Source organism: Ranitomeya imitator, chromosome 2 (assembly GCF_032444005.1).
Source record: "Ranitomeya imitator isolate aRanImi1 chromosome 2, aRanImi1.pri, whole genome shotgun sequence".
Lineage (NCBI taxonomy): Eukaryota > Metazoa > Chordata > Amphibia > Anura > Dendrobatidae > Ranitomeya > Ranitomeya imitator.
In genome coordinates, this window is record NC_091283.1 from 391,778,863 (window position 1) to 391,923,041 (window position 144,179).

General features: G+C 45.1%; 1 protein-coding gene across 1 annotated transcript; it reads left to right on the forward strand.

The window, feature by feature from the left end:
* The first annotated feature begins 972 nt into the window (after positions 1 to 972).
* Positions 973 to 104,516, forward strand: LOC138666991 (zinc finger protein 665-like). The gene is made up of 11 exons (XM_069755200.1): positions 973 to 1,056; positions 10,632 to 10,781; positions 10,911 to 11,090; positions 11,173 to 11,296; positions 11,380 to 11,477; positions 34,756 to 34,905; positions 35,035 to 35,214; positions 35,297 to 35,420; positions 35,504 to 35,601; positions 42,210 to 42,300; positions 100,928 to 104,516. Exons 2-11 carry the CDS (start codon positions 10,704 to 10,706, stop codon positions 102,517 to 102,519), a joined length of 2,715 nt encoding a protein of 904 aa, XP_069611301.1. The 5' UTR covers positions 973 to 1,056; positions 10,632 to 10,703; the 3' UTR covers positions 102,520 to 104,516.
* Positions 104,517 to 144,179: the final 39,663 nt, after the last annotated feature.

A 144,179-nucleotide genomic window follows, 5' to 3' on the forward strand; every position in this document is an offset into this window, starting at 1 on the left:
TGGGTTGGCTGTACTAGAAGAGATGTCAGTCCCCGCTATACTAATTCTACATTGTTGCAAATGATGCCACTTTGTTGGTGTCTGCACTAATTTTTGTAAATGTGTAGACTCCTGGTTGGCTTTCCTTCATGCATGTTGCCTATAGCAGTAGGCCTCCGAGACTGTCAGGCCTCCACTTCCTTGCACTCAACTACCCGTGTTACTATCCTTAAATTTTTATGACAGTGGTAGTCTAGAAAACTGATATTTGTTCTGCCTGAGTGTGGCTCAGCATGAAAACAGGTAGAGGTGTTACATGTGGTGTCAGGGCTCCCAGCAACGGGGCCCTACACCGATCCCTCACCCACCTCATCTTACTGTGACTTTCAATTGAAAGCTGTAAATGCTGTCCCAGACCCCGATGCCTCATGCCTTGTCTGATTGCTGCAGTGCCATGATACAATTTGTACTGTGGGTGAATTGAGGCCACTTTCCTGGTGTCTGTCCCTCATTTGATGTGTTTTGGGAGCATTTGGGGCCATTATAAGGTGTTGTGAATGCGTTTGATTTTGCCTCCTATTGACCTGAATGGCATTCGGTTATGTTCGGTAAATATTAATAGGCAAATATTGCAAATTTGGCCAACGTAATCCGTTCGCCTAATATTAAACGTAATATTTCAATGATCGGTTTGATCATTGAAATATTCACTCATCTCTACTCTCCATAATGACTAAATTCTAGTCGCTTCAGTGCTGAGCTGACTACATCGGAGAGGATTTTTTGAACCGTCTACAGCGGAGATGGTAAAATGATATCCTCAAAAAATCACCTCCAATCTAGTCACTACCATTATGTAACCCTTTGGAGCTCTGCTTCCAGGACCTGTGATGATGTCACAGTCATGTGATCAGTCACATGGGGGGAGGAGCAGGATGGGGGGAGGAGCAGGATGGGGGGGGAGCAGGATGGGGGGAGGAGCAGGATGGGCGGGGAGGAGCAGGATGGGCGGGAAGTGGAGGGTTTTCTGTGTAGGAAGCAGCGACATGTAAGAGCTGAAGGGAGAAGTCTGCACTGGTGAGCGGTAATGGGGGAGCAGGGACTGTGTGATAGAGGGGACAGGACTCAGTCCTGGGGGGCACCGGGACTCTGCACATTAGGGTACAGCCGTCTCCACATGTAAGAGCTGAAGGGAGAAGTCTGCACTGGTGAGCGGTAATGGGGGACAGGGACTGTGTGATAGAGGGGACAGGACTCAGTCCTGGGGGGGCACCGGGACTCTGCACATTAGAGTACAGCCGGCTCCACATGTAAGAGCTGAAGGGAGAAGTCTGCACTGGTGAGCGGTAATGGGGGGAGCAGGGACTGTGTGATAGAGGGGACAGGACTCAGTCCTGGGGGGCACCGGGACTCTGCACATTAGGGTACAGCCGTCTCCACATGTAAGAGCTGAAGGGAGAAGTCTGCACTGGTGAGCGGTAATGGAGGAGCAGGGACTGTGTGATAGAGGGGACAGGACTCAGTCCTGGGGGGGCACCGGGACTCTGCACATTAGGGTACAGCCGGTTCCACATGTAAGAGCTGAAGGGAGAAGTCTGCACTGGTGAGCGGTAATGGGGGGAGCAGGGACTGTGTGATAGAGGGGACAGGACTCAGTCCTGGGGGGCACCGGGACTCTGCACATTAGGGTACAGCCGTCTCCACATGTAAGAGCTGAAGGGAGAAGTCTGCACTGGTGAGCGGTAATGGAGGAGCAGGGACTGTGTGATAGAGGGGACAGGACTCAGTCCTGGGGGGGCACCGGGACTCTGCACATTAGGGTACAGCCGGTTCCACATGTAAGAGCTGAAGGGAGAAGTCTGCACTGGTGAGCGGTAATGGGGGGAGCAGGGACTGTGTGATAGAGGGGACAGGACTCAGTCCTGGGGGGCACCGGGACTCTGCACATTAGGGTACAGCCGGCTCCACATGTAAGAGCTGGAGGAGAAGTCTGCACTGGTGAGCGGTAATGGGGGAACAGGTACTGTGTGATAGAGGGGACAGGACTCAGTCCTGGGGGGCACCGGGACTCTGCACATTAGGGTACAGCCGGCTCCACATGTAAAAGCTGAAGGGAGAAGTCTGCACTGGTGAGCGGTAATGGGGGAGCAGGGACTGTGTGATAGAGGGGACAGGACTCAGTCCTGGGGGGCACCGGGACTCTGCACATTAGGGTACAGCCGGCTCCACATGTAAGAGCTGAAGGGAGAATTCTGCACTGGTGAGTGGTAATGGGGGAGCAAGGACTGTGTGATAGAGGGGACAGGACTCAGTCCTGGGGGGCACCGGGACCCTGCACATTAGGGTACAGCCGGCGCCACATGTAAGATATGAAGGGAGAAGTCTGCACTGGTGAGCAGTAATGGGGGAGCAGGGACTGTGTGATAAAGGGGACAGGACTCAGTCCTGGGGGGCATCGGGACTCTGCACATTAGGGTACAGCCGGCTCCATATGTAAGAGCTGAAGGGAGAAGTCTGCACTGCTGAGCAGTAATGGGGGTACAGGGACTGTGTGATAGAGGGGACAGGACTCGGTCGTGGGGGTAATCATCGGGACTCTGCACATTTGCTCTGATGAACACTTGTGTGTATTACTGTGAAGAGCTGTAAAACCTGCACTCATGTAATGACCACAGACACCACCTGTGAACTTGACACAATAACATCCCACCTCACTCCAACTTTACCACAGTCTTCATCACTATCCTATTCTACCTCTTCAGCCTGTCACTAACAATTGGTGTCTTCCATCCTGATTGAAACATACCTCGATCATACCATCCTCAAAAAGCCCACCCTTGACCTACCCTCTGTGTTTACATATCGCCCCATATAATTTCTCCCCTATGCCACCAAACTATTGGAACAACACGTTGATTTTGAACTGTCCTCCCACCTCTCCTCTTGTTCACTGTTTTACTGCTTACAATCTGACTTCATACCGCACCATTCCACTGAAACTGCCCTGACTAAAGTCACCAACGACCTCCTAACCACCAAATGAAAGCGACGCGAGTTTGTCCTCCTCCTTCTCCTGGAACTGACATCTGTCTTTGACACAGTGGAGCATTCCTTCTTACTTCAGACTTTCTGATCTGTTGACATCACAGACTTGGCCCTTTGTTGGATCTCCTCGTACCTAACAGACAGGACATTCAGTGTCTCCAACTCACACACCACCTCCTCATCTCGCCCCATATGTGTCAATGTCCACCAAATTTCAGTTGTAGGACCGGAAACTATGGTTAGAGGTCGCAGGCGTGCGCTCTGTCCCTCTTAAATAGACCGCCCACGTCAACCTAAGGTATTCCCAACCTATAGCTGGGCGACACCTTCTATTTAAGACTTCTCCGATATAGAGGTGCCTGAGCTATGTTGTTAGTTTGCCTTGCATGCTTGCTGGTTGTCTGGTTCGCCAGATCCGCCTGTCTCGTCTACCGTGTACCCGTCTGCTCATACTTGTCTGCGTGCTTCTGTCCATCAGATGGTCCAGATCGCACCTGCCAGTGTCCATCTGTCTAACACCCAGTCGAGCAAGCACCTTCTAGTGTTTTTCTGTTTCTCAGCCAGTCCCATCTGCCCCCTTGGTTCCAGAGTCCCGACAGTGACTGCCTGCTTTTATCATCTCTCCTTTGGGCCGTTGCGGCTTACTTGCTGTAGCGGGTCAGCTGCCACATTTTGTAGGTCAACCAGAGAGTAGCACCTGGTGCCACCTCTTTGTACCTTTTTGGGTCGCAGTTTTCGCCTACTGTCACTTGTCCGAGTAGGGATTGGGAAGGCTACCTAGTTATGCCCTTTCCAGGCTTTCAGAGGGATACGGAACAGTGATTCCACTACCTTGCCCGTTACAGTCTCCATCTGCTGGGTTGGCTGTAGTCGAAGAGGTGTCAGTACCCACTATACCAATTCTACTTTATTGCAATTGATGCTACTTTGTTGGTGTCTGCAACTAAATTTTGTAAATGTGTAGGCTCCTGGTTGGGTCTTCTTCATGCATGTTGCCTGTAGCAGTAGGCCTCCACTTTCTTGGAGTCAACTACCCGTGTTACTATCCTTACATTTTTCGGACAATGGTAGTTTAGGAAACTGATATTTGTGCCACCTGAGTGTGGCTCATCATGAAAACAGGTAGAGGTGTTGCATGTGGTGTCAGGGCTCCCAGCAAAGGGGTCCTACACCGATCCCTCACCCACCTCATCTTACTGCGACGTTCAATTGAAAGCTGTAAATGCTGTCCCAGACCCCGATGCCTCATGCCTGGCTGATTGCTGCAGTTCCGTGCTACAATTAGTAGTGTGGGTGAATTGAGGCCACTTTCCTGGTGTCTGTCCCTCATTTGATGTGTTTTGGGAGGATTTGGGGCCATTTTAAGGTGTTGTGCATGCGTTTGTTTGCTTCCCATTGATCTGAATGGCATAAGGTTATGTTCGGCGAATATTCAACAAATTAATTGGCAAATATTGCAAATTTGGCGAATGTAATACATTCGCCTAATATTAAACGTAATATTTCAATAGTCTGTTAGATCATTGAAATATTCGCTCATCTCTACTCACTATAATCACTAAATTCTAGTTGCTTTAGTGCTGAGCTGACTACATTGGAGAGGATTTTTTAATCCGATATAGTGTTCTCAGCACTGAACTGTATACAGCGGAGATGGTAAAATGAGGTCCTCAAAACATCACCTTCAATCTAGTCACTACCATTCTGTAACACTTTGGAGGTCTCCTTCCAGGACCTGTGATTATGTCAGTCATGTGATCAGTCACATGGGGAGGAGCAAAATGGGCTTGTAGGAAGTGAAGGGTTTTCTCTGCAGGAAGCAGCAACATGTAAGAGCTGAAGGGAGAAGTCTGCACTGGTGAGTGGTAATGGGGGAGCAGGGACTGTGTGATAGAGGGGACAGGACTCAGTCCTGGGGGGCACCGGGACTCTGCACATTAGGGTACAGCCGGTCCCACACGTAAGAGCTGAAGGGAGAAGTCTGCACTGGTGAGTGGTAATGGGGGGCAGGGACTGTGTGATAGAGGGGACAGGACTCAGTCCTGGGGGGGGCACCGGGACTCTGCACATTAGGGTACAGCCGGCTCCACATGTAAGAGCTGAAGGGAGAAGTCTGCACTGGTGAGCGGTAATGGGGGGGCAGGGACTGTGTGATAGAGGGGACAGGACTCAGTCCTGGGGGGCACCGGGACTCTGCACATTAGTGTACAGCCGGCTCCACATGTAAGAGCTGAAGAGAGAAGTCTGCACTGGTGAGCGGTAATGGGGGAGCAGGGACTGTGTGATAGAGGGGACAGGACTCAGTCCTGGGGGGCACCGGGACTCTGCACATTAGGGTACAGCCGGCTCCACATGTAAGAGCTGAAGGGAGAAGTCTACACTGGTGAGCGGTAATGGGGGAGCAGGGACTGTGTGATAGAGGGGACAGGACTCAGTCCTGGGGGGCACCGGGACTCTGCACATTAGGGTACAGCCGGCTCCACATGTAAGAGCTGAAGGGAGAAGTCTACACTGGTGAGCGGTAATGGGGGAGCAGGGACTGTGTGATAGAGGGGACAGGACTCAGTCCTGGGGGGCACCGGGACTCTGCACATTAGGGTACAGCCGACTTCACATGTAAGAGCTGAAAGGAGAAGTCTGTACTGGTCAGCGGTAATGGGGAGCAGGGACTGTGTGATAGAGGGGACAGGACTCAGTCCTGGTGGGGGGGGGCATCGGGACTCTGCACATTAGGGTACAGCCATCTCCACATGTAAGAGCTGAAGGGAGAAGTCTGCACTGGTGAGCGGTAATGGGGGAGCAGGGACTGTGTGATAGAGGGGACAGGACTCAGTCTTGGGGGATGGGGGGGGAATCATTAGGACTCTCTGCACATTTGCTCTGATGAACACTTGTGTGTATTACTGTGAAGAGCTGTAAGGCTATGTGCACACGTTCAGGATTTCTTGCAGAAAATTCCTGAGAAAAACCTGAAATTTTCTGCAAGAAATCTGCATGCTTTTTTTGTGCGTTTTTGCCGCATTTTTGATGCGTTTTTTTTCCAGACATTTCCCAATGCATTTTATAGTGGGAAATCCGCAAAAAAAATCGCATCATGTGCACAAAACATGCGAAATTCATTCTAAATGATGGGATGCTTATTGTATGCTGTTTTTTTTTTTTTGCGTTTTTTTAGCGTTATTATCGCGAAAAAAACGTGAAAAATCAGCAACGTGTGCACACAGCTTTAAACCTGCACTCATGTAATGACCACAGACAGGATACAGATCCCCAACACACAGCAGGAGTATAGCATTCCCGGGACATTCACATGTTCTTCCAATGGGGTGTACTTAATTCTGTGCACTATATGTCCTATTGGGGGTCTCTGTGTTAGGGAAACAGGACATAAACTGAGAGAGATGGTGTGGTCTCATCACCACACGATTACAGATGGAAAACCCTTTACCTGTTGCAAAATATTGCTGTGCTCCAGGACACAACATAAACAATATTAAAGTTGTTATATCAACCCCTTTACAACTGCCAATACGCTTCTCTGAGGTCATGTAATGACCCCAAGGTACGGTGGCCTGTGAGATTCAGCTTTAGGCCGGAGTCACACATGCGAGAAACACGTCCGTGTCTCGTATGTGAAATCCAAGCTCTGGTGCCGGCACTTGGGAGCGGAGCGTGCGGCTCCATGTGTTGCTATGCGGCCGCACGCTCCACTCTAGAGTGCCGGCGCCAGAGCTTGCTTTTCACATACGAGACACGGACGTGTTTCTCGCATGTGTGACTCCGGCCTTAAGCAGACTCTCACAAGTACTGCAGTGTATGAGACCAGTAATCAAAATAAAAATTATACATGTTTTACTTTTTTTTTTCTCTACTTTTTTCTGTAATACCCTTTACACAAGCCCCACACAAAACACGTGTAAAAGCACCACTTACACACACATTCCCAGAGTTTTAAAGAATAAAATAATTATGACCCATTCTTTAAGAAGACGCTATTCAGCAGAGGAGGTATACACTTTTCTTGTTTTCAAGCAGTGAGAACCACATTCCTGTAGTGCTCTTCCTCCTAACTTTTGTTTCTGGAGCTATTGTTAACTTGCTGTCCATCGGAATAGATCCAGTTACAAGCAAGGCAGAAGATCTTGGGTCCAGGTTAACAGGTCCGACTTTACTGTGCAATGTATTTACACATGGCTGCGTCATACAGATTAAGACAGTCTCTTTTTAGTGGTGATCCCTTTGTTTTGTGCTCCATCAATCCTTGTCCAAGTCCTGTCCTGAGACCTAACATCTTTACCCCACTCCGCGACCCGGCTGACAAATTCTTCATCAGGGAGACAGAGGCAAGACTCTGTTTTTTCTTGACCTTGAGCCCCAAACTATCCCAGCATCTTGACGTAGCTGGAGATGTGCCCTCATTCTAGTAGGAAACTTGCACTGACCGAACTCGTTCTTCTCTACCGCACATTCATTGCACTGGAACCTGCTTACTCTGCTATGTTTAGTCTTGCTCTTTACTCCACCCAGAACTTGCACTTACTGAGTCTTAGACTCTGACTAACTGACTGTAATCCAGAATCATTTTCTATAAAACCAGATCTAACCCTCCTAAACTTTGGGCTAATCCAAACTCACTATCTAATCCCTAGCGTAGTGCAAACTGTATATCTACTGTATGGTTCCCCTAGTGGACAGACTTCCTGCATTCCCAGGGACGGCCTTAGGCATAGCCTGTAGGAGAACCGAACACACAACACTGGCCGTAGGGATAAAACATAACATTACTTTTATCACACTAATAACATTAATAGTTAAAACATCACACTACATCCTAGCAACCCTTTGTTACCACGAAGTGGTCATCGTCAACGCCTCCCGTCTCCAGAAGCATGCCCATCAAGGTGCCCTATGACCGAGGCAACCCCTAGAGCAATCAATCCAATATGGACTTCAGCCCCCAAAAATGACCAGCCTGTTATTCCAGATTTCATGGTCAACCCAGGAATCCAATTAGAAGCTACAGGCCTCACTGAATTGGACTGTTTCACATTTTTCTTTCATTGAGGAAATAATACCTTTTATGGTGGCCCAGACAAATTTGAATGCCCATCAATATTTCACCCAAAACCATATCATCATAGAGGGGAATACGAAAGGATCCAATTTAACATTGTAAAACCTGCCCAGAGAAACTTGGCCTTTGCATTAAGAATTGCTTCAAAGTATACCACACTTCCATAAATCTAAAAAGTTTGGTTTTACGCTGTTGACATAACACACTTTTATAATCTGATGTTCTCCGCATAACTTACACATACCACCACGTCGCAAATTCATACACTAGTAAAACTAAAAGCATTCTAATAATTATTATAACTATGCGTCTAGATAAATTTCCACTGTTTAGGTACATCAGGGACTCTCCAAACACGACATGATGCCTGCATCAAAGTCTGCGTTCTAAAATGCCACTCCTTTCCTTCAAAGCCATGACATGCTAAAACAGTAGCTTTTCCCCACATATGGGGTATCCGGGTACTTGGCAGAAATTGCACAACAATTTTTGGGCTGTTGGAGCTTGCTGCATCAGGCTCAGCGTAAAATAGCAGCGCAAGACATGATCCGCCATTGATACAGGATGGATCAAGTGTTGCGCCGGCCAATTACAGCCATGCCAATACTTGGCATGTCTGTGATGGCTCTGGAAGTGCCCACTGCCTAAAAGCTTGTTGATTGGCTGTGCTGCAGCCTTTCAACAAACTTTCTTCGGCACGTTTTTAGATTTTGGCATCTTCCGGTATGAACCCCGAACTTTACAGTTTGGTTTCGCTCATTGCTGTTTAGATAGTTTGTTATACCATGCCTGATGAAAAGACCTAAGAAGTCTTGAAAGCTTGCTTTGTAACGTGATTAATTTTTTTTACTTATCCAATAGAAGGTTTCGTATCTAGAAGCTTATTATTTTCTTTTTTCCACTGAGAACGATTTTTTTTTGCATTACTTTTTACATACAGACCACACTGATGTTAGTTTGTCTGTATGTTATTGCTGATCTCTCTATATATCTGTTATTATTGCTATCTTTCATTGTATGCCATGAGATGGGATAGTCAAGGAGTCAGAGGTCAGATGCCAGGAAGGTACATCATAAATAGAAGGAAGAGACAAAGCCATAGTCAGGTAAAGCTCTGAGGTCAGAATACAAGAATGATAGCCGATCAGAGCAGAAGGTGTTAAACAGACGGATGACCAGAATGAGGTCCAAGGTCAGGCAACAAAATATCTACAAACAGAACACAAGGCACAGAGAGACAAACCACACAGAAGCTGAACGTACGTCTGACAGAGGTCTGGGAGAAACAGCTCCGTTAAATAGCCTGGCAATCACCTGGGATAATGAATCCCTGGAGACAGCCAGTGTCTCCCAGTCTCAGATTGGACGGCCAAGCTGTCAATCAACACACTGACCGCTCAGCAAGCCTCTGCACCACACTCGATGACTGAGCTGTCAGTAACTGTGTCACAGAAACACTGAGGGGAGGAACTATGACAATCATCCTTCCTATTCCGTTTTCTTGTCCTTCTTTGTTTCCGGTCACACTATACTACCTGTACTGGGAACAAAAGGGGCAGTACTGCAAAATGGTGCATAAATAGTAAGAAAGTAGTAATAAATGGGTTATATTAATTAATAGCACCAACGTTGAGCATGTAACAAAAAACAATAGGTGGCTGTGGAGCACCTGATATACAAAAAGCCTACAATAATTGTGTACAGCCAAGAAAAGGTGCAATAGTACAGCTGGCCGTAAAGCACAGCGGTGACGTCACTGCTGTAATCTGCTTTACGGCTGGCCGGCGCTGACAGTCGGTGCAGGAAAGCACAGCACCGGGGGACAGACACCGGAATGTAAGTATGTAGTGTTTATTTTTTTTTACATTTACACTGGTAACCAGGGTAAACATCGGGTTACTAAGCGCGGCCCTGCGCTTAGTAACCCGATGTTTACCCTGGTTAGCAGTGAAGACATCGCTGAATTGGCGTCACACAGGCCCATTCAGCGATGTCTGCGGGAGATCCAGCGACGAAATAAAGTTCTGGACTTTCTGCTCTGACCAACGATGTCACAGCAGGATCCAGATCGCTGCTGCGTGTCAAACACAACGATATCGCTATTCATGACACTGCAACGTCACGGATCGCTAGCGATATCGTTGTGAAGTTGGTCGGTGTGAAGGTACCTTTAGACTGACCATTTGGAACAATTGACATGTGGCTGGACAAGTTTTCAATTAGCTTTCTGTGGACTTCATTGAAAATACATATAAATATTTCTTTCATTCGTATTAATTAATTGAAGTGTTGAAATCATATTAAAAAATATATAATACAATTTAGGTTTTCTTTTTAGATTTTTTCTGACTTTTTGGTGCTGGGCTTGAGATATTATGCTGGGCTGTATGTGACTATCATGGGACTGTGTGTTATACAGGGGGCAGGACGGGTCCATGACTGGATGTAGTGATCATGTGACGCTGGTGACAGCTCTGCAGATTTCTTACATGAGATGTTTATGATGTTCCATCGTCATCTTCTCCCCATTCAGGTCCCTACAATATTGGATCCTCTCAGTGGAGATCTTCCATATAAGAGAATTCTCCTGAGTGACCCTACAAGAATGGATAGGGTCAGGGACAAGATGGCGGAGAGGATATTACAACTCACCCTAGAGATCCTCCTCCGGCTTACTGGAGAGGTGAGAGATTCTGATGACGTCACATTACATCATTCTTATCTATGGGAATAACAGATGGACAGAACTGGAGAGGTGAGGACTCTGGAAATGTCTGTAGTGAGATTTATTAATGTGTCTCTCCATAACCAGGATTGCACAGTAGTGAAGAAGACCTCTACTGAGTGCTGTCAGGACCCTGTGTCTGAGGGATGGGGAACTCCCCTGATCCCAATCACGGGTACTCCTCCTCACCCCCTGATACATGAGGACATCAATGACGAGAAGATCCTAGAACTCACCTACAAGATAATTGAGCTGCTGACTGAACAGGTGACACTTCTGTGAAAGCTGGGACATTATACAGTAACCCTATTGAGGGATTGGGGGATGACAGTATCATTGTATGTGTCAGGTTCCTATAAGGTGTCAGGATGTCGCCATCTATTTTTCCATGGAGGAGTGGGAGTATTTAGAAGGACACAAAGATCTGTTCAATGACATCATGATGAAGGTTCCCCAGCCCCTCATATCGCCAGGTAATAGACAGGACTAAATACACATTGCCTATAAATGTCTCTATGTAAAGAATGAATTCAGTACCTGTTTATGATTCTTTCAGTTCTATCCCGTAAGAGGACAGCACCAGAGAGATTTCCCGGTCCTCTTCTTCCACAGAACTGTAAACAAGAAGATCCCAATGTTCCTCAGGATCATCAGGTAGATGGATAGGAGGTTTCCATGAGATCTTCTCTGTGAGCTGTGGACGGCTGTTAAGGTCTTATTTTCAGTCTTGTTTTGTCCACCAGTATAAGGGAAGTCAGATGTATACCTCGGATTGGCATTGCATCACAATACTCGAACTGGCCGGCGGCTCTCCCGTCCGACTCCCAAGCATGACAACATGTATTTCTAAGAAACTGTTACGCTTGGACTGCACACATATCATGCTTCAAGTGCTAACAATGAGCAATAGTACAACCTCAGTCTGCAGAGCTCCATGTAGGAAGCATGCACTACAACTACAGTCTATTGTGTATACAGTGAACCACCTAGAAACATCTCCCAATCTGACTTCAGACCCCACCATACCACTGAAACTGCCCTGATTAAAGTCACCAATGACCTACTAACCGCGAAATGAAAGCGAATGAGTTTGTCCTCCTACTTCTCCTGGAACTGGTATCCGTCTTTGACACAGTGGACCATTCCCTCTTACTACTACAGTCTTCATTTGATCATGTCCTAAAATGAACACTGTATATTACAGACGTTCTGATCTGTTGACATTACAGACTTGGCCCTTTGTTGGATCTCCTTGTACCTCTAATGATCTGTATGATCTAATAACAGCTAAATCCAAAGGTCATTGCTCTCTGCTGATTCTCCTGGATCTCTCTGCCGCATTTGACACTGTGGATCACCAGCTCCTTCTCACCATGCTCCGCTCCATAGGCCTCAAGGACACAGCCCTCTCCTGGTTCTCCTCCTACCTCTCTGACCGCTCCTTCACTGTATCTTTTGCCGGCTCCTCTTCCTCTCCTCGTCCCCTTACTATCGGGGTTCCGCAGGGCTCAGTCCTGGGCCCCCTCCTCTTCTCTCTATACACTGCCCCTATTGGACAAACAATCAGCAGATTTGGGTTCCAGTACCATCTCTATGCTGACGACACCCAATTATACACTTCTTCCCCCGACATCACCCCTACCCTAATTCAAAATACCAAGGATTGTCTGTCTGCTGTCTCTAACATCATGTCCTCCCTCTATCTGAAACTAAATCTCTCCAAAACTGAACTACTTGTGTTTCTCCCTTCTACTAACCTCACTCTACCCAACATCGAAATTACCCTGGAGGGTTCAACTATAACTCCCAAGCAGCATGCCCGCTGTCTTGGGGTGATATTCGACACCGAACTTTCCTTTACTCCCTATATCCGATCACTCACTCGCTCCTGTCACCTGCATCTTAAAAACATCTCCAGAATCCGACCTTTTCTCACCTTTGAAACTGCTAAGACTCTTACTGTCGCTCTTATTCATTCTCGTCTGGACTACTGCAACTCTCTTCTGATCGGTCTTCCTCTTTCCAAACTTTCTCCTCTCCAATCCATCTTAAATGCGGCAGCCAGGGTTATATTTCTGTCCAGCCGCTTCACCGATGCCTCCATCTTGTGCCAGTCATTACACTGGCTACCCATTCGCTACAGGGTCCAGTATAAACTCATCTATCTCACCCACAAAGCTCTCCACAGTTCTGCACCTCCTTATATCTCCTCTCTCATCTCCGTCTATCGCCCTACACGTGCCCTCCGTTCTACAAATGACCTAAGACTAACATCCCCCGTAATCCGAACCTTGCACCTCCGTCTCCAAGACTTCTCTCGTGCTGCGCCAGCTCTCTGGAATGCACTTCCCCAGACGATCAGACTGATACCTAGCCCCGACCTATTCAAGCGCGCTTTAAAAACCCATCTCTTCAAACAAGCCTACCAAATCAACTACTCAGTAAACTAACTTTGTCCTGTTCCCTCCTTCCAAATATTAACTGCATGTGACTCTGCACCATACTATTCATCTGCCTCCACACCATCCATGCACATGATAACTGCACTTGATACTTGACTATTGCACTTAAACACATGGGCTGATGACCGGATCATGCAGCTTTATATGAAAATCCCTATTTATTATAATTGCCAGACCTGAAATAACAAGCACTTTTCACCTATTGTGTCCCCCCATTTCCTTGTAGATTGTAAGCTTGCGAGCAGGGACCTCACCCCTAATGTCACTGTTTAAATTGTCTTAACTTGTACTGAATTTATTGTCTGTACATGTCCCCACTTATTGTAAAGTGCTGCGGAATTTGTTGGCGCTATATAAATAAAAATTATTATTATTATTATACCTAACAGGACATTTAGTGTCTCCCACTCACACACCACCTCCTCATCTGGCCCCCTATGTGTCAGTGTCCACCAAGGTTCAGTTGTAGGACCGAAAACTATGCTTAGAGGGCGCACACCCTCCCTCTTAAAGAGACCGCCCACATCAACCTAAGGTATTCCCAACCTATAGCTGGTTGACACCTTCTATTTAAGGCTTCTCCTTCAATACAGAGGTACCTATGTTGTTAGTTTGCTAGGTTCCCCAGGTCTGCCTGCCTGCTTGTTTACCCTGTACCCATCTGCTTTTACCTGTCTGCTCGTACCTGTCTGCAAGTTTCTGTCCATAAACCGGTCCAGATCACACCTGCCACTGTCCATATGTCTATTACCAGTTTGAGCAAGCACCTTCCAGTGTTTTTCTGTTCCTCAGCCTATCCCATCTGCACCCATAATTTCAGAGTCCGTACAGTGCCTGCCTGCATTTTTCATCCCTCCTTTGGGCCTTAGCAGCTTACCTGCTGTAGGGGGTCAACTGCCACCTTTTGTAGATCAGCCGTGGAGTAGCACCTGGTGCCACCTCTTTGGGTCGCAGTTTTCACCTGCTGTCCAAGTAGAGATTTGGTAGGCCACCTAGTTACGCCCCTTCCAGGCTTTCAGAAGGATACGGAACAGTGATTCCACCACCTTGCCCGTTACAGTCTCCATCTACTAGTTTGGCTGTACTGGGAAAGGTGTCGGTCTCCGCTATACTAATTCTACATTATTGCAATTGATGCCACTTTGATGGTGTCTGCCACTAATTTTTGTAAATGTGAACACTCCTGGTTGAGTCTCCTTCATGCATGTTGCCTGTAGCAGTAGGCCTCCGAGACAGTCAGGCCTCCACTTCCTTGGAGTCAACTACCCGTGTTACTACACCGATCCCTCACCTACCTCTTCTTACTGGGATGTTTAATTGAAAGCTGTAAATGCTGTCCCAGACCCCGATACCTCATGCCTGTCTGATTGGTGCAGTGCATGCTACATTTTGTGGGTGAATTGAGGCCACTTTCCTGGTGTCTGTCCCTCATTTGATGTGTTTTGACAGCATTTGGGGCCATTCTAAGCTGTTGTGCATGTGTTTGTTTTTGCCTCCCATTAAGGTGAATGGCGTTTGGTTATGTTGGGCGAATATTCAACAAATTAATTGGCGAATATTGCAAATATTGAAATATTCGTTCATCTCTACTCTCCATAACCACTAAATTCTAGTCGCTTCAGTGCTGAGCTGACTACATTGGAGAGGAATTTTTAATCCCATCTATCACCTCATCTATCAACCCATAATGAGGTCCTGGTTATGGGGGACTTTAACTACCCGGATATTAACTGGGAAACAGAAACCTGTGAAACCCATAAAGGCAACAGGTTTCTGCTAATAACCAAGAAAAATTATCTTTCACAATTGGTGCAGAATCCAACCAGAGGAGCAGCACTTTTAGACCTAATACTATCTAATAGACCTGACAGAATAACAAATCTGCAGGTGGTTGGGCATTTAGGAAATAGCGACCACAATATTGTGCAGTTTCACCTGTCTTTCACTAGGGGGACTTGTCAGGGAGTCACAAAAACATTGAACTTTAGGAAGGCAAAGTTTGAACAGCTTAGAGATGCCCTTAATCTGGTAGACTGGGACAATATCCTCAGAAATGAGAATACAGATAATAAATGGGAAATGTTTAAGAACATCCTAAATAGGCAGTGTAAGCGGTTTATACCTTGTGGGAATAAAAGGACTAGAAATAGGAAAAACCCAATGTGGCTAAACAAAGAAGTAAGACAGGCAATTAACAGTAAAAAGAAAGCATTTGCACTACTAAAGCAGGATGGCACCATTGAAGCTCTAAAAAACTATAGGGAGAAAAATACTTTATCTAAAAAACTAATTAAAGCTGCCAAAAAGGAAACAGAGAAGCACATTGCTAAGGAGAGTAAAACTAATCCCAAACTGTTCTTCAACTATATCAATAGTAAAAGAATAAAAACTGAAAATGTAGGCCCCTTAAAAAATAGTGAGGAAAGAATGGTTGTAGATGACGAGGAAAAAGCTAACATATTAAACACCTTCTTCTCCACGGTATTCACGGTGGAAAATGAAATGCTAGGTGAAATCCCAAGAAACAATGAAAACCCTATATTAAGGGTCACCAATCTAACCCAAGAAGAGGTGCGAAACCGGCTAAATAAGATTAAAATAGATAAATCTCCGGGTCCGGATGGCATACACCCACGAGTACTAAGAGAACTAAGTAATGTAATAGATAAACCATTATTTCTTATTTTTAGGGACTCTATAGCGACAGGGTCTGTTCCGCAGGACTGGCGCATAGCAAATGTGGTGCCAATATTCAAAAAGGGCTCTAAAAGTGAACCTGGAAATTATAGGCCAGTAAGTCTAACCTCTATTGTTGGTAAAATATTTGAAGGGTTTCTGAGGGATGTTATTCTGGATTATCTCAATGAGAATAACTGTTTAACTCCATATCAGCATGGGTTTATGAGAAATCGCTCCTGTCAAACCAATCTAATCAGTTTTTATGAAGAGGTAAGCTATAGGCTAGACCACGGTGAGTCATTGGACGTGGTATATCTCGATTTTTCCAAAGCGTTTGATACCGTGCCGCACAAGAGGTTGGTACACAAAATGAGAATGCTTGGTCTGGGGGAAAATGTGTGTAAATGGGTTAGTAACTGGCTTAGTGATAGAAAGCAGAGGGTGGTTATAAATGGTATAGTCTCTAACTGGGTCGCTGTGACCAGTGGGGTACCGCAGGGGTCAGTATTGGGACCTGTTCTCTTCAACATATTCATTAATGATCTGGTAGAAGGTTTACACAGTAAAATATCGATATTTGCAGATGATACAAAACTATGTAAAGCAGTTAATACAAGAGAAGATAGTATTCTGCTACAGATGGATCTGGATAAGTTGGAAACTTGGGCTGAAAGGTGGCAGATGAGGTTTAACAATGATAAATGTAAGGTTATACACATGGGAAGAGGGAATCAATATCACCATTACACACTGAACGGGAAACCACTGGGTAAATCTGACAGGGAGAAGGACTTGGGGATCCTAGTTAATGATAAACTTACCTGGAGCAGCCAGTGCCAGGCAGCAGCTGCCAAGGCAAACAGGATCATGGGGTGCATTAAAAGAGGTCTGGATACACATGATGAGAGCATTATACTGCCTCTGTACAAATCCCTAGTTAGACCGCACATGGAGTACTGTGTCCAGTTTTGGGCACCGGTGCTCAGGAAGGATATAATGGAACTAGAGAGAGTACAAAGGAGGGCAACAAAATTAATAAAGGGGATGGGAGAACTACAATACCCAGATAGATTAGCGAAATTAGGATTATTTAGTCTAGAAAAAAGACGACTGAGGGGCGATCTAATAACCATGTATAAGTATATAAGGGGACAATACAAATATCTCGCTGAGGATCTGTTTATACCAAGGAAGGTGACGGGCACAAGGGGGCATTCTTTGCGTCTGGAGGAGAGAAGGTTTTTCCACCAACATAGAAGAGGATTCTTTACTGTTAGGGCAGTGAGAATCTGGAATTGCTTGCCTGAGGAGGTGGTGATGGCGAACTCAGTCGAGGGGTTCAAGAGAGGCCTGGATGTCTTCCTGGAGCAGAACAATATTGTATCATACAATTATTAGGTTCTGTAGAAGGACGTAGATCTGGGTATTTATTATGATGGAATATAGGCTGAACTGGATGGACAAATGTCTTTTTTCGGCCTTACTAACTATGTTACTATGTTACTATGTTACTATGTTACTATGTTACCTCAGCACTGAACCGTCTACAACGGAGATGGTAAAATGAGGTCTTCAAAAAATCACCTCAGATCTAGTCACTACCATTTTGCTATGGGATCTCCACTGGTCTTAAGGAGGCCCCGCCCCTTCCAGTGACATCATTCCCCCAAAAATCAACTCCATTCTAAATGTTACCATTCTGTGACCCTTTGAAGTTCTGCTTCCAGGACCGGTGATGATGTCACAGTCATGTGATCAGTCACGTGGGGGAGGAGCAGGATGGAGGCTTGTGGGAAATGAAGGGTTTTCTATGTAGGAAGCAGCCACATGTAAGAGCTGAAGAGAGAAGTCTGCACTGGTGAGTGGTAATGGGGGAGCAGGGACTGTATGATAGGGGGGACAGGACTCAGTCCTGGGGGGCACCGGGACTCTGCACATTAGGATACAGCCGGCTCCACATGTAAGAGCTGAAGGGAGAAGTCTGCACTGGTGAGCGGTAATGGGGGGCAGGACTGTGTGATAGAGGGGACAGGACTCAGTCCTGGGGGGCACCGGGACTCTGCACATTAGGGTACAGCCGGCTCCACATGTAAGAGCTGAAGGGAGAAGTCTGCACTGGTGATTGGTAATGGGGGAGCGGGGACTGTGTGATAGAGGGGACAGGACTCAGTCCTGGGGGGCACCGGGACTTTGCACATTAGGGTACAGCCGGCTCCACATGTAAGAGCTGAAGGGAGAAGTCTGCACTGGTGAGCGGTAATGGGGGAGCAGGGACTGTGTGATAGAGGGGACAGGACTCAGTCCTGGGGGGCACCGGGACTCTGCACATTAGGGTACAGCCGGCTCCACATGTAAGAGCTGAAGGGAGAAGTCTGCACTGGTGAGCGGTAATGGGGGAGCAGGGACTGTGTGATAGAGGGGACAGGACTCAGTCCTGGGGGGCACCGGGACTCTGCACATTAGGGTACAGCCGGCTCCACATGTAAGAGCTGAGGGGAGAAGTCTGCACTGGTGAGCGGTAATGGGGGAGCAGGACTGTGTGATAGAGGGGACAGGATTCAGTCCTGGGGGTAATCATCGGGACTCTGCACATTTGCTCTGATGAACGCTTGTGGGTATTACTGTGAAGAGCTGTAAAACCTGCACTCATGTAATGACCACAGACAGGATATAGATCCCCAACATGCAGCAGGAGTATAATATTCCCGGGACATTCACAATGTTGTTCTAATGGGGTGTACTAAATTCTATGCACTATATGTCCTATTGTGGGTCTCTGTGTTAGAGAAACAGGACTGAAACTGAGAGTGAGGACGACATCTCATTGCCACATTAAAGACAGAAAACCCTTTACCCGTGGCCAAACATTTCTGTTCTCCCGGACACAACATATACAATATGAAAGTTGTTTGATTAACCCATTAAGAACCACAACACGCTTTTCTGAGGTCATGTGATGACTCCAAGGTACGGTGGCCTGTGAGGCATAAGCTGAAACTCCCAAGTACTGCAGTGTATGAGACGATCAAAATAAAAATTTTACATGTTTTACTTTTTATTTCTGTACTTTTTACTCTAATACCCTTTACACAAGCCCCACACAAAACATGTGTAAAAGCACCACTTACACATACATTCCCAGAGTTTTGAAGAATAAAATAAATATGACCCTTTCATCAAGAAGATGCTATTCAGCAGAGGAGGCATACACTTTCCTTGCTTTCAAGCAGTGAAAACCACATTCCTGTAGTGCTTTTCCTCTTCCTCATCTAGTGAAGAGTGGTACAAAGCTAGTGTTCTGTGGGCCAGAACTGACTTCTGGTTGCACAAAAACCCCTTTTCTAAACAGAAGTCTGGGTGGAGTATGTTGCTTACTCATTTTTGTTTCTGGAGCTCTCATTACCTTCCTGTCCATGGGAATAGATAAAACAAGACAAACAAGGCAGAAGACCTTGGGTCTGAGTTAACAGGTCCAACTTTACTGTGTAATTCATTTACACATGGCTGCAGCATAAAGATCAAGACAGTCTCTTTTTAGTGATGTTCTCTTGGTTTTGTGCTCGATCAGTCCTTGTCCCCGTCCTGTCCTGAGACCCACCATCTTTACCCCACTCCGCGATTAGGCTGATAAATTCTTCTTCAGGGAGACAGAGGCATGACTCTCTTTCCCTTTTCTTGACCTTAAGCCCAAAACTGTCCCCGCATCTTGTCGTGGCTGGAAATGTTCCCTCATTCTTCTAGGAATCTTGTACTGACCGAACTCGTTCTTCTCTGTTGAACCTTCGTTGCACTGGAACCTGCTTAGGCTAGTTTCACATTTGCGTACGGGAGGGTTGCGGTTGGCCGCTTACTTCCTCCTTACTTCCTGAAACCCCGCCTAAACTCTGCCTACTCTGCATGCATCCTGCGTACCTATCTTTAACATTGGGTATGCAGGGACATATGTTGTACGTGGATGTGTCCGCATACGGCGATTTGAGGTGTGCAGCAACCAAAATTTTGCGTTTCCGTTGTGTCACCGCCCACCTCAAATCGACGCATCAGCATAGAACATATTTCCCTGCGTACCCAATGTTAAAGATAGGTCCGCAGGACGCATGCAGAGTAGGCGGAGCGTAGGCGGGGTTTCAGGGAGGAAGTACGCTGCCATGTGCAGCCCTCCCATACGCAAATGTGAAACTAGCCTTACTATATGTTTAGTCTTGCTCTTTACTCCACCCAGAACTTGCACTTACTGAGTCTTAGACTCTGACTGACTGTAGTCCAGAATCATTTTCTATATAACCAGATCTAACCCTCCTAAACTGTGGGCTAATCCAATCTCACTATCTAATCCCTAGTGTAGTGCAAGCTGTATCTCTATCTACTCTATGGTTCCCCTAGTGGACAGACCTCCTGCATTCCCAGGGATGGCATTAGGCATAGCCTGTAGGAGAACCGAACACACAACACTGGCCATAGGGATAAAACATAACATTACTTTTATCACAATAATAATATTAACCCCTTATCGACCGCCGATACGCCTTTAAACGGCTGTAGTTAAGGGTACTTAAACCACAGCGCCGTTAATTAACGGCGCTGTGGAAAAAGTGTATAGCGCCCCCCAGAGTTGGATTGTCTCTGGGGTCTCGGCTGCCGAGGGTAGCCAAGACCCCAGAGAACATGATTCCGACCCCCGGGTTGCGATCACCGGTAATCGCACATCAGAGGAGAGAGAAATAAGGTCCCCGATCCCTCCACGGTACCTCCCGGTGTTCGTAGGTCCTCCCGCTTCCTCCCCCCATGGGCGCCGCCGTCTTTACCCGGAAAAAATGGCGGGCGCATGCCGAGACCACAAAGAACATAATTTGGGTCGGTTCTTACCGACCCCGTTTTGCGATGGCCGCTACTAACAGTGTAACGGTGGCCGCAAAAAAAAAAAGAATGTCCGATGTGCCATATAATTTCTCTCTCCTCTGATGTGGTCGCACACACAGCACCGCACCACATACTCTCACGCAGGCAGACAGAGACACAGCAACACTCATTTATCCGCATGCTGCCAGCAGCCGCAGCACATTCAGGAAGCAGCATCTTCGGCTCCGGCAGTTTTCTCTCTGAAACAGCCGCGCTGAATGATGACGTCATCCAGCCGCGCTGTGTCAAACAGGAAGCGCCGGGCAGCGGACAGGAAGCAGGATGGCATTTGATTCCTTCAGCTCCGCATTGCTGCCAAGCTGCAGGGATTAGCCGCCCTGCAGGGGCTCACCTCCGGGGCCCCAATGCAGCCGCTCCGGATTTATATGCGGGCACTATTAGCCTCAGCTGCGGCTAACACTGCCCACTGTGTAAAATGAATACTCACTCCTCTCCACCCCCATGGGGGTGTGGGGAAGCGTAAATATTCATTTCTCTTTAACAACGGGGACAGGCTCCTGTCTCCAGTTGCTGCTCATCTGACACCTGGCGGGCCCCCCTGATTCAGGGACCCCATAGCTGCTGGGAGTGCCGCTATTAGAGACACAACACTGGCTGGGGGCCCCTGGAACAGTGGGGACCCTAAGCAGCTGCTGGCCGGTATGCCAGCAGGTGTCAGTGCCTGAGCCCCCTGGAGAATCCTCCTGTTCTCCGGTGGGCCAGTCCAAACTTGCCTGGAGACAGCCAGTGTCTCCCAGTCTCAGATTGGATGGCCGAACTGTCAATCAACACACTGACAACTCAATATGCCCCTGCTCCAGACTGGATGACTGAGCTGTCAGTAACTGTATCCCAGAAACACTGAGAGGTGGAATCTAGCGGCAAGGGCAGGGTCCTCGCCCCTCTGTATCAGTCTGTAAATGTTAGTTTGCTTACTGTAAGTGATATCTGTAATTTGTATGTAACCCCTTCTCATGCACAGCACCATGGAATCAATGGTGCTATATAAATAAATAATAATAATGAAGTGAAGTGAGACTGGAAACCAAGAAGGACAAAAAAAGGGCGGAAGGGATAGGATGATTGTTATGATTCCACTAGTGGTGAGCGAGTATACTCGTTGCTCGGGTTTTCCTGAGCACGCTCGGGTGGCCTCCGAGTATTTGTTAGCATTCGGAGATTTAGTTTTCATCGCCGCAGCTGAATGATTTACAGCTACTAGCCATCCTGAGTACATGTTGGGGTTGCCTGGTTGCTAGGGAATCCCTACATGTAATCAAGCTGTCTAGTAGCTGTAAATCATTCAGCTGCTGAGATGAAAACTAAATCTCCGAGCACTAACAAATACTCGGAGACCACCCAAACGTGCTCTGGAAAACCCGAGCAACGAGTATACTCGCTCATCACTAGTGGAATCCTAACAATCATCCTATCCCTTCTGCCCTTTTTTGTCCTCCTTGGTTTCCAGTCTCACTTCACTTCATTATTATCATTATTTATTTATATAGCACCATTGATTCCATGGTGCTGTGCATGAGAAGGGGTTACATACAAATTACAGATATCACTTACAGTAAGCAAACTAACATTTACAGACTGATACAGAGGGGTGAGGACCCTGCCCTTGCCGCTAGATTCCACCTCTCAGTGTTTCTGGGATACAGTTACTGACAGCTCAGTCATCCAGTCTGGAGCAGGGGCATATTGAGTTGTCAGTGTGTTGATTGACAGTTCGGCCATCCAATCTGAGACTGGGAGACACTGGCTTACATTCTACAGGATGGTGGAGAAGGAGACAATAGGTTGAGGGTTGAAGGAGCTCAGGTGTTGGTGAGGCGGTAGCTTCGGTAGTGGTGAGGCAGCGGGGTCAGTGCAGGTTGTAGGCTTTCCTGAAAAAGTGGGTTTTCAGGTTCCGTCTGAAGGATCCGAATGTGGTTGATAGTCAGACGTGTTGGGGCAAAGAATTCCAGAGGATGGGGGATATAAGGGCAGCACAGTGGCTCAGTGGATAGCAGTGCAGCCTTGCAGCGCTGGGTTCAAATCCCACCAAGGACAACATCTGCAAGGAGTTTGTATGTTCTCCTCGTGTTTGCTTGGGTTTCCTCCGGGTTCTCCGGTTTCCTCCCACATTCCAAAGCCATACTGATGGGGAATGTAGATTGTGAGCCCCATTGGGGACAGTGATGATATTGTGTGCAAACTCTAAAGCGCTGCGGAATATGTTAGCGCTATATACAAATAAAGATTATTATTATTATATTCGGGAGAAGTCTTGGAGACGGTTGGGTGAGGAGCGAATGGAGAGATGGAGGTCTTGGGAGGACCGGAGATTACATGAGGGAAGATATCGGGAGATTAGTTAAGACATATATGGAGGAGACAGGTTATGGATGACTCTGTAGGTTAGTATTAGTAATTTGAACTGGATACGCTGAGGAAATGGGAGCCAGTGAAGAGATTTGCAGAGGGGGGAAGCGGAGGAGTAGCGAGGAGAGAGATGAATTAGTCAGGCAGCAGAGTTAAGGACAGATTGGAGAGGTGCAAGGGTGTTAGCAGGAAGGCCACAGAAAAAGATGCTGCAGTAGTCAAGGCGGGAGATGATGAGGGCATGCACAAGCATTTTAGTAGTTGAGGAAAGGATGGATTCTGGAGATGTTTTTGAGCTGGAGGAGGCAGGAGGTGGAAAGAGCTTGGATGTATGGTTTGAAGGACAGGGCAGAGTCAAGGGTTACTCTGAGGCAGCGGACTTCCGGTACGGGGGAAAGCGTGATGTTGTTAATTGCGATAGATAGGTCAGGTAAGGAAGATCTTTAAGATGGAGGAAAGATGATGAGTTCAGATTTGTCCACATTCAGTTGAGGAAGCGAGAGAAGAAGAAGGATGATATGGCAGATAGACACTTTGGGATTCTGGACAGCAGGAAGGTGACGTCTAAGCCAGAAAGGTAGATCTGAGAGTCATCAGCATAAAGGAATCCATGAGACTTTGAGTTGACCCAGGCCAAGTGTATAGATTGAGAAGAGTAGCGGGTCCTAGAACAGAGCCTTTGGGGACTCCAACAGATATGGGTGGGATAAGGAGGTAGCGTGGGAGACGCTGAATGTGCGGTTGGAAAGGTATGAGGAGATCCAGGATAGGGCGAGGTCTTTGATTCCAAAGGAGGAGAGGATGTGTAGTAGGAGGCAGTGGTCAACTGTGTCGAAAGCAGAGGACAGGTCTAGAAGGAGGAGTACAGAGTATTGTCCATTAGCTTTGACTGTAAGTAGGTCGTTAGTAATTTTTGTCAGGGCTGTCTCAGTTGAGTGATGGGGCGGAAACCAGATTGTAGATTGTTAAAGAGCAATTTAGATGAGAGGTGGGAGGAAAGTTCAGAGTGGACGTGCTGCTCCAGGAGTTTGGAAGCGAATGGGAGCAGCGATATTGGGTGATAGCTGGACATAGCAGTTAGATCGAGGGTTGGCTTTTTAAGGAGAGGCGTAATTGTGGCATGTTTGAAAGCAGAAGGGAAGGTGCCAGAAGTTAGTGATATGTTGAAGAGGTGGGTTAGGGATGGGATAAGAGTGGTTTACAACCTGTACTGGGAGCAAAAGGGGCAGTACTGCAAAATGGTGCATAATTAGTAAGAAAGTAGTAATAAATGGGTTAAATTAATTAAAAAGCACCAAAGTTGAGCATGTAACAAAAAAATAATAGGTGGCTGAGGAGCACCTGTTATACAAATAACCTACAATAATTGTGTACAGCAAAGAAAAGGTACAAAAGTACTATATATGATTGAATAGAAATAGTACATAAAAGACAAGTCTTTGAAAAATAAGGGAAACGCTAGAGAGCCAAAAACACAGCAGGAGGGAAAGTTAGTACATTATACTGATGGTGGAAGAACAATAAACACAAAAAAAGTACATAATGGGAGAATGATGTCATTCAACCTATAACATACAAGCCCAGTAATGTTGGTATATAGTGAGGTAAAGCTAGAGTTTGTGAATAAGGGCTGCAAATATGAAGAGGAAAAAGTAAAGGACTAATATTTATCCATATGTTCCTCATGCCTGGATGGCGTCGGCCCCAAAGCGCGTTTCGGCACTATATAACCTACCTTGAGCCAATCAGAACTGCTCTGTCACAATATATCATTGCCGAAAATGGAGTGGCCACTGAACAGCTTCGGAAGGCTAACACACCCTGCTCCACGTCATTGGAGGTGGGATGGGTCACGTGACCGCAAACCCGACCTTGTCAAAGATGAGGGCAGGGAGGGTGAGACGAGAGCCACACCATGCCCGGATATAGACGCGGTAGTGAATGTGCTGGGCCGATGGAGATTAGCGCATGTGCACAGGCAAGAAAGGTAGAGACTTATTGAAAGATGCCCAGGCAGGAGGAATGAGGCAAGAAAGCAGATTGGAACCAGAGATGAAGAATCAGGGCTGGGAAAGGGGAACTAGAACCATCTTGTATACATGTGACAGACTGTGTGCACTGAGGATCACTTTTGGATCAGTTTTTACATACAGACCACAATGATGTCAGTTTGTCTGTATGTTATTGCTGATCGCTTTATATTTAATCCTTTACTAATTCTCTCTCTTTGTATGGTCTTTTCGTTATTGTTCCCCCCCCCCTCCCTTTTCCCCTTCCAGTTCCTCTCCATTACCTGTACTGGGTAACTCCTGTATATGGGGTAAATATCCTCCATATCCACGCTCTTTTCTGCAGATCCTGATATCCCTGACCCTGTGCACATGTGACTGCTGGGTCAGTTACATCCGCCGCTTTACGTGCACACTTCTATACTGTTGCTTTTATTATTTTTAAGTCATTAGTATCATTATTTCTTAGCAAAAAGAGAAAAATATGCGGCACTCACCCTTCTTTGTGCTGAGCATTCGTGTTCTTTATTGGAATAAAATGGTAGAATGCATTATACATCCACTATAACATCAGGTGTATAGGAGGGTGCGGTATTGGAGACAGGACCTGTCTCCAATACCGCATATTTTTCTCTTTTTGCTTGGAATACTATTCAGCTATATGCTATTGTGACGCCCGAGAGACCGGGGTACCCAGCACCGGACCAATGGGGTCTGTCTCTTGAGGGGGATGTCACGGGTGGCTTGACCCGATGCTGTGGCCTCAGGCAATGCACAGTGTAAAGGGTATTATGAGGGAACAGGCACTTACTTGATCAGCAGCAGGTTCTCCCAGCGGTGATGATCCCAATCCCGGATAGATGGCTATTGTCCAAATGAAAGACTGAGGCACTGAAACGTTTAACCAGTTTTCTTTAACAAAAAAAGGATTTACAACCAGTCCTGTCACCGGAGTCTGTATGGGAACTCTGAGTTACTTTGACCCTGCCGGGGTCTTCGCCTCTTATTGTACGCAATATCTGTGTGGCCCTGCTGCTGTATGTGAACTGGCTGCCGGCCCAATCTGTCCCCTCCGGGTCCTGGTTCGACGGGCAACCCGAGTCCTTTTATCGGCTTACCCCCTCCGGGAGTACCGCTGAACTCTGTGTCTGTTGCTGCGTCCGACCCTAGTGAAGCTGATATCACCTCACGTTTTTCCGGTTGCTGTATTATATGTAATGAATACAGCCACGGATCCGGTATCCGTCTTTGCGCCTGTTCTGGGTAGTGATTAATGCTACCCGGTTCTCACAATGTCCTTTTTCTCTATCCCTCTTCTCCTCAGGCCGGTGATTTGGGCCTGGAAACCGTCATAGGGCTGTTAGAAATTCAGCTGTATGACCTCTCACTTTCAGCTCCTTAGCCCAACTGCCCAACTGCCAGTTCTTCTCTCAGACCAGAATGGATCAAGGGGAGTCTCTGGAGCTCCCCCTTCTGGCCGGAGGAGGTAGTGCAGTCTTGCTATTTTAGTATTTGTATTCAGTGTCAGTAACTATATTTGTGGCAAATACCTCTAGGGGTGCCACATTCCCCCTTAGTTAAGAACAGTACTCCGGGACTGTGGGACGATAACATTTTGAAATAACAATTAATATGTACAGAGTCTTAAAAATGAAAAGTTACAAAAACCACTCAAGGAAACAAAAATAGAGTTCTGTAAAAAGTCACTTCAAATAGCGTCCATTAATACAGTCCTATCCTTGAAGGTACTAGGAAAGGCACTGCACTTTGTGTCCAGGAATTTAGTTCCATTTTTCCAACGGAGTTACCAATATAAAGTCTAAAGAAAGTTCAAAAAGAGCAAAAAGCAAAGTTCAAAAAGCAGTCTTTCCGGAGCTTTGATTTAGTGCCTCCGGGCTGATAAAAAGTTCAAGAATATGCAAGAAGTTCATACAGACAAGTCTCTGTAGGTACTGGGCTTAAACGTTGCAGAATGATAACAATGACTGACTATAGTTTTATAGTTGGTAATCTGCATACCTGGCCGGTAATTGACCCTGGGTACTATGCTGTGATCTACGTAACAGCGGTATCTCTCCATGTGGTGTACTACTGTCTACTGCGGATGTAGTATCTGCCCGCTCTGCTAAAGATAATTCCACGACTATGGAGTTGGCAAGTCCACCGTGAATGGGATCACTCTGATCAGGAATCTGTTCTTCCTGGCCTGGAATCTCCTGTAGTACGGGGTCAGCCTCTTCCTGTCTTGGGACTTCTGGTATTGGGTTCGGTGTTGGGTAAAAGGCCACCATGGGAACCACTACTGCACCATGGTATGTTAGTAGGGTTTTGGGAAAGTCTCCTATACAGGTGTGATACATTTCCTCTTCTTTTTCCTTTACTGGTTGGACCTGCATGGGTTGAATAACTTCTGGTTCTGGCTGGACAACTTCTGTCTCTTTCAATGCTTCCGGACATAATTTAAGATTGTCTCTTGACACTAGTACAGATGATAAGCCCCCGTTTTTGCTAATGAGACACATTTTAGGATTATCCATTCTTGTTGGTAAAACTGTGTAGGGTACGGCTTCCCACTGATTGTCTAGTTTATTGGTTCGACGATTTCTCTTGAGCACTTGGTCACCCGGTCTTAATGGGGTCGCTAGAGCATTCTGGTTGAAAGTTCGCTCTTGTCTTTCTCTAGTTTGCTGAAGACTTCTTTCCACACTCTCTTGCACTTGGCGATACTGCTTTTGCCGTATGATATCCCAATTGAAGTCTTGGACTTCTGCATCTGGTTTCAGAATTCCCATTTCTAGATCGATTGGTAATTGGCCGGGTCTTGCACGCATAAGGTAAGCTGGGGTGCAATTGGTGGAACTCACCGGGACATGATTATACAGATCCACCAAGTCAGGCAATTTCTCTGGCCATTGATTCCTTTCTGCCTCAGGTAAAGTCTTTAGTAGTTCTATTACAATATGGTTCATCTTCTCGCATAAGCCGTTTGTTTGTGGATGATAGGCCGCCGTCCGGATCTTTTTGCAACCATACATATAACAGAATTCTCTGAAGATCTCTGATTCAAAGGCTGTACCTTGGTCGGTGAGAACCTGTTCCGGATATCCATGGGGTCTACAAAAGTACGTTTGGAACGCTTTGGCTGCTGTTTTTGCTGTCAGATCTTTTACGGGTACTACTACCAAGAAGCGTGAATAATGGTCCACGATGGTCAAGGCATAGACATAGCCTGACCGGCTTGGTATTAACTTCACGTGGTCTATGGCTACAAGTTCAAGTGGTTGTTTGGTGATTATGGGCTGCAGTGGTGCTCTTTGGTTATTTTGATCGTTTCTTCTGAGGTTGCACGGGCCACAATTTCTGCACCACTGTTCGATTGATTTTCTCATCCTGACCCAATAAAATCTTTCTCTTAGAAGTACTTCTAACTTTTTCCAACCGAAGTGACCAGCACCATTATGGTAAGCTTTGAGGACCATCTTCACATCTTGTTTAGGCACGATAATCTGCCAAACCAATTCATGTGTTTTCGGATTGGTGTACCTTCTACAGAGCTTCCCTTGATACAGGAACATTTTGCCTCTCTCTTTCCAGAGTTGATGCGTCTCTTCTGGGGCATCCTCATCGGGATATGCACTTTGCTCAGTTAACAGTTCCTTCACCAACTTCACAGCCGGATTGCTGTCTTGGGTGTCAGCCCATCTATGGTGTGCTAACGAATTAAAATTCACCTCTTGTTGTTTCTGATAGGTACTTGACTGATGATGTTTCGCCTTGGGATGATGGAAGGCTGGTAGTTCAATTTCTTCAAGCTCCCCCGTTTCTTCTTCTACATCTCTCAAGTGTGGCATCCGGGATAGGGCATCGGCATTTCCATTCTTGCGACCTGCTCGATACTTGATTATGAAGTTGTAATTAGATAACCGGGCTATCCATCGCTGTTCTAACACACCTAATTTGGCTGTGTCCAGGTGGGTCAACGGATTGTTGTCAGTATAGACAATAAATTCTGCAGCGGCCAGATAGTGTTTGAAACGTTCAGTCACAGCCCAAACTACTGCCAGTAGTTCCAATTTGAAGGAGCTGTAATTTTCTGAATTTCTTTCAGTAGGCCGGAGCTTTCTACTTGCAAAGGCGATGACTTTCTCCCGACCTTCTTGCTTTTGTGACAGCACTGCTCCTAGTCCCTCATTACTGGCATCGGTGTAGAGGATGAAAGGTTGATGGTAATCTGGGTATGCCAGAACCTCTTCTCCGGTTAGTGCCTTCTTTAGTTGTTCAAAGGAGTCTTCCCTTTCATCGTTCCACTGAAAAGGAGGGTTTCGGTTTGAAGGTTTCTTCGTCTGCCCTACCAAGGCGTCTTGCAAGGGTGCTGCCAATTTGGTAAATCCTTTTATAAATCTGCGATAGTAACCCACCAATCCCAGGAATTGCCTCACTTCTTTTGCGTTGGTAGGTCCCTTATGGCGCTTATTTTCTCGGGATCCGGTGCTACTCCCTCCGAACTCACGATGTGTCCCAGGTACTGTACCTTTGGCTTGAGAAGGTGACATTTGGATGGCTTGATTTTCATGCCATACCTGGATAAGGCTTCGAACACTTCTGCCAGGTCTATTAAGTGTTGTTCGTAAGTCTTTGAGTAGACGATCACATCATCTAGGTACAGGAGGACGGTCTCGAAGTTCTTGTGTCTGAGGCAGCATTCCATCAGCCGCTGGAAGGTACCGGATGCGTTGCAGAGTCCGAATGGCATGCGATTAAATTCACATAGACCCATTGGTGTGGTGAATGCCGTCTTTTCCTTATCTCTCTCAGCCACAGGGACTTGCCAATACCCGCTTGTTAAGTCTAAGGTGGAAAAATAATTAGCAGATTTCAAAGCAGTCAAGGACTCTTCTATCCTAGGCAAGGGGTAGGCGTCTTTATGGGTGATGTTATTAATCCGCCGGTAGTCTACGCACATTCTCATGGTTCCGTCCTTTTTTTTGACAAGCACTAGAGGGGCTGCCCAGGGGCTACAGCTGTCTCTTATTACCCCGGCCTGTTTCATCTCCCTCAGCATATCTTTTGCACATTGATAGTGAGCGGGCGGTATGGGTCTATATCTTTCTTTTATTGGGGGATGGTCACTGGTGGGGATTGTGTGTTCTACCCCTTCTATCCGTCCGAAGTCCAATGGGTGTTTACTGAAGACTTGTTCATATTCCGTCACTAGCCTATACACCCCTTGTTTTTGATGGGTAGGTGTTGAATTTATGCCCACGTGTAGCTGTTGACACCAATCCTCCAATTCTCCGTCTGAGCCGTTGCCTTCCACCTGACAGGTTGGTTCTAAGGGCTCAATGGTTGTGATGGCATTGTTGTCAACAGTATATAGCTTTGCCACTGTAGCATACCTTGGCAAAGTGACCTCTTCCTCTCCACAGTTCAAAAGTCGTACCGACACTCGTCCCCGGTGTACCTCGACTACCCCTCGTGCTGTGAGTATAGTGGGCCTGCTGTCGGTGTACACTGGTTCTATTAAGGCTTGATAATCTCGTCCCTTAGTACCAATGGCTGCTCTACACCATACCAGCATTTCTGTTTTTGGTGGGATTACAATAGATGTTGGATCACTTACCCTCACACTGCCGATTTCTCCACCTGCAACTTCTACCTGTTGCCTTAACATCAATACTTTTATTTCCCTTTGGAGAACTCTCTGCTGGCAGGATTGGGCAGTTTCAGCAATTTGCTGTAAGACAGAAATAACTTCGGAAAAGCAGTTCTCTAACACATTCATTCCTATCAATACAGTTGGTTCACAGTTCCGCCGGTCAACAGCAACAACAATTATACCCTGTTTCTTCAATTCTACTTTACCCATCTTTATGGTCATCTCCCTGAATCCTAGTTTCGGTACCAACTTACCATTACTGGCCCATATATCTAGTTCAACATCAGAGGGCCCTTTATCAATATCTGCATCAGCCCAGTACCTCTTATAAAGGATATACGGTATAGATGAAATCTGGGAACCTGTGTCCAGCAAAGCGTTGAGGGGAATTCCGTCCAGCACGATAGGGATAATGGGTCGTCCTCCGATGTACCTGTCGTACCAGGGTGTTGGGCCTTGAAAGTTCATTCCTGCGAAGCGGCCCGCATTCACAGGGGATTCCCGTTTAAATCACAATCTCGTGCAAAGTGGCCTGGCTGCTGGCAACGGCGGCAAATGGGCTGTCCATCCGGTTGGTAGCGGTCGCGGGGTCGTCCTCTCCATGTCGGGTATCTCCAGGGTCTCATCCATGGAACATCCTCTCTATGGTTTGCGAACTCTATCTTGGGTCCTCTCATCTCCTGCATGGTTTTAGCCATTGAAGCAAAAACATCAGTTAAAGAGTCAAGCTTTTGTTGAAGAGCCTCATTAGTACTGGTCCCCAGGGGCTTAGCAATGGCCCCGGACATAGCTGATGTCACTGGCACTCCCTGTTGTTGAGGTGCCTCTGCCATAGGTTGCGCAGGATCCTGATCCCGAGGTGCCTCTGCCAGCTGGAGACGTATAGCGCTCTCCTTTAATTGAGCAAATGTCAATTCAGGGTTCTTAAAAACAAGCATGCTCACATGCCCCCGGTGAGAAGGGGTGTAGAGTCCCTCCATAAATTGATCTCTTAGCAGTTTATCCGCTCCGGTGTTAAAAATGGGTTCAGCCAGTGTAAGTGATTTAAGGGCTTCCTGCAGGTTTAAGGCAAAGTCTCTCACGCCCTCATTAACTTTTTGTTTGCAATTAAAGAATCGTATTTTAGCTTTGCTGCTGGCAGTGGTTTCAAATGTAGCTTTTAATCCAGCAAATATGCGTTCAACCGTGCCTTTTAGATCAGCTGCCCATGCTGTGACTTCTCGCTTAGCATGGCCACTTAACTGCATCATCAGGAGACTAACACGCTGAACTTCACCCACGGGGAACATGTTAAAATGGGCCAGCATCTTTTCTCTGAAATCGTCAAAGGTATTAGGCTCACCTTCATACATTGGAAGCCACGGGCCACCTGGGGTATATGGCATCAGCACCGGCATGATGGGCGCCACTCCTTGCACCGCTGCGCTACCGGACTCTCTATCGACACTCTGTCTTTCAGCTGCATTAGCGCCGCCGGGTGCTGCGGCGTCTCCGTGCTGCGACATACTGTGCCCCCTTAGTTAATCCGGACCCTTCCGGTCCTCCGCTTCCGTCGGGATAGTGTAGATTCGTTCTGCTGTGCAGCAGGATTGGTTTTCCCCTTGCTCTGATGTCAGAGCGCTCAGCTTGGTGCCGCCCACAATGACACGCCCCCTGCTGCTCCAGCCCGCTGCGCGCTCTGTAATGGTGGATTCTGAAGTTTTTCAGTTAGGTAATGGCATAGCTCAATTAACAATCTCGCGCCTAACGGTTATGAGGTGATTACCTCAGGGGATGGCGGCCATCTTTACTCCATTATAACCAATGGGGAAAAGTCACTTTCAATAGTTTTTAATGGGAAATGGAATTTTCTTTAATAAAGTCAATTTTCACGATTTTTCATCCAAGTTTTCAAAGTTTTGGGCTCCAATCACGGCACACAATACCCGGTATATGGGCTGGCTCTATCCTGTTCGTGACGCCAATTGTGACGCCCGAGAGACCGGGGTACCCAGCACCGGACCAATGGGGTCTGTCTCTTGAGGGGGATGTCACGGGTGGCTTGACCCGGTGCTGTGGCCTCAGGCAATGCACAGTGTAAAGGGTATTATGAGGGAACAGGCACTTACTTGATCAGCAGCAGGTTCTCCCAGCGGTGATGATCCCAATCCCGGATAGATGGCTATTGTCCAAATGAAAGACTGAGGCACTGAAACGTTTAACCAGTTTACTTTAACAAAAAAAGGATTTACAACCAGTCCTGTCACCGGAGTCTGTATGGGAACTCTGAGTTACTTTGACCCTGCCGGGGTCTTCGCCTCTTATTGTACGCAATATCTGTGTGGCCCTGCTGCTGTATGTGAACTGGCTGCCGGCCCAATCTGTCCCCTCCGGGTCCTGGTTCGACGGGCAACCCGAGTCCTTTTATCGGCTTACCCCCTCCGGGAGTACCGCTGAACTCTGTGTCTGTTGCTGCGTCCGACCCTAGTGAAGCTGATATCACCTCACGTTTTTCCGGTTGCTGTATTATATGTAATGAATACAGCCACGGATCCGGTATCCGTCTTTGCGCCTGTTCTGGGTAGTGATTAATGCTACCCGGTTCTCACAATGTCCTTTTTCTCTATCCCTCTTCTCCTCAGGCCGGTGATTTGGGCCTGGAAACCGACATAGGGCTGTTAGAAATTCAGCTGTATGACCTCTCACTTTCAGCTCCTTAGCCCAACTGCCCAACTGCCAGTTCTTCTCTCAGACCAGAATGGATCAAGGGGAGTCTCTGGAGCTCCCCCTTCTGGCCGGAGGAGGTAGTGCAGTCTTGCTATTTTAGTATTTGTGTTCAGTGTCAGTAACTATATTTGTGGCAAATACCTCTAGGGGTGCCACATTATTAATGCAGAGCACCATATACCCATTGGCTTCGTGACACCTGCAGACCGGTCTTTCATCAGAGTCTCTGTCCATGAGAGTTAATACTTCTCTGGTGCCGTTCCTCTGCTCATTTCTCTTTTATTGGAATCATTATTTCTTCCCTGACACACATCCCCTTCTCGGTTTTCTCGATTTATGCAGCGCCTTTCTGGGACAATCACATTTACTCGGATTACAATTTTCTGTAGCTTGTATCATTATCTTTTACTGACATCCCCAGTTCTGCCGTCCCGATCTCTGTGGATGTTCCCTGCATTTATAATTTTATATTGTTTTTTTTCATGCAATATTTATTTAACAAAGAGTCAGTTAATGTAGATTTTCTTTTTAGATTATTTCTGGGTTTTTGGTGCCGGGTTGGAGATATTTTGTGACAAATATCTGTATGTGCCTATAATCGGACTGTGTGTTATACTGAGGGCAGGATGAGGCCATGACTCGATGTAGTGATCATGTGACGCCGGTAACAGCTCCGGAGATTTCTTAGGCTACTTTCACACTAGTGTCGGGCTCGGTCCGTTGCAGTGCATCAGACCGAGGTTACCGACGCTAGCGTTGTCTCCGCCGCACAACGGGTGCAGCGGATGCTGCTTTTCAGCGCATCCGCTGCCCCATTGTGAGGTGCGGGGAGGAGGGGGCGGAGTTCCGGCCGCGCATGCGCGGTCGTAAAAGACGGACACGTCGCACAAAAAACGTTACATGTAGCTTTTTTTGTGCCGACGGTCCGCCAAAGCACGACGCATCCGTCGCACGACGGATGCGACGTGTGGCAATCCGTCGCAATGCGTTGTCAATACAAGTCTATGGGGGAAAAACGCATCCTGCAAGCACTTTTGCAGAATGCGCTTTTTCTGAAAAACGACGCATTGTGACGGATTGCAGTTAACGCTAGTGTGAAAGTAGCCTTACATGGGATCTTTATGATGTTACTTAGTCATCTTCTCCCCATTCAGGTCCCTACAATATCGGATCCTCTCAATGGAGATCTTCTATATAGGAGAATTCTCCTGAGTGACCCTATAAGGATGGATAGGGACAGGGACAAGATGGCGGAGAGGATATTACACATCACCCTAGACACCCTGTTCCGGCTGACTGGAGAGGTGAGAGATTCTGATGACGTCACATTACATCATTCTTATCTATGGGAATAACAGGTGGACAGAACTGGAGAGGTGATGACTCTGGAAATGTCTGTAGTGAGGTTTATTAATTTGTCTCTCCATAACCAGGATTACACAGTAGTGAAGAAGACCTCTAGTGAGCGCTGTCAGGACCCTGTGACTGAGGGATGGGGAAGACCCCTGAGCCCAATCATGGGGCCTCCACCTCACCCCCTGATACATGAGGATATCAATGACCAGAAGATCCTAGAACTCACCTACAAGATGATTGAGCTGCTGACTGGAGAGGTGACACTGCTGGGAATGCTGGGACATTATACAGTAACGCTATGGAGGGATCATAGGATGATGATATCATTGTATGTGTCAGGTTCCTATAAGGTGTCAGGATGTCGCCATCTATTTCTCCATGGAGGAGTGGGAATATTTAGAAGGACACAAAGATCTGTACAAGGACGTCATGATGGAGGTTCCCCAGCCCCGCACATCACCAGGTAATAGACAGGACTAAATACACACGGACTATAATTATCTGTATGTAAAGAATGAATTCAGTCCTTGTATGTGTTTCTTTCAGTTCGATCCAGTAAGAGGACAACACCAGAGAGATGTCCCCGTCCTTTTCTACCACAGGACTGTAAACAAGAAGATCTCAATGTTCCTCAGGATCATAAGGTAGATCGAGCGAAGGTGTCATGACATCTCCCTATGAGGTGTGGAAGGCTGTGAAGGTCTTGTGTTCAGTCTTGTTTAATCCACGAGTATAAGGGAAGAGTCAGATGTATAACTCGGATGGGGATATACAATACACTAACTGGCCGGCGGCTCTCCCGTCCCAAGCATGACAGCATGTATTTCTACACAACTGTTACACTTGGACTGCACATGTAATATCATGCCCCAAGTGCTAACAATGAGTAATAGCACAACCTCACTCTACAGAGCTCCATACAGGAAGCATGCACTACAGCTACAGTCTATTGTGTACAGGGGCTGGCTGGCAAATTTTACCCTGGGGGGCAAGAACACATCAGTGGCCCATGAGTAGCGGCCCATCCTTAAAGGGGTTGTCGGATCTTATGCTACATGTCTACAGTCACTATGTGTGAATCCTCATATCGTGCGCACTGTGCGCTGTGAAGATTCTCTGGTGCCGGCGCCGGGAACAGATGGTCTTGTGACCGCAAGCATGCAATATATATATATTCCCAGCCACATTCCGACAAGACTGTTTCTGGCCTTGTTCAATACAGTTGCATTAGGTCATGCAAGTCTAGTCAGCATGTGACCGCATGTATGCAAATCACAAACTTGCAGTCACACACCAGCTGAATAAGCACAGCACTGCGAACAATGTGAGGATTCACAAGTCTGCAGTCACATAGAATGACACAAAGTGAATGCACCAATGACACACACACAGCCCCACTGTTTAATGACACACACACACCACAGTCCTTGAAATGCGCTAGCAGTAAAACACTTTGCCCAATACTCTCTTCCCTCCTCTCCCCTTGTCAGGCCATGTAATCTTCAGCTCATATGTGGATCACTGCTCACCATTCCCGCTGTTCGCCGCCCATACAGTACCTCCATAACGGCACCATACAAAACCTCCATAACACCACCATAGAGTACCCCCTTAACATCACCATAAGAACCTTCAAACAAGGCTGCCACTAGGAATTTTGGGGCCCCATACTGGCCAAATTTTCGGGGCCCATTGAGACTCTGCCCAGGCTCCAACCCCAGCCTCGCCTCCACCCCTCGAACTGTCCACAGTCCCACTGCTCTCTCTTGGAAAAACTCCACTTCTCACCAATCACACATTAACCGTTCCCATCACCAGATCACACATATAGCCAGCAGCTTTTGTTTTGGCTAAAGGATTTTTCTAATCTGCCACCACGACAAGGTAGACTCATTTGGCCGGGCCCTACTCTACGCTAACCTACTAAAAATTTGTTAAAATATGCAATACAATTTAGGTATATTTTTATTTATTTTTCAATTTCTTAAATGACCAATAATGTCACATCCAAAGGTACAAATGCCACCGTACCATGACCAGACACCATATTTCCACCACAGTGACCCAACAATATCACATACAAGGGACACATACAACCGCACCATGTCCAGACCACACATTACCACCACACGGTGACCAATAATACCACATACAAGGAACAAATACCAACACAACATGACCAGACCACACATTACCACCACATTGTGACCTATAATACCACATACAAGGAACAAATACTGCCACACCATGTCCAGATCACATATTACCACCACAGTGACCGACTAATATCACATACAAGGGACAGACACCATCGCACCATATCAAGATCACATATTACCACTACATGTGACCAATAATGCCACATACAGGGAACAAATACCGCCACAGCATGACCAGTCCACATACTACCACCACTACCACCACAGTTACCGAATAATAGCACATACAAGAGACAAATACTGCAATGCCATGACCGAACCAAATATTACCACAACATAGTGACTGAATACTACAATGCTGATCATTAATAAAAAAAAAAAACAAAAAAAAAAACACAATACTATCACCAAAAGTGCCACTATGCACAGGAGATCTGTACTTAGTATGCAGTGTCAGTGTACAGGTAATACAGTGATCTCCAGTGACAATATACACAGGACCTCTGTATATAGTGCCAGTGTACAGGTTATACCGTGATCACTGGTGACATTGTACACAGGAACTCTGTATATAGTGTATAGTGTCAGTGTACAGGTAACACTGACTCACCAGTGACGTCTCTAGGTGAAGTACTTCAGCTTCGCTTTTCATCCTCAACCATTACAGACCGCCATCACATCTTCCAGCCAGGATGGGTCTCTGCAGGAAATAACACAGTTATCTAGAGCTCCGCTTGCAGAACACACTACTTATTTTTTTCCCAACTTCTACACTGCACCAGATGAAGAAAAAAGGGTGACATAATGTCGCTCTGCACAGTAACAGGACCGCCCCCTCATTTAAAACAGTATCCTCAAAAAATAAAATAAATAAATCACTGCAGTAATAATATCCCTTAATTAGCCCCTATGGTAATAATATCCCCCATCCTGGCCCCGTGTATCTCATTCCTGGCTCCAGCCTTATGTTCTCCCATTCTGCCCCCATATGATCTCCGCATCCTGCCCCATCTGTCCCATGATCCTGCCCCATCTGTCCCATCCTACCACCCCATCTGTCTCCATCGTATCCATCCTGCACCATGTGTCTCCATCCTGCACCATCTGTCTCCATATTCCTGCCCTATTTGTCTCCATCCTGCCCCCATATCTCCCATGCCCCCGTGTCTCACATTCTGCCCCGTGTCTTCATCCTGCCCCCTGTGTCGTTTGCATTCCTGCCTCATGTTGTTTCCATTCTTGCCCCCAGTGTTGTTTCCATTCCCGTACCCTGTGTTGTTTCCATGCCTGGCCCGTGTTGTTTCCATTCCAGCCCCGTGTTTCCGTTCTTGTCCCCCAGTGTTGTTTCCATTCCTGCCCCAGTGTTGTTTCCATTCTTGCCCCCAGTGTTGTTTCCATTCTTGCCCCCTGTGTTGTTTCCATTCCTGCTCCCAGTGTTGTTTCCATTCCTGCTCCCAGTGTTGTTTCCATTCCTGCCCCGTGTTGTTTCCATTCCTGCCCCGTGTCTCCATTCCTGCCCCCTGTGTTGTTTCCATTCCTGCCCCGTGTCTCCATTCCTGCCCCGTGTTGTTTCCATTCCTGCCCCGTGTCTCCATTCCCGCCCCCAGTGTTGTTTCCATTTCTGCCGTGTTGTTTCCATTCCTGCCCCAGACCTGCCGCATTAAATAAAAATAAAAAAACACCTTTCTCCTTACCTGGCCACGGTCCAGCACCGACATCCATCCCTTGCATTACAGCGCGGACTCGCCGGCGAATAACAATGACGTCTCCATCCTGCACCATGATCCTGCCCTATCTGCCTCCATTCTGCCCCATCTCTCTCCATATTCCTGCCCTATTTGTCTCCATCCTGCCCCCATATCTCCCATGCCCCCGTGTCTCACATTCTGCCCCTTGAGTCTTCATCTTGGCCCCTGTGTCTCCATCTTGGCCCCTGTGTCTCCATCCTGGCCCCTGTGTCATTTGCATTCCTGCCTCCAGTGTTGTTTCCATTCCTGCCCCCAGTGTCGTTTCCATTACTGCCCCCAGTGTCGTTTCCATTCCTGCCTCCAGTGTTGTTTCCATTCCTGCCCCCAGTGTCGTTTCCATTCCTGCCCCCCGTGTTGTTTCCATTCCTGCCCCCAGTGTTGTTTCCATTCCTGCCCCCAGTGCTGTTTCCATTCCTGCCCCCTGTGTCGTTTCCATTCCTGCCCCCTGTTGTGAATTCCGCTCTTGGGCTCCCTCCGGTGGTTGTAAGTGGCACTTTTGTGAGTTCTGCTCTTGGGCTCCCTCTTGTGGTTTCAAGTGGTATGGCTGCTCCTTGGAGTTAGCTGTCATCAGCTGCCTCCACTTATCTTCTCTTCTGCTTGGCAATTTAGGTCTGGCTGTTCCTTCAGCTAGTGCCACTTGTAAATGGTTTCTGGTTGGATTCACATCTCTTTGGATTTCCCTGTTTTCCTGACCAGTTCAGCAAAGCTAAGTTCTTACTTGCTCTGTTCTGTTCAGATTGTGGACTTATCCATTCAGTGCTTTCTATGTTTGTCCAGCATATCAGTATGAATTAATTCTGTCTTGCTGGAAGCTCTGGGAAGCAGATTTACCCTCCACACCTTTAGTCAGGTGTGGAGATTTTTAGTAAACTCTGCGTGGATTTTTGTAGTGTTTTATACTGACTGCACAGTATTCCATCCTGTCCTATCTATCAAGCTAGACTGGCCTCCTGTGCTCATCCTGGTTTCATTCTGTGTATGTCTTTTCCCTCTCCACTCACAGTCATTATTTGTGGGGGGCTAATCTATCCTTTGGGGATTTTCTCTGAGGCAAGATAGTTTTCCTGCTTCTGTCTTTAGGGGTAGTTAGCTCTTAGGCTGTGACGAGATGCATAGGGAGAGTTAGGAGCATTCCACGGCTGCTTCTAGTGTTGTGTTGAGCTTAGGGACTGCGGTCAGTACAGTTACCACTTCCTTCAGAGCTCGTTCCATGTTGCTACTAGACCACCGCATCATAACAGCCCCCCGTGTCGTTTCCATTCCTGCCCCCCGTGTCGTTTCCATTCCTGCCCCCAGTGTTGTTTCCATTCCTGCCCCCAGTGTCGTTTCCATTCCTGCCCCCAGTGTTGTTTCCATTCCTGCCCCCAGTGTTGTTTCCATTCCTGCCCCCAGTGTCGTTTCCATTCCTGCCCCCAGTGTCGTTTCCATTCCTGCCCCCCCGTGTTGTTTCCATTCCTGCCCCCAGTGTCGTTTCCATTACTGCCCCCCGTGTCGTTTCCATTCCTGCCCCCAGTGTTGTTTCCATTCCTGCCCCCAGTGTCGTTTCCATTCCTGCCTCCAGTGTTGTTTCCATTCCTGCCCCCAGTGTCGTTTCCATTCCTGCCCCGTGTCTCCATTCTGCCCCGAAGTTGCCGCATTCAATATAAATAAAAAAACACCTTTCTCCTTACCTGGCCACGGTCCAGCGCTGACGTTCGTCCCTTGCATTTCAGCGCGGACTTGCCGGCGAATAACAATTACGTCATACGCCGGCGAAGTGCGTGCTGATGTCAGCTGCCAACCTCTGATTGGCTTGCAGCTTTAACTGCTGCCGTGAGGGCACATGTGCACACACACTCAGGAAAACTCACACAGAGGAAAACACACATACTCTGACCTGCCGTGTTTAATTCGTTAAATGCCCCTGCCACTTAGCACAGCAAGCGTTGAGATGAGCTGCTGGAAAGGTTACCTGGCGTGTGCTGGGCAGTGAGCACACAGGGCTGCCTACTTCTCATCTTCAAGTTCTAATCTCCTGCCGTCCTGTGCTGCTGCTCTAGTCTGCACGCTGTAGCTCCTCCCCTCCAGGCCTGGCTGAGCAGACAAGAGGAGGAGGCTGCGTGCAATCACTGTGTAAGTACCACACCTCCTCCTGCTCCTCATCTTCTGCGTTGTGTGCCAGGAGGCGCTGTCCCCTCTCACTGCAGCCTGCACATAAGCCGGCCATGGCTCCAGCCACAGGTGCACGCTTTGTGTCCCGCCCTGCCATTCCTGCTTATCACAGGTCCTCCAGCGGCCCTGTGCAGTGGCTCAAGCACCGGCCCGGGGGGCAAATGCATTTCTGCCACCTGGTCCAGTCTGCCCCTGATTGTGTATACAGTGAACCACCTAGAAACATCTCTCAAGACTCCCCCCACCCCCAGGGCTGACCCTCTGTAACTTCCCCTGCCCAGCTGCAGGACTGACCGTCTGTAACTCTCCCTTGCCCAGCTGCAGGACTGACCCTCTGTAACTCTCCCCTGCCCAGCTGCAGGGCTGACCCTCTGTAACTTCCCCTGCCCAGCTGCAGGACTGACCCTCTATAACTTCCCCTGCCCAGCTGCAGGGCTGACCCTCTGTAACTCTCCCCTGCCCAGCTGGAGGGCTGACCCACTGTAACTCTCCCCTGCCCAGCTGTAGAGCTGACCCTCTGTAACTCTCCCCTGCCCAGCTGCAGGGCTGACCCTCTGTAACTCTCCCCTGCCCAGCTGTAGAGCTGACCCTCTGTAACTCTCCCCTGCCCAGCTGTAGAGCTGACCCTCTGTAATTCTCCCTTGCCTAGCTGCAGGACTGAACCTCTGTAACTTTCCCTTGCTCAGTTTCCTACAGTCCATAACTATCACATAAAAGTGACTACAATAAACCATGGCATTAACCATATAGTTACAATTCTATTCTTCAATGTCCTATAAGAAAGGTATATTTGTGATGCTGCAGGATATATTATGTCATACATCAGTTCTCTTCAGGAGGTGCCAGGATCTTCCATTCCTTTACAACAGGTATATGACAGTGAGTTTTCCTTGTTTTCTGCCTTCACAGTCCGCAGATCTTAACCCTATAAAGCATCTGTGGGACGAGGTGGAAATGGTTATTCAGAGCATCTCAGCACCTTATGCAATCTATGATGCTATTAATATCTGAGGTCCTGAAGGGCAGAGAAGATCCTACATGTTCCTATATGGGTGTCTCTAGTAATGTGGCCATTCAGTGTATGTTTTATATCTGGTGGAGATGACAGGATAAAGCTGATCATAGACATTAGATTTTGTCTGGATCTTCTCAAATGTCTCCATCTGCCAGTGACTTTTACAATCTTTGTTTCAGGGTGAAGATCTGACTCATTATAATACTATAAAGACAAATGTGAGGGGCGATAAGCAGTGTAAGAAGGAGATTACTACAGATAACCACACAGGTGAGTAGTGACCACTAAATGCCGAGAAGTCACAGGTTCTAATCAGTCACTGGCTTGTAGAGTAACTTTAGATGTTTGGAGTTTTTTCAAATGGGTTCACGAAAGTTTTTTGATGTGGATAAAGGGGCTGATTCATTATGTGGTTACCAGGGACTATTTTTTTTTTTACATTTTTTTACAATATGCTAAGAACTGTCACTCGGGTAGTTACTTCCTACCTGCCCCATCAGGAGGCCCCATTTCCTCTTAAAATCGTTAATTCTAATATTGGGAATTCAACCAGAAGGCCCTATTTGCTAATCAAAATAATTTGTGATAAAACTGTGTTGCATTGAGGAATCAGGAGGCCACATTTGCTCTTACAATCGTTAGGCCACTGACATCTGTTACTGGATAGGCTATTCGAGGGTCAGAAAGACAATGTGCTCCAGTGGAGGGCAAGCTCTGTATCAAGTGGCCTCTCCTCTTCTTCTTCAACCATAAAGATCACACACAGTACAATCCTCAGAGGTGGAACCCAAATCACCCTGGTTTCCCCCCACATCACAAATTTCCAAACACCCAGCTGACTGTGGGGAACCACAGATGGACCATTTTGCGAAGCTGTTTACACATTCTATTCCATGGGCATCAGAGGTCTCCTCCAAGATTCACAGACTCCAGAGGAGGAAAGCATCTGCACTGATTTTGATTCCGTGGCTGGATGAAGTAGTCAAGCAGAATCCAGACCCTCATCACCAGACGTTAACCACCGAGGGGATGAGGTGATCCTAATGAGACTCAGATACCAGAGGCGCATGCCGACTGTACTGTGGTGTCAGGGTAAGAAGAGGAGGAGGGTAACTCTTAGGGCGAGGAGTGGGAAAACAGAGAGGCTGACAATGAAGTTGTAGATCCCTCTTGATGTGGACCCAGAGGTACGCAGATGAGTAGCTCAACAGAGGGAGTTGGGGCATCCCGCACAGACACGTTGTGATGCAACCACGACAGCATTGGATTCTCATTCGCAACTCTGGCTGTGGCCAGCAGCGGTCCCAAGTCTGCAGTTCACAGGGGAAGTAAGGGATGCCTAGCATGGGCCTTTTCTTGAGACTGCAAAGGATGACCCAACTCACGTTAACTGACAATTTTGCCAAAAAAGACTCTGTAGAGGCAAAAATTGCAATAATTTGACTACTACGTGCATGAACTGGCACGATCAACATGCCTTAGTCTGAGAATTTCACTGCGATAAAATGCGGACTAATGGGCCTTACCAACCACCATCTGTCCCATCAACCACAGCTAATGCTTCTTCCTCCTCCGTCACTGTGCTAATTGTTCTCAACAGGTGTCTGGCTGCAGAAATTCCATTTTTTTACCCCCTACGGTCCCGTTGAGTGAGAGTCCATCAGCTATTACTGAAGTGGACATGCCTGCTGTTTTTGTGTCACTTAGCACGACACATCTTACTCAATTCACAATAACATCTCCGTCTGCACTTCACTCACAGTCCAGCAGTTTGTCATGTTCACCTTTTTTCACCCTCTCTCAGCATAGCAGCCAGCCCTTGGTCCTGCAGTTGTGTCATGTAAAAGAATGTTTCCTCCTACTCATGCTAAAGCTAAGAGATTGAACTCCACCATCTCCAATATTGGCAGTAGCTGTCTTCACTTAATCTGGAGACAGGGAAGGCCCTGTGTGATAACGGTGCAAACCAGGTGGCAGCCCTATGCCAGGGCAAGTTCACACACGTGACTTGCATGGCTCCCATCCTCAACCTGGTGGTTTAGCAATTTCTCTGCCACGATTCTGACCTGGATGCACTCCTGCAAAAAGCATGGTCACTACGTGCTCACTTTCAGCGATCGCACCCTGCAGGTCATCCACTTTCATCCCTACTGGGGTCTTTTGGCCTTCCGGTTAATCATTTGATTTGAGATGTTCAGACATGGTGGAATTCCACTCTGCACATATTGCAGTGACTGTGGCAGCAGCGACGCGCCTTGGTGCAGTATGTCCTTTTGCATAGCCTGGGCTAACACAGGGCAGACATTGTGCAAATCACACCTGTGAAGTGGGCACAGATGAAGGACCTCTGCATCCTTCTTCACAGTTTCGAAATGATTACTAAGATGGTAAGCACTGAAAATGCCATCATCAGCATCACTATTCCGGTCATCTACATGCTGGAGCACACTTTGAATATTCTACGGGAGGAGGTGGTAGGAGCAGAAGAGGATGCGGAAGGGATAACAATTTCTCTAAGTTGCGGACTCTCGTCGTACAGGTTGGCGCCATGGAAAGGTGGATTACCTCAATCGAGATTACCTCAATCATGGTACCAGACAAACTGTTAGTGAACGTACAGTAGTCAAGGAACAAATTGAAGAGGATAAGGAGGAAGAGGTGATGGACGTGCAACAGTTAGAAGAGGAAGAGGATAATGATCCCCTCTGTTGTCCGTGGTTAGTGGGAAGGGATGAAGAAAGCAAGCTTGAGTGTTACCTCGCCACCAACTCACCATGGAATTGGACTTCTTGGAAGCTTCAGACACATGAAAGCCTTCTTGCTGCACTGTCTTCAACATGATGCCCGTAATCTTAGGGTTAGAAATAGTGCTGATTACTGGGTTGCCACTCTGTTAAATCCACATTCAAGAGTCAAATTTGCCAGATGCTTCCCTACCTGGAAAGGGACGCAGGCATGCTGGAGAATCGAAACACGCTTGTAGACAATATTAAGAATGGTTTTCCCCAAGAGAGTAGTGAGGCACAGTGTGCATTGCAGGTATAGACTTCCAACCCTGGGAATATCAAGGCGTCACAACACAAACATTAGCAGCAGTGTAAATGGCATAATCAATTTCTGTGAGTCACTTCACGCATTTTTTAGACCACCTCATGCTCCAGCAGAACAGAATATAAGTCTGATACGCTGTGACTGACAGATTGGAGAGGATGGTGCCAGAGTATCTCAAGCTCTAATACCATCAGAGGGAATTTGAACCCTTTTGCATTTTGGCCTTCAAAACTGGAAGGGAGGCCTGAGCTCGCCCGCCACGCCTTGGAGGTTTTGTCACATCTGGCAACCAGCCTTCTCTCAGAATGTCTGTTCAACACTGCTCGTGGTGTCCTGACAAATAAGCGCATCAGGGTACCCCCTTAAAGTGTAGACTGCCTAACTGAACAAGTCATGGATCTCCAATGTCTTTTGCAACTATCTGTCTTACTTTCCTTTCCTTTTTGCCACCAATTGTACTCTAGGAAACTGATGTTTGTGCCACCTGACTGTGGCAGGGGGAAAAAAAATTGAGCTGTTGCATGAGGTATATGTGTATACATTTGGTTTTGCATCCCATTGAATTTAATGGGGTTCGGGTACGTTCGTCGAACTGCTTGGCAAAAATGTTCTGCAACGTTAGGACATTCAGCGAGCCAAACCGAATTTTGGAAGGTTCGCTCATCTCTAATTAAGACTCTATAAACCATGAAGCAAGCAAAAGGAAATTAAAGGCCTTTCAATAAAGGCAAAACAAAGTAAATAGTCCAAACAGCAGCACGTTAATGATAGCCTAGGACACTCAGGCTGGATAGCATCCAGTATCACCATAGTCTGGTGACATCACACAGGAGGTCTTCTTACCTCCACAACGCTTCGAAAAGACTTCATGTTCTATAATGTGATTATAACCCGGCAACTATGAAAATGGGCCGCTGGTCTAATGAAGCAATTTTCATCATTGCAGATTTTAGGCATGCGACATCTTCCATATTGGCTTCAGACATAGCCACAAAATATGGAGCTTCCACATGCCTTTTACCTCACGTTGACGTGTTAGTCAGTCATACATATTTACATTTTTACCACATAAGATGGACATGGTAAGACAAAAAATGTTGCCAAGTAAGCAATATGTACCTTAGCTTTCGGACTATAAGACGCACTGGACCATAAGATGCACCCCAAATTTTGGGATGGAAGATAGCAGAAAAAGATTTTTATGAGATGGGGGACTGTCTCATTGTCCCAATTTAAGATATCTTACCTGAGGGTCGGTGGTGGTACAGCGGGGTCACAGGAGGCCTGGTCCCTTCCTCAGGAAGCCAGCAGCGGCAGAAGTGGGGCAATGCTGTGGGTCTGGTGTCAGCGGTCTGGCAGAGCACTGGAGCAGGGTCCCTTCCTTAGGATGCGAGTGACAGAAATGTGTCCACACCACTATCCACAGTGAGCGCATCACCGTTTTCCATGCAACCATCTACCAGAAGCCGTGGGCCGCCAGAGACTTCAGGAAAATGGCCGCCAGAGGCCACATGTGTGCAGATTGAGATCTTGGCGGCCATTTTCCTGAATCCTCCGGCGGCCCACGGGTTCAGTAAGATGGCCGCATTGAAACCGCTGATGCCCTCACCGTGGACACCGGACAGCAGGGTGGATACATTTCTGCTGCCAGCATCCTGAGGAAGGGTCCCTTCTCAGGTGCACTCCACAGCACCGCAGCAGCGCCACACCTTTACCGTCGCCGGTTCAGCTGCCGCAATCCCCCGGTAAGCCTGTGTTTGCACCATAAGACGCACCCCCCATTTTCCTCCCAAATTTTGGGGGTAAAAAGTGTGTCTTATGGTGCGAAAAATACGGTACTCTTGGTGAAGGAGTTTCTTAATGGTATTGCTTTCGGGTATTGTGTTGCATATTCTTATGCCCTCTGGTTGATCTTGACCAGGGATCCAACCAAATTCATCGCTAAGCAATCAAACAGGATTTCAATGATGGGTAATGGTGCTATGAGACTACAAAAATAAACAAAGAGGGAGGTTGGTAGGTGGGACAAAACCTACAATAATTTATATTCTGCCTGTGACATCGGCGAAACTCTGGAGGATTCGTTCCTGGGTTTTGCCTACCTCCAAATGGTCTCCTAAAACATTATTAGCCATTTCTAACCCCCTGCATCTGTAGTGCCCTGGCACTAATAGCTGTTCTTGTCGCTCACCTCTCTGCTTGCCAACAATATAATAACACCCTTATTTTGCCATGAATGGGAAATGCCTCCCCCTCCCCCCGTCAGCTTGCAATCCTATTTAGTATGGTTACCTTATCAAATGCTCCTTTAATAGATAGGATGTTGGCCTCAGGGGATGCTGTTTTTAAGGGTTACCTGGCTGTTGTCTGTGTACACAGGCAACCTCACTTTCCCCCTCAAGACCCAAAACAAGCAAAGTCCCGCCCTATTATAACAGTGTAATTAGGTCCTTGGCTACACCAACCTCATAGGACAACATGCCACAGTTTGTGTCTATGATCCACTTGGCCACAGGGTAGTCTTTAGCATCCTCGTTGATAAAGCAGATGCCCACCATCTTCCCAGGAATCAGCCAATGAGGAAGTGCTAACTCTAATGAAGGCCACAAACTTTCAGAGTCCAACAGACCAGTAATTGCCACTCCATTCATTGGTTCATACAGGACATACTTGCAGCCCCTTGCTGGGTTAAGGGTGAACACTGCAGGAAGGAAATGCCTCATTGTCATGGTGCAACAGGGGACTATGTGAGCCAGGGTGTGACACCTCCAACAAATCATATAATGATATGGGGCCTTTGGAATCAATTCAGTCCTTCCTGGGCTCTTGGATGTCCCCCAGATGTGGATTTGTTTCCATTCTTTTGGGTACCAGCCCCACTTTGGGAACTCCAGTATGAAGATGTTACGACCCCTTGCTTCGCCAAGGAACTCTAGACCACCAGGTACCTTTCCACCAGGTCATCTGCATTCTGGAGATCTCCCTGGACAATCCAGGACTGCACTGACCTCGGAAGGGAGAGTATGAACCTATCCATGAAGACCCTCTCCACCATCTGCGCTGGAGCAGAGGATTCTGGTTGCAACCACTTTTGAACCGAGTGTAGGAGGTCGAACATTTGGGATCTTGGAGGTTTATCACCGTGGTGCAACCTTTGCATCCTGACAATTGGTAAATCCTAAGCACGCGAATCTCCATTTTCAACTTGGCTTATTCTTTTGCACTATGCAAGGCCAGATCATAATAAACCATCTGCGGTTTCCCTATTGGATATGGCACCAGAACCTCTGCCCACTATTCCGGAGGTAATTTCTCCAGTTCCTCCACCCTTCCGAAAAATCATCAAGAACACCTCAACATCATCATGCTGGGTCAAGTTTTGCAAGGCTCTTCCTCACGTCTGAATCATCACCTTAACTTGAAGAAGGGGCGGTTGCCACAGATCGCCTTGGTTAGGCGTTTGATCTGCTGCTTGTGATGCTGCCATAGCTGTTGATTATTACTTCATTCAATTGTAATCCACACAAATCGGTTCTGCCTATCCCAGGTTTTTTTCAATTGTGAAGTAACTTATACAAGGTTATATATAGGGAAAATCCAAGGCAGTGACATCACAATCATTAACATAGGAAAGAAACCGCGGATCATAAAAAGAAAATCACAAAAAGCAAATATTGAATAACAAATATACAGTGCCTTGCAAAAGTATTCAGCCCCCTGGAACTATTCAACCTTTTCCCACATATTATGCTTTAAACATAAAGATACCAAATGTAAATTTTTGGTGAAGAATCAACAACAAGTGGAACAGAATTGTGAAGTTGAACGAAATGTATTGGTTATTTTAAATATTTGTGGAAATTCAAAAATATTTAGAATTGAGTCCACAGTGGTTGATTCCTCTTAATGGCTAACTGAAAAGATGGTAACAAATTGAAAAATTGAAAGCTTTCAAGACTACTCAGGCCTCTTCATCAGGCATAGACTAAAAGAAATTCTGGAGAATCACAGATTTATGCACAACACATCACCGAAAAAAAAAAAACATGGATAAGACCGGTGACATGAAGCAGAATTACCATGATTGATAAACAGTTATGTCCATAAATATTGGGCCAGTTCTTAGATAAGGATTGTTTTATTGTCCTCTGATTGGGGTCTGGTTCTGTTGTGATAATAATAATAATAATAATTTTTATTTATATAGCGCCAACATATTCCGCAGCGCTTTACAAATTATAGAGGGGACTTGTACAGACAATAGACATTACAGCATAACAGAAATACAGTTCAAAACAGATACCAGGAGGAATGAGGGCCCTGCTCGCAAGCTTACAAACTATGAGGAAAAGGGGAGACACGAGAGGTGTGATGACCCCACGTGGTCGGTGGGGCAAATTCCTTAGTTGATGTAAAAGACATAAATCCATGCAACACATTCATTCCTGCACTAAGACTGTCAAAGGTCATCTGTTTATATCCCCATATTCTTCTGTCTCTCTGAGATTTGAAGTTACCTTTTAAAACTAGTAATTTCATGTCCATAATGTTATGACTGGGGAGACAAAAATGTATTGCCACAGGTAGATCCATTCTTTTTTCTCTTATTGTGTGGCAGTGAGAATTCATTCTTGTTCTAAGCTTTTGCCCTGTCTCCCCCACATACAGACCCCCAGTTGGACATTTAGTACAGATAATTATGTACACCACATTAGAAGTGACGCAGCTGAAAGTACCTGGTATCTTGTAGTCCTGATGTGAATTGGGGATCTTTATCTTGATTGCAAGGAAAGGTACCTGCAGCTGTTGGAGAGGATCGGGAGCTTTTGACAATGATGCTTCTTAGATTTGGGGGCTGCCTAAAACACAGTATTGGAGGTCTGGAAAAATGGATTGTAAGCAGGCATCTTTTTGTAGTAAAGGTTGTAATTTCCGTGCAGCTCCCCTTAGCACCTCCAGATTTGGATTGTAGGTAACTACTAGAGGTATCCGTTTATTTTCTTATTTTCAAGGCACTGTACTAACTAGATATAGATAGATAGATATTATACATACAGAGGCTTCTCGCAAAATTAGAATATCATCAAAAAGTAAATTTTTTTTCAGTTCTTCAATACAAAAAGTTTAACTCATATATTATATAGAGTCATTACAGAGTGATCTAGCTCAAATGTTTCTGTTAATGTTTTTTAAATCAGATACATTTTTATTAAACTTAAAGCATTAGAAACCGATAAAAACAAATCCATATTAATTTTACATTTTCTTTTGTAAAGAAGTACATTACCCCTCACCAACACTTCCCCCCCCCCACACCGCCCCCTTAGAGACCAGTCCAGGAGCAAACGATATAGTGACCATGGTTAATGCTTCAATCCGTTAACCATAAATATAACTCCACATTCGTATAAACTGGAATAACCTTAAAAAGTACTGTCCAACCACAGCTGCCATAACTTGTAGAAAAAAATCCAGCTTGTTCCTCTTGATGTAAATGCATTTTTCTAATTGAATTAAATGGTCCGTTTGAGTAATAAATTGCATGGACGGAGGCTCCTCTCTGATCTAATATTTTGCAATCAATTTCCTTGGAACAAACAATATTCTAGCAATTGCAATTTTAGTCGTATTGTCCGTTATTGTTTCCTCTACGTACCCCAATATACATACCAACGGATCTCTAGGAATTATGTGAGCAGGTTGCAAGATGCAGTAACGCACCGGAGGAAGAGCAAAGGTTAACATGAGGTTTACTTTAGCAGTGAATACTCCATGGAGGGAAAAAAACAGGGAAATACAAAATGAGATGACATAGGTGCGAGGGAAATAAAGGGAAAGTTCAGTAATGTTATACTGATCAGTCCGACGATATCAGAAAGTGGGTTCCTGCGTTGGAGTGAGGGCGCAAAGGCTGTGGCGCATGAGAGGTCCGGCGTGGTCCTGAAGAAGATGGCGTTGTGGTTCCTCGTTGTCCTCATGGGAATCCTGGATCCTGGAGCTGAAGCACAGGGACGGTTACAGTCTCTATCACTGTCGGCAAATAACATAACCCGGCGGTTACGAAAGGGTGAAGCAGGATACAGTTCACAGTGGGTCACCTGATTTCTCTGTCTCAGTGTGCACGTTAGTATGCCCTAATGCTCCAGTGGGAGATACTGTCACTCACAGTCACTGGTGCCAGCGGCAGTTCAGGGATCTCTGCTGACAGACTCTGTGTGTGTCTGGGCCTTCTATGGCTTTTGCCTGCTCCATTCCGTGGTTCAGAGGACGGAGCCCTAACACTGACCTCCTGGGTGCTGCACTTTCCCACCAAGACTGACTTGTTTCCTGTGCGCTGAGACTTTCCCTGCTTAGCCACACCGCCTATCACTAGGTGCAAAGGTCGGTCTGAGGTTTTTAGCTTTCCGCCGTGCAACATGGGTGACAACCCCAACAGTTCTGGATCCGTCACGGAAAAGATGCGCCCGTCCAGTCATTCTCCTAACATTCCCCCTCTCTTTGTGCTCACCATTCCACGGTAGAGATTTCTCCTAGGATGCGTTGACATTCTCCTAATCCTTGTATGATTTGTTGCCAAAGATATCTTGATAGAGGTCTTCCTGCTGTTGAACACTCAGAACGTCATAGGTCAGAAGTAGATGTTGAGTAGTTGAATCAGGTTGGACTGACGGGGTGGTGACACGCCCAGTTCGGGTGAAACAGCCATTTCAGGAATCTCAGGAGACCCAGGAACCTCGGGTATCTGCTCTTCTTCTGGATCTGCTCACGGTGGTTCAGGACTTTCTTCTTCACCGTCGTCAGTGATTGAAGAAAGGTTCTCAGGTATACTGGGGTTTTCTCCTTCTCTGACAGGGTCCCTTGACACACAGGGGCGTAGCATGTTTCTGTGTACAACACGAGTAGGAGCATCTTCTCCTTCAGGTTGAACTTCATAAACTGGTCCTTCTGAGTTGATCTGTCATTTCACACGGTACGGCGTTTTCTCTCCAACTTGTCTCGAGGACGTTTATCTCATACTAAAACTCAATCTCCAGCCTGCAGAGCTGTCCCTCGCAGAGGGTGATAGTCTATCATAGTGATCAAAATGAACCAATAGGAAAAATTTCCTATTGTTGCTGGGTGTCAGACAGCAGATCTCGGTGGGCACACTACGCATTCACCCGCCCCTTTCTCCCAGATGAAGACGCCGGCAGCCTGGGGGACTTCACAGGGGAATGCAAGGACTCCAGAGGTACCGGAGTGGGATCGGAGGACCCTACTTCTCTCTCCTCTGATGTGTGATTATATCAGAGGAGAGAGAAATGAAATGGAAAATCTGACTTTTTTTTTTTTTTTTTGCGGTTTTAGACACAGGAGAATTTCCAACTGTGGGGGGCGCTATACACTTATTTTTCAGCGCCGTTAAAAAGTAGTGCTGAGGCATAAGTACCCCTAACTGCAGCCTTATAAGGCATATCGGCAGTCGTTAAGGGGTTTAGATATTTTCATTTTGCAGGTTCCCATTGATTTTTATTTTTAATTTTAAACATTTTTTATCCAATATATTTTAGTTTTTATAGGTGTGCAATATATATTGCAATAAATTAAGTGTTTTATATTAGATTTATAACTAACATCAGACACGTGACACTGCTGAACTTTGACTCAGTCATGTGCCCGGTTTGGCAGTTTTTCTCAAACGAGTACAGATTAACCCCTTTACCCCCAAGGGTGGTTTGCACGTCAATGACCAGGCCAATTTTTACAATTCTGACCACTGTCCCTTTATGAGGTTATAACTCTGGAACGCTTCAACGGATCCTGGTTATTCTGACATTGTTTTCTTGTGACATATTGTACTTCATGATAGTGGTAAAAATTCTTTGATAATACCTGCGTTTATTTGTGAAAAAAATGGAAATTTGGCGAAAATTTTGAAAATTTTGCAATTTTCCAAATTTGAATTCTTATGCAATTAAATCACAGAGATATGTCACACAAAATACTTAATAAGTAACATTTCCCACATGTCTACTTTACATCAGCACAATTTTGGAACCAAAATTTTTTTTTGTTAGGGAGTTATAAGGGTTAAAAGTTGACCAGCAATTTCTCATTTTTACAACACCATTTTTTTTTAGGGACCACATCTCATTTGAAGTCATTTTGAGGGGTCTATATGATAGAAAATACCCAAGTGTGACACCATTCTGAAAACTGCACCCCTCAAGGTGCTCAAAACCACATTCAAGAAGTTTATTAACCCTTCAGGTGTTTCACAGGAATTTTTGGAATGTTTAAATGAAAATTAACATTTAACTTTTTTTCACAAAAAATTTACTTCAGCTCCAATTTGTTTTATTTTACCAAGGGTAACAGGAGAAAATGGACCCCAAAAGTTGTTGTACAATTTGTCCTGAGTACGCTGATACCCCATATGTGGCGGTAAACGACTGTTTGGGCGCATGGGAGAGCTCGGAAGCGAAGGAGCGCCGTTTGACTTTTCAAGGCAAAATTGACAGGAATTGAGATGGGACACCATGTTGCGTTTGGAGAGCCACTGATGTGCCTAAACATTGAAACCCCCCACAAGTGACACCATTTTGGAAATTTGACCCCCTAAGGAACTTATCTAGAGGTGTGGTGAGCACTTTGACCCACCAAGTGCTTCACAGAAGTTTATAATGCAGAACCGTAAAAATAAAAAATCATATTTTTTCACAAAAATTATATTTTTGCCCCCAATTTTTTATTTTTCCAAGGGTAAGAGAAGAAATTGGACCCCAAAAGTTGTTGTCCAATTTGTCCTGAGTACGCTGATACCCCATATGTGGGGGGGAACCACCGTATGGGCGCATGGGAGGGCTTGGAAGGGAAGGAGCGCCATTTGGAATGCAGACTTAGATGGAATGGTCTGCAGGCGTCACATTGCGTTTGCAGAGCCCCTAATGTACCTAAACAGTAGAAACCCCCCACAAGTGACCCCATATTGGAAACTAGACCCCTCAAGGAACTTATCTAGATGTGTTGAGAGAACTTTTAACCCCCAAGTGTTTCACTAATGTTTATAACGCAGAGCCGTGAAAATAAAAAAACTTTTTTTTTCCCACAAAAATTATTTTTTAGCCAACAGTTTTGTATTTTCCCAAGGGTAACAGGAGAAAATGGACCCCAAAATTTGTTGTCCAATTTGTCCTGAGTACGCTGATACCCCATATGTTGGGGTAAACCCCTATTTGGGCACACGGGAGAGCTCGGAAGGGAAGGAGCACTGTTTTACTTTTTCAACGCAGAATTGGCTGGAATTAAGATCGGACGCCATGTCGCGTTTGGAGAACCCCTGATGTGCCTAAACAGTGGAAACCCCCCAATTATAACTGAAACCCTAATGCAAACACACCCCTAACCCTAATCCCAACGGTAACCCTAAGCACACCTCTAACCCTGACACACCCCTAACCCTAATCCCAACCATATTCCCAACCGTAAATGTAATCCAAACCCTAACCCTAACTTTAGCCCCAACCCTAACTGTAGCCTTAACCCTAGCCCTAACCCTAGCCCTAACCCTAACCCTAGCCTTAATGGGAAAATGGAAATAAATACATTTTTTAAATTTTTCCCTAACTAAGGGGGTGATGAAGGGGGCTTTGATTTACTTTTATAGCAGGTTTTTTAGCGGATTTTTATGATTGGCAGCCGTCACACACTGAAAGACGCTTTTTATTGCAAAAAATATTTTTTGCGTTACCACATTTTGAGAGCTATAATTTTTCCATATTTGAGTCCACAGAGTCATATAAGGTCTTGTTTTTTGCAGGACGAGTTGACGTTTTTATTGGTAACATTTTCGGGCACGTGACATTCTTTGATCGCTTTTTATTCTGATTTTTGTGAGGCAGAATGACCGAAAACCAGCTGTTCATGAATTTCTTTTGGGGGAGGCGTTTATACCGTTCCGCTTTGGTAAAATTGATAAAGCAGTTTTATTCTTCGGGTCAGTACGATTACAGCGATACCTCATTTATATTATTTTTTTATGTTTTGGCACTTTTATACGATAAAAACTATTTTATAGAAAAAAAATTATTTTGGCATTGCTTTATTCTGAGGACTATAACTTTTTTATTTTTTTGCTGATCATGCTGTATGGCAGCTCATGTTTTGCGGGACAAGATGACGTTTTCAGCGGTATCATGGTTATTTATAGCTGTCTTTTTGATATTTATATCTTTCTTTTTGATCGCGTGTTATTCCACTTTTTGTTTGGCGGTATGATAAAGCGTTTTTTGCCTCGTTTTTTGTTTTTTTTTCTTACGGTGTTTACTGACAGGGTTAACCAGTGGGACAGTTTTATAGGATGGGTCGTTACGGATGCGGCGATACTAAATATGTGTACTTTTATTGTTTGTTTTTGCTATTTAGATAAAGAAATGTATTTATGGGAATAATATATATTTTTTTTCATTATTTAGGAATTATTTTTTTTTACACATTTGGAAAAAAAAATTTAAACTTTTTTACTTTGTCCCAAGGGGGGGACATCACAGATCACTGATCTGACAGTTTGCACAGCAGTATGTCAGATCAGTGATTTGACTTAGAGCACTGTAGGCTTCACAGCGCCTGCTCTAAGCAGGCTCTGTGAAGCCACCTCCCTCCCTGCAGGACCCGGATGCCGCGGCCATCTTGGATCCAGGCCTGGAGCAGGGAGGGAGGTAAGGAGACCCTCGCAGCAATGCGATCACATCTCGTTGCTGCGGGGGTCTCAGGGAAGCCTGCAGGGAGCCCCCTCCCTGCGCGACGCTTCCCTGTACCGCCAGCACTCCGCGATCATGTTTGATCGCGGTGTGCCGGGGGTTAATGTGCCGGGGCGTGAGCGCGGCCGATCGCTATGACGTACTATCCCGTCGAGGGTCAGATAGGCCCAGGGCACCTCGACGGGATAGTACGTCTAAGGTCAGAGAGGGGTTAAAAGGACAACCAGACTGACAGTCACCCCAGGTTTTGGTCCTGATGAAGAGGTCCAGCGTGGCCTCAAAATGCGCTGACCATGTAAACCTGTAATAAATGTTAAAATCTTCTGTTTGATGCTTCGTGGATACATGACCGCGTATCGTCAAGACTGGGTCTTCTCCGTACCCAATCTTCCTAACCTCATACCCTGCACCATTCACTACTCCGCCTAAATTTATTTGGATAAGTTGGCCACAGCGGCCATTTTATTAAACAATAACATGAATAACAACATGTATACCATTGCATATGTAAAACCTTGAGGGGAGGGTTCTTGGAGCTAAGAAATCTGGCTCAAAAATAGGCAGAAAGCCACCACCAAAATTAAAAACCAAACACTTTTTTACCCTCGGCCGTGACCACCAGCTCGAGGGCACCATGTAACCCATTTTAAGCAAACCAAACCCCAAAGCTCCCGAGGTAAACTCCCCGTCCAGAGCCCGTAAACAAAAGCCAGATCAACCCCATAAAACGTCATCACCAACTCCAAGAACCCCACCCCCCGCCAACCCGCCACTGTGACAATGTTAACAAAAATTCCCCCTGCCCCCCCCCCCGAGATTGACCTGACTAAAAAACAAAAAACCTTTCCCAAGACTACCCCCCACCGAAAAGCTGTTCAACTCAAACTAATCCGAAAAAAGGGCGGGTGGGTGGGCTTCTCTCCTCAGTCACCGCACTAATGAATTCTTCTCGCACTTTTCCAGCCCCCGCCTCCTTGTGCCACCAAAACCCCCCCCCATTCAAAATTCTCACCAATCCCGTGACGATCCCTGTTTTTATTCAAACTGCAAACCCCTCCTCTCGGCAACGCAGTCATGTGGGGGCTTCCATCAAGCTGCGCCCATCACAGCCCCCCCTCTTCAGCAGCAGTGCATGAGTGACATCTCCTTCCAGATTTCTGGATGACACTATTAACACCTTCATCCACTAAGCCTGTTTTCACCTTCATGACCAGGCCAAATATTACATTTCTGATCAGTGTCACTTTATGTAGTAATAACTCTGGAACACTTCAATGGATCCCACTGACTCAGTGACTGTTTTCTCTTTGCATATTGTTCTTCATAATTTGTGGTAAAATTTGTTTGATATGACTCTCTTTATGAAAACATAAGAAATCTGGCGAACATTTCACAATTTTAAAACTTATACTTCTTATGCCCTTAAACCAGAGAGTTATGTCATACAAAATAGTTAACCCCTTAGTGACCGAGCCAATTTGCAGCTTAATGACCAGGCCAATTTTTAAAATTCCGACCACTGTCACTTTGAGGTTATAACTCTAGAATACTTTAACCGGATCCCGGTGATTTTTGAGAATTTTTTTTGTGTCATATTGTACTTCATGTTAGTGGTTAAATTTCCTCGATATGATTTGCGTTTAGTTATGAAAAAAAAACGGAAATATGGCAAAAATCACATTTGAAGTCACTTTGAGGGGTGTACATGACAGAAAATACCCAAAAGTGACACCATTCTAAAAACTACACCTCTCAAGGTGCTCAAAACCACATTCAAGAAGTTAATTAACACTTTACGTGCTTCACAGGAACTGAAGCAATATGGATGGAAAAAATTACCAATTCACTTTTTTTCCACAAACATTTTATTTCAGAACCATTTTTTTTTTATTTTCACAAATGTATAAAGAGAAAATGAACCACAAAATGTGTTCTGCAATTTCTCCTGAATATATTGATACCCGATATGTGGGGGTAAACCACTGTTTGGGCGCACGGCAGAGCCTGGAAGGGAAGGAGCATCGTTTGACTTTTTCAGTGCAGAATTGGCTGGATCTAAGATCGGACGCTTAATTGTGTTTGGAGAGCCTCTGATGTGCCTAAACACTGGACACCCCCACAAGTGACACCATTTTGGAAACTAGACCCCCCAAGGAACGTATCTGTGGTGAGCACTTTGAACCCCCAAGTGCTTCACAGAAGTTTATAACATATAGCGGTGAAAATAAAAAATCATATTTTTTCCACAAAAATGATCTTTTCGCCCCCATATTTTAATTTGCCAGAGGTAACAGGAGAAATTAGACTCCAAAAGTTGTTGTCCAATTTGTCCTGAGTACGCTGATACCCAATATGTGGGGGTAAACCACTGTTTAGGCACACAGCAGAGCTTGGAAGGGAAGGAGCACTGTTTTACTTTTTCAGAATTGGCTGGAATTGAGATTGGATGCCATGTCGTGTTTGGAGAGCCCCTGATTTGCCTAAACAGTGGACCCCCCCAATTCTAACTCCAACCCTAACACCAACGCACCCCTAACCATAATCTCCACCCTTACCATAACCCTAACCACACCCCTAACCCCAACACATCCCTAGCCCCAACCCTAACCACACCCCTTACCCCAAAACACCCCTAATCTCAACCATAACCCTAACAACACCCCTAACCCTGACACACCCCTAACCCTAATCCCAACCCTAATCCTATTCCCAACTGTAAACGTAATCCAAACGCTAACCCTAACTGTAGCCCCAACCCTAACTTCGGCCTCAATCCTAACCCTAACTTTAGTCCCAACCCTAACCCTAACACACCCCTAACCCTAATACCAACCCTAACAATAGCCCTAACCCTAACTTTAGCCTAATTCACTTTAGCCCAACTCTAACCCTAATGGAAACATGGAAATTTATATTTATATTTCATTATTGTTCCCTTACTAAGGGGGTGAAAAAGGAGGGTTGTATTTATTTATTTATTTTTTTGACCACTGTGATAGGGTCTATCACAGTGATCAAAATGAACCAATAGGAAAAATCTATTGTTGCCGGGTGCCGACCTGCAGATCCCGCGGGTGACCTGCGCATGTGCCCGCCATTTTCTTACCGGAAGATGACGCTGGCAGCCGTGGGGGGAAATAGGAGGACTCAGGGACACCTGAAGGGGACCCTATTTGTCTCTCCTCTGATGTGATCACACATCAGAAGAGAAAGGAATTAAATGGCAAATCGGACTTTTTTTCGCGGTCGCCATTATACGGTTAATAACGGCGATCACAACCCCGGGGTCGGTAAAACCTGACCCGAATCATGTTCTCGGTTCACGGCGACCGCCGGCAGCCAAGACCCTGGAGAAAATCTGACTCTGTGGGGAGCTATACATTTTTTCCACAGTGCCGTTAATTTACTGCGCTGTGGTTTAAGTACCCTTAATTGCCGCCGTGAAAAGGCATATCGGCGGTCGTTAAGGGGTTAAATAACATTTACCACATGTCTACTTTACATCTGTATCATTTTTTTGTATTCGGAAATTAACAGGATAAAAGTTGAAAATCAATTTCTCGTTTCTACATCAAAATTTACAAAAACATTTTTTTTTAAGGGTCACATCACATTTGTAGTGTGACTTTGGGTGCCTATGACAGAAAATACCCAAAAGTGACACCATTCTAAAAACTGCACCCTTTAAAGTCCTCAAAACCACTTTCAAAAAGTGTATTAACCTTTCAGGTGCTTCACAGGAATTAAGGAATGTGGGAAAATATGAACATTTTACTTTTTTTCACAAAAATTTTACTTTAACTCCAATTTTTTTACTTTCACATGGGTAACAGGAAAAAATTAACTCAAATCTGTTGTGAAATTTCTCCTGAGTATGCTGATACCTCACGTGTAGGGGAAAACTACTGTGTGGGTGCACAGTAGGGCTTAGAAGGGAAAAAGCACCGTTTTGCATTTTTTTTTACTAAAAAATGGCTGGAATCAAGAGCCGACACAATGCTGCATTTGGGGAGCCCCTGACGTGCTTAAACTGTGGATACCACCCACATGTGATCTCCTTTTTGGAAACTAGACCCCTTAAGGAAGTTATGTAGATGTGTGGTGAACACTTTGAACTCCCAGGGGCTTTACAGAAGTTATAACATAGAACAGTGAAAATAAAAAAAAATTACATTTTTCCCACAAATTTGTTCTTTTAGCCCCAGAGGTAACGGGTGTAACAACGCTGGCATCACGGCATGGCCTCTCATCTCTCACACTATCTTACCCACTGCTCCAGGTCATGATGCGGTTTCTATTTCTTGCCAGTTCCATATTGTGTGCCTCTGCCCTCTGCATGCTTCCTGGCTGTGTGTATAGAGGGCGGCGCCTGAACTCTATGCTTCTTATTGGAATCAGGAGCACCTGTCTAATCTGTTCCTGTCCAATTATCAAGAGGCCTCCAATATTTAGTGCAGCTCCACCCAGTTGACTGGGCCTGTGCAATGTGTTAGCTCAGTTAGTGTTTAGCTTCTGAGTTTGCTAGGCCTTGCTCTGTATTACTCCCTCTCTAGTGGTCTTTCGCTGTGTTCTTGCCTTGATCTTGTTGTCCGCCCGCCAGGAGGCAGAATATCCTGGTCCCTGTGTCTTTGTCCTCGTGTCTTGTTCCATTGCCTTGTCTGTACTTTGTCCTACCTCTGTCTCCATGCCTGTGGCTTCCTTCCCTGTTGTGTCATTCCTTGTGTTCTCAGTCTGCTTATTCTCCACACTCTTGCGACTCTGCCTGCTCTGTACCTTTGTAGCTTTACCTCTGCTCCGCACTCCTGCGGTTCTACTCCGTTCTACTCTGCTTAGCTTCTGCTGCTGCAGTATTCTCTTGCTGCAGCTTCTCTCCGCATTCCTTGCGGTTCTACTCTGCTTTGCTGCTGCAGAAACCTCTTGCTGCAGATCCTCTCCACATTCCTTGTGGCTCCGTTCTGCTTAGATTCTGCTGCTGCAGTTATTTCTTGCTGCAGCTCCTCTCCACATTCCTTGTCGCTCCGCTCTGCTTAGCTGCTGCAGAAATCTCTTGCTGCAGCTTCTCTCCGTATTCCTTGCGATTCCGCTCTGCTTAGCTTCTGCTGCTGCAGTAATCTCTTGCTGCAGCTCCTCCGCATTCCTTGCGGTTCCGCTTTGCTTAGCTTTTGTTGCTGCGCTATCTCTTGTTGCTCTACCACTCCTATCCGCAGCCTTGTGGTTCTCTTCCTGTGTGAACAGGTCCCTTCCTGTGTGAACAGGTCCCAACCTGTTCCTTCATTCTCCTTTCCTTCTGGCTTGTTTCTGTACCTGCATCTCCTGTGTGAACAGGTCCCAACCTGTTCCTTCATTCTCCTTTCCTTTTGGCTTGTTTCCGTACCTGCATCTCCTGTGTGAACAGCTCTCAACCTTTTCTTTCATTCTCCTTTCCTTTTGGCTTTTTTCCGTACCTGCATCTCCTACCTGTTCCTGCATGCACCACACCAACCAGTCCCGTGTTCCTGCCGTCCCTGCCAGTCCTGTGCTCCTGCCAGTCCTGTGTCTTTGCCGTGCCTGCCAGCCCTGTGTTCTCTGCCGTGCCTGCCAGCCCTGTGTTCTCTGCCATGCCTGCCAGCCCTGTGTTCTCTGCCATGCCTGCCAGCCCTGTGTTCTCTGCCATGTCTCTGCCAGCCCTGTGTCTCAGCCATGCCAGCCTACTCGTCTGAGTTTCAGCCGTACTCTTCTGCCAGTCCTGCCTGATGCCCGCGCCTGTCCTAGTGTTCCTGTTCTCCAAGTGGGATCAGCAGCCACAGCTACACACCATCCAGGAGTAGCACCTGGCAGCTGCCTGCTGCACAAGCCTGACCTCACCATCAGAGGCTCCAGTGAAAACCCAGGCAGCTGTCATAGTCACGCCCCTTCCAGGGTAGTCTGGTTTGTGGCACAGTGGGGCCACAAACCCCCCGAGCTCACGCCCACCAGTCAGGGCGTGAGTGTGACAACGGGAAAAAATGAAACACCATTTGTTGTGTAATTTCTTTTGAGTACACATAAAATACACATGTGGGGGGAAAACTAATGTTTGGGCTCATGACAGGGCTCAGAAAGTTAGGAGTGACGTTTTGGAATACAGACTTTGATGGAATGGTCTGCGGATGTCTTGTCACAGTTAGAGAGCCTCTGATATACCTAAACAGTGGAACTTCCCCCACAAGTAACCTCATTTTGGAAAATAGATCCCCCCAAGCAATTTATCTAGATATGTGTTGAGCAGGTGTTTCATAGAATTTTACAACGTTGAATTGTGAAAATACAAAAACATTTTTTTTATCATAAAATGTTTTAGCCCTCAAATTTTTCATTTCCACAAGGATACTAGAAAAAAAATGGACCACAATATTTGTTTTGCAATTTCTCTTGAGTACATGGGTTACGCAGTTACTCTATAGTATCAGAAACGTTACCCAGAAGTGAAGAAGCACCATATCAGATTTTGCTGGAGTGGGTTGAGGCTGTCATGTCACATTGGCAGAGCCCCTAAGGTGCCAGAACAGCTGAAACCCTCATAAGTGACCCCATTTTACAAACTAAACCTCTCAAAGAATTAATCGAGGGGTGTAATGATCACATTGACACCACATGTGTATCACTTCGTTTTATGTTATTGGGTATAATTATATTTTACAGCAAATTTTGTTTTAGCCCCACATTTTACATTTTGACATAGGGAAATGGGTAAAAATGGCACCAAACTTTGTCACAAAATTTCAGCTGATTGTGGAAATATCCCATATGTGACTGTACAGTATTGCTTAGCCATTGGCAAGACTCGGGAAGGATGGAGCGTTTTTTTGCCTTCTGGAGTGAAGATTTTCCTAGAATAGTTTGCGGAATCTATATTCAGTGCTCATAAGTGCTAGAAGAGCAGAATCCCCCCTCAAGTGACCCGATTTAGGAAATGATAGCCTTTTGGGAATTCATCTACAGGTGTAGTGACAATTTTTTCCACAAACAAGCAGCAGTGTTTGTTGCTGAGTAAAAATTGCAAACTTCCATTGTTTTGCCCTTTAATTAAGCCCAGCTCGTGCTTTTGTTGTAGACACGCCTGCAAACATGTGGATGCTAAATGTGGTTTAGGCACACTGTGGCTCAGAAAGGAGGGGGGTGTTTGGATTTGGGAACGCAGAATTTTCTGAATTTCTTTTGAGAGTTAAGGAGCCATTTTGCTTTTCCAGAGCTTTTGAACTACCAGAAGTGTGGAAGACCCATATATTTCCATTAACAGATGATGGACCTGAGTGGGGACTTGCTTTTTTGGGGGATCGAGTTCAAACTTTTGTTGGGAACATTTTACATAACATTTTAGATCGTATTTATCCTGAGCTTTACTGTAAGCACTTACTTTGGAGTTTCCATCTAAATTTCTGAGTGACTTAATTCAGATGAAACCCCAGAGGGATCCATTCACTGTAATGATGCAGCAGAGTAACTCTGGACTCTGTTTGACACTGCCAGATCATAGACAAGGTGTCCACAGTGTCTCCATCTGCCTCATTATAGGGAATTTTCCACCAGGGGTTCTATCTGTATCGCATGGTTCAGAGATTTACATGGAAATCCCGGTGTAAATGTAAAGCGCAGGATAAATGTAAGTCGAGTGGTACCTGGACCCATAGATGTGTCCGTTACATGTGAAACAGCTTTCGTCCATGAAGATACCCACTTCCCCACATCCATGTTTTAAACGCATTTGAATAATGAGAATTTTACATCAGAAAGAGTGCCACCGCTTCCTTCTTTATGCCAATTTGTAAAGATGCTTTCCCTGTGTGGAGCACCTTTCGACCACGGTGTCAGCTAGCTCTAAGGCTACTTTCACACAAGCGTCGGGCTCAGCCCGTCGCAGTGCGTAGGGCCGAGGTTACTGACGCTAGCAGTGAATGCTCCGCACAACGGGGGCAGCGGATGCATTTTTCCAGCGCATCCGCTGCCCCATTGTGAGGTGCGGGGAGGCGGGGGAGGAGTTCCGGCCGCGCATGCGCGGTCGGAAATGGCGGACCGTCAGAAGCAAAAAACATTACATGTAACGTTTTTTGCTCCCGGTGGTCCGCCACAACACGGCGCAACCGTCGCACGACGGTTGCGACGTGTGTCAATGCATCGCAATGCGTCGCTAATGTTAGTCTATGGGGCAAAAACGCATCCTGCAGACAACTTTGCAGGATGCGTTTTTTCCCCTAAACGACGCATTGCGACGTATTGAAAAAAACGCTAGTGTGAAAGTAGCCTAAGCAGTTTCAACTGATTTTCTTAAGGTACCGGTCTTTTTCATGTTTGCATAAATGAGCGCCATGCCTTCTGCGGCTTGTGAAGAATCAGTTTTATTTATTTTTGACAGCATTCTTCGTGCAGTATAAATGATTAGGCGACTTTATTTTTGGGGTCGATGAGATTACAGCAATACCAGAATTATATTGGGTTTTTGTGTTTGGCTTCTGTCTTACACTGACAGACGCTCTTTATTGCAAAAACTAGTTTTTGTATTACCATATTTTGAGAGCTATAATTTTTTCATATTTCTGCTGACAGTCATAAGATGGGTTGATTTTTGACAAACAAGTTAACTTTTTAATTGGTATCCTTTTTGGGCACGTGACTTTGTTGATCCCTACTATTTAGAATTTTCGAAGGCAAAATGAACAAAAATCAGCCATTCGGGAACCTTGTTTTGTCTTTTTATGTCGTTCCACGTGTGGTCAAATTGATTAGGCAGCTTTGTTCTTCAGGTCAGTATGTTTACATCAATGCAATATATATATATATATATATGTATGTGTGTATATATATATATATATATATATATATATATATATATATATATATATATATATATATATATATATATTTTATGTTTTGGAGCTTTTACACAAAAACTATTTTACTGACTGAAGGGGAGCTTAATTGTCTCTTCTCCAAATCGCACCTCACAACCTGTGTGCTTGACTCCATCCCATCCCACCTCCTACCCCACCTCTTCAACCTATCACTAGCTTCAGATAACTTCCCTTCTGCTTTCAAACATGCCACAATCACGCCTATCCTGGACTTCTATGTCCAGCTATCGCCCAATATCGCTGCTCCCATTCGCTTCCAAACTCCTGGAGGAGCACGTCCACGCTGAACTTTCCTTCCACCTCTCATCTAACTTGCTCTTTGACAATCTACAATCTGATTTCCGCCCCATCACTCAACTGAGACAGCCCTGACCAAAATTACCAATGATCTATTTACAGCGAAAGCTAACGGACAATACTCTATACTCCTCCTTCTAGACCTGTCCTCTGCTTTTGACACAGTTGACCACTGCCTCCTACTAGAGATCCAAAAAACAAACCGCAAAAAAGATTTGTTTTAGAATCCTAGAAAACTCTACAAAACCTAGAAAACACAAGGATCCCTAAAATATAGCTTTTATTGAAAAACAATTAAAAGGTCTCTTTTCATTAACAATCAATAATAAAGAACAACAACAAGAAGTTATGTAACTGTTAGGTCCTAGGGAGTCACTACACTTCGCCCTACCTGGCAGTGGGGGTTGGCACCCTAATTTACTGCGGTAGGCCCCTCCAATCAACATCGACTTACCCTCAAAAATGCCTAGAATCCCCTATATTAAAGGAATCCTAAAAAAGTCCTAAAGAATCCCTATAGGGAAAATACTACCTAACAGTGGGGGTAGGCACCCTAATTTGAAGCTGTAGGTGCCCCCACTCAGCGTCGACTGACCCAAGGGTCCCTCAAAAATCCCTAAAATGGGAATAGAAAGATAAAGAAATGTCCCAAAATACCCCAACACCCAACATAGTAAAGAAAAGAAAATAACAAAAAAAGAGAAAAAAATGTAAAATGGTGAAAAAAATGTCTCAAATCTTATATAGATACAAAAAAAAAAGTCATATACTGGGCATCTGTAAGCAGAACAGAGTATGCCCCACAAATAATATATTAAAGACGGGTGAATGGGATGCAATAACATCAATATTGTCCAAAACGAAACATATATTTAGTTTCCAGGGTATAGGAGTAAGTAAATGGAGGATACCACAATGCTACAATGTATGTGAATGGTCACCTATAAACACAAAACATGAGCCACACAGGCCACCATCTTTATGGTATAAGGATACAATCATCCATCCCAACCTCAAAATAATAGGGTACTCTCAGTACTATTTGTCATATGCCGGTTTGCGTATTACCTTCTAAAGCCCAAGGAAACAAAACTATATGGAAAAAAGCGCTTAATCAATACTCAATATCGATAACTGTAGGCAGGTGTCCTGGGAATACACATGGAACAGTAAACAATACTATTGCTGTTAAGGTGCATAATGCAATGGAATACGTCCAACAAACCCACAAGCATGGGGCCCCCAGAATAACAATGTTTCCTGTATAGGGACACAATCATCCCCGTCATCACATAGATAATGCCGTCCCCCCAGCATTAATACTCATCTGTAGTTTGTAGTAGGTTTGTAGTATTGTATCCAAAAAACAGGGTACTTGGTTGGACAATAGATCCACGGGCACATTTAGGTGCGGACAGTGCTCTTTTTGTAAGCATGTATGTGTTTCCAGTACCTTTAGAAGTTTGGCTACCAACAGGACATTCTCCATGAGACAGTTTGCTAATTGCAGAACTGTAGGTGTTGTATATCTCTGCACATGCTCTTGCCCCAAGGATTATGTGGGTAAACTAAACGCGAACTTCGGGTTCGCATTAGTGAACACCTTGGTGATATCCGGCACTGCAGAGATACACCAATTGCGCGACACATCAATAATGAACATGGAGGTGATCCTGGCTCTTTAAATTTTAGGGTTATTGAGGTTATCCCCCCTCGGTGAGATTGGCGATTGGGACAAAAAAATAGTACAACGTGAAACAAGATGGATCTATATATTGAGATCCATGAGTCCTTTGGTCCTCAGTGAACAATTGACCTTTGTGAGTTTCATCTAGCCACCTGTCTGGTTCTGTGTAATTCGAGCTATGCCATGTATATTTTGTAATACTTATCTTTCATCACATCTTTGTGATATAATATTGTTGTGGTTCTTTTTTCATGTTTTTGTTTTGTTGTCCTTTCTGCTGTGGTTACTTATTTGGTCTGTGACTATTTGTGAGTTATTCTCCCATTTTAGTTATCTTTTATTTTGTTACTATCATCTTTGTTGATGATCCCGCTTATTTCATTCATTTTGGTTTATGTGTGAGCTATTGAGCGCATGCGCAGTGTGTGCGGGTCTATTTTTACCTTGCACACATTGTTCGATTCATTGGTATCTATATATTACTCTCCTGCGCTGTTTTGTTCTGCGCATGCGCCATCCGCCATTGTGTGTTTGTGCTCTCTCCAGTGTGGAAAGCATTATGCGCTCCACTTGGACAGACGGCGCTCCTCCCGGTTTCGATAACGTCACTTCCGGGGGCCGCTCTGACTCGGCGTGCTCCACATTCTTCCAGGTTTTCCACGTGTATTTATATAGAGACATACGGTGAGTTCACCACAGCTCCTATTGTGTGCGGCTACTGAACCCCTGATGAACTGAACCCCCATCATATCCATCGGGGGGAAACGCGTCGGGCATTGTTTGGGGAAATTGCTGTCTAGCGCTTGATGTGTCATCTGAACTTATTCAGCGGTGTCTTCGGGTCACTTGGATACAATACTCCAAACCTACTACAAACCTACAGATGAGTATTAACCCCTTAGCGACCGCCGATACGCCTTTTAACGGCGGCCGCTAAGGGTACTTAAACCACAGCGCCGTTAATTAATGGCGCTGTGGAAAAAGTAAATAGCGCCCCCCAGAGTCGGATTTTCTCCGGGGTCTCGGCTGCCGGGGGTAGCCGAGACCCCAGAGAACATGATTCGGGGTTTTTTTTACCCACCCCGCATTTGCGATCGCCGGTAATTAACCGTTTACCGGCGATCGCAAAAAAAAAAAAAAAAGCGATCTCTTTTTAATTTCTCTGTCCTCCGATGTGATCGCACATCGGAGGACAGAGAAAAGGGGTCCCAGGTGGCCCCCCAATACTTATCTATCTCCCCCGGTGCTCCTCGTGGCTCCCTGTGGGCGCCGCCATCTTAAAAATGGCGGGCGCATGCGCAGTGCACCCGCCAGCCGGCCCCGCGAGAATCTTTGGGGTCTCGGCTGCCGGGGGTAGCCGAGACCCCAAAGAGCATGACCGGGGTCGGTTTTACCGACCTCTGTTTTGCGATCGCCGGTAATTAACTGTTTACCGGCGACCGCAAAAAAAAAAAAAGTAAAGTGTAATTCTCTGTCCTCTGATGTGATCGCACATCAGAGGACAGAGAAATAGGGGGATTCGGGGACCCTACAATACTCGCCTGCGTCCCTGGATCCTCCTGCTGCTCCTCCTGGCCGCCGGCAAAAGAAAATGGCGGGCGCATGCGCAGTGCGCCCGCCATCTGTCTCCATCTGCTGGCCGGCAGGAGAACAGCAGTTGGGGCTAAAATTAGGGTTAGGGCTAGGATTAGGGCTAGGGTTAGGGCTAGGGTTAGGGCTAAATTTAGGGTTAGGGTTGGGGCTAAATTTAGGGTTGGGGCTAAATTTAGGGTTAGGCTTCTTTCACACTTACGTCGGTACGGGGCCGTCGCAATGCGTCGGCCCGACATACCGACGCACGTTGTGAAAATTGTGCACAACGTGGGCAGCGGCTGTAGTTTTTCAACGCATCCGCTGCCCAATCTATGTCCTGGGGAGGAGGGGAAGGAGTTACGGCCACGCATGTGCGGTCAGAAATGGCGGATGCGACGTACAAAAAAACGTTTCATTGAACGTTTTTTTGTGCCGACGGTCCGCCAAAACACAACTGATCCAGTGCACGACGGACGCGACGTGTGGCCATCCGTCACGATCCGTCGGCAATACAAGTCTATGGGCAAAAAACGCATCCTGCGGGCACATTTGCAGGATCCGTTTCTTGTCCAAAATGACGGATTGCGACGGATGCCAAACGACGCAAGTGTGAAAGTAGCCTTAGAGCTAGGGTTAGGGTTGGGGCTAAAGTTAGGGTTAGGGTTGGGGAAAGTTAGGGTTAGAGTTGGGATTAGGGTTAGGGTTTGGATTAGGGTTGGTATTAGGGTTAAGTGTTATGCTGTGCTATCAGGCAACACAGTGTGCAGTAATCAGCGCACATACAGTGATATGGCAATAACCCAAAAACAATAGAACAAGCTCTGAGACGTGGAATCTCTGCAGACTGCAATACCTGAACCTATCCTCACACAACTAAAAGCAGCAGTGGATTGCGCCTAACACTACCTATGCAACTCGGCACTGCCTGAGGAGCTGACTAGCCTGAAGATAGAAATACAAGCCTGACTTGCCTCAGAGAAATACCCCAAAGGAATAGGCAGCCCCCCACATATAATGACTGTTAGCAAGATGAAAAGACAAAACGTAGGAATGAAATAGATTCAGCAAAGTGAGGCCCGATATTCTAGACAGAGCGAGGATAGCAAAGAGAACTATGCAGTCTACAAAAAACCCTAAAGCAGAACCACGCAAAGGGGGGCAAAAAGACCCACCGTGCCGAACTAACGGCACGGCGGTGCACCCTTTGCGTCTCAGAGCTTCCAGCAAAAGAGAATAGCACAGCTGGACAGAAAAAACGGAAACAAAAACAAAGTAACACTTATCTAGCAGAGCAGCAGGCCACAGGAAAGATGCAGTAGCTCAGATCCAACACTGGAACATTGACAAGGAGCAAGGAAGACAGACTCAGGTGGAGTTAAATAGCAAGGCAGCCAACGAGCTCACCAAAACACCTGAGGGAGGAAGCCCAGAGGCTGCAATACCACTTGTGACCACAGGAGTGAATTCAGCCACAGAATTCACAACAGTTACGGTTGGCATTAGGGTTACGCTTGGGATTAGGGTTAGGTTTGGGATTAGGGTTAAGGTTTGGGATTAGGGTTAAGGTTAGGGTTGTGATTAGGGTTAGGGTTGTGATTAGGGGTGTATTGGGATTAGGGTTAGGTTTGAGGTTAGGGTTGAGATTAGGATTAGGGGTGTGTTGGATTTAGGGTTTTGATTAGGGTTATGGTTAGGGTTGACATTAGGGTTGTTTTGGGGTAAGGGTTGTGATTATGGGTAGGGTTAGTGATTAGGATTATGGATCAGGTTGGGATTAGGGTTAGGGGTGTGTTGGGGTTAGGGTTGGAGCTAGAATTGGGGGGTTTCCACTGTTTAGTTACATTAGGGGGTCTCCAAACACGACAGCCAATTTTGCGCTCAAAAAGTCAAATGGTGCTCCCTCCCTTCTGAGCTCTGCCGTGCACCCAAACAGTGGGTTACCCCCACATATGGGGCATCAGCGTACTCGGGATAAATTGGACAACAACTTCTGGGGTCCAATTTCTCTTGTTACCCTTGTGAAAATAAAAACTTGGGGGCTCCAAAATCTTTTTTGTGGAAATTTTTTTTTTTTTTTTATGACTCTGCATTATAAATTTCTGTGAAGCACTTGGGCATTCAAAGTTCTCACCACACATCTATATAAGTTCCTTGGGGGGTCTAGTTTCCAAAACGGGGTCACTTGTGGGGGGTTACTACTGTTTAGGTACATCAGGAGCTCTGCAAACGCAACATAACGCCCACAGACCATTCTATCTAAGTCTGCATTCCAAAACGGCGCTCCTTCCCTTCCGAGCTCTGCCGTGCGCCCAAACAGTGGTTTACCCCCACATATGGGGCATCAGCATACGCAGGATAAATTGGACAACAACTTTATTGGTCCAATTTCTCCTGTTACCCTTGTGAAAATAAAAACTTGGGGGCTACAATATCTATTTTGTGAAAAAAAAAATATTTTTTATTTTCACGACTCTGCATTCTAAACTTCTGTGAAGCACTTGGGCATTCAAAGTTCTCACCACACATCTAGATAAGTTCCTTGGGGGGTCTAGTTTCCAAAATGGGGTTACTTGTGGGGGGTTACTACAGTTTAGGTACATCAGGGGCTCTGCAATCGCAACATAGTGCCCAGAGACCATTCTATCAAAGTCTGCATTCCAAAAAGGCGCTCCTTCCCTTCCGAGCTCTGCCGTGCGCCCAAACAGTGGTTTACCCCCACATATGGCGCATCAGCGTACTCGGGATAAATTGGACAACAACTATTGCAGTCCAATTTCTCCTGTTACCCTTGTGAAAATAAAAACTTGGGGGCTACAATATCTTTTTGTGGAAAAAAAAATATTTTTTATTTTCACGACTCTGCATTCTAAACTTCTGTGAAGCACTTGGGCATTCAAAGTTCTCACCACACATCTAGATAAGTTCCATGGGGGGTCTAGTTTCCAAAATGGAGTCACTTATTGGGGGATTTTTACTGTTTAGGTACATCAGGGGCTCTCCAAATGCGACATGGCGTCCGATCTCAATTCCAGCCAATTCTACATTGAAAAAGTAAAACAGCACTCTTTCTCTTCCAAGCTCTGCGGTGCGCCCAAACAGTGGTTTACCCTCACATATGGGGTATCGACGTATTCAGGAGAAATCGCACAACAACTTTTGTGGTCTAATTTCTCCTGTTACCCTTGTGAAAATAAGAATTTGTGGGCGAAAAGATCATTTTTGTGTAAACAAAAGCGATTTTTTATTTTCACGGCTCTACGTTATAAACTTCTGTGAAGCACTTGGGGGTTCAAAGTGCTCACCACACATCTAGATAAGTTCCTTAAGGGGTCTAGTTTCCAAAATGGTGTCACTTGTGGGGAGTTTCCACTGTTTAGGCACATCAGGGGCTCTCTAAACGTGACATGGCGTCCGATCTCAATTCCAGCCAATTCTGCATTGAAAAAGTCAAACGGCGCTCCTTCACTTCTAAGTTCTGCGGTGCGCCCAAAAAGTGGTTTACCCCCACATATGGGGTATTGGCGTATTCAGGAGAAATTGCATAACAAAATTTATGGTTACATTTCTGTTTTTACACTTGTGAAAATAAAAAAAATGGTTCTGAATTAAGATGTTTGCAAAAAAAAGTTAAATGTTCATTTTTTCCTTCCACGTTGTTTCAGTTCCTGTGAAGCACGTAAAGGGTTAATAAACTTCTTGAATGTGGTTTTGAGAACCTTGATGGGTGTAGTTTTTAGAATGGTGTCACACTTGGGTATTTTCTATCATATAGACCCCTCAAAATGACTTCAAATGTGATGTGGTCCCTAAAAAAAAATGGTGTTGTAAAAATGAGAAATTGCTGGTCAACTTTTAACCCTTATAACTCCCTAACAAAAAAAAATTTTGTTTCCAAAATTGTGCTGATGTAAAGTAGACATGTGGGAAATGTTATTTTTCGTGACATATCTCTCTGATTTAAGGGCATATTTCCGTTTTTTTCATAAATAATCGCAAGTAATATCGAAGAAATGTTACCACTAACATGAAGTACAATATGTCACGAAAAAACAATCTCAGAATCAGCGGGATCCGTTCCAGAGTTATAACCTCATAAAGTGACAGTGGTCAGAATTGCAAAAATTGGCTCGGTCATTAAGTACCAAATTGGCTCTGTCACTAAGGGGTTAATGCTGGGGGGCGGCATTATTTATGTGATGACTGGGATGATTGTGTCCCTATACAGGAAACATTGTTATTCTGGGGGCCCCATGCTTGTGGGTTTGTTGGACATATTCCATTGCATTATGCACCTTAACAGCAATAGTATTGTTTACTGTTCCATGTGTATTCCCAGGACACCTGCCTACAGTTATCGATATTGAGTATTGATTAAGCGCTTTTTTCCATATAGTTTTGTTTCCTTGGGCTTTAGGAGGTAATACTCAAACCGGCATATGACAAATAGTACTGAGAGTACCCTATTATTTTGAGGTTGGGATGGATGATTGTATCCTTATACCATAAAGATGGTGGCCTGTGTGGCTCATGTTTTGTGTTTATAGGTGACCATTCACATACATTGCAGCATTGTGGTATCCTCCATTTACTTACTCCTATACCCTGGAAACTAAATATATGTTTCGTTTTGGACAATATTGATGTTATTACATCCCATTCACCCGTCTTTAATATATTATTTGTGGGGCATACTCTGTTCTGCTTACAGATGCCCAGTATATGACTATTTTTTTTTTTGTATCTATACAAGATTTGAGACATTTTTTTCAGCATTTTACATTTTTTCTCTTTTTTCGTTATTTTGTTTTCTTTACTATTTTGGGTGTTGGGGTATATTGGGACATTTCTTTATCTTTCTATCCCCACTTTAGGGATTTTTGAGGGACCCTTGGGTCAGTCGACGCTGAGTGGGGGCACCTACCGCTTCAAATTAGGGTGCCTACACCCACTGCTAGGTAGTATTTTCCCTATAGGGATTCTTTAGGACTTTTTTAGGATTCCTTTAATATAGGGGATTCTAGGGATTTTTGAGGGTAAGTCGACGTCGAGTGGGGGCGCCTACCGCAGTAATTTAGGGTGCCAACCCCCACTGCCAGGTAGGGCGAAGTGTAGTGACTCCCTAGGACCTAACTGGTACATAACTTGTTGTTGTTCTTTATTATTTATTTGTTAATGAAAAGAGACCTTTTAATTGTTTTTCATTAAAAGCTATATTTTAGGGATCATTGTGTTTTCTAGGTTTTGTAGACCTCCTACTACAGATCCTCTCCTCCTTTGACATCAAAGACCTCGCCCTATCCTGGATCTCCTCATACCTTTTCAACCGCACATTCAGCGTCTTTTACTCCCACACTACCTCCTCATCATACCACCCTCTCTCTGTTGGACATCCCCCAAGGCTCTGTTCTAGGACCCTTACTCTTCTCAATCTATACACTTGGGCTGGGACAACTCCTAAAATCTCATGGATTCCAGTACCACCTGTATGCTAATGACACTCAGATCTACCTCTCTGGCCCAGACGTCACCTCTCTGCTCTCTAACAGCCATATCCTTCTTTTCCTCTCGCTTCCTCAAACTCATTGTGGACAAATCTGAACTCATCATCTTTGCTCCATCTCCTAGATCTTCCTTACCTGACCTATCTATCGCAATTAATGACATCAAACTTTCCCCCTGTACCGGAAGTCCGCTACCTCGGAGTAACCTTGACTCTGCCCTGTCCTTCAAACCGCACATCCAAGCTCTTTCCACCTCCTGTCGCTTCCAGCACAAAAATATCTCCAGAATCCGTCTTTTCCTCAACTGTCAATCTACTAAAAGGCTTGTGCATGCCCTCATCATCTCCCGCCTCGACTACTGCAACATCCTTTTGGAGCGCCCCCAAGGGCTAGGGAATACTCGGTACTGGGCCATTCGGTTCTCAAGGGGTATGTCACGGTGGCTGACCCGGTCTGTGGCCATCGGGAGGTCCGGTTTAAAAGGGGTGGAAAGCTCTTTAAAGGGGAAATGTTCGTGATGCCACCTGTGGTATTCGGTCAGGGTGACCGACGCTGCTTTAAGGGGTCCGCTGGGGTGATGTTATGGCAGCTAGATGGTATACCTTCCCACAGGTGAAGTGTGTCCCCAGGGCTTCCCAGAGTGTAAGATGGTGGATGGTGTGAGGCGCAGTGAGAAACGAGGACAAAAGGTTGCAGTCTCTTTACCTTTTACTGAAGGTTTCAGCATCCACAGTCCAGGGCACCAGATCACAGGGCAGGTAGAGTCCGGCTGGTTTGGAGGCAAATCCAGAGTTCCCTTATCCAGGTGGAAATCAGTAGCCCTCCTCTAGCACCTGGGTGTTGTAGTACCTTATTGCTGAGCCTCTCATAAGGTCATCACAACTATTGTAGATGTTCTAGATGTTGTATCTCTCTCTGTCCCCCGGATGGATAGGACAAACCCGTATGACTGGTGGCCTGAGGCTTTTTACAGGAACTATAGCATGCCCCAGCCCCCACAAGTTGCCATCGTGCCTCCTGGGTATAGGGCAGATCAGTAACTTGAAATTGGTTGTCCTGCCGGTCTCTGGAGCAAGGCATAAAGGACTGTTGCTCCCTTGGTGTTCCGACTACCGGATCCTGCGCCTCAGAAGGAGGCAGCCTTTGCAGGGCAGAACTCCTTCTGGTTTCCTCTTCTTTTGCTATGACTTTGTTTCTCACCCTCTATAATACAGTTCTCTGTTCGTGTCTCTTTCTTGGGAACTGCCGCACGTGGGGCTGGTGCAGCTCCGTGGCCTTCTGTCTAGGCCTCTGACAGGATCCCACCCCTGTCAGGGACCCACTACCTGAGTGGAGCTCAGATAGCAGCTCACTGGGTGAAGACCAGCCAGCTTCTGCCTAACTTCCTATCCAGACCACCAGTTTTACCTAATTGGGAAGTGTCCGAATAAATAGGAGCATAGCTCCCCCTGGTGGACTGGAGTGTGAAGTGTGTTGCATGTTTGTGATACCTGGTGAAGAGATCTCCTTTATTGCCTTCAAAAGTAACATCACTCTCCCTAATGGAGAATGACATTACTGCGACGACCAGGACCCTGGGGCGCTGCACTTTTCTGCGGCCTCCCTGCTAACACCCTTGCACCTTTCCAGTCCATCCTTAACTCTGCTTCCCGAATAATTGATCTCTTTCCTCACTACTCCTCGGCTTCCCCCTCTGCAAATCTCTTCATTGGCGCCCATTCCCTCAGCGTATCCAGTTCAAATTACTAAGGCCGCCGTCACACATGCGAGTTTTACGGACGTAAGAGCGCAGAATCTACGTCCGTAAAACTCGCAAAAAATACGGCACAATTATTCTCTATGCCCCTGCTCCTATTTGCCGTATTTTACTGATCAGTATTATACGGCTTTCTACGGCCGTACAAAATCGCAGCATGCTGCGTTTGTCACCGTACTGCGCAAGAAATACGCCAACGAAAGTCTATGGAAGCGTGAAAAATACGGATTACACACGGACAAGCAGTGTGACTTGCGAGAAATACGCAGCGCTGTTAGAGAGAAAAGCCGGTAATTCAGTGCGGTGTACAGTAAAATCACACTGACAGCTTACAGTAGAATAGGTAGAATAAATGTGTACACATAGAATAGGTATATATATATATATATGTCATTAGACACATATATGTATTTATATTAATATTTATTCCAGCGCTAGACAGCTTGAAAGCCGGTAATTCAATTACCGGCTTTTTCCTTCTCCTTCCTAAAACCCGACATGATTTGAGACATGGTTTACATACAGTAAACCATGCCTTCTCTCCATTTTTTTTGCAGATTCCACACTACTAATGTCAGTAGTGTGTATCTGCAAAATTTGGCCGTTCTAGCTCTTAAAATAAAGGGTTAAATGGCGGAAAAAATTGGCGTGGGCTCCCTGGCTTTCTAGGTAATTTCCCACGATCTATGAACAGCCAGCAGAGGGCGCCTCACCGCAAATGAAGCTAAATATAGATCATTGATCTATTTTTAGCCTCATTCCCTGGGGTTTTGCATCGAGGAGCAGCGTGCATTAGCACAGCTCCTTGCTGCAAAATGTTTTAACCCCTTCAGAAGGATTTACATCGTTGGACGTTACAGATCTGCGGAGGGTAAGTATATTGTTGGTTTATTATGTTTTTTTACTCACAGAACGAGGGTCTTCAGTAACTGGATTGGGCGTTGAATAAAATACTGCAACAACCATTGTTTTTATTTCATTAAAATAATTTTAAAAAATGTGTTTGTGTTTTATTTAACCCTTTACTAGTATTGGATTAATAATGGATAGGTGTCATAATTGACGCCTCTCCATTATTAATTAGGCTTAATGTCACCTTACAATAGCAAGGTGGCATTAACCCTTCATTACCCCATATCCCACCGCTACACGGGAATGGGAAGAGAGTGGCCAAGTGCCAGAATAGGCGCATCTTCCAGATGTGCCTTTTCTGGGGTGGCTGGGGGCAGATATTTTTAGCCAGGGGGGGGCCAATAACCGTGGACCCTCTCCAGGCTATTAATATCTGCCCTCAGTCACTGGCTTTACTACTCTGGCGGAGAAAATTGCGCGGGAGCCCACGCCAATTTTTTCCGCCATTTAACCCTTTATTTTAAGAGCTAGAACGGCCAAATTTTGCAGATACACACTACTGACATTAGTAGTGTGGAATCTGCAAAAAAAATGGAGAGAAGACATGGTTTACTGTATGTAAACCATGTCTCAAATCATGTCGGGTTTTAGGAAGGAGAAGGAAAAAGCCGGTAATTGAATTACCGGCTTTCAAGCTGTCTAGCGCTGGAATAAATATTAATATATATACATATATGTGTCTAATGACATATATATATATATATACCTATTCTATGTGTACACATTTATTCTACCTATTCTACTGTAAGCTGTCAGTGTGATTTTACTGTACACCGCACTGAATTACCGGCTTTTCTCTCTAATATATGTGTCTACTGACACATATATATATATATATATATATATATATATATATATATATATAGACAGTATATATATATTTTCTTTTCTTTTTGGGACACATGGATCACTTCTATAGCGGTATGTTGGTTTTGCTAGCCTGCGAGAAAACCACGCAGTACGGATGCCATACGGATTACATACGGAGGATGCCATGCGCAAAAAACGCTGACACACCCTGCCTACGGAGGAGCTACGGACCACTTTTTTCGGGACTTTTCAGCGTATTACGGCCGTAATATACGGACCGTATTGTTTTACGCTGTGTGTGACGCCGGCCTAATACTGACCTACAAAGCCATCCATAACCTGTCTCCTCCATATATCTCTGAACTAATCTCTCGATATCTTTCCTCACTTAATCTCTGGTCCTCTCAAGACCTCCTTCTCTCCTCCCTACTTATTCGCTCCTCACTAGTGATGAGTGAATATACTCGTTGCTTGGAGACCTAGTTTTCTTCACTGCAGCTGAATGATTTACAGCTGATAGACAGCTTGATTACATGTGGGGATTCCCTAGCAACCAGGCCATCCCCACATGTACTCAGGCTGGCTAGAAGCTGTAAATCATGCAGCTGTATTAACAAAAACTAAATCTCCGAACACTAACAAATTCTCGGAGATCACCCGAGCGTGCTCGGGAAAACTCGAGCAACGAGTATATTACCTCATCACGCATCTTCTCGCCCGACCACTTGCACCAATGACCGCATTCCAGCACATCTCCTACAGTCCCTTTCCCCAGCTGTCACCTGTTAGAATCTGTTTAGTTTGTGCTATCTGCCATTTTCTTGCGGAGTTCTGGCTGCTGGTCTTTTTCCTCTGGTGCTGGGTTTATCTTGGGTCAGGTGTTTGTATCACTCTTTATTTTTTTAATTTTTTTTTTTTCTTCAAACTTTTCAATACATATAAACAAGTAAACAGTCATACAGGTTACATGAATCAGATGAGGGTGGGTACATAATATAAAGGATTATACTGTAGCATTTCGGCCGAACCCTCCTTACGGATTGATAACCAGAAGTGTCCACGGTTCTGATTTTAGCATAACTAGTAAGCGATCCACAAAGTAGATTACACAATCCGGAACCTGAATCTCAAGAAAATATCGTACAGAAATTAAAATCAACAATAACAATAAAACAAACAGAGAATAATAGAAAATAAGAAGGGGGGGGAGGGGGAGTGTAGGAGGTACCACCCATGTGAGTGCTCTAAGACCTGCGCTATTTCTCTGTTGGAGAGAGATATGTTCAACTCAGACTCCCATGACGAAATATATAGGGGTTTAAAGTGAGATTTAGGGGAGATTAAGTTATGGTATAGTTTAGAAATTAATTTGGGGGGGTGTAGGGTTGAGTTTAAGAAGAAGTTCCAACCAGAGCCAATCGGAATTAGTTTGGATGTCCGACTTAAGCCTAGAAAAAATATATTGTACATGGTGGATTTGAATGAAATCTTTGGGTTGTTTCTTGGCATCTCGAGGCCAACTGTTTATGCAACTAATTTGGTTGGAGAGTATGTGTGAGATTGGGAGGGACGGCAGGGATTTCCAGAGGTCAAATGTGTCTATGTATTTTGGCTCAATGAGCCAAGGTATAACTTCCAAAGGCATACTGTCCAAAAAAAGGTATCTTGGCCAGTTATTCTGGACTAGCTTCTTCCTTATATTCAGGATATTGCTAGTTATTTCCTCCAGAAAATTTTGCGGGGGAGCCGCAGCGGTCCAGAGATACTTCTTCGCCTCACCTCCCATTAACAATCGTTCAAGATTGGGGGTTTTTGAATCATGTTTTGTTTTAACCAGACACATCCACCTAGCCAGATGGACCGCCCGGTAGTAAGTCTTAAAATTAGGGAGTCCAAGACCACCCTTCTTTTTCGGGAGTGAGAGTATTTTGAAGGGTAATCTAGCCCTCCTGCCCCTCCACACATACCCATTGACTATTTTATTGGCTAAAGTGAAGAAAGATTTGGGGAGAGGTATGGGAATCATGGTCATATGGTAGAATATTTTTGGTAGGATGTATGATTTAATTACATTTATCCTCCCGATCCATGAGAGGAATGGTAAGTCATAGGATTTAAGAAGTGTTTGGAGATTATCCAGAAGGGGAACAAAATTGTATTTATACAGAGATGAGGGATTAGCAGTAAGAAAGACTCCTAGATACTTCAGTTTGTCTGAGAGCCATTTGAAGGGGGTAGACTTTTTAAGATCCAAGACTGCTTTGACCGGTATCGAAACATTCATGACTTCCGATTTGTGCATATTAACTTTGAAGTTGGAGATGACCCCAAACTTGTCAAGAAGTTTCAGGATAGAGGGAAAGGCAGTCATAGGATTTGAAATCACGATCATAAGGTCGTCCGCGAATGCAGCTGTTTTAAATTCTGTCTGTTCCACGACTAGACCTCTGATCAACTCCTCCTGTCTTATTCTCTGTATTAAGGTCTCCATAACTAGCACAAAGAGGGTGGGGGAGAGAGGGCAGCCTTGCCTAGTTCCATTCCCAATCTCAAAGGAATCTGATAGTAACCCGTTGACCCTGACCCTAGCGGTTGGAGCAGAGTACAGAGTCATGATGGCATCAATGAAAGGTTGGGGGAAGTCAAACTTCCGTAAAGTGCATACCATGAAGTGCCAACTGACTCTGTCAAAGGCTTTCTCAGCATCAGTAGATAACAGGGCCAACGGGGTTCCAGTGCGTCTGGCATGTGAAATGCTAAGAGGATTTTTAGAGCATTGTCTTTACCCTCTCGTCCCCTGACAAAGCCCACTTGATCAGGGTGAATCAGGGACTCGAGGATGATGTTGATCCTTGATGCAAGGATTTTTGCCCAAAGTTTCAAATCTGAGTTCAATAATGATATTGGGCGGTAGTTACCACATTGGCCGACATCTCTCCCCTCCTTTGGGATAACAGATATGTGTGCTTCTAAAGTTTGTTTAGTAGGGGGGTTTCCTGCCAGGAAGGAGTTAAAAAGAGAGGCCAGGCGTGGAAGAAGTATGTCTGAGAATTTTCTATAATAGGACATTGGGAAGCCATCCGGGCCTGGAGTCTTATTAATTGCCATGTTTTGTAAAGTGTCGCTAATTTCTTGGCTGGTAATTTGGGCTAGGAGAGCCGAGTGGTCTTTAATTTGGACTTTCGGAAGGGAAAGAGGGGCTAGGAATTCCTGTATCCTATCTGCCGCAGTTTTACAGTCTTTCATGGGGTCAGGGGCTTCTAAGTTATAGAGGGATTGGTAATAGCATCTGAACGCCTCTGCAATATCTTCAGACCTGTCGACCCTCGTGTTTGGGTCTTTATGGATATGCTTTATGAATTTATTTTCTCTCTGCTTTTTAAGTAGATGTGAGGTCAATCTGCTATTTTTATTTCCATGTACATAGAATCGGTGTTTACAATGCATGAAGACCTTTGCAGATTTAATGTTAAGCAAATCTTTTAATTTATTACGAAGGGCCACCAGGTCCCGTTGTAGATTCTGGGTGTTAGTTTTTTTGTGGAGGCGTTCTGTGGTTGCTATTTGATGTAAAAGAGACATCATTTCCTTCTCCCTCTGTTTTTTTGCATGAGCACCGATTGATATAAGCTCCCCTCGAAGAACAGCTTTGTGTGCCTCCCATATATTGGGTGTAAGTGGACCGTCTGCGACATTTTCTATGAAGTAGCGCGACATCGTGTATTTTATTCTTTCCAAATTTTGTGGGTTGTCCAATAGGGATTCATTTAGTCTCCAAGATGTTGCAGGGCGGGGCAAGGTGTCAATGGCAATATCTATAAAGATCGGGGCATGGTCAGATATTGTGATTTGGCCTATATTGGTGGATTTAACTAAACTGAGAGATCGCGACTGGATCAGGATGAGATCAATACGGTGGTATGATGAATGAGGGTGGGAAAAGAAAGTATCACTCTTTATTAACCAGCACCTGCCTCCCATTCCTTGCTGGACAACAGTGTTAATCTGCTTGAGCTCTAGCTTGGTACTTTGTTCTGTGTGTGTTATTTGTGCAGTGCTGGTACCACTGGTGCTGCTAGCCTTAGAGAGCTGTCACACAGACAGCTCTCCAGCGACCAACGATGCCGAAGTCCCCGGGTAACCAGGGTAAACATCGGGTTACTAAGCGCAGGGCCGCGCTTAGTAACCCGATGTTTACCCTGGTTACCAGTGTAAATGTAAAAAACAAACAAACACTACATACTTACATTCCGGTGTCTGTCGCGTCCCCCGGCATCCGCTTCCCTGCACTGTGTAAGCGCCGGCCGTAAAGCAGAGCGGTGACGTCACCGCTGTGCTCTGCTTTACGGCCAGCCGGCGCTGACACAGTGCAGGGAAGCAGAACGCCGGGGGACGCGACAGACACCGGAATATAAGTATGTAGTGTTTGTTTGTTTTTTACATTTACACCGGTAACCAGGGTAAACATCGGGTTACTAAGCGCGGCCCTGCGCTTAGTAACCCGATGTTTACCCTGGTTACCAGTGAAGACATCGCTGAATCGGTGTCACACGCGCCGATTCAGCGATGTCAGTGGGTGATCCAGCGACGAAATAAAGTGCTGGCCTTCTAGCTCTGACCAACGATGTCACAGCAGGATCCTGATCGCTGCTGCGTGTCAAACACAACGATATCGCTATCCAGGACGCTGCAACGTCACGGATCGTTATCGTTGTTAAGTTGTTCAGTGTGAAGGTACCTTTAGTTTCTGTTTTCTATTGGTTTCTGCAGCCTCCTCTGTGTTATCTACTAGGAGGTGACCCGTTTTTGTACCCAGTCCTTAGTTCTTTTAGGGAACCCCTTCCCCTTATCTATAGGTCTTCACTTGAGATTAACCTAGGATCGTCGGTGGGTCTATTCGTCTGACTATCAACCACATTTGGATCCTTCAGACGGAACCTGAAAACCCACCTCTTCAGGAAAGCCTACAGCCTGCACTGACCCCGCTGCCTCCTCATCACTACCGGAGCTACCACCTCACTAACACCCGGAGCTCCTGCAACCCTCAACCTATTGTCTCCTTCCCCACCATCCTGTAGAATGTAAGCTCGCAAAGGGCTGTGTCCTCACCCCTATGTATCAGTCTGTAATTGTTTACTGTAAGTGATATCTGTAATGGAATCAATGGTGCTATATAAATAAGCATAATAATAATTGACTAAATAAAATATTTATTGTATTTATTTTTCCACTGATGGAGCTGTATGGCTGTTTTTTTATTTTTGTGGGACAAAATGATGTTTTTAGGGATACCATTTTTATTTACACTCGTCTTTTTGATCGAGTATTATTTAACTTTTTGTTCAGTGGTATGATGAAAAAGTATAGTTTTGCCCCAGTTTCTTGTATATCTTTTTATGGTGCTCACTGTAAGACTGTAAGGGTTAACTAGTGTGACAGTTTTATGGGTCAGGTCGTCCCGGATAAGGAGATACTAAACGTGTACTTTTATTTTTTGGTTTTCTACATACAAAAACTATGGGATATATATATATATATATATATATATATATATATATATATATATAATATATATATATATATATACTGTATATACAGTTAGGTCCATATATATTTGGACAGAGACAAGATTTTTCTAATTTTGGTTATAGAAATTACCACAATGAATTTTAGACAAAGCAATTCAGATGCAGCTGATGTTGAGACTTTTAGCTTTCATTTAAGGGTATCCACATTAAAATTGGATGAAGGGTTTAGGAGTTTCAGCTCCTTAACATGTGCCACCCTGTTTTTTAAAGGGATCAAAAGTAATTGGACAATTGACTCCAAGGCTATTTCATGGACAGGTGTGGGCAATCCCTTCGTTATGTCATTCTCAATTTAGCAGATAAAAGGCCTGGAGTTGATTTGAGTTGTGGTGCTTGCATTTGGAAGGTTTTGCTGTGAAGTAAACATGAGGTCAAAGGAGCTCTCCGTATAGGTGAAACAAGCCATCCTTAAGCTGCGAAAACAGAAAAAACCCATCCGAGAAATTGCTACAATATTAGGAGTGGCAAAATCTAAAATTTGGTACATCCTGAGAAAGAAAGAAAGCACTGGTGAACTCATCAATGCAAAAAGACCTGGGTGCCCACGGAAGACAACAGTGGTCGATGATCGCAGAATAATCTCCATGGTGAAGAGAAACCCCTTCACAACAGCCAACCAAGTGAACAACACTCTCCAGGAGGTCGGCGTATCAATATCCAAATCTACCGTAAAGAGAAGACTGCATGAAAGTAAATACAGAGGGTTCACTGCACGGTGCGAGCCACTCATAAGCATCAAGAAGAAAAAGGCTAGACTGGACTCTGCTAAAAAACATCTAAAAAAGCCAGCACAGTTCTGGAATAACATTCTTTGGACAGATGAAACCAAGATCAACCTCTACCAGAATGATGGAAAGAGAAAATTATGGCGAAGGCGTGGTACAGCTCATGATCCAAAGCACACCACATCATCTGTAAAACACGGCGGAGGTGGTGTGATGGCTTGGGCATGCATGGCTGCCAGTGGCACTGGGTCACTAGTGTTTATTGATGATGTGACACAGGACAGGAGCAGCCGAATTAATTCTGAGGTATTCGGAGACATACTGTGTGCTCAGATCCAGCCAAATGCAGCCAAACTGATTGGTCGTTGTTTCATACTACAGATGGACAATGACCCAAAACATAAAGCCAAAGCAACCCAGGAGTTTATTAAAGCAAAGAAGTGGAATATTCTGGAATGGCCAAGTCAGTCATCTGATCTCAACCCAATTGAGCATGCATTTCACTTGTTAAAGACTAAACTTCAGACACAAAAGGCCCACAAACAAACAGTAACTGAAAACTACCACAGTGTAGGCCTAGCAGAGCATCAAAAAGGAGGAAACACAGCGTCTGGTGATGTCCATGAGTTCAAGACTTCAGGCAGTCATTGCCAACAAAGGGTTTTCAACCAAGTACTAAAAATGAACATTTTATTTAAAATTATTGAATCTGTCCAATTACTTTTGGTCCCTTTAAAAATAGGGGTGGCACATGTTAAGGAGCTGAAACTCCTAAACCCTTCATCCAATTTTAATGTGGATACCCTCAAATGAAAGCTGAAAGTCTGAACTTCAACTACATCTGAATTGTTTTGTTTAAAATTCATTGTGGTAATGTCTATAAACAAAATTAGAAAAATGTTGTCTCTGTCCAAATATATTTGGACCTAACTGTATATGTATATGTGTATATATATACAGTGGGGCAAAAAAGTATTTAGTCAGTCAGCAATAGTGCAAGTTCCACCACTTAAAAAGATGAGAGGCGTCTGTAATTTACATCATAGGTAGACCTCAACTATGGGAGACAAACTGAGAAAAAAAAATCCAGAAAATCACATTGTCTGTTTTTTTAACAATTTATTTGCATATTATGGTGGAAAATAAATATTTGGTCAGAAACAAACAATCAAGATTTCTGGCTCTCACAGACCTGTAACTTCTTCTTTAAGAGTCTCCTCTTTCCTCCACTCATTACCTGTAGTAATGGCACCTGTTTAAACTTGTTATCAGTATAAAAAGACACCTGTGCACACCCTCAAACAGTCTGACTCCAAACTCCACTATGGTGAAGACCAAAGAGCTGTCAAAGGACACCAGAAACAAAATTGTAGCCCTGCACCAGGCTGGGAAGACTGAATCTGCATTAGCCAACCAGCTTGGAGTGAAGAAATCAACAGTGGGAGCAATAATTAGAAAATGGAAGACATACAAGACCACTGATAATCTCCCTCGATCTGTGGCTCCACGCAAAATCCCACCCTGTCGGGTCAGAATGATCACAAGAACGGTGAGCAAAAATCCCCGAACCACGCGGGGGGACCTAGTGAATGAACTGCAGAGAGCTGGGACCAATGTAACAAGGCCTACCATAAGTAACACACTACGCCACCATGGACTCAGATCCTGCAGTGCCAGACGTGTCCCACTGCTTAAGCCAGTACATGTCCGGGCCCGTCTGAAGTTTGCTAGAGAGAATTTGGATGATCCAGAGGAGTTTTGGGAGAATGTCCTATGGTCTGATGAAACCGAACTGGAACTGTTTGGTAGAAACACAACTTGTCGTGTTTGGAGGAAAAAGGATACTGAGTTGCATCCATCAAACACCATACCTACTGTAAAGCATGGTGGTGGAAACATCATGCTTTGGGGCTGTTTCTCTGCAAAGGGGCCAGGACGACTGATCCGGGTACATGAAAGAATGAATGGGGCCATGTATCGTGAGATTTTGAGTGCAAACCTCCTTCCATCAGCAAGGGCATTGAAGCTGAAACGTGGCTGGGTCTTTCAACATGACAATGATCCAAAGCACACTGCCAGGGCAACGAAGGAGTGGCTTCGTAAGAAGCATTTCAAGGTCCTGGAGTGGCCTAGCCAGTCTCCAGATCTCAACCCTATAGAAAACCTTTTGGAGGGAGTTGAAAGTCCGTGTTGCCAAGCGAAAAGCCAAAAACATCACTGCTCTAGAGGGGATCTGCATGGAGGAATGGGCCAACATACCAACAACAGTGTGTGGCAACCTTGTGAAGACTTACAGAAAACGTTTGACCTCTGTCATTGCCAACAAAGGATATATTACAAAGTATTGAGATGAAATTTTGTTTCTGACCAAATACTTATTTTCCACCATAATATGCAAATAAATTGTTAAAAAAACAGACAATGTGATTTTCTGGATTTTTTTTCTCAGTTAGTCTCCCATAGTTGAGGTCTACCTATGATGTAAATTACAGACGCCTCTCATCTTTTTAAGTGGTGGAACTTGCACTATTGCTGACTGACTAAATACTTTTTTGCCCCACTGTATATATATATATATATATATATATATATATATATATATATATATATATATACATATACTAGATTGTGGCCCGATTCTAACGCATCGGGTATTCTAGAATATGGCGGCCTCGACCAATCAGAGACGCGGGATTTCTACGTCGATCGTGTGCCCGTCGCTGATTGGTCGAGGCCTGGCGGCCTCGACCAATCAGAGACGTGGGATTTCCAAGACAGACAGACAGACGGAAAAACCCTTAGACAATTATATATATAGACTAGATTGTGGCCCGATTCTAATGCATCGGGTATTCTAGAATATGCATGTCCCCGTAGTATATGGACAATGATGATTCCAGAATTCGCGGCAGACTGTGCCCGTCGCTGATTGGTCGAGGCAACCTTTATGACATCATCGTCGCCATGGCAACCATTATGTCATCTACGTCGATACTGTGCCCGTCGCTGAATCAGAAACGTGAGATGTCTACGTCCTTTATGACATCATCGTCGCTGTGCCCGTTGCTGATTGGTCGAGGCCTGGCGGGATTTCTACGTCGATGCTGTGCCGGTCTCTGATTGGTCGAGGCTTGGCGGCCTCGACCAATCAGAGAGCCGGGATTTCCAGGACAGACAGACAGACAGAAAGACAGACAGACAGAAAGACAAACAGACAGAAAGACAGACAGACAGAAAGACAGACAGACAGACAGACAGAAAGACAGACAGACGGAAAAACCCTTAGACAATTATATATATAGATAGATATACAGTGCCTACAAGTAGTATTCAACCCCCTGCAGATTTAGCAGGTTTCACATTTGGAATTAACTTGGCATTGTGATACTTGGACTGTAGATCAGCCTGGAAGTGTGAAATGCACTGCAGCAAAAAAGAATGTTATTTCTTTGTTTATTTTTTTTTTTAAATTGTGAAAAGTCTTTTCAGAGGGTCATTTATTATTCAACCCCTCAACCCACCAGAATTCTGTTTGGTTCCCCTAAAGTATTAAGAAGTAGTTCAGGCACAAAGAACAATGAGCTTCACATGTTTGGATTAATTATCTCTTTTTCCAGCCTTTTCTGACTATTTAAGACCCTCCCCAAACTTGTGAACAGCACTCATACATGGTCAACATGGGAAAGACAAAAGAGCATTCCAAGGCCATCAGAGACAAGATCGTGGAGGGTCACAAGGCTGGCAAGGGGTACAAAACCCTTTCCAAGGAGTTGGGCCTACCTGTCTCCACTGTTGGGAGCATCATCCGGAAGTGGAAGGCTTATGGAACTACTGTTAGCCTTCCAAAGCCTGGACAGCCTTTGAAAGTTTCCTCCCGTGCCGAGGCCAGGCTTGTCCGAAGAGTCAAGGCTAACCCAAGGACAACAAGGAAGGAGCTCCGGGAAGATCTCATGGCAGTGGGGACATTGGTTTCAGTCAATACCATAAGTAACGTACTCCACCGCAATGGTCTCTGTTCCAGGCGAGCCCGTAAGGTACCTTTACTTTCAAAGCGTCATGTCAAGGCTCATCTACAGTTTGCTCATGATCACTTGGAGGACTCTGAGACTGACTGGTTCAAGGTTCTCTGGTCTGATGAGACCAAGATCGAGATCTTTGGTGCCAACCAAACACGTGACGTTTGGAGACTGGATGGCACTGCATACGACCCCAAGAATACCATCCCTACAGTCAAGCATGGTGGTGGCAGCATCATGCTGTGGGGCTGTTTCTCAGCCAAGGGGCCTGGCCATCTGGTCCGCATCCATGGGAAGATGGATAGCACAGCCTACCTGGAGATTTTGGCCAAGAACCTCCGCTCCTCCATCAAGGATCTTAAGATGGGTCGTCATTTCATCTTCCAACAAGATAACGACCCAAAGTACACAGCCAAGAAAACCAAGGCCTGGTTCAAGAGGCAAAAAATCAAGGTGTTGCAGTGGCCTAGTCAGTCTCCTGACCTTAACCCAATTGAAAACTTGTGGAAGGAGCTCAAGATTAAAGTCCACATGAGACACTCAAAAAACCTAGATAACTTGGAGAAGATCTGCATGGATGAGTGGGCCAAGATAACTCCAGAGACCTGTGCCGGCCTGATCAGGTCTTATAAAAGACGATTATTAGCTGTAATTGCAAACAAAGGTTATTCCACAAAATATTAAACCTAGGGGTTGAATAATAATTGACCCACACTTTTATGTTTAAAATTTATAAAAATTTAACTGAGCAGCAAAACTTTTTGGTTTGTAAGATTTATGCATCTGTTAATAAATCCTGCTCTTGTTTGAAGTTTGAAGGCTCTAACTCATTTGCATCTTATTAAACCTGCTAAATCTGCAGGGGGTTGAACACTACTTGTAGGCATTGTGTGTGTGTATATATATATATATATATATATATATATATATATATATATATATATATATATATATATATATCTAATATATAATTGCCTAGAATACTACTTCCTGCAATTTGTGCCAACTTCCGTGGCTTTGTCCGGAGCTAATGTCCGGAGCTAATGTCCGGAGATAAGTGACGTCAACAGTGTCCAGTGTCTGATTGGTTGCCGCCTGCTGCGAGCGACCAATCAGAAACGTGCCGCACTGTGACACACTCCGCCCGCCATTTTGGTGTGATTTTTGAATTTTTACCTCACAGCAAGTTTCTACTGCGTGGAGGCGGGCCCAGTGACGTTGCTCTTCAAACTCCTGCCGAATTTCGTCAAAAAAATGATAATACCATTTACCAAAACTATATATATTTAGTTGTGAAGTGGTTCAATGACATTTTCACACCAATTTTGAACTTTTGTTTGGTGTTTTCTCCATATACTGCCTATTATTTTTGTTCTTTCTTACTATTATTTATTAATTGTATTATTCTTACATTTGAATAAAGTATATATGGATTCTAGACTCCCGATTCTTTAGAATCGGGCTGCCATCTAGTGTGTATATATATATATATATATATATATATATATATATATTTAGGTCCATATATATTTGGACAGAGACAACATTTTTCTAATTTTGGTTACAGACATTACCACAATGAATTTTAAGCAAAACAATTCAGATGCAGTTGAAGTTCAGACTTTCAGCATTCATTTGAGGGTATCCACATTAAAATTGGATGAAGGGTTTAGGAGTTTCAGCTCCTTAACATGTGCCACCCTGTTTTTAAAGGGACCAAAAGTAATTGGACAATTGACTATAAGGCTATTTCATGGACAGGTGTGGGCAATCCCTTCGTTATGTCATTCTCAATTAAGCAGATACAAGGCCTGCAGTTGATTTGAGGTGTGGTGCTTGCATTTGGAAGGTTTTGCTGTGAAGTAAACATGCGGTCAAAGGAGCTCTCCTTGCAGGTGAAACAAGCCATCCTTAAGCTGCGAAAACAGAAAAAAGCCCATCCGAGAAATTGCTACAATATTAGAAGTGGCAAAATCTGCAGTTTGGTACATCCTGAGAAAGAAAGAAACTGGTGAACTCATCAATGCAAAAAGACCTGGGTGCCCACGGAAGACAACAGTGGTCGATGATCGCAGAATAATCTCCATGGTGAAGAGAAACCCCTTCACAACAGCCAACCAACTGAACAACACTCTCTAGGATGTAGGCATATCAATATCCAAATCTACCATGAAGAGAAGACTGCATGAAAGTAAATACAGAGGGTTCACTGCATGGTGCAAGCCACTCATAAGCATGAAGAATAAAAAGGCTAGACTGGACTTTGCTAAAAAAAAATCTAAAAAAGCCGGCACAGTTCTGGAATAACCTACTTTGGACAGATGAAACCAAGATCAACCTCTACCAGAATGATGGAAAGAGAAAAGTATGGTGAAGGCGTGGTGCAGCTCATGATCCAAAGTACATCACATCATCTGTAAAACACGGCGGAGGCAGTGTGATGGCTTGGGCATGCATGGCTGCCAGTGGCACTGGGTCACTAGTGTTTATTGATGATGTGACACAGGACAGAAGCAGCCGAATGAATTCTGAGATATTCAAAGCCATACTGTGTGCTCAGATCCAGCCAAATGCAGCCAAACTGATTGGTCGTCATTTCATACTACAGGTGGACAATGACCCAAAACATAAAGCCAAAGCAACCCAAGAGTTTATTAAAGCAAAGAAGTGGAATATTCCTGAATGGCCAAGTCAGTCACCTGATTTCAACCCAATTGAGCATGAATTTCACTTGTTAAAGACTAAACCTCAGACAGAAAGGCCCACAAACAAACAGCAACTGAAAACCACTGCAGTGAAGGCCTGGCAGAGGATCAAAAAGGAGGAAACACAGCGTCTGGTGATGAGTTCAAGACTTCAGGCAGTCATTGCCAACAAAGTACTAAAAATGAACATTATATTTAAAATTATTGAATCTGTCCAATTACTCTTGGTCCCTTTAAAAACAGGGTGGCACATCTTAAGGAGCTGAAACTCCTAAACCCTTCATCCAATTTTAATGTGAATACCCTCAAATGAAAGCTGAAAGTCTGAACTTCAACTGCATCTGAATTGTTTGGTTTAAAATTCATTGTGGTGATATCTGTAACCAAAATTAGAAAAATGTTGTCTCTGTCCAAATATATATGGACCTAACTGTATATGTGTGTGTATATATATATAGTGTGTATGGTTTCCAAAGGAATTTTAGCCCATTCTGCAGTTAAAACACCCTCCAGTTCTTTGAGCGACGATGGCGGCGGAATTCGACGTCTAACTTGAATCTCTAAAATTCAACCATAAATGCTCAATAATGTTGAGGTCTGGGGATTGTGGGGGCCAGATGAGATGCTCAACTTCATTAGAATGTTCCTCGTGCCATGCTTTGACGATTCTAGCTGTATGAATTGGTGCATTATCATCCTGAAAGATGGCGTTCCCCTCCAGGAACAGTGCTTGAACCATTGGATGCACTTGGTCACCCAAAATGCCTAAATAATCTCGGCTGTTAATTCTTCCATTCATCCATGAAGGGATATCATTGGCCCAGCGGATCTCCACGAAATAGCACCCCAGATCATCACAGAACCTCCGCCATGTTTTACGGTTGGGAGAAGGCAGTCTGGATGGAATGCTTCTTTCGGCTGTCTCCAAATGTACACTCAGCCAGAGGTCGGAAGTAAGGTAAATGATGATTCGTCTGAGAATATCACATGTTTCCACTGCTTGAGGGACCAATTCTGGAGGTTTCTACACTACTCTAAACGCTTGGAAACATTTGTCATTGAGAGCAGCAGTTTTCTAATTGCAGCTCTTTCGTGGAATCCAGATTTGTGCAGCTCCCGACAAACCGTTTTTGTGGAAACTGGGTTCTGTAGGTGTTCATTGAGCTCAGCAGTGATTTTCGGAGCCGTGGTCTTGCGATCCTCTCTCACAATTCGCTTTAGAGTCCGACGGTCTCTCTGTCAACTTTGACTTTCGGCCGGACCTGTGCTTTGCTGCAGATGTTTTTCCTTCTCTTTCAAACACTGTCATTACTTTGGAGACAGTACCTCTTGACGCGCCAACCATTCGGGCACTTTCTGTTAAACTAGCGCCTGCCATACAAGCACCAACAATTTGGCCTCTTTGAAAATCTGAGAGGTCTGCCATTGGTATCAGGTTCTCATCAATGTTCTTACAGTTATGCAAAACAAACAGTTAATTTACATACACATATCACATAATACAAATAATCAACTACAAAACATTACCATATGTCACAGTTTGCACATGTTCGAAGATTATGATGCCAAAACGTTAGGTATTTTGTTCAATCCCTGTATATATATATATATATATATATATATATTAGATGGTGGCCCGATTCTAACGCATCGGGTATTCTAGAATATGCATGTCCACGTAGTATATTGAACAGCCCACGTATTATATTGCCCAGCCACGTAGTATATTGCCCAACCACGTAGAATATTGCCCAGCCACGTAGTATATTGCCCAACTACGCAGTATATTGGCCAGTGACGTAGAATATTGCCCAGCCATGTAGTATATTGCCCAGTCACGTAGTATATTGCCCAGTCACGTAGTATATTGCCCAGTCACGTAGTATATTGCCCAGTCACGTAGTATATTGCCCAGTTACGTAGTATATTGCCCAGTTACGTAGTATATTGCCCAGTGACGTAGTATATTGCCCGGCGATGTAGTATATTGCCCAGCCACGTAGTATATTGCCCAGCCACGTAGTATATTGCCCAGCCACGTAGTATATTGCACAGCCACGTAGTATATTGCACAGCCACGTATACAACACAGAGCCACGTAGTATACTGCCCAGTCACGTAGTATATTAACCAGTCATGTAATATATTGCCCAGCTACGTAGTATATTGCCCAGCCACGTATGTAACATGTTAAAAAATAAAAAAGAAACATATACTCACCTTCCGAGGGCCCCTTGTAGTCCTGTCGCCTGTGTGCGGTGCACGCGGCAGCTTCCGGTCCCAGGGTTGGTATGAGCGAAGGACCTGTGATGACGTCGCGGTCACATGACCGTGACGTCATGGCAGGTCCTTCTCGCATAGCATCCTTAGCACCGGAACCTGCCGCTTGCACTGCCGAGGACAGCGCGACATCGCAATGAATATCCGTGACAGAAGGACGGAAGTGACCCTTAGACAATTATATAGTGTGTGTGTGTGTATATATATATATATATATATATATATATATATATATATACACACAGTTAGGGCCAGAAATATTTGGACAGTGACACAAGTTTTGTTATTTTAGCTGTTTACAAAAACATGTTCAGAAATACAATTATATATATAATATGGGCTGAAAGTGCACACTCCCAGCTGCAATATGATAGTTTCCACATCCAAATCGGAGAAAGGGTTTAGGAATCATAGCTCTGTAATGCATAGCGTCCTCTTTTTCAAGGGACCAAAAGTAATTGGACAATGGACTCTAAGGGCTGCAATTAACTCTGAAGGCGTCTCCCTCGTTAACCTGTAATCAATGAAGTAGTTAAAAGGTCAGGGGTGGATTCCAGGTGTGTGGTTTTGCATTTGGAAGCTGTTGCTGTGAGCAGACAACATGCGGTCAAAGGAACTCTCAATTGAGGTGAAGCAGAACATCCTGAGGCTGAAAAAAAAGAAAAAATCCATCAGAGAGATAGCAGACATGCTTGGAGTAGCAAAATCAACAGTTGGGTACATTCTGAGAAAAAAGGAATTGACTGGTGAGCTTGGGAACTCAAAAAGGCCTGGGCGTCCACGGATGACAACAGTGGTGGATGATCGCCGCATACTTAATTTGGTGAAGAAGAACCCGTTCACAACATCAACTGAAGTCCAGAACACTCTCAGTGAAGTAGGTGTATCTGTCTCTAAGTCAACAGTAAAGAGAAGACTCCATGACAGTAAATACAAAGGGTTCACATCTAGATGCAAACCATTCACCAATACCAAAAATAGACAGGCCAGAGTTAAATTTGCAGACAAACACCTCAAGAAGCCAGCTCAGTTCTGGAAAAGTATTCTATGGACAGATGAGACAAAGATCAACCTGTACCAGAATGATGGGAAGAAAAAAGTTTGGAGAAGAAAGGGAACGGCACATGATCCAAGGCACACCACATCCTCTGTAAAACATGGTGGAGGCAACGTGATGGCATGGGCATGCATGGCTTTCAATGGCACTGGGTCACTTGTGTTTATTGATGACATAAGAGCAGACAAGAGTAGCCGGATGAATTCTGAAGTGTACCGGGATATACTTTCAGCCCAGATTCAGCCAAATGCTGCAAAGTTGATTGGACGGCGCTTCATAGTACAGATGGACAATGACCCCAAGCATACAGCCAAAGCTACCCAGGAGTTCATGAGTGCCAAAAAGTGGAACATTCTGCAATGGCCAAGTCAATCTCCAGATCTAAACCCAATTGAGCATGCATTTCACTTGCTCAAATCCAGACTTAAGACGGAAAGACCCACAAACAAGCAAGACCTGAAGGCTGCGGCTGTAAAGGCCTGGCAAAGCATTAAGAAGGAGGAAACCCAGCGTTTGGTGATGTCCATGGGTTCCAGACTTAAGGCAGTGATTGCCTCCAAAGGATTTGCAACAAAATATTGAAAATAAAAATATTTTGTTTGGGTTATGTTTATTTGTCCAATTACTTTTGACCTCCTAAAATGTGGAGTGTTTGTAAAGAAATGTGTACAATTCCTACATTTTCTATCAGATATTTTTGTTCAACCCTTCAAATTAAACGTTACAATCTGCACTTGAATTCTGTTGTAGAGGTTTCATTTCAAATCCAATGTGGTGGCATGCAGAGCCCAACTCGCGAAAATTGTGTCACTGTCCAAATATTTCTGGCCCTAACTGTATATATGTATATATATATATATATGTATATATATATATGTATACTAGATTGTGGCCCGATTCTAACGCATCGGGTATTCTAGAATATGCATGTCCCCGTAGTATATGGACAATGATGATTCCAGAATTCGCGGCGGACTGTGCCCGTCGCTGATTGGTCGAGGCAACCTTTGACATCATCGTCGCCATGGCAACCATTATGACATCTACGTCGATACTGTGCCCGTCGCTGAATCAGAAATGTGGGATTTCTACGTCCTTTATGACATCATCGTCGCTGTGCCCTTCGCTGATTGGTCGAGGCTGGCGGCCTCGACCAATCAGAGGCGTGGGATTTCCAGGACAGAGACAGAAAGACAGACAGACAGAAAGACAGACGGAAAAACCCTTAGACAATTATATATATATATAGATATATATATATATACATACATACAGTTGTGCTCAAAAGTTTACATACCCCTGCAAAATTTTTGCTTTCTTGGCCTTTTTTTCAGAGCATATGAATGATAACACCAAAACTTTTTATCCATTCATGGTTAGTTGATTGGGCGAAGCCATTTATTCTCATACTACTGAGTTTTCATTTTTTAAATCATAATGACAACCCAAAACATCCAAATGACCCTGATCAAAAGTTCACATACCCCATTTCTTAATATCGTGTATTACCCCTCTAACATTAATGGCAGCTTGAAGTGGTAGCTGTGGATGATGTTCTTTGTTTTCTCAGATGATAAAGCTGCCCACTCTTCTTAGCAAAAAGGCTCCAGTTCCTGTAAATTCCTGAGCTGTCTAGCATGAAATGCGCGCTTGAGATCTTCCCAGAGTGGCTCAATGTTATTGTGCATCTTGAAACAGCCACACCACTGGCAGTAGTGGAGGAAATTTCTGTTGGTCTACCTGACCATGGTTTTTGTTTTTACAGAGCCCTGATTTTCCAGTTGTTGATCATAGTTTGAACGCTGCTGACTGGCATTACCCATTCCTTTGATATCTTTCCTTGGATATCCCTTTCCTGTTGTATACAGTTCAACTAGCTTTTCCCGCAGATCTGTTGATAATTCTTTTACTTTCCCCTGACTCACAATCCAGAAATGTCAGTGGCTGGATGAAAGATGCAAGAGTCTGTCTGGATTGCAGAAACTCACTCAGCTTTTATGCACACACACTGATTACAGGCAAACAGGTCACAGGTGAGGATGTTACCTTTAGTAGCCATTCAAACCCATTTCTGTCAACTTCTATGCATGTTATCAGTCCAAAATCGATCAGGCTCGTTAGGATGTTTTGGGTTGTCATTATGATTTAAAAAGAGAAAACAGTAGTTTGACAATTAATGGCATCACCCAACCACTAACCATGAGTGGAGAAAAAGTTTTGGTGATATAATTTTTATTTATTTTTTTGCCGCCATGACACGGATGTCATCATAATGATCTCATGTCATGGCGGCAACTATCAGGACCTCACAATGACATTGCGGGGTGCCAATTGGAGGGGAGAGGGAGCTTCATCCCTCTCCCTGCTTTTTAAATGCTGCGATTGGTATTTATGGGGTTAAACTACTGTAAGTGGTTCAGGCATCATTCCTGGCAATGAAAGCCGGGTGTCAGCTATGATGTTAATTGAACACGCAGCTCCTGTACATACCTAATACACCATAGGTTGGGAAGGGGTTAAGATATTATTAGTATAAGGTAAAACAGACATATATGAATAGATTTATCGAAGGGTAACGTTAAAAGGCTAACAAAAAAACATTTTAAGTTTAATTTAAAAGATAAACTAATAAACCCACAACAAAGGTGAAAGTGCAATGTGCAAAACTATATACAGTAGCTATATACAGATAATGATCTAGGGCTCAAAGAACCAGAAGGTGGCTTAGTATATTATATAATACCTAGCCCTATATCTTTGTCGCTTACAGTAGTATGGTTAAGTATACCTACTATGTGTATTGAATGTCACCATAGTCTGACCACAAGAATCTATGTCAGATAAAGAGTGGGAGACAATTATTAGTCCTACAATACAACGCTTCATCAATTATAAAGTGGTATAACTAATTAACCAGGGAACCCAAACAATTGCTATAAGTATTACCTAAAAATTTGTCCTAGCGTATACAGTAACTGTGTTTGAACAAGTAATCAATCATAATCAGCCGATGTGAAGGAAGGGGTGCACTGGGTCTAGAGGAGGACTGACCTTCATAATGTTACGTAACTGACCTGCTAGATAGTACAAATCGACATCTCTTTATCTACTTCTAGTGAGAAAATCAGATGTAATTTTAAGTCAATTTTATGTAGAAATATGAAAAATTTTCACAAACTTTCAAGCACCAGTGTAGGGCTAAGTGATAAACACAAGAACGAGGGATTGACAACTACTATGTTTGCAGAGGACACTGCTGAAAATAGGAAATTTTCAGATCCCCCAGTGCTCCTAAATTCAGCCAATGTTTCTGTTGGTCTACATGACATATATAAGAATACTAGCTGAAGAGCCCGGCGTTGCCTGGGCATAGTAAATATCTGTGGTTAGTTATAGCACCTCGCTTCTCTTATTTTCCCATCACGCCTCTCATTTTCCCAATCACATCTCTCATTTTCTCCCTCACACCTCTCATTTTCTCCCTCACTCCTCTCATTCCCCCCTAACACTTGTCATTTCAACCTCACATCTGTCATTTTCTGATCACTCCACTATTTTTCCTCACTCCTCTCATTTTGCACTCACACCTTTTCCTTTTTGATCTCACACCTCTCATTTTCACCTCATCACCTCAGTATATACATGTTTGTCATCTCCCTTATATATAGTATACATCTGTATGTCATCTCCTGTATATAGTATATACCTGTATGTCATCTCCCCTGTATATAGTATATACCTGCTGTGTGTCATCTCCCCTATATATAGTATATACCTGAATGTCATCTCCTTCTATATATAGTATATACCTGTATGTCATCTCCTCCTGTATATAGTATATACCTGTATGTCATCTCCTCCTGTATATATATGTACCTGTATGTCATCTCCTCCTCTATATAGTATATACCTGTGTGTCATCTCTCCTGTATATAGTATATATCTGTGTGTCATCTCCCCTGTATATAGTATATACCTGTGTGTCATCTCCTCCTGTATTAGACCTCGTTCACACGTTATTTGCTCAGTATTTTTACCTCAGTATTTGTAAGCTAAATTGGCAGCCTGATAAATCCCCAGCCAACAGGAAGCCCTCCCCCTGGCAGTATATATTAGCTCACACATACACATAATAGACAGGTCATGTGACTGACAGCTGCCATATTTCCTATATGGTACATTTGTTGTAGTTTGTCTGCTTATTAATCAGATTTTTATTTTTGAAGGATAATACCAGACTTGTGTGTGTTTTAGGGTGAGTTTCATTTGTGTAAATAGCAAAAAGGGGGACCTAAAATATAACGTTTAATAAGTACTAATTAAAAAACCATATGACACAACATATAATGAAAAAATCGTACATTGACCAACAGGTCAATCAGACAGAGAACTGATAACCAGTCCAAAGAGAAAAAATCAGTAGTCAATTTGGAACCCTTACACAGCCTTCAGGGCTTGTAATCACAATATGCACCCTGTCAAGTAAAGCAGGGGAACCAACATTACAATTGTATGCTACTGTTAAAGAGATATAACTTGAGGTTCTCTATAAGGTGAAAAAAGAAAGCACCGCTATCTGTCACCAGTAAGAAACCTTCAGATACACGGGGATACACATAAAGCTATTGGAACAATCTCACCAAGTTGTGATGCTGCAGCATTTTGAGATGTGTTCCCCATGTCAAAATAAGAGTCCTTATAGATCAGGTATCGACCATCTAGAATCCGTTGGACTTCCGGACCACCTCCTGCGTTAAAGACCACCTCCCAAAGGGTAATAAACCACTCAAACTTGAAAAAGGGTGCCCAAAAAATTATATGTAAATAGCAAAAAGGGGGACCTAAAATATAACGTTTAATAAGTACTAATTAAAAAACCATATGACACAACATATAATGAAAAAATCGGGAGGTGGTCTTTAACGCAGGAGGTGGTCCGGAAGTCCAACGGATTCTAGATGGTCGATACCTGATCTATAAGGACTCTTATTTTGACATGGGGAACACATCTCAAAATGCTGCAGCATCACAACTTGGTGAGATTGTTCCAATAGCTTTATGTGTATCCCCGTGTATCTGAAGGTTTCTTACTGGTGACAGATAGCGGTGCTTTCTTTTTTCACCTTATAGAGAACCTCAAGTTATATCTCTTTAACAGTAGCATACAATTGTAATGTTGGTTCCCCTGCTTTACTTGACAGGGTGCATATTGTGATTATAAGCCCTGAAGGCTGTGTAAGGGTTCCAAATTGACTACTGATTTTTTCTCTTTGGACTGGTTATCAGTTCTCTGTCTGATTGACCTGTTGGTCAATGTACGATTTTTTCATTATATGTTGTGTCATATGGTTTTTTAATTAGTACTTATTAAACGTTATATTTTAGGTCCCCCTTTTTGCTATTTACATATAATTTTTTGGGCACCCTTTTTCAAGTTTGAGTGGTTTATTACCCTCTTTTTGCTATACTGAGTTTCATTTGTCAAGTTGTGTGTGTTGAGTTGCGTGTGGCGACATGCATGTAGCGACTTTTGTGAGATGAGTTTTGTGTGGCAACATGCGTGTAGCACCTTTTTGTGTGTCGAGTTGCATGTGACAGGTTAGTGTAGCAAGTTGTGTGCAGCAAGTTTTGCGCATGGCGAGTTTTGCGCGTGGTGAGTTTTATGTGTGGTGCCTTTTGAGTATGTGCAAGTTTTGTGTGAGGCAACTTTTGCATGTGTTGCAACTTTTGTGCATGTGGCAATTTTTCCGCGTGTGCAAGTTTTGCGTGTGGCGAGTTTTCCATGAGGTGAGTTTTGCACTTGTGGCGAGTTTTGCAAGAGCCTAGTTTTTGCATGTGGCGAGTTCTGCGCGTGGCGAGTTTTGAGTGGCGACTTTTGTGTTTCGACTTTTATGTGGCGAGGTTGGTGTATTTGTGGTGAAATGTGTGCTGAGGGTGGTATATGTGTTCAAGCACGTGGTAGTGTGTGGCCAATTTTGTGTGTGTGTTCATATCCCCGTGTGTGGTGAGTATCCCATGTCGGGGCCCCACCTTAGCAACTGTACGGTGTATACTCTTTGGCGCCATCGCTCTCATTCTTTAAGTCCCCCTTGTTCACATCTGGCAGCTGTCAATTTGCCTCCTACACTTTTCCTTTCATTTTTTCCCATTATGTAGATAGGGGCAAAATTGTTTGGTGAATTGGAAAGCGCGGGGTTAAAATTTCACCTCACAACACAGCCTATGACGCTCTCGCGGTCCAGATATGTGACTGTGCAAAATTTTGTGGCTGTAGCTGCGACGCCTCCAACACTTTTCCTTTCACTTTTTCCCCATTATGTAGATAGGGGCAAAATTGTTTGGTGAATTGGAAAGCACGGGGTTAAAATTTCACCTCACAACATAGCCTATGACGCTCTCAGGGTCCAGACGTGTGACTGTGCAAAATTTTGTGGTTGTAGCTGCGACGCCTCCAACACTTTTCCTTTCACTTTTTTTCCCATTATGTAGATAGGGGCAAAATTGTTTGGTGAATTGGAAAGCGCGGGGTTAAAATTTCACCTCACAACGTAGCCTATGATGCTCTCAGGGTCCAGACGTGTGACTGTGCAAAATTTTGTTTCTGTAGCTGCGACGCCTCCAACACTTTTCCTTTCACTTTTTTCCCCATTATGTAGATAGGGGCAAAATTGTTTGGTGAATTGGAACGCGCGGGGTTAAAATTTCGCCTCACAATATAGCCTATGACGCTCTCGGGGTCCAGACGTGTGACTGTGCAAAATTTTGTGGCTGTAGCTGCGACGGTGCAGATGCCAATCCCGGACATACACACACACATACACACACACACACACACACACACACACACACACACACACACACATTCAGCTTTATATAGTAGATGAAAGACTTGTTCTCCTTTATTGTATCCACTGTTTAGTTGCATTAATAAAAAGATATACAAAACCTTACTTTTTTCTCTAAAGCCATAACTTGTGTACGTGACCATTCTCCTCCAATGTGCTTTACTCTGTGCTACAGTCGTTGTACCTGGCAGGGAGTGGATGAGCAGGAATCTCCTAATAAAACTGATTACAGATCCCTTTACGAGTCTCTTCTGAACATGTAACTCGAACAGATTCACGGCAGACACAGAGAATCATGACCTGAAAAGTGGCTATAATAGAGTAGTGAATATTTGTAAGTACATAACCTGGTGGCCTAACACTGTGATCTCAGTCCCTCTTCGTGGTCTATTGTCCAGTTTGCATGTTAAAAAGTATATAATAATATAAATAGTATTATAATTCCAATGCAATGTGTCTGAAAAATAATAACATTTTTATTCTTGGCAGGTGACTTTACCAGGAGCACTGAGGGACGTCCGATATTCTCAGATTTGTCAGCAGATAATGTTCATATGACACTCGATACTTATGAAGAACATGTCATTATACCAGATACACGTCAAGATGTTATCAGAAAAAATATGTCACCTGATCCTTTTCAACAGGTCCTTGTTTCTGGTTTATCAAAGACAAATATGCAAAGCAAAAGTCACAGAAGGGCTCTAGATCATGAAACAGCTTTCAGAGAGGAGAAACCATTTTCATGTTCAGAATGTGGGAAAGGTTATACAAAGAAATCACATCTTAATAGACATCTGCTAATACACACAGGGGAGAAGCCATTTTCATGTTCAGAATGTGGAAAATGTTTTACACACAGATCATGTCTTGTAGAACATCAGATGGTACACACAGGGGAGAAACCATTTTCATGTTCAGAATGTGGGAAAGGTTTTACAAAGAAATCACATCTTGATAGACATCTGCTAATACACACAGGGGAAAAGCCATTTTCATGTTCAGAATGTGGAAAATGTTTTACAGTTAAATCAAGTCTTGATAGACATCAGAGAATTCACACAGGGGAGAAGCCTTTTTCATGTTCAGAATGTGGGAAATGTTTTACAGATCAAACATGTTTTGTTATACATCAGAGAATTCACACAGGGGAGAAGCCCTTTTCATGTTCAGAATGTGGGAAAGGCTTTACAGATCAAACATGTTTTGTTAGACATCAGAGAATTCACACAGGGGAGAAGCCATTTTCATGTTCAGAATGTGGCAAACAATATAGTGAAAAATCCACACTTACAAAACATCAGAGAATTCACACAGGGGAGAAGCCATTTTCTTGTTCAGAATGCGGGAAATGTTTTATACAAAAATCTAATTTTAAGATGCATCAGAGAAGTCACACAGGGGAAAAACCATTTGCTTGTTCAGAATGTGAGAAATGTTTTAATGAGAAATCAAGTCTGGTTGTACATCAGAGAATTCACACAGGGGAGAAACCATTTTCATGTTCAGAATGTGGGCAATATTTCAGTAGTAAATCAAAACTTGCTAAACATCATTTTGTTCACACAGGGGAGAAACCATTTTCATGTCCAGAATGTGGGAAATGTTTTACAGAGAAATCAAGTCTCGTTGTACATCAGAAAAATCACACAGGGCAGAAACCATTTTCATGTTCAGAATGTGGGAAATCTTTCAGTATTAAATCAAAACTCGCTAAACATCAGAGAACTCACACAGGGGAGAAGCCATTTTTATGTTCAGAATGTGGGAAATGTTTTACAAAAAAATCTGGTCTTGTTACACATCAGAAAAAACACACAGGGGAGAAGCCATTTTCATGTTCAGAATGTGGAAAATGTTTTACAGAGAAAGCATGTTTTGTTAGACATCAGAGAATTCACACAGGGGAGAAGCCATTTTCATGTTCAGAATGTGGGAAATGTTTTACAACAAAATCCGGTCTTGTAAGACATCAGAAAATACACACAGGGGAGAAGCCATTTTCATGTTCAGAATGTGGAAAATGTTTTAATCAGAAAAGAAATCTTTTTTCACATCTAAAAACTCACACAGGAAAGTAGCCAGTTTCTTTTTTTTAAAACTAAAAGTTTTGTTTTTTTTAATTTTGTAACAGCATATCATAACAATAAACAGAAAATCAAAGTCTGGAATAGGAAGAACAGGAAAAAGCGATATATGGACTTCATTACTTAAAGGATCAAAGCATATGAATAAAGAGGGATAATCATGGTACAAATATCATGAAATCAATGTAGTATCTGGATAAGCAAGGTGCTTCAAAGATGAGAAAAAAAAAAGTCAATGGGATCCATGGGTATTTATCACTTAATAGAGTAGATTGGATTACAATCAGGGTGTAAGGACATTGATTGGCTGAAAGGTGTTCGACAATTTGTTGGTCTATGGGAGTGCAAAGGAGAGACAAACTTTAAGTCACTTTAGCCTAGTTTGGTAGAGTGGAAAAATAGAATTAGACCTACCAGTAATTAGGTTTCTAGGAACCTTCCACAACAACATAGGAAGTTGACTCCACGCCCTATTGGGGGACAGGAAGCACAAGAGGTTAAAAGCCCCTCCCATCTCCTACTCGCCAGTGACTTATAACCAACACCATAGCACCGGTTACCTCTAAATTCTTACAAATTTTCAAAGAAACACAGGGAGGGAATTAGTGCTGTCTTGAAAGGTTCCTAGAAACTGAATTACCGGTAGGTCTAATTCTATTTTCTCTAGTCACCTTCCACGACAGCATAGGAGGAATACCAACCAATTCTGCACTAGGGGGGACAACAGCATGGAGTACTTTCCAGCCAAAGGCTAGATCCCTATTAGACAATAAGTCCAACCTATAGTGTCTGGTAAAGGTATGGAGTGAAGACCATGTTGCCGCCTTGCAGGTCTGCGCTGTGGATGCACCTGCTCTCTCAGCCCAGGAGACTGAGGTAGCCCTTGTAGAATGAGTCTTGATTCAAGCCTGGGGAGTCATGTTCTGGGCCAGATATGCTTCAGATATGGCCCTCTTAATCCAGTTTGCGATGGTACCTTTCACCACTTCCGTCTATTTCGACCCGATGGATGTATAAATAAATTCTGGTCAACTCTCCAGGGTCTGGTTTGTTCTAAGTAGTTTAAGATTGTACGCCGAACATTGAGAGTATGGAACTCCTCCTCCTTCGGATTTGCCGGATTTTGGCAAAAGGAGGGGAGGATGAAGTCCTGTGACCGGTGGAAATCAGACACTACTTTAGGGAGAAAGGATGGATCAAGACGGAGAACTATAGTCATCTCTAATTATTAAGTAAGGTTCTCCTATGGATAAAGCTTGTAACTCTCCTACACGTTTTGCTGAGTTTATGGCAACAAGGAATTCTGCTTTGTATGAGAGGAGTTGAGGAGTACAGGAAGAACGGCTCAAATGGTGGAAGTGTGAGACCTTTGAGGACCAAATTTAGATCCCAAGAAGGGACAATAGACTGCTTCCTGGGATGCCGTCTAAGGGCCGATATCATGAATCTCTAAATCCAACGGTAGTTGGCCAAGTCTTGATCGAATACCAAGCTCAGAGCAGAGACCTGAACCTTTAGGCTGCCGTCACTAGCAGTATTTGGTCATTATTATACATCAGTATTTGTAAGCCAAAACCAGGAGTGGGTGATAAATGCAGAAGTGGTACATATGTTTCTATTGTACTTTTCCTCTATTTGTTCCACTTCTGGTTGTGGCTTACAAATACTGATGTAAAATACTGACCAAATACTGCTAGTGTGACTTCAGCCTCAGAGAACTGAGGCCTAACTCTAGCCCTCTTTGTAGAAAGTGCAATATTTGTGTGGAAGGGATCTGATAGACTAGGAAGACACCAGGATGAGAACTTCTTCTTTATTATAAATAGCGTTGGTGACTGGTTTCCTGGATTTTTGCAAAGTATTAATTACTGTGTCTGAAAAACCCCTGGCACATAACACCTGGGCTTCAGTAACCAGGCAGCCAGATTCAGCTTTTTAGGATTTGGATGACAGAGAGGGCCCTGCAACAGAAGGTCGGAGCCTAACGGTAGATAGACTCGTATGTCTATTTGGAGCTCGATGATGAGATTGAGCCAGCTCCTTCTTGTCCACACCGGAGCTACCAGGATGGTTGGCACCTGGTCTTCCTGGATATTCTGGAATTCATTGGAATTGGAGGAAATGCCAACCGGAAATTCCACTTCTGAGCAAAGGTATCCACCCCTTGGACTTGTCCCTGGGGTTTAGTGAAAAATAGGCTTTGACCTGAGCATTTTGGCTTGAAATGAGCAAATCGATTTCTGGTAGGCCCCACCTGTCTATCAGCATGAAGATTTCCTTGTTTAGGTTCCACTCCCCTGCCTGTATGTCCTGGTGGCTCAGGAAATCTGCCTAAATGGCTGGAGGACCCTTTTAAATGGACATCTGTTAGGGAGAGATGTTTTTTGGCCCAACAAAATATTCAGCTCGAAATGGCTTTCAGACTGTCAAACCTCATTCTCCCCCGAAGCTTGCGGTGGGCTACTGTAGTCATTTTGTCTGAATATACTCTGACATGGCGTCCAGAGATCAGACTGCCTGCTGTCTGAAGAGCTTCCTCCACTGCCTTCAGCTCCCTGAAGTTGGAGGACCTGGCTCTTATCTTCTGACTCCTGGAACGGAGTATGAGATACTATGGCCCCCCAGCCTCTCTTGCTGGCATCAGATGTTATCGTAACCAGTGGAGATTGAGACCAGCTACCCTTCTGTGAAGGTTTTCGAGATTCAACCACCAGGCCAGGGAGGCCCTTACACGCCCTGGAGTTTGCACCCTTTTGTTCAATGAGCTGGGATCCTGTTCTGAATTCCGTTCTGGAGCTCCCTCCTGTGGTTGCTAATGGTATTTTTGTGAGTTCTGCCCTTGGGCTCCCTCTGGTGGTTTCGAGTGGAACTTGTTGTGAATTCTGTTGTTAAGCTCCCTCCTGTGGTAGTGAATGGTACTTCGGCTGGTTCTGTCCATGGGCTTCCTCTGGTGGTGGTGAGTGGGGCTGCGGCTTCTGAGGTTCCTTCCACAGGTGACGAGGTTAATTCGTTAGCTGGCTGCTCTATTTAACTCCACCTAGATCTTTGCTCCATGCCACCTGTCAATGTTCCAGTATTGGTCTAGTTCGCTCCTGGATCGTTCTTGTGACCTGTTGTGATAGGCAATTCAGTATCACAATGGACATAGCGGTCAGAGCACATAGAGATCTGACAATAACCCAAAATAATAGAACGAGCTCTGAGACGTGGGAACTCTGCAGACCGCAATCCCTAATCCTCTCCAAACAACACTACAGGCAGCCGTGGATTGCGCCTAACTCTGCCTATGCAACTCGGCACAGCCTGAGAAACTAACTAGCCTGAAGATAGAAAATAAGCCTACCTTGCCTCAGAGAAATACCCCAAAGGAAAAGGCAGCCCCCCACATATAATGACTGTGAGTTAAGATGAAAAGACAAACGTAGGGATGAAATAGATTCAGCAAAGTGAGGCCCGACTTTCTTAACAGAGCGAGGATAGGAAAGATAACTTTGCGGTCTACACAAAACCCTAAAGAAAACCACGCAAAGGGGGCAAAAAGACCCTCCGTACCGAACTAACGGCACGGAGGTACACCCTTTGCGTCCCAGAGCTTCCAGCAAAACAATTAGACAAGCTGGACAGAAAAAATAGCAAACAAATAGCAAAGAAGAACTTAGCTATGCAGAGCAGCAGGCCACAGGAATGATCCAGGGAAACACAAGTCCAACACTGGAACATTGACAGGAAGCAAGGATCAAAGCATTAGGTGGAGTTAAGTAGAGAAGCACCTAACGACCTCACCAGATCACCTGAGGGAGGAAACTCAGAAGCCGCAGTACCACTTTCCTCCACAAACGGAAGCTCCCAGAGAGAATCAGCCGAAGTACCACTTGTGACCACAGGAGGGAGCTCTGCCACAGAATTCACAACAGTGACCTGTCTTCCCAGCAGAAGCTAAGTTCCTGCTTGTTTTTCTCTGTTTGCTATTTTTCTGTCCAGCTTGCTATTTTGATTTTTGTCTTGCTTGCTGGAAGCTCTGGGACGCAGAGGGAGCGCCTCCGCACCGTGAGTCGGTGCGGAGGGTCTTTTGCGCCCTCTGCGTGGTCTTTTTGTAGTTTTTTTGTGCTGACCGCAAAGTTGCCTTTCCTATCCTCTGTCTGTTCAGTAAGTCGGGCCTCACTTTGCTAAATCTATTTCATCTCTGTGTTTGTAATTTTCATCTTTACTCACAGTCATTATATGTGGGGGGCTGCCTGTTCCTTTGGGGAATTTCTCTGAGGCAAGGTAGGCTTTATTTTTCTATCTTTAGGGCTAGCTAGTTCCTTAAACTGTGACGAGGCGCCTAGGGAGCGTCAGGAGCGCTCCACGGCTATTTCTAGTGTGTGTGATAGGATTAGGGATTGCGGTCAGCAGAGTTCCCACGTCTCAGAGCTTCTCCTGTATTATTAGTAACTATCAGGTCATTCCGTGTGCTCTTAACCACCAGGTCCATTATTGTCCTCACCACCAGGTCATAACAGGAACTGCTGCTCCTTTAGGTAGCTGTAGCAGCTGCCTTCACTAATCGCCTTGCCTGGGTTTGTTATTTAAACCTGCTCTGGGCTTTAGTCCATGCCTGCTGTCAATATTCTTGGTTGGATTTGGTTCTCTCCTTGGAATTCTCATATAGCCAGTCCTTGTCTGCAAAAGATAAGTTTTGCTAGTTTTTGTTTGTCCATTTGTTTGGACTCTTTTGCTTTGCAAATATGTCTGTTGTGAATTCTGTGGCTGAGTTCACTTCTGTGGTCACAAGTGGTATTGCAGTCTCTGGGCTTCCTCCCTCAGGTGTTTTGGTGAGCTCGTTGGCTGCCTTGCTATTTAGCTCCACCTGAGTCTGTCTTCCTTGCTCCTTGTCAATGTTCCAGTGTTGGATCTGAGCTACTGCATCTTTCCTTGGGCCTGCTGCTCTGCTAGATAAGTGCTTCTAGTTTGTTTTCTGTTTTTTCTGTCCAGCTTGCTATTAACTTTTGCTGGAAGCTCTGAGAAGCAAAGGGGTGCACCGCCGTGCTGTTAGTTCGGCACGGTGGGTCTTTTTGCCCCTTTGCGTGGTTTTCGTTTTAGGATTTTTTGTAGACTGCATAGTTCTCTTTGCTATCCTCGCTCTGTCTAGAATATCGGGCCTCACTTTGCTGAATCTATTTCATTCCTACGTTTGTCTTTTCATCTTGCTAACAGTCATTATATGTGGGGGGCTGCCTATTCCTTTGGGGTATTTCTCTGAGGTAAGTCAGGCTTGTATTTCTATCTTCAGGCTAGTCAGCTCCTCAGGCAGTGCCGAGTTGCATAGGTAGTGATAGGCGCAATCCACTGCTGCTTATAGTTGTGTGAGGATAGATCAGGTACTGCAGTCTACAGAGATTCCACGTCTCAGAGCTCGTCCTATTGTTTTTGGTTATTGCCAGATCTCTGTATGTGCGCTGATTACTGCACGCTGTGTTGCCTGATTGCCAGCCATAACATATGTCTCTTTTTGTCCAGCTTGTCACTATGTGTTATTCAGGCTAGTTGGAAGCTCTGGGAAAGCAGATTTGCCCCTCCACACCATGAGTCGGTGTGGAGTTCATTTTTGTAAACTCTGCGTGGATTTTGTAGTTTTTTATACTGACCGCACAGTATCCTTTTCTCTCTGTCTATCTAGTTTAGTATTGGCCTCCTTTGCTGAATTCTGATTTCATTTCTGTGTACGTCATTTCCCTCTCCATTCACAGTCAATATTTGTGGGGGGCTATCTTTCCTTTTGGGGGTTTTCTCTGAGGCAAGATAGCTTTCTATTTCCTTCTTTAGGGGTAGTTATTTCTTAGGCTGTGAAGAGGTGTCTAGGGAGAGTCAGGAACATCCCACGGCTATTTCTAGTGTTGTTGTTAGGATTAGGGACTGCGGTCAGTAGAGATACCACCTTCTCAGAGCTTGCTCCATGTTGCGTTTTAGCCACCAGGTCATATCAGTGTGGCCTCTTAACCACCAGGTCATAACAGGATCCCATTTCAGTTCTCGAGAATATGGGTTTGAAGAATCCTGGAGTGGGCCTGAGCCCAGGACATGGATTGAATACATGCCGTAGGGAATTTTTGCTTCCTGAACTCTGAGACCTGTGCCATCACCACCAAACAATGATCCTCTGGTAGAAAGGACTTCTGTTTTCCAGAGTCTAGAAGGACCCCTAGAAATCTTCTCATTTTTGAAGGGCAGAGCTGAGATTTCTTTAGGTTTGGCAGCCATCCCAGAGACTGCAGAATGTCCAGAGATTTTGCCACATGACCCCTGAGAATCTGAGCAGAAAGGCCTATGACCAGCAGGTCGTCCAGATGCAGATGCCCTGTCCTCAAATATATGGCACAGCTTCTGCCATTATCCTGAAAAAGACCATTGGCGATGAGGAGATGCTGAAGGGGAGTATGTTAAACTGATAGTGCCTCACTTTCTGGTTCTGCTGCACTGCAAACTTCAAACACTTCCAGTGTCGAGGATGAATTGACACATGAAAGTAAGCATCCTTCAGGTCGATGGTTGCCATGAAGAAATGAGGACCTATCAGGGGAATAGCTAATTTTACTGATTCCATCTTGAATCTGCGATAGGGAATGTGCCGATTGAGATTCTTTAGGTTTATGGTGATAGTGCCTCCCCTGAAGGTTTTCTTACAAAGAAGAGCCGGGAATAGTGGCCTCATCTCCATTCATCTGCTGGTACCAGAGAAATTGCTTTTGATCTTAGTAGATCCTGAAGCCCCGATAACAGCAATGTCTGGGCTCCTTGGGATGTTAGGGAGGTGACTCTCAGACCCCGAGGAGGGGAGGACTCAAACTCTATAAGAAGGCCCTCCTTGATGACATTGAGGACCCAATGGCTACTGGAGATGGCCTGCCAATGGAAAAAGTTTGAGAGCCTTCCCCCCCCCCACCGGGTCAGAGTCATTGCTTATCCTGTTGATGTTGTTGGGAAACAAGGATGTTCTTCCTCTTTCCTTTAGCATAACTCCATCTCCCAGTTTTCCCTTTGTCTGAGAGGTCTGAGGCTGAGAGGGATGAAAAAAGTGCTTCCGGGAGGTTTCTGCTCGGGATGAGCCGTCTTCCTATCTGTGGCCTTTTCCAGAATTTTGTCAAGAGCTGGCCCAAAGATGTATTTGCCCTTTAAGGGGATGGAAGATAATTTGATTTTAGAGGTGACATCCCCACTCCAGATTTTTAGCCATAGGGCTCTTCTGGCGGAGATAGACTGAACCAGGGACATGGCAGCAATACGAATCGATTCCATAGATGTGTCGGCCGAGAAGGCAGTAGACTGTTGGAGAATAGGGTGGGAGTCCACAACTCCCCCCTTGAGGGTACCCTGGGAGATGTGATTTTCCAACACCTCCAGCCATTGGAAGAGGGATCTGGCAACATAAGTAGAAGCTATGTTGGGCTTTAGGGCAGAAGTGGAGGTTTACCAAGATTTTTTTTCAGGAGACCATCTATCTTCCTATCCATTCGATCCTTAAGCTGCGAAGAATCCTCAAAGGGAAGTGCCATCTTTTTAGCACTCACCAACTCTTCTATACACTCAGAGGAGAAAAGATATTTTCTAGCCTCCGAAACCCTAGGGGCTGTAGAATCTTCCCATTTCCCCGAAGATGAATCATAAGAGTACTCAGACTCTGGGTCGGAGTCATCTATCTGGATCTTTCTCTTTTTAGAGGGGGATGGTCCTGGAGAAGGGGGTGGGGTAAAGGCAGCTAGGGAGGACTGAACCTTCTGTTTACCCAGTGTATGGATTTCATCGAGGAGAGAGGGATGCTCAGCTTCAACTACTTTATCCGTGCACACTTGACAGAGCTTTTTCTCCCATAGCGAGGGAAGCTTCATATTACAGGGGCTTTATGGGCAGACTTGTCTCTCTAAAAGAAGAGAAGTGTAAGCAGAGAGATAAATAAACCCAAATGCCCTGGACCCTAGGCTAGGACCCACCCCACATACAGATTTACTGAGGCTGGGGCAGCGCTGGGCTCTGCAGGAGCAGGGCATGAAGCACCATCCATACTGGGGGATCAGTCTTACCTGGAGGTGTCTTCTGGCAGGTTTTTAGAGAAAATAAACCCTGCCCTCAGTGCAAGCGAGGTTTCCCCTCTTCCTCCCTAGGTCAGTAGTAGGCTTCCGCGACACGCGTCCTTTATGTCAGTTCCGGGACACTGAACAGCACGCGCAGGAGGAAAGACCAGAGATCTCAGGGAGGTCTCTGGCATGGGGATCACTGGCCCGCTTTACCCACCGCAGGGGCGCAGGTGGGCCAGGAAGGTCCCAGAGTCCACAACGAGGAGACAGGAGCAGTACAGAGGAGGAAGGCAGAGCCCACGACCACCACTGCCCGGCTAGAAATATAAGGTAAACTGCAGTCGCCGGCCACCGAGCATACCAGATAACCTCTCCATGCCCCATGGGGGACAGAAAAGACTGGCGAGTAGGGGATGGGAGGGGCTTTTAATCTCTTGTGCTTCCTGTTCCCCATTAGGGCATGGAGGTGGAAGGTGACTAGAGATATAGGGAAAGGTTTCCCAGTGAATCAATTTAGTAGGGGTTCAAATAGTCATCAGCTTTTCCATAGCATGGGTCCTAGCCATCTCTACGAACCATTCTTATAAAGAATAGGGGGGTACTGAATTTCAATGAAGTTTTATTATTGTTTTAGCTGTCTAAAGTAGATGCCTTTTAATAGTGATTTTCTTATACACCTGTTTGGGCATAGAAAACATGTAAAACATTGTAGCCTCTTGTGTCCTAGGTGCTGATACGCCTGTCAACTCCTTAATTACTCTGATGACATCATCCCAGAATGTTTCTAGAGGGGGCAAAACTACTATACATGTGACATCATCTCACGCACCCCCCAATACCAACATAGACTAGATACCTCAGGGAACCATTTATGTAAAGTGTTGGGGACGCAGTATGACCTTGAATTAATTGTATAGCTTGCATCTTCTAATTTACTGGTCATAACCAATTTGTAGGAGAGGAAAAAGCATTTGTCCCACTGATACTTCTTAAATGTGCTTAGGAGCACAATTTCTCAAGCCTTGCAAAATGGAGGAAGGTTTTCCAGATCTGGGTCTGTCAACAATTCTTATATACCAGAGATGGCATAGAGTGGCGACACACACTTTCAAAGGGATTAAATAGCTGACAGATTCCGGATGACTGTCCAGTGAAGAGTAAATATGTTGAGGTTTTATGTATTCAAAATTATGACGTAGCCTCTGAGGACAGTCACCTAGGATAGTAGAAAGGGGAAAGAGAATACCAAATGGAGCTACTTGGTGTATACGTAAAGACATCTTTTTGGAGCTGGCAAGGAAGGAATTTGCGGAAGCGTCAAGTGGAAACTTATAGTGATCAGTTATAGGCATCAATGGTTATCTTAAGAACATTGACTTTGCCAAACAAGGAAAACTCTACAATTCTGGGAGTTAAGATCCAACCCCAACCAGGAAAAAGACATTTGAACATTGAAAGAGAATAGCCTTTAGATCGGGAAGGGAGGGGGGGACATCAATGCACAGATAGTTGATATTGTTCCTTGGGGCCATTTAAAATGGAAATTGGACATCAAAGTGTTCCCTTACTGTTGATGTGGAAAGACATTTAAGGCTTCAGATTCGTCAATATTTATCTTGAATTGTGACCATTTCTCGAAACGCATCAATTCAGTCAGAGAGGGGCCAGATATATGGATTGGTAATAGTTATGTGAAAAAGTGTTTGACCCTTCTTGATTTCTCCTTTTATATGTTTGTCATACTTAAATGTTTCAGATCTCCAAACAAATTTAAATGCTAGATAAATATAACACAAGTAAGCACAAAATGCAGTTTTAAAATGAAGGTCTTTATTTTTAAGGGAAAAAGAAATCCAAACCTACAGGGTCCTGTGTGAAAAAGTGATTGCCCCCTAAACCCAATAAGTGGTTGGGCCACCCTTAGCAGCAACAACTGCAATCAAGCGTTTGTGATAACTGACAATGAGTGTTGTACAAAGCTCTGGAGAAATTATGCTCCATTCATCTTTGCAGAATTGTCGTAATTCAGCCACATTGGAGGGTTTCTGAGCATGAACCACATTTTTAAGGTCATGCCACAGCATCTCAATCAGATTTAGGTCAGGAATTTGACTAGCCAGTGGTAGCCACTCCAAAGTCTTAATTTTGTTTTGTTTTAAGCTATTTAGAGCTGGACTTGCTGGTGTGTTTTGGATCATTGTCCTGCAAACCCAAGTGCGTTTCAGCTTGAGGTCATGAACTGATGGTCAGACATTCTCCTTCAGGATTTTTTGATAGACAGCAGAATTCATGGTTCTATTCACCACCGGAAGTCTTCCAGGTCCCGAAGCAACAAAACAGCCCCAGACCATCATAATAGCACCATAATATTTTACTGTTGGTATGATGTTCCTTCTCTGATATGCTGTGTTACTTCTACACCAGATGTAATGGACATACATCTTCCAAAAAGTTCAACTTTTGTCTTGTCAGTCCACAGAGTAGTCTCCCACAAGTCTTGAGGATCATCAAGATGTTTTCCGGCGATAAGCCTTTATGTTATTATTGCTCACCAGTAGTTTTCATCTTGGACCATCTGCTATGCAAACTATTTTTGTCCAGTCTCTTTCTTTTGATGGAGTCATGAACATTGACCTTAACTGAGGCAAATGAGGCCTGCAGTTCTTTGGATATTGTTGTGGGGTCTTTTGTGACCTCTTGGTTATGTTGTCCCTGCACTTTTGGGGTAATTTTGGTCAGGGGAAGGTTTACCACTATTCCATATATTTTACATTTGTGCAGAACTGTGGCTCACTGGATTCCCAAAGTTTGATAAATGCCTTTATTACCTTTTGCAGACTGATAGATCTCAATTACTTTTTTATGATTTGTTCTCGAAGAAGACCGTGATCTTCGAAACGCGTAGGAACTGGTAATACAGCGCTCATTACTTTGGTCGGTCACGTGACAACCTACGTCACGCGAGGTCCTGCTCGGCGTCTGCTGCAACACAAGTCTTGATTGTGTGTTAGTCCTATTCGCGGACCACTGGTAAGGATGTTTTTAGGGGGTGTATGTCTCCGGCCGGGACTACACTCCTGAAGAGAAACATTCGTTTGCTCTTGGACTTCACTTGGAACCGCACCTACTAACTTGAGACTGATGATTTTGCCTATTAAGAAGGTAACCGCTAGCACTATGCACTTTACCTAATCAGACTGCCAAAAAAACTTTGCAGCATTTGGACTATTTCGGCCCATATTCTCATAACCTGGTGGACTTTTCTTTATATATGGTAGTGTAGGTAATCTGCGGATGTAATTTTATTACGGTTGATTCTTGTGTATTGCTGTACGGTATTTCTGCTAAATATTTTTATCCTTGTTTCTATATGATGGAGAATATTTGGATAGCGCAAACATTTGAATATTTTACATGTCTGATTTTTGACAAATTTGTGGTTTTTGTCCTGTTTTGCAGCTGCATTTCTCTCCTAGGAATAGCCATTCTTTGCACTCACCGTTATATTTAAATCGGTATATTAATTTATTGTTTAACTGTTAAAATTTTGCCTTGAACCTGTGGAATTGAGGGAGAGCTGGTATTTGTATAAATAGTGAATAAAATATTAAATATTCCATAGTATGGTTGATAGATGGGGATTCAGAATGTAAATGTAATTTCTCTTAATCGTTTTAAAAGCAAAAATAAAGGAGACATTTTTCACCATTTTTTAATTGACACCCGCACAATGTATAAGGTGCCTCAAACCTATTTTGTTTGTGCATGCTAAGAATATTAAATGGAGTGAGCAAGTAGTGTTCCTACCTGGGGGGCAGTGAGTGTGGACTCCCGGGCGCCCACCTGGAGCTATGCTACCCTTAACTATATTGGCATGCATAGCATGCGGCTCCCTTCCCTGTAATCAGATGTATTCATGTCCTGCAGTGGAGTGATGAGGTTGCACACAGCTGACCTTATTACCCTGGGACAGGAAGGAGCATGGAGGACAATATGGAGATGCGGAAGACATTATGGAGAAGATGGGGGACCATATGGGGGTGTTAGTCTTCAATATGAAGAAGTAGGGGGACAACATGGTGGAAAAGGATGGAGAGGGGGTTGTATTGAGAAGTGGGGGCACAGTGTGGAGACATGAGAACTTGTGGACAATATGGAAGGACCATATTGAGAAGAAGGGGAAAATATGGATAGGTGGTAATGTGGGTAAACAGTATGGAGGATTGGTTGTACAATATAATGAAGTGGGGGACAGTATGGAAAGGTGGGGTGGTAGTGAATGGTAGTGATATGGAGAAACTGATACAGGATGGAGAATTGGGAGCATGTGGGGACCATATAGACAAGTGGGAGTATGAAGGGATTTTATGTAGAAGTCTGGGGGACAGTATGGACAGGTGAGAGCAAGGGTTGACAATACTGGGAAGTAGGGGCACAGTATGTAGAGATGGAAGTGTGGGGGGACAATATGGAGAGCTGACAGTGTAGGGGACAATATGAAGAAGTGGGAGAATAATATGTAGAGATGGAAGCATGAGGGGACAGTATGGAGAGGTGAGAGCTTTGGGGACAATATGAAGTGTAGGTACAGTATGGAGTAGTTGGATTCATGTACTGACAGTGGATATGGTAAGGGGAGGCCTGATAGTTCACTGTTTAGCACTGCAGCCTTGCAGTCCTGGTGTCCTGGGTTCAAATCCCACCAAGGATAATATCAGCAAGGCGTTTGTTCTCTATGTGTTTGTGTGGGTTTCCTCTGAGTACTCCTGTTTTCTCCCACATTCCACAGACATACTGATGGGAAATCTAGTTTGTGAGCTCCATTGGGGACAGCAATGTTAATGTATGTAAAGTGCGGCAGAATATGATAGCGCTATATAAGCAATGCATAACAAATAATGGATTCATGTACTGACTGTAGACCTGATCATGTACAAATGTACCAGTCCTTAACTGATCAGAGGTCATCACCCGGCTGAGGTGGTCACCTTTCTGTCCAAAGTGGGAAAGGTAAGCAAGTTATAGAGCCAAAGGTTGTAGGGACTTTTATTGTATATGAGAGGTGTTAATATCAGTGTACAGTATCATGTGTAAAGGAAAAACCACAAAAAGAATAGTGTACTAGTCCAAGAATAATGAATATAAACTTTATTACATATCAATAAATTACAAAGGTCAAAAATGACAGCGAAAGCTAAAATTGGCTAGCACACCTCAACTGCCTAATGGGGGACGGAGCAGTGCAAACATAACAAAAAATAATCACTCTGGTGAATATAGTGCATAAAGATCAGTGTCCATCAGAATACAAGAACGGAGCAACATAATATCTACCACATGATCAACGACTGTAGACAGCATGGTATCATAAAGCAGGGTAGAATATATTAAGCCACCCTTGAGGAAGGTTGATCCGAAACGCGCGTCGGGTGGGTGGGGACGGTGTGGTGCAGCATTGTTTATCTATCACAGGTCGGTATGCTCCTTAATATATTCTACCCTGCTTTATGATTCACCGGAGTGATTATTTTTGTTATGATGTTTGTACTGCTCCGTCCCCCATTAGGCAGTTGAGGTGTGTTAGCCAAGTTTAGCTTTCGCTGTTATTTTTGACCTTTGTAATTTATTGATATGTAATAAAGTTTATATTCATTATTCTTGGACTAGTACACTATTCTTTTTGTGTTTTTTTTCTAGTTCTCATTAATGTGTCCTGTACATGCTTATGATTTGGCTTTTTCGTTATATGCATGACTATGATGTTTGGTTAACTGTTTAAAAGCCTCACGTTTCCTATGTTTCTACAGTATCATATGTGCAGTATGCAAAGGAGGTTATAGTGCTCTATTCATCTAGTAATGGTGGTTCTGGCATTGCATTAATTTACCAATAGTGGTTTTGGTGCTGCATACATGTATTGACGGTGGTTCTGTGTATAGGGGAGGTGTGGTGCTACCATACTGTAAATAGGGAAGCTGTGAGGACATCATACTCTGCATAAGGAAGCTGTGACTCCACCATACTGTATATAAAGGAGCTGTATATTGGACACTAGTAAAGAGAGAGTATAGTAGCCCTAAAAGGGGCAAAATGTGGACACTTTTTTAGGGCATTTGCACAGTGCATCAATCTTTTCAATGGAGCAAATTTACCACATAGATGGGACTTTGTAAGGGCACAGTGGTGGCATTATTACTATGTAAGGGGCACAGTGATGGGCATTATTACTATGTAAGGGGTACAGTGGTGGCATTACTACTATGTAAGTGTCAGTTCACATTATGTTATGTGAACCCGTTTAACGGACTACGTTACACCACAGCATAACGCGGTGTAATGTAATCTGTTAATGCCGCCATTGTTTGTAATGGCTAGCGCACGCCCACATTGGGCGTGCGCTAGCGATGTGCCGTCATTTGAGTGACGGACTGCGAACGCTGCTTGCAGCGTTCGCGGTCCGTTCCTCGCTAGCGCAGATCAGGGATCTGCACTAGCGGGATCGTCTAACGCGATCCCTTTTGGGACATTGCGTTAGCGCAGTCCGTAGTGCTATGCGCTAAATGGACTGCCCTAACGCAATGTGACCCTAGCCTAAGGGGCACAATGGTGGCATTATTACTATGTAAGAGGCACAGTGTTGGGCATTATTATGTGGGACAGTAAGAGCAGCTCTGTTTTTGTACCAAGTAATAGGGACACATACAAAAGCAGTGGCTCAGTATTGGGGTATCCACAGGATGAGCAGTTTGTGCAGGTTGTGTATAGATGGTGACAGGGTGGGAAATGTGAGAAGTCAGAGTTTTTGTTGTAATCTCTGCAGATGAATCGTGACTGGAAGAAATTGTCATGTCAGTGTAGGCCAGATGGAAAAATGAATTATTCCACCAGAAAGAATGTCAGCTGTAAGTCACTATATATAACTGTACTGTCATTACTTGTATGGTCTGCAGGTCTGGTATCTACCACTATATGTTCGCCATATGGTGGTAATCTCGAAAACAAAGCTGTCATCTGCTGAGGTTCTTCTCTACCCACATTCAGGGTTCACCACCATAGTTGTACACACAGTACCTGGTTAGGGGTCCACTCAGATGTTTCGCCCCCTACTTCCCCACATGAGCTGAACCCCTAGTTATGCCTCTGGAGGGAGACCTATGATAAAGCGGTTGTCCACTGCTCAGAAAAGTCCTTCTCAATCACTGTTTCCCACAAGTAAAATAATAGCAGCTACACCCAACACCGAGTAGTGGACAACCTCTTTAACCTTCGTCCGGCTGAGTAGGTACAATTGTAACTATTCCATTTTAAAATTGCAATAACTTTTTTTTTTATCGAAAAGCCGTAGAGGGCTGAAATTTCGTGACATCTCTGCAGTTTTGGTCGAGAATATATTGGCCAAATTTTAATAAAATATATATGAAGGTACAATTGTACCTCTGCAGCCTGTTAACGTTGTAAAATTATGCAGCCTGACGAAGGTTAATAGAGATGAGCAAATTGGATCAGAAAACGATCGCCAAACATAAATTCGGCGCAAATATGGCACATTTGGATTCCTGATCAGAAACCTGAGCAACATTTTATGAAATCGGTAACATTCGGTAAAAGTGCGGGAAAATATTTGCGTTGCCACAAAAATATTTTCAGCACTTTAGCAACGATAATGGTGGTGTTTTCTAAACGTTTGGCACTTGTTTGATGAGGCGAGGCGGTTTGCAGAGCTCAGAGGTGCCGTGTTCTTGGAAGCACGGCACAGCAGTAATTTTGTTTCATAACTTTATGTGTGCACATTGCGGCTAGCCAATCGGGGCGCAGGAGGCAACCACAATGTCCTGACACCATGGCTTGTGTCATTCGCTGCTGAAATCACATGTCCCTCTCCATATAAATATCTGACATGTGGGTTTAGCGCCATTTTGACACTGACACAGCGCAGAGAGGCTGCTCCTGATGCTGGCATTGTTAGCAGCAACATTTCAGCTAGTTAGTTAGGCAGTTGTATATCAGCCAGATAGTGTAGCTAGATACTGTCCTGTGTGGCTGTAAAATTTACCTTCCACATTTTTTTTTTGGGGTGGGGGGGCATTACTGAGGTTCTCAGACAAAGCCAGCAGGGCACATGTCCTACAAGCGTGATGTGCACTGCTATTGTGCTCTGTTGTGAATTCTGTGGCTGAGTTCACTTCTGTGGTCACAAGTGGTATTGCAGTCTCTGGGCTTCCTCCCTCAGGTGTTTTGGTGAGCTCGTTGGCTGCCTTGCTATTTAGCTCCACCTGAGTCTGTCTTCCTTGCTCCTTGTCAATGTTCCAGTGTTGGATCTGAGCTACTGCATCTTTCCTTTGGCCTGCTGCTCTGCTAGATAAGTGCTTCTAGTTTGTTTTCTGTTTTTTCTGTCCAGCTTGCTATTAACTTTTGCTGGAAGCTCTGAGAAGCAAAGGGTTGCACCGCCGTGCTGTTAGTTCGGCACGGTGGGTCTTTTTGCCCCTTTGCGTGGTTTTCGTTTTAGGGTTTTTTGTAGACTGCATAGTTCTCTTTGCTATCCTCGCTCTGTCTAGAATATCGGGCCTCACTTTGCTGAATCTATTTCATTCCTACGTTTGTCTTTTCATCTTGCTAACAGTCATTATATGTGGGGGGCTGCCTATTCCTTTGGGGTATTTCTCTGAGGTAAGTCAGGCTTGTATTTCTATCTTCAGGCTAGTCAGCTCCTCAGGCAGTGCCGAGTTGCATAGGTAGTGATAGGCGCAATCCACTGCTGCTTATAGTTGTGTGAGGATAGATCAGGTACTACAGTCTACAGAGATTCCACGTCTCAGAGCTCGTCCTATTGTTTTTGGTTATTGCCAGATCTCTGTATGTGCGCTGATTACTGCACGCTGTGTTGCCTGATTGCCAGCCATAACAGTACAAGGAGCCACACCAATGATTCCCAATAGAGGGAAAAAAGAAATCCTGACATTATTTTTTTTTCTTAGCTCTGTCTTCAGTCTTTTTTTTCCCCTAGACATTAGAGTGCTTCAGGACACAGCTGTGGACATGGATATTCAGGCTCTGTGCTCCTCAATGGATAATCTCGTTGTAAATGTACAAAAGATTCAAGATACTATTGATCAGAAATCGATGCTAGAACCAAGAATTCCGATTCCTGATTTGTTTTTTGGTGACAGAACTAAGTTCCTGAGCTTCAGAAATAATTGTAAGCTATTTTTGGCCTTGAAACCTCATTCTTCTGGTAATCCTATTCAACAGGTTTTGATTATTATTTCTTTTTTGCGCGGCGACCCACAGGACTGGGCGTTTTCTCTTGCACCAGGAGATTCTGCATTGAGTAATGTTGATGCATTTTTCCAGGCGCTGGGATTGCTTTACGATGAGCCTAATTCAGTGGATCAGGCTGAGAAAAATCTGCTGGCTTTATGCCAGGGTCAGGATGATGTAGAAGTATATTGTCAGAAATTTAGGAAGTGGTCAGTACTCACTCTGTGGAATGAATCTGCACTAGCGGCTTTGTTCAGAAAGGGTCTCTCTGAAGCTCTTAAGGATGTAATGGTGGGATTTCCTATGCCTGCTGGTTTGAATGAGTCTATGTCCTTGGCCATTCAGATCGGTCGTCGCTTGCGCGAGCGTAAATCTGTGCACCATCTGGCGGTATTGTCTGAGAGTAAACCTGAGCCTATGCAGTGCGACAGGACTATGACTAAAGTAGAACGGCAAGAACACAGACGTCTGAACAGACTGTGTTTCTATTGTGGTGATTCTACTCATGCTATTTCTAATTGTCCTAAACGCACTAGGCGGTTCGATAGCTCTGCCGTTATTGGTACTGTACAGTCCAAATTCCTTTTGTCCATTACCTTAATGTGCTCTTTGTCATCGTATTCTGTCATGGCGTTTGTGGATTCAGGCGCTGCCCTGAATCTGATGGATTTGGATTATGCTAAACGTTGTGGATTTTTCTTGGAGCCTTTGCGGTGTCCTATTCCGTTGAGAGGAATTGATGCTACACCTTTGGCCAAGAATAAGCCTCAGTACTGGGCCCAGCTGACCATGTGCATGGCTCCTGCACATCAGGAAGTTATTCGCTTTCTGGTACTGCATAATTTGCATGATGTGGTCGTGTTGGGGTTGCCATGGCTACAAACCCATAATCCAGTATTGGATTGGAATTCCATGTCGGTAACCAGCTGGGGTTGTCAGGGAGTACATGGTGATGTTCCATTTTTGTCTATTTCGTCATCCATTCCTTCTGACATCCCAGAGTTCTTGTCGGACTTTCAGGATGTATTTGAAGAGTCCAAGTCTGATGCCCTACCTCCGCATAGGAATTGTGATTGTGCTATCGATTTGATTCCTGGTAGTAAATTCCCTAAGGGTCGTTTATTTAATTTGTCCGTACCTGAACACACCGCTATGCGCAGTTATGTGAAGGAGTCCCTGGAGAAGGGACATATTCGCCCATCGTCGTCACCATTGGGAGCAGGGTTCTTTTTTGTAGCCAAGAAGGATGGTTCGCTAAGACCGTGTATTGATTACCGCCTTCTTAATAAGATCACTGTTAAGTTTCAGTATCCCTTGCCATTGATTTCTGACTTGTTTGCTCGGATTAAGGGGGCTAGTTGGTTTACTAAGATTGATCTTCGTGGTGCGTATAATCTGGTGAGAATCAGGCAGGGAGATGAATGGAAAACGGCATTTAATACGCCCGAGGGTCATTTTGAGTATCTGGTGATGCCGTTCGGACTTGCCAATGCTCCATCTGTTTTTCAGTCTTTTATGCATGACATTTTCCGTGAGTATCTGGATAAATTCTTGATTGTTTACTTGGATGACATTTTGATCTTCTCAGATGATTGGGAGTCTCATGTGAAGCAAGTCAGAATGGTTTTCCAGGTACTGCGTGCTAATTCCTTGTTCGTGAAGGGATCAAAGTGTCTCTTCGGTGTGCAGAAAGTTTCATTTTTGGGGTTCATCTTTTCCCCTTCTACTATCGAGATGGATCCGGTTAAGGTTCAGGCCATCCAGGATTGGACTCAGCCGACATCTCTAAAAAGTCTGCAGAAATTCCTGGGCTTTGCTAATTTTTATCGTCGCTTCATCTGTAATTTTTCTAGCATTGCCAGACCATTGACCGATTTGACCAAGAAGGGTGCTGATTTGGTTAATTGGTCTTCTGCTGCCGTGGAAGCTTTTCAGGAGTTGAAGCGTCGTTTTTGCTGTGCCCCTGTGTTGTGTCAACCTGATGTTTCTCTTCCGTTCCAGGTCGAGGTTGATGCTTCTGAGATTGGTGCAGGGGCGGTTTTGTCACAGAGAGGTTCTGGTTGCTCAGTGTTCAAACCATGTGCTTTCTTTTCCAGGAAATTTTCTGCTGCTGAGCGTAATTATGATGTGGGCAACCGAGAGTTGCTGGCCATGAAGTGGGCATTCGAGGAGTGGCGTCATTGGCTTGAGGGTGCTAAGCATCGCGTGGTGGTATTGACTGATCATAAGAACCTTACTTATCTTGAGTCTGCCAAGCGCTTGAATCCTAGACAGGCCCGTTGGTCGTTATTTTTTGCTCGTTTTGATTTTGTGATTTCATACCTTCCGGGCTCTAAAAATGTGAAGGCGGATGCTCTGTCTAGGAGTTTTGTGCCCGACTCTCCGGGGTTATCTGAGCCGGCGAGTATCCTCAAGGAAGGAGTCATTGTGTCTGCCATCTCCCCTGATTTGCGGAGAGTGTTGCAGAAATTTCAGGCTAATAAACCTGATCGTTGTCCGGCCGAGAAACTGTTCGTCCCTGATAGGTGGACTAGTAAAGTTATCTCTGAACTTCATTGTTCGGTGCTGGCCGGTCATCCAGGAATCTTTGGTACCAGGGAGTTGGTTGCTAGATCCTTCTGGTGGCCATCTCTGTCACGGGATGTGCGTGCTTTTGTGCAGTCCTGTGGAATTTGTGCTAGGGCTAAGCCCTGCTGTTCACGTGCCAGTGGGTTGCTTTTGCCCTTGCCGGTCCCGAAGAGGCCTTGGACACATATTTCGATGGATTTAATTTCTGACCTTCCCGTTTCTCAAAAAATGTCGGTCATTTGGGTGGTCTGTGATCGCTTTTCTAAAATGGTCCATCTGGTGCCCTTGGTTAAATTGCCTTCCTCCTCTGATTTGGTGCCTTTGTTCTTCCAGCATGTGGTTCGTTTACATGGCATTCCTGAGAATATTGTTTCTGACAGAGGTTCCCAGTTTGTCTCGAGGTTCTGGCGAGCCTTTTGTGGTAGGATGGGCATTGACCTATCTTTCTCCTCGGCCTTCCATCCTCAGACTAATGGCCAGACCGAACGAACCAATCAGACCTTGGAAACATATCTGAGATGTTTTGTTTCCGCTGACCAGGATGATTGGGTGTCATTTTTGCCGTTGGCTGAGTTCGCCCTTAATAATCGGGCCAGCTCGGCTACCTTGGTCTCTCCATTTTTCTGCAATTCTGGGTTCCATCCTCGTTTCTCTTCAGGACAGGTTGAGTCTTCGGACTGTCCTGGTGTGGATTCTGTGCTGGACAGGTTGCAGCAGATCTGGACTCAGGTAGTGGACAATTTGACCTTGTCCCAGGAGAAGGCTCAGCTTTTCGCTAATCGCAGACGCCGTGTGGGACCCCGACTTCGTGTTGGGGATCTGGTTTGGTTATCTTCTCGTCATATTCCTATGAAGGTTTCCTCTCCTAAATTTAAACCTCGTTTTATTGGTCCGTATAGGATTTCTGAGATTCTCAATCCGGTGTCTTTTCGTCTGACCCTCCCAGACTCCTTTTCCATACATAATGTATTCCATAGGTCGTTGTTGAGGAGATACGTGGCACCTATGGTTCCATCTGTGGAGCCTCCTGCCCCTGTTTTGGTGGAGGGGGAATTGGAGTATATTGTGGAGAAGATTTTGGATTCTCGTGTCTCTAGACGGAAACTCCAGTATCTGGTCAAATGGAAGGGTTATGCTCAGGAAGATAATTCCTGGGTTTTTGCCTCTGATGTCCATGCCCCAGATCTTGTTCGTGCCTTTCATGTGGCTCATCCTGGTCGGCCTGGGGGTTCTGGTGAGGGTTCGGTGACCCCTCCTCAAGGGGGGGGTACTGTTGTGAATTCTGTGGCTGAGTTCACTTCTGTGGTCACAAGTGGTATTGCAGTCTCTGGGCTTCCTCCCTCAGGTGTTTTGGTGAGCTCGTTGGCTGCCTTGCTATTTAGCTCCACCTGAGTCTGTCTTCCTTGCTCCTTGTCAATGTTCCAGTGTTGGATCTGAGCTACTGCATCTTTCCTTTGGCCTGCTGCTCTGCTAGATAAGTGCTTCTAGTTTGTTTTCTGTTTTTTCTGTCCAGCTTGCTATTAACTTTTGCTGGAAGCTCTGAGAAGCAAAGGGTTGCACCGCCGTGCTGTTAGTTCGGCACGGTGGGTCTTTTTGCCCCTTTGCGTGGTTTTCGTTTTAGGGTTTTTTGTAGACTGCATAGTTCTCTTTGCTATCCTCGCTCTGTCTAGAATATCGGGCCTCACTTTGCTGAATCTATTTCATTCCTACGTTTGTCTTTTCATCTTGCTAACAGTCATTATATGTGGGGGGCTGCCTATTCCTTTGGGGTATTTCTCTGAGGTAAGTCAGGCTTGTATTTCTATCTTCAGGCTAGTCAGCTCCTCAGGCAGTGCCGAGTTGCATAGGTAGTGATAGGCGCAATCCACTGCTGCTTATAGTTGTGTGAGGATAGATCAGGTACTGCAGTCTACAGAGATTCCACGTCTCAGAGCTCGTCCTATTGTTTTTGGTTATTGCCAGATCTCTGTATGTGCGCTGATTACTGCACGCTGTGTTGCCTGATTGCCAGCCATAACAGTGCTCCATGCACGAGTATAGCATTCTAATTAATATATCAGTAGCTAAATGTGGAAAAGCCTGCTGTATCTCACCTTGTAGCTAGTTAGATAGCCGGTTGTATATCAGTCAGCTAGTGTAGCTAGCTAGTGTCCAGTGTGGCTGTTAAATTTACCTTCCAGCACTTTTTTTTCTATTTTGGCCATACTGCACAAACAAATCCTGCAAGACACCTGTTTTGCACTGCTTCTGTTGTGATCGATGCAAGAGTATAGCATTCAAATTCACATGTAGCTAGTGAAAAAAATATTAAACAGCCTGCTGTATCCCACCTTGTCATTTAGTGTGGTGGTGAAATAAAACTTTAAAACAGAGGCGTAGCTAGAGCTTTTGCTGCCCGGGGCTGTTCCCGAGTTTGGCGCCCCCCCCCCCCTTCCTCCCCCCCGGCTCAATACACACAAAGGTTACCAAAAATGGTTTTCCTGTTTTGTAGAACTTAAACTGGGCCTAATGGTGTCACCCCCACATGCCAAACCTGTGACTTAATACCACCACACCATGACCAGACCACATAGTGACCGAATAATACTACATGCAAGGGACAAATACCAACGCACCATTTCCAGACCACATATTACCACCACATAGTGACTGAATACTACAATACTGATCAGTAATAAAAAAAAAAATAACACAATACTATCACCATAAGTGCCAGTATTCACAGGAGATCTGTACTTAGTATGCAGTGTCTGTGTAGAGGTAATACAGAGATCACTGGTGGTATTATACACAGGAGCGCTGTATATAATGTATAGATAATACAGTGATCACTGGTGACATTGTACACAGGACCGCTGTATATAGTATACAGTGTATAGTGTCAGTGTATAGGTAACACTGACTCACCAGTGACGTCTCTAGGTGAAGTCCTTCATCTTTCATCCAGCACAGACCGCCATCATTCCTTCCAGCCAGGACTCGTTTCTGCAGGAAATAACACAGTTATATCGAGCTCCGCTTGCAGAACACATTACTTAATTTTTCACAACTTCTACATTACACCACATGAAGAAAAAAAGGTGACATAGTGTCACTCTGCACAGTAACAGGACCGCCCCCTCATTTAAAACAGTATGCACAAAAAATAAAATAAATACATCACTGCAGTAATAATATCCCTTAATTACCCCCTATGGTAATAATATTCCCCACCCTGGCCCCGTTTATCTCATTCCTGGCTCCAGCCATATGTTCTCGCATCCTGCCCTCATGAGTATCCATTCTACCCCATATGATCTCCCCATCCTGCCCCACCAGCCTCCATCGTATCCGTCCTGCCCCATGATCCAATCCTGCCCCATGATCCAATCCTGCCCCGTGTCTCCAATCATGCCCCGTATCTACATTCTGCCCATGCCTCAAGTCCTGCTCCCAGTGTGTCCAGCATATTACCCCCATGTTGTCCAGCATTGCCCCAGTGTGTCCAGCATATTACCACCAGTGTGTCCAGCATTGCCCCAGTGTGTCCAGAAATCTGCCCCAGGGTCTCCAGCATTGCCCCAGTGTGCACAGCAATCTGCCCCAGTGTGCACAGCAATCTGCCACAGTGTACACAGCAATCTGCCACAGTGTCCAGCATTGCCCCAGCGTGTCCAGCAATCTGCCCCAGTGTCCAGTATTGCCCCAGTGTCCAGAAATCTGCCCCAGGGTCTCCAGCATTGCCCCAGTATATCCAGAAATCTGCCCCAGTGTGTCCAGAAATCTGCCCCAGTGTGTCCAGCATTGCCCCCAGTGTGTCCAGCAATCTGCCCCAGTGTCCAGCAATCTGCCCCAGTGTCCAGCAATCTTCCCCAGTGAGTGTCCAACATTGCCCCAGTGTATCCAGAAATCTGCCCCAGGGTCTCCAGCATTGCCCCCAGTGTGTCCAGCATTGCCCCCAGTGTGCACAGCAATCTGCCCCAGTGTGCACAGCAATCTGCCCCAGAGTGCACAGCAATCTGCCCCAGAGTGCACAGCAATCTGCCCCAGCATGCACAGCAATCTGCCCCAGCGTGCACAGCATTGCCCCAGCGTGTCCAGCAATCTGCCCCAGTGTCCAGAAATCTGCCCCAGGGTCTCCAGCATTGCCCCAGTATGTCCAGAAATCTGCCCCAGTGTGTCCAGAAGTCTGCCCCAGGGTCTCCAGCATTGCCTCAATGTGTCCAGAAATCTGCCCCAGGGTCTCCAATATTGCCCCAGTGTGTCCAGCAGTCTGCCCCATGGTCTCCTGTATTGCCCCAGTGTGTCCAGCATTCTGCCCCATGGTCTCCAGTATTGCCCCAGTGTGTCCAGCATTCTGCCCCATGGTCTCCAGTATTGCCCCAGTGTGTCCAGCATTCTGCCCCATGGTCTTCAGTATTGCCCCAGTGTGTCCAGCATTCTGCCCCATGGTCTCCAGCATTGCCCCAGTGTGTCCAGCAATCTGCCCCATGGTCTCCAGTATTGCCCCGGTGTGTCCAGCAATCTGCCCCATGGTCTCCAGTATTGCCCCAGTGTCTCCAGCATTGCCCCCAGACTCAGACATAAAGAAAGAAAAAAAAATCCTCACCTCTCCCGTTCCTAGCGCAGGTCCGGTGCAGCCAGTCAGCGTCTCTCCGGCTCTGCAACGCTCAGGACAGAGAGGCTGAGCGGCGCGCACAGTGATGACGTCATCGCGCCCTCTGCCCTGAGACGTCGCAGAGTCAGAGGGCGCTGAAGACGCCGCAGCTGCCGCAGGAACCAGGAGAGGTGAGTATTAGAGCGGGGGCCGGGGTGGGGGGAGCCTGGTCTTGGCGGCGGACGGCGCCGCCCGAAGATTTAAAGTGCCCGCGTCTTTTTTTTTTTTCTTCCTCCTCCTGCAGCGCCGGCCGCCCCCCGCATTGTGCCGCCCGGGGTGGCCCGCAGACCCCCCCCCCCCGCACCCCCCTTCCTACGCCACTGCTTTAAAAACATTTTTAAAAATTATAATTTATCAGTTGCAAAATGTTAGACAACTCACTGTATCCCACTTTGTAATTTCTTTGGGTTTAAATTGAGCTGTAGAGGCTTGATACATAGGCCACAAAAAAATTCTGTTATTAATGTCATACAGTAAGGGACCTGACTAGTGATGAGCGAACGTGCTCGCCCAAGTATTTCCGGGATTATTGGGCTGGAGCTCGGATCTCCGCCCTGCAATTGACCATGCAGGTGATTGTCTGCAATGCACTGTAATGCCACAGCCATCTTTGTTGTAGTATTACAGTGATTGGCTGGCCGCACAGCATCATCAGGTCTTTAAGAGACATGGCGCCGCCCTGCTCGCCGCATTCTGCTTCTGACTCAGCTAGTGTAGGGAGAGCTGCTGCTGAGATTGGGTCAGAATCGTTCTGTAATACTATTGTAGGAACTCGAGGATTCTGTTAGCGTGGGGCAATGAACAGACAGATGGGTTTCTTTAGTGCAAATAGTGTATTTGTACAACAGCAATAACACCCAAAATAATATACTGATAACCCGCAATGAAACAAGTTTTTGAAACATATACAGCAAATCAGCAGAGTTCTTAAGGCAGAGTCCTCGGCAAGGTGATCAAAAGGTGAGTGTGACAGGTGACGTGCAGATCCAAAACACTGTTGGTGCAGAAAGAGTCAAATCCAGGTATGTAGTAGACACAGGGAAGTCCAGAACAAGTTCACAGGTTAATCCCAGGTGTGGCATGAACATGGGTAAGTCCAGAAACTAGTTCACAAGTTGATCTCAGTTGTGGCATAAACACGGGTAAGTCCAGAAACAAGTTCACATTAAAGTATTATACTGGTGTTGTTTCCAACAGCTCCCACCGGGGGGAGTAAATGAAGGATTAAGTAGCAAAACCCAGTCCAGCAACTTAGTTCAAAAGCACAGTTCAGAACAGAGTTCTTACCAGGAGGAGTGAACCAAGGGTTAAGTTCCAAAGTCAACAGACTAAAGATAACTTAGAGAGTGTAGCTTACATACACAGAGAATGTCCAGAGCCATGGGTAGAAGCACAGTAGAACAAGCAGCTGAGCTGAAGCAGAATACTCCAGCAAGGAAGCTGACACCTTAGCCGGGTTTTAACCCTGCTGTTCTGTTCGGTCTGGGGAGACCTATTTTGAACTTTGGTATTTTTTGGGGTGTTCAAGATGCGGTTCTGAAACTTGTGGTTGATTGACTTAAATGAGGATGGGTCGGTCGGCCACGGGTTTCAGAGCCGCATCTTGAATATTTTAAAGAATATTGAAGTTCAAAGTCGGTCATTTTTGACCAACAGAACAGCAGGGTTAAACAAATGAACAGGAAATAGGGCAGACAAAAACAGCAAACTCCATCTTAACAAAGGGCAAGATCATTCACAAGGTGACTTGGAAAACATGGAATACTTACACGTTCTTTTAAAAGTTAGTGTGGGTCCCCTAGTGTTCAGTCCACAAATCCTGATAAACCAACAGTCATTTTTAGGGCTAATTTGGGGGTACATATATTGCAGCGCTAGGTGCTAGGTAGGCAGGGGAGTCTAGGGGCACATATTTACATCAGTGCAAGGCCTGCAGGCACTGTATGTGAGTACATAAATCTCACTGCATAGCTAAAAAAGCTCCATTACTGTCTGCTGCTTATGTTATATATACCTAGCTGCAGCTATCCATCGCAATTTTTTGCAGCTTATACATTTATTATAAAGCAATCCATCGCACCCTTTTTTCTACATTTATTTGCTTGGTCATGCTGCAGACTGGCTACAGCCAGGCCATTGCAATACAAGAGTATGAAAATTTAAGTATTAAAAAAACAAAATTTGTCCCAGGCATCAGATGTGAGTGCGCCAAACAATATGTCCTTTGTTTTGGTACTATCTAATATTTTGTAGTGTCTTACAACATTTTTGGACGCCATTTTGCTGCCTCAAAAATCTGTAGCTGGCCCAAAAATATTTAGCTACAGTTCTTATATTTATCACTGTGAGTTGTACGCCAAACGCATCGCATATCATTGCGCTAAATATCTTACAATTTTAGTACTCCAATTTTTTTTTTAGTGTCATAGCCAACTTATTGACACAAGTTTGGTGTGCCCCAAAAAATAAAGGCCACATTTTGATCAGTCTGTTATCTCTGGATGACGCTTGGTGCATCTGTGGTGTCAAAATCCTTGCTTTGCAGGCATATGTTGCATTGTTTTGTCTGCTAGCCTTGGTCTACTCAGTATTTAGTGTTTTAAAAAAAAAAGAAATTATACAGCCTGTTATCTCCGTCAGACGCCTGGTGTGTCTGTGGTGTCAAAATCTTCGCTTCGCAGGCATACGTTGCATTGTTCTGTCTGCTAGCCTTGGTTTACTCAGTATTTAGTGTTTTCAAAAATTAAATTTTTTTTATAAAGTCTGTTATCTCTGTCAGACACCTGGTGTATCTGTGGTGTCAAAATCTTCGCTTCGTAGGCATACGTTGCATTTTTTTGTCTGCTAGCCTTGGTCTACTCATTTTTTAGTTTTTAAAAAAAAAACATTTTAACTGTCTTATCTCTGTCAGACACTCTGTGTATCTGTGGTCTCCAAATACTTGCTTTTCAGGCATACTAATCACATATAAATTTTCTCCAAATTAATCCATTTGTATTGAGCTTTTCAAATATTTCAGTAGTACATTTAAAATGGGCAATGGACCAGGAAGTGGATGTGATGCTGATGGTAACATAGTAACATAGTAACATAGTTAGTAAGGCCGAAAAAAGACATTTGTCCATCCAGTTCAGCCTATATTCCATCATAATAAATTCCCAGATCTACGTCCTTCTACAGAACCTAATTGTATGATACAATATTGTTCTGCTCCAGGAAGACATCCAGGCCTCTCTTGAACCCCTCGACTATAGTAACATAGTTAGTAAGGCCGAAAAAAGACATTTGTCCATCCAGTTCAGGGTGGTTGGATGGTGCATGCAGAGGACGAGGCCGTGGCCAAGTAGAAAGTGGGCCACAACAAAGACCCATGTATTCACGCTCGACCTTCTTGTCCCAGTTTCTAGAAGACCGCAGCATACCACTATTGAAGCCAGAACAGTGTGAAAGGGTTGTTAGTTGGATAGCGGATAATGCTTCCAGTCACCTGGCCACCACCACTACCGCCATGTCTTCCACACGGTCAAGTCTGAGTAGCCATGAGTGTGGACTTGATATTAGTCATCCTGATCCTCCTTCCTCCCACCATGCCAAGTGCTCTGAGATAACTGATCCCACACTTGGACACTCCGAAGAGCTGATCAGTTTTCCCTTGTGTCACGAGGTGGACAATAATGAGATACAATTGCCAAAAAGTCAGGAGGAGGAGCAGGGTGGGAATGTGGAAGACAAGGTGGTGGATGATATAGTGACTGACCCAACCTGGCAGGAGGACATGCAGAGCAAGGACAGCAGCACACATGGGGAAGGAGGCATATCACACAAAACAGGCAGGAAGAAGCAGTGTGGTGCCCACAGACAGAAGGCATATATCCGTTCCCCGTAACACCAACATGACGGAATTGCCATTCCAAGTGTTAGATCTTCCCAATTCTGGTTATTTTTTAAAGACTCTGCTGATAACACCAAACAGGCCATTTGCAGCACCTGCCATGCCCGCATCAGCAGGGGTAGCAAAACTACCAGCCTGACCACCACCAGCATGATTAGGCACATGGCAGCAAAGCAACCGACTTTATGGGATGAACCCCAGGTTCCAGGAACACTTTCTGCAGGTGAAACCACTGCTTCCACTGTTCTGCGTAGAAGCCAATCCCCAGTTCACCGTGTGTTGTGAATTCTGTGGTCAAGCTCCCTCCTGTGGTCATGAGTGGTACTTCGGCTGGTTCTGTCTATGAGCTTCCTCTGGTGGATGTGAGTGGGGCTGCGGCTTCTGAGTTTCCTTCCTCAGGTGACGAGGTTAAGTCGTTAGGTGCTGCTCTATTTAACTCCACCTAGTTCTTTGTTCCTTGCCTCCAGTCAATGTTCCAGTATTGGTCTTGCTCTCTCCTGGATCGTTCTTGTGGCCTGTCTTCACTGCATAAGCTAATTTCTGCTTGTGTTACTTTTGTTTGCTATTTTTTCTGTCCAGCTTGCTATATTGGTTTTTCTTGCTTGCTGGAAGCTCTGGGACGCAGAGGGAGCACCTCCGTACCGTTAGTCGGTGCGGAGGGTCTTTTTGCGCCCTCTGCGTGGTTGTTTGTAGGTTTTTGTGCTGACCGCAAAGCTATCTTTCCTATCCTCGGTCTATTCAGTAAGTCGGGCCTCACTTTGCTAAAATCTATTTCATCTCTGTGTTTGTATTTTCATCTTTACTCACAGTCATTATATGTGGGGGGCTGCCTTTTCCTTTGGGGAATTTCTCTGAGGCAAGGTAGGCTTATTTTTCTATCTTCAGGGCTAGCTAGTTTCTCAGGCTGTGCCCGAGGCGCCTAGGTCTGGTCAGGAGCGCTCCACGGCTACCTCTAGTGTGGTGTGATAGGATTAGGGATTGCGGTCAGCAGAGTTCCCACGTCTCAGAGCTCGTCCTATGTTATTAGTAGCTATCAGGTCACTTTGTGTGCTCTTAACCACCAGGTCCATTGTGGTTCTGAATCACCAGTTCATAACAGTACTGGAGGCCCAAAGTACTAATGCTTCTCAATAGAGGGAAAAGAGAAGTTCTGAGACCATTTTTTTTTCTCTGCACTGTGTTTTGTCTTTCTTTTCCCCTAGACATTTGGGTGGTTCAGGACACAGGTGTAGTGATGGACATTAAAGGTCTGTCTTCTTGTGTGGATCATCTCACTGCAAGAGTACAAAATATTCAAGACTTTGTGGTTCAGAATTCTATGTTAGAACCAAGAATTCCTATTCCTGATTTGTTTTCTGGAGATAGAGCTAAGTTTCTGAGTTTTAAAAATAATTGTAAACTGTTTCTGGCTTTGAAACCCCGCTCCTCTGGTGACCCAGTTCAACAAGTTGAGATCATTATTTCTTTATTACGTGGCGACCCTCAAGACTGGGCATTTTCCCTTGCGCCAGGAGATCCTGCATTATGTAATATTGATGCGTTTTTTCTGGCGCTCGGATTGCTTTATGATGAACCTAATTCAGTGGATCAGGCAGAGAAAACTTTGCTGGCTCTGTGTCAGGGTCAGGATGAGGTAGAGATATATTGTCAGAAGTTTAGGAAGTGGTCTGTGCTCACTCAATGGAATGAATGTGCGCTGGCAGCAATTTTCAGAAAGGGTCTCTCTGAAGCCCTTAAGGATGTCATGGTGGGATTTCCTATGCCTGCTGGTCTGAATGAGTCTATGTCTTTGGCCATTCAGATCGACCGACGCTTACGTGAGCGTAAAACTGTGCACCATTTGGCGGTATTATCTGAGCATAAACCTGAGCCTATGCAATGTGATAGGACTTTGACCAGAGCTGAACGGCAAGAACACAGACGTCGGAATGGGCTGTGTTTTTACTGTGGTGATTCCACTCATGCTATCTCCGATTGTCCTAAGCGCACTAAGCGGTTCGCTAGGTCTGCCACCATTGGTACGGTACAGTCGAAATTTCTTTTGTCCGTTACTTTGATCTGCTCTTTGTCATCCTATTCTGTCATGGCATTTGTGGATTCAGGCGCTGCCCTGAATTTGATGGACTTGGAGTTTGCTAGGCGCTGTGGGTTTTCTTGGAGCCCTTGCAGTATCCTATTCCATTGAGAGGAATTGATGCTACGCCTTTGGCCAAGAATAAGCCTCAGTAATGGACCCAATTGACCATGTGCATGGCTCCTGCGCATCAGGAGGATATTCGCTTTTTGGTGTTGCATAATCTGCATGATGTGGTCGTGTTGGGGTTGACATGGCTACAAGTCCATAACCCAGTATTGGATTGGAAATCTATGTCTGTGTCCAGCTGGGGTTGTCAGGGGGTACATGGTGATGTTCCTTTTCTGTCTATTTCATCATCCACCCCTTCTGAGGTCCCAGAGTTCTTGTCGGATTACCGGGATGTATTTGATGAGCCCAAGTCCAGTGCCCTACCTCCGCATAGGGATTGCGATTGTGCTATCGATTTGATTCCTGATAGTAAGTTTCCTAAAGGTCGACTGTTTAATTTGTCTGTGCCTGAGCACGCCGCTATGCGGAGTTACATAAAGGAATCCTTGGAGAAGGGTCATATTCGCCCGTCGTCGTCGCCATTGGGAGCAGGGTTCTTTTTTGTGGCCAAGAAGGATGGTTCGCTGAGACCTTGTATTGATTACCGCCTTCTAAATAAAATCACGGTCAAATTTTATTACCCCTTGCCGCTGCTGTCTGATTTGTTTGCTCGGATTAAGGGGGCTAGTTGGTTCACCAAGATAGATCTTCGTGGTGCGTATAATCTTGTGCGTATTAAACAGGGCGATGAATGGAAAACAGCATTTAATACGCCCGAGGGCCATTTTGAGTACCTGGTTATGCCATTCGGGCTTTCTAATGCTCCATCAGTATTTCAGTCCTTTATGCATGACATCTTCCGAGAGTACCTGGATAAATTCCTGATTGTATACTTGGATGATATTTTGGTCTTCTCGGATGATTGGGAGTCTCACGTGAAGCAGGTTAGAATGGTGTTCCAGGTCCTGCGTGCGAATTCTTTGTTTGTGAAGGGGTCAAAGTGTCTCTTTGGTGTTCAGAAGGTTTCATTTTTGGGTTTCATTTTTTCCCCTTCTACTATCGAGATGGACCCTGTTAAAGTTCAGGCCATTTATGATTGGACTCAGCCGACATCTCTGAAGAGTCTGCAAAAGTTTCTGGGCTTTGCTAATTTTTATCGTCGCTTCATCAATAATTTTTCTAGTATTGCTAAACCGTTGACTGATTTAACCAAGAAGGGTGCTGATGTGGTCAATTCGTCTTCTGCTGCTGTGGAAGCTTTTCAGGAGTTGAAGCGTAGTTTTTCTTCTGCCCCTGTGTTGTGCCAACCAGATGTTCCGCTCCCGTTCCAGGTCGAGGTTGATGCTTCTGAGATTGGAGCAGGGGCTGTTTTGTCGCAAAGAAGTTCTGATGGCTCGGTGATTAAACCATGTGCCTTCTTTTCCAGGAAGTTTTCGCCTGCTGAGCGTAAGTATGATGTTGGCAATCGATAGTTGCTGGCCATGAAGTGGGCATTCGAGGAGTGGCGTCATTGGCTTGAAGGAGCTAAGCATCGCGTGGTGGTCTTGACTGATCACAAGAACTTGACTTATCTCGAGTCTGCCAAACGGTTGAATCCTAGACAGGCTCGTTGGTCGCTGTTTTTCTCCCGTTTTGACTTTGTGGTTTCGTACCTTCCGGGCTCTAAAAATGTGAAGGCGGATGCCCTGTCTAGGAGTTTTGTGCCCGACTCTCCGGGTTTGCCTGAGCCGGCGGGTATTCTCAAAGAGGGGGTAATTTTGTCTGCCATCTCCCCTGATTTGCGGCGGGTGCTGCAAAAATTTCAGGCTAATAGACCTGACCGTTGCCCAGCGGAGAAACTGTTTGTCCCTGATAAATGAACAAGTAGAGTTATCTCTGAGGTTCATGGTTCGGTGTTGGCTGGTCATCCTGGAATCTTTGGTACCAGAGATTTGGTGGCTAGATCCTTTTGGTGGCCGTCTCTGTCGCGGGATGTGCGTTCGTTTGTGCAGTCCTGTGGGATTTGTGCTCGGGCTAAGCCCTGCTGTTCTCGTGCCAGTGGGTTGCTTTTGCCCTTGCCGGTCCCGAAGAGGCCCTGGACACATATCTCTATGGATTTTATTTCGGATCTCCCCGTCTCTCAAAAGATGTCGGTCATTTGGGTGGTTTGTGATCGCTTCTCTAAGATGGTCCATTTGGTACCCTTGTCTAAATTGCCTTCCTCCTCTGATTTGGTGCCATTGTTTTTCCAGCTTGTGGTTCGTTTACATGGCATTCCGGAGAACATCATTTCTGACAGAGGTTCCCAGTTTGTTTCGAGGTTTTGGCGAGCCTTTTGTGCTAGGATGGGCATTGATTTGTCTTTTTCCTCGGCTTTCCATCCTCAGACAAATGGCCAAACTGAACGAACCAATCAGACTTTGGAAACATATCTGAGATGTTTTGTTTCTGCTGATCAGGATGATTGGGTGTCCTTTTTGCCTTTGGCTGAGTTCGCCCTTAATAATCGGGCCAGCTCGGCTACTTTGGTTTCGCCGTTTTTCTGCAATTCTGGTTTCCATCCTCGTTTCTCTTCAGGGCAGGTTGAGTCTTCCGACTGTCCTGGTGTGGATACTGTTGTGGATAGGTTGCAGCAGATTTGGACTCATGTGGTGGACTATTTGACATTGTCTCAGGAGAAGGCTCAACTTTTCGCTAACCGCAGGCGCTGTGTGGGTCCCCGACTTCGTGTTGGGGATTTGGTTTGGTTGTTGTCTCGTTATATTCCTATGAAAGTTTCCTCTCCTAAGTTTAAGCCTCGTTTCATTGGTCCATATAGGATTTCTGAGGTTCTTAATCCTGTGTCTTTTCGTTTGACCCTTCCAGCTTCCTTTTCCATCCATAATGTATTCCATAGGTCATTGTTGCGGAGATACGTGGCACCTGTGGTTCCATCCGTTGATCCTCCTGCCCCGGTTTTGGTTGAGGGGGAGTTGGAGTATATAGTGGAGAAGATTTTGGATTCTCGTATTTCGAGACGGAAACTCCAGTACCTGGTTAAGTGGAAGGGTTATGGTCAGGAAGATAATTCCTGGGTCTTTGCCTCTGATGTCCATGCTGCCGATCTGGTTCGTGCCTTTCATCTGGCTCATCCTGGTCGGCCTGGGGGCTCTGGTGAGGGTTCGGTGACCCCTCCTCAAGGGGGGGGGTACTGTTGTGAATTCTGTGGTCAAGCTCCCTCCTGTGGTCATGAGTGGTACTTCGGCTGGTTCTGTCTATGAGCTTCCTCTGGTGGATGTGAGTGGGGCTGCGGCTTCTGAGTTTCCTTCCTCAGGTGACGAGGTTAAGTCGTTAGGTGCTGCTCTATTTAACTCCACCTAGTTCTTTGTTCCTTGCCTCCAGTCAATGTTCCAGTATTGGTCTTGCTCTCTCCTGGATCGTTCTTGTGGCCTGTCTTCACTGCATAAGCTAAGTTCTGCTTGTGTTACTTTTGTTTGCTATTTTTTCTGTCCAGCTTGCTATATTGGTTTTTCTTGCTTGCTGGAAGCTCTGGGACGCAGAGGGAGCACCTCCGTACCGTTAGTCGGTGCGGAGGGTCTTTTTGCGCCCTCTGCGTGGTTGTTTGTAGGTTTTTGTGCTGACTGCAAAGCTATCTTTCCTATCCTCGGTCTATTCAGTAAGTCGGGCCTCACTTTGTTAAAATCTATTTCATCTCTGTGTTTGTATTTTCATCTTTACTCACAGTCATTATATGTGGGGGGCTGCCTTTTCCTTTGGGGAATTTCTCTGAGGCAAGGTAGGCTTATTTTTCTATCTTCAGGGCTAGCTAGTTTCTCAGGCTGTGCCCGAGGCGCCTAGGTCTGGTCAGGAGCGCTCCACGGCTACCTCTAGTGTGGTGTGATAGGATTAGGGATTGCGGTCAGCAGAGTTCCCATGTCTCAGAGCTCGTCCTATGTTATTAGTAGCTATCAGGTCACTTTGTGTGCTCTTAACCACCAGGTCCATTGTGGTTCTGAATCACCAGTTCATAACAACTGTGCCTGTGAAGATGCCTCTGGCCCTGCACCTGTTGTTGCCCACAGTCAACCAGCACCATCATCAAGCCCGTCCATGTCCTTGTCCCAGCGCAGCCTTCAGTTGTCTATACCCCAGTCAATGGAATACAAGTGTAAATACCCAGCCAACGCCCCACAGGCCACAGTACTAAATTCTAACATTTCTCGTCTGCTTGCGCTTGAAATGTTGCCTTTTAAGCTCGTTGAGATGGAAGCTTTCCGCAACCTGATGGTGGCGGCTGTCCCAAGGTACTCGGTACCCAGTCGCCACTATTTCTCCCTGTGTGCCATACCGGCATTACACCAACATGTGTCCCACAACATTACCCGTGCCCTCAACAATGCTGTTACTGGGAAATTCCACCTAACCACAGACATGTGACCAAGTGCTTGTGGGCAGGGATGGTACATCTCACTGACGGCACACTGGGTTAACAGTGGAAGCCGGGACCCAGTTGGACCTTGGGATGGAACACATCCTCCCCTTGCTGAGGATTGTGGCCCCTACGTCAATCAGGGTTGCCCCCACAGTCTACAGCTCCTGCACCTCCTCCTCTTCAGCCTCCATCTCTGAAATGAGCACATCAGTCAGAAGCTGGAAGCACTGCAGAACTGCCTCAGCCAAACAGCAACAGGCTGTGCTGATGCTAATCTGCTTAGGTGACAAATCGTACAATGCTAGAGAGTTGTGGACAGCTCTGAAAGAGCAGTCAGATATTTGGATGACACCGCTGAACTTACATCCAGGCATGGTCATGTGTGACAATGGACGGAACCTGGTGGCTGCTCTGAGCCAAGGTGAGCTCACACACGTACCTTGCTTGGCCCATATGCTTAACCTCGTGGTTCAACGTTTTCTCAAAAGCTACCCGGAGCTGCCGGATCTGCTAGTGAAAGTACGCCGGCTGTCTGCCCAGTTTACAAAGTCAGCTACAGCTTCAGCTGTCCTTGCCGTGCTTCAGCCACGTTTGCATTTTCTAGCTCACCGACTGGTGTGTGATGTCCCCACTTGTTGGAACTCTACACTGCATATGTTGGAAAGGATTTGTGAGCAAAAGAGGGCAGTTGTTGACTACCAGGATCAACAAGGCCATCGATATTCAGTTCAGACTCCACACATAAGACCTCAGGAGTGGACATGGATGTCAGACATATGTGCCTTCCTCCAAAACTTTGAGGACTGCACCAAAATGGTGAGCGTTGATGACGCCATAATTAGTGTCACCATCTCGATTCTCTGCATTTTGAAAACCTCTGCTCACAATTAAAGAGGATGCATTGCAGGCAGAGCACGTGGACATGGAGCAAGGAACCATACAGTGTGATTACACTCAGCCCAGCCTCATGTTGTCCCAACGTGGATTGGTAGACAATGAGGAGGAGGAAGGACAGGAGCTACTCTCATGCGTTATAAACGGTACTACAAGCACAGCTGTCATATCGTCTGTTCAGCGTGCATGGCCTGAGGACAGGGAGGAGGAGGAGGTCAGCATGGTCAGTCATCCTGTTGGTGAGGACACGGAAGTCTTGCCTGTTAGCAGTCTGGCATGCATGGCTGACTTTATGTTGTGCTGCAAGTATTCAAGAATAACCCGGCACTCAAAAATTGTAAAAAGTAACAATTACAGTTTATTATTATCCAGACATAGAACCAGTTTGCTTGTTGAACGTTTTCGGTCCCAGGTGGACCTTCTTCAGAACAGTTCAATTTATCTGGAATGGGAAGATAATGCGTATGGCCAGTAGGGGGATCCCCTCGGTGACCTAGCACGCCACCAGCGCTGCAGCTTCACCACGTGCTGACCTCCAGATTTCTGTAGCACTGCTGTGCACTACACACCCCAGATGTACACATTGCATTTAGTTTGGTGATAGCCATTACATTGTCTGAGGGATCCCCCTACTGGCCATACGCATTATCCTTCCATTCCAGAAAAATTGAACTGTTCTGAAGAAGGTCCACCTGGGACCGAAGACGTTCAACAAGCAAACTGGTTCTATGTCTGGATAATAATGAACTGTAATTGTTACTTTTTACAATTTTTGAGTGTCGGGTTATTCTTGAATACTTGTGACTGAGGGTCGGATACCTTACTCGAGCACCAAAACTCATATCCTCACAGAGTGCCGTGTTTATCTACTTTTATGTTGTGCTGCATTTCCCGTGACCCTCGCATTATTAAAATTTTCGGTGACACTCATTACTTGTTGGTGACACTTCTAGACCCACGCCACAAAGAGAACTTTCAATCTCTTCTTCCAGAGGCAGACAGATGTACTAAAATGGTGCAGTACCAAAGGACCCTTGTAGCGGAATTACTTAAAAAATTCCCATCTGAGAACACTGGCAGTAGACGTCAGAGTTTGTTGTACAACCAAGGAGTCCAAGCGAGACAGAAGTACAATCCAGCTCAGGCCGGACAACAATGGCAAAGTTCTGGGACCGTTTTCTCAGACTTCGTGTATGGGCATTACAAGTCTAGAAGACGCGCTCCTTTACATTGGGCCTAGTTTTTAATGAGGCCTTCCTCAACGTGTCATCATTCTCCGCCACTAGATCACCACGGTTAACATGTTCTGTGCTGCTACAGCCAGTCCAATTTTTGTCAAGGGTGTCTATAATGCCCATAGAATATTTTCTTAAAAATGTACCCCCATGGGGAAATGTTTGTCAGTCCATGCACTTCATGTATGGGCATTACAACTTTAGGAGACATGCTCCTTTACATTGGGCCTAGTTTTTAATAAGGCCTTCCTCCACGTTTCATCATCCACCACTAGTGATCACTGATGAGCAAACGTGCTCGCCACTACTCTGTACTTGCCCGAGTATCACTGTGCCCGGTATACTCGGCGAGCACCAACCATTTCTGGAATTATTAGGCAGGAGCTTTTGTCTTCGCCCTGCAATTTTGGTGTTCTTTACAGAGCCAATGACCATGCAGGGATCACTGTAATACCACAACAAAGATGGCTGAGGTATTACAGTTCATGGGATGTGCCATACACTGTAATATCTCAGCCATCTTTGTTGTGGTATTACAGTGATTGGCTGGCCCCACAGCGGCATCAGGTCTATAAGAGACAAGACGCCGCCATGCTCGGTGCATTCTGCGCCACTCAGTAAGTGTAGGGAGAGCTACCGCTGAGCTAGGGTCAGATTTGTTCTTTTATTAGTGTGGGTCTACTAGTGTTCAATCCACAAATCCTGATAAACCAACAGTACTTTTTAGGGCTATTTCGGGGGTATATAGATCATTTTGCTAGGTAGGCAGGGGAGTCTATGTGCGCTTATTCACATCCCTGAAAGGCATGTAGGCACTGTATGTGAGTCTATATATCTTCCTGCATACATCAAAAGGCTCCATTACTGTCTGCTGCTGCGTATTTTATATATATCTAGCTGCAGGTATCCGTGGCAATGATTTTTTTTTTGGACACCTTATACCTGCAAATATTAGTACAAAGCAATCCAGAGCCCCATTTTTTCAACATTTATTTGCTTGTTCACACTGCAGACTACAGCCAGGTAATTTTAATACAAGAGCATTAAAATCGAACAATTTAAAACGGTTGTTTTTGTCCCAGGCATCAGATATGAGTGAGCATAAAATTCTGGCTTTTTTTGGGGGGGTACGTTAGGTTTTTTTGGAGTGTCTTACAAAATTTTTGGACAACATTTTGGTGACCAAAAAATCTTTAGCTGGCAAAAAAATATTTAGCTACAGTTCTTATATTTAGCACTGTGATTTGCACGCCACACGCATCGCATATCATTGCGGTAAATATTGTACAATTTTAGTACTCCAAATATTGTATTTTAGTATAATAGCCTACTTATTGACACAATTTTGGTGGTCCCAAAAAAATCAAGGCCATATTTTGATCAGTCTGTTATCTCCATCACACGTCTGGTCTATCTGTGGTCTTCAAATCTTGGCTTTTCAGGCATACATTCCATTTTGTGGTCTGCTACCCTTAGTTTATACAGTATTTTGTTGTTTTTAAAATTTTTAAAAATACAGCTCACATATTGAAGCAGTCTGTTATCTCAGTCACATGTCTGGTCAGGGATGGATTAAGGGTAGCCAGGGCCCTGGGCTGTTCAGACACTGTGTGCCCCCCGGTCATGTGACAGGGTCATGTGACAGGGTCATCATATACCTGAACCAGATTATTCCAGAAAAATAGTTGCTGTGTGAAACTATAACCTGTCAAACATCCATTGATCTAGTCAATTTACCCTTCAGTTCAGTATATAGTATACAGCAGGGGTGTCAAACTGCATTCCTCGAGGGCCTCAAACCATGCGTGTTTTCAAGATTTCCTGAGCATTGCACAAGGTGCTGGAATCATTCTCTGCAGGTGATTAAATTATCACCTGTGCAATGCAAGGAAATCCTGAAAACATGACCTGTTTGCAGCCCTCGAGGAATGCAGTTTGACACCCCTGGTATACAGTGTATAGTGTCAGTGTATAGGTCACACTGATTCACCGGTGACGTCTCTAGGTGAAGTCCTTCATCTTTCATCCAACACAGACCACCATCACTTCATCCAGCCAGGACTCGTCTCTGAAGGAAATAACACAGTTATCTCGAGCTCCGCTTGCAGAACACATTACTTAATTTTTCTCAATTTCTACATTACACCACATGAAGAAAAAGAGGCAACATAGTGTCACTCTACACAGTAACAGGACCGCCCCCCCCATTTAAAACAGTATACTCAAAAATTAAAATAAATACATCACTTTAGTAATAATATCCCTTAATTAGCCCCTATGGTAATAATATCCCCCCATCCTGGCCCCGTGTATGTCATTCCTGGCATCAGCCATATGTTCTCCCATCCTGCCCTCATGAGTATCCATCCTGCCCCATATGATCTCCCCATCCTGCCCCATCAGTCCCCATGATCCTGCAAGATCTGTCTCCAATCCTGCCCCATGTCTTTCATTCTGCCCCATGTCTCCAATCATGCCCCGTATCTACATTCTGCCCATGTCTCCAGTCCTGCCCTCAGTGTGTCCAGCATCTCTGCTCCCAGTGTCCAGCATCTCTGCTCCCAGTGTCCAGCATCTCTGCCCCCCCCGTGTCCAGCATCTCTGCCCCTTCTGTGTCCAGCATCTCTGCCCCCAGTGTCCAGCATCTCTTCCCGCAATTTGTCCAGCATCTCTGCCCCCAATTTGTCCAGCATCTCTGCCCTCAATGTGTCCAACATCTCTGCCCCCAATGTGTCCAGCATCGCTGCCCCCAATGTGTCCAACATCCTGCCCCAATGTGTCCAGCATCCTGCCCCCTATGTGTCCAGCATCCTGCCCCCAGTGTGTCCAGCATCCTGCCCCCAGTGTGTCCAGCATCCTGCCCCCAGTGTGTCCAGCATCTCTGCCCCAGTGTGTCCAGCATCTCTGCCCCAGTGTCTCCAGCATGTTGCCCCCAGTGTCTCCAGCTTATTGCCCCCAGTGTGTCCAGCATTCTGCCCCAGTGAGTCCAGCATATTGCTCCCAGTGTATCCAGCATTTTGCCCCAGTGTGTCCAGCATATTGTCCCCAGTGTGTCCAGCATGTTGCCCCCAGTGTGTCCAGCATTCTGCCCCAGTGTCTCTAATATTGCCCCCAGTCTGTCCAGCAATCTGCCCCAGTGTGTCCAGCATATTACCCCCAGTGTGTCCAGCAATCTGCCCCAGTATGTCCAGCATATTGCCCCAGTGTGTCCAGCAATCTGCCCCAGTGTCTGACTCGAGCATTGCCCCAGTGTGTCCAGCAATTTGCCCCAGTGTCTCCAGCATTGCCCCCAGTGTGTCCAGCAATCTGCCCCAGTGTGTCCAGCAATCTGCCCCAGTATGTCCAGCATATTGCCCCAGTGTGTCCAGCAATCTGCCCCAGTGTGTCCAGTCCAGCATATTACCCCCAGTGTGTCCAGCAATCTGCCCCAGTATGTCCAGCATATTGCCCCCAGTGTGTCCAGCAATCTTCCCCAGTGTGTCCAGTCCAGCATATTACCCCCAGTGTGTCCAGCAATCTGCCCCAGTATGTCCAGCAATCTGCCCCGGTGTCTGACTCCAGCTTATTGCCCCCAGTGTGTCCAGCAATCTGCCCCAGTGTGTCCAGCATTGCCCCCAGACAGTGTCCAGCAATCTGTCCCAGTGTGTCCAGCAATCTGCCCCAGTGTTTCCAGCATTGCTCCCGGTGTGTCCGACTCCAGCAATCTGCCCCAGTATGTTCAGCATATTGTCCCAGTGTGTCCAGCAATCTGCCCCAGTGTGTCCAGCATTTTGCCCACAGACAGTGTCCAGCATTCCTGCCCACCCGGGCCCCCCGAATTGCCGTTCGCAAAAAAACCCCCAAAAAACGAGTTCTGCTCACTTGACCTGCGCTCCAGCGGCGAGCTCCCTCCAGCAGCGCGCACTCGCCAGTGACTGACAATGACGTCAGACGCTGACGACGTGTGCGCTGCGCCTGCGGCCGACTTCAGCTACCAGCCTCCCATTGGCTGGCGGCTGTTGTTAACTATTGACGTGCGGGCTTGTGCCCGCACGTCAATAGGTGAAACTCCGCAGCGCCGGTAGGGGCCCGGTGAGCAGATGAGATGGGGCCCGATGCGGGCCCCCTCTGCTCACCGGGCCCATACGCCAGTCAGGGCAGTAATTCCCTGATGGCGGCGGGCAATCTGAGCGGTAGCCCAGGGCCCCCCAAACCACTGGGCCCTGGACTACCGCCGAGATTGACCCTATTATAATCCGCCCCTGCGTCTGGTCTATCTGTGGTCTTCAAATCTTGGCTTTTCAGGCATACATTCTAGTTTGTGGTCTGCTACCCTTGGTATATACAGTATTTTGTTGTTTTTAAAATTTTACAAAATTTAAAAAATGCAGCCCACATATTGAAACAGTCTGTTATCTCAGCCACACATCTGGTCTATCTGTGGTCTTCAAATCTTGGATTTTCAGCCATAACTTCCAGTTTTTGGTCTGATACCCTTGGTGTATACAGTATTTTGTGGTCTGAAACATTTTTAAAAATACAGGCCACATATTGAAACAGTATGTTATCTCCGTCCGACGCCCGTTCTATGTGTACTCTAAAAATAGTTGTTTTTCATGCATACAT

Excerpts from the sequence above, each read along its gene's own strand:
- LOC138666991 (XM_069755200.1), top strand. The coding sequence starts at position 10,704 with ATGGATAGGGTCAGGGACAAGATGGCGGAGAGGATATTACAACTCACC. Across the intron at positions 11,091-11,172 it reads TTGAGCTGCTGACTGAACAG|GTTCCTATAAGGTGTCAGGA; the intron begins GTGACACTTCTG and ends TGTATGTGTCAG. Across the intron at positions 11,478-34,755 it reads ATGTTCCTCAGGATCATCAG|GTCCCTACAATATCGGATCC; the intron begins GTAGATGGATAG and ends CTCCCCATTCAG.